At 35.8% G+C, this 128,185-nt stretch overlaps 9 protein-coding genes, 1 non-coding gene and 2 pseudogenes across 19 annotated transcripts; 8 read left to right on the top strand and 4 right to left on the bottom strand.

The window, feature by feature from the left end:
- Positions 1-12,249: 12,249 nt before the first annotated feature.
- On the bottom strand, positions 12,250-16,219 carry LOC140809410 (serine/threonine-protein kinase SRK2E-like). The gene is given in 10 exon segments (XM_073167022.1): positions 12,250-12,712; positions 13,215-13,264; positions 13,267-13,312; positions 13,392-13,496; positions 14,439-14,531; positions 14,782-14,874; positions 14,965-15,018; positions 15,094-15,195; positions 15,280-15,354; positions 15,654-16,219. Coding segments are annotated over 10 exon segments (1,089 nt in total). The 5' UTR covers positions 15,831-16,219; the 3' UTR covers positions 12,250-12,418.
- An 11,050-nt stretch (positions 16,220-27,269) lies between these two features.
- Positions 27,270-29,419, top strand: LOC140809274 (transcription factor HHO6-like). The gene is made up of 5 exons (XM_073166851.1): positions 27,270-27,669; positions 27,912-28,162; positions 28,271-28,454; positions 28,876-28,952; positions 29,048-29,419. Exons 1-5 carry the CDS (start codon positions 27,438-27,440, stop codon positions 29,315-29,317), a joined length of 1,014 nt encoding a protein of 337 aa, XP_073022952.1. The 5' UTR covers positions 27,270-27,437; the 3' UTR covers positions 29,318-29,419.
- Positions 29,420-32,365: 2,946 nt separating this feature from the next.
- On the top strand, positions 32,366-32,439 carry TRNAI-AAU (transfer RNA isoleucine (anticodon AAU)). The gene has a single exon. It is a non-coding gene; the product is annotated as a tRNA-Ile (tRNA).
- Positions 32,440-34,387: 1,948 nt separating this feature from the next.
- Positions 34,388-35,771, top strand: LOC140810911 (peroxidase 10-like; annotated as a pseudogene).
- A 1,805-nt stretch (positions 35,772-37,576) lies between these two features.
- Positions 37,577-45,371, bottom strand: LOC140808916 (polyadenylate-binding protein RBP47-like; annotated as a pseudogene).
- A 1,476-nt stretch (positions 45,372-46,847) lies between these two features.
- On the bottom strand, positions 46,848-47,620 carry LOC140809110 (L10-interacting MYB domain-containing protein-like). The gene is made up of 2 exons (XM_073166591.1): positions 47,213-47,620; positions 46,848-47,135 (listed from the first exon to the last, which is right to left on the bottom strand). Exons 1-2 carry the CDS (start codon positions 47,618-47,620, stop codon positions 46,848-46,850), a joined length of 696 nt encoding a protein of 231 aa, XP_073022692.1.
- A 5,110-nt stretch (positions 47,621-52,730) lies between these two features.
- LOC140810745 (presequence protease 1, chloroplastic/mitochondrial-like) lies at positions 52,731-66,609 on the top strand. Of its 5 annotated transcripts, none has more exons than XM_073168628.1 (20): positions 52,731-53,048; positions 53,136-53,319; positions 53,846-54,020; positions 54,107-54,239; positions 54,374-54,444; positions 54,702-54,785; positions 55,656-55,746; positions 56,200-56,720; positions 56,814-56,978; positions 57,056-57,274; positions 57,365-57,492; positions 61,375-61,564; positions 62,866-62,949; positions 63,024-63,121; positions 63,429-63,693; positions 63,783-63,945; positions 64,026-64,206; positions 64,745-64,816; positions 65,224-65,366; positions 66,413-66,609. In XM_073168628.1, the coding sequence occupies exons 1-19, from the start codon at positions 52,781-52,783 to the stop codon at positions 65,363-65,365; spliced, it is 3,234 nt and encodes a 1,077-aa protein (XP_073024729.1). In that variant the 5' UTR covers positions 52,731-52,780; the 3' UTR covers position 65,366; positions 66,413-66,609. The 5 variants fall into 5 exon arrangements, with proteins under 5 accessions (XP_073024729.1, XP_073024731.1, XP_073024730.1 ...); XM_073168630.1 differs by lacking the exon at positions 66,413-66,609 and adding an exon at positions 66,355-66,373; XM_073168629.1 differs by lacking the exon at positions 66,413-66,609 and adding an exon at positions 65,569-65,587.
- A 2,076-nt stretch (positions 66,610-68,685) lies between these two features.
- LOC140809292 (cyclin-dependent kinase inhibitor 5-like) lies at positions 68,686-69,910 on the top strand. 2 transcript variants are annotated; one of them, XM_073166875.1, is made up of 4 exons: positions 68,686-68,997; positions 69,085-69,150; positions 69,313-69,494; positions 69,627-69,910. In XM_073166875.1, exons 1-4 carry the CDS (start codon positions 68,755-68,757, stop codon positions 69,694-69,696), a joined length of 561 nt encoding a protein of 186 aa, XP_073022976.1. In that variant the 5' UTR covers positions 68,686-68,754; the 3' UTR covers positions 69,697-69,910. The 2 variants fall into 2 exon arrangements, with proteins under 2 accessions (XP_073022976.1, XP_073022975.1); XM_073166874.1 differs by having other exon boundaries at positions 68,688-68,997; positions 69,085-69,149; positions 69,309-69,494.
- Positions 69,911-84,016: 14,106 nt separating this feature from the next.
- Positions 84,017-92,819, top strand: LOC140809755 (B3 domain-containing protein At5g42700-like). Its single transcript, XM_073167475.1, has 6 exons — positions 84,017-84,190; positions 86,467-86,498; positions 86,598-86,760; positions 86,855-87,061; positions 92,188-92,257; positions 92,648-92,819. The coding sequence occupies exons 1-6, from the start codon at positions 84,086-84,088 to the stop codon at positions 92,659-92,661; spliced, it is 591 nt and encodes a 196-aa protein (XP_073023576.1). The 5' UTR covers positions 84,017-84,085; the 3' UTR covers positions 92,662-92,819.
- A 2,633-nt stretch (positions 92,820-95,452) lies between these two features.
- Positions 95,453-99,692, top strand: LOC140810759 (uncharacterized). Of its 2 annotated transcripts, none has more exons than XM_073168642.1 (9): positions 95,453-95,729; positions 95,861-95,956; positions 96,831-96,862; positions 96,943-97,105; positions 97,194-97,400; positions 97,559-97,649; positions 97,748-97,933; positions 98,024-98,091; positions 99,394-99,692. In XM_073168642.1, exons 2-9 carry the CDS (start codon positions 95,870-95,872, stop codon positions 99,421-99,423), a joined length of 864 nt encoding a protein of 287 aa, XP_073024743.1. In that variant the 5' UTR covers positions 95,453-95,729; positions 95,861-95,869; the 3' UTR covers positions 99,424-99,692. The 2 variants fall into 2 exon arrangements, with proteins under 2 accessions (XP_073024743.1, XP_073024742.1); XM_073168641.1 differs by having other exon boundaries at positions 95,453-95,765.
- Positions 99,693-105,532: 5,840 nt separating this feature from the next.
- On the top strand, positions 105,533-108,498 carry LOC140809015 (B3 domain-containing protein At3g19184-like). 4 transcript variants are annotated; one of them, XM_073166467.1, is made up of 7 exons: positions 105,533-105,778; positions 105,860-105,961; positions 106,842-106,873; positions 106,975-107,140; positions 107,767-107,973; positions 108,136-108,197; positions 108,280-108,498. In XM_073166467.1, exons 1-6 carry the CDS (start codon positions 105,650-105,652, stop codon positions 108,181-108,183), a joined length of 684 nt encoding a protein of 227 aa, XP_073022568.1. In that variant the 5' UTR covers positions 105,533-105,649; the 3' UTR covers positions 108,184-108,197; positions 108,280-108,498. The 4 variants fall into 4 exon arrangements, with proteins under 4 accessions (XP_073022568.1, XP_073022569.1, XP_073022567.1 ...); XM_073166468.1 differs by having other exon boundaries at positions 108,136-108,200; XM_073166466.1 differs by having other exon boundaries at positions 108,136-108,213; positions 108,280-108,495.
- A 147-nt stretch (positions 108,499-108,645) lies between these two features.
- On the bottom strand, positions 108,646-122,862 carry LOC140809014 (uncharacterized). Its single transcript, XM_073166464.1, has 17 exons — positions 122,590-122,862; positions 122,321-122,502; positions 121,926-122,031; positions 121,687-121,763; positions 120,714-120,801; positions 114,241-114,430; positions 113,506-113,632; positions 113,241-113,321; positions 112,087-112,188; positions 111,875-111,970; positions 111,607-111,681; positions 110,998-111,117; positions 109,932-110,060; positions 109,738-109,815; positions 109,276-109,362; positions 108,966-109,052; positions 108,646-108,885 (listed from the first exon to the last, which is right to left on the bottom strand). The coding sequence occupies exons 1-17, from the start codon at positions 122,816-122,818 to the stop codon at positions 108,835-108,837; spliced, it is 1,905 nt and encodes a 634-aa protein (XP_073022565.1). The 5' UTR covers positions 122,819-122,862; the 3' UTR covers positions 108,646-108,834.
- Between the last annotated feature and the right edge of the window lie 5,323 nt (positions 122,863-128,185).

The following is a 128,185-nucleotide window of genomic DNA, read 5'->3' as shown; positions in this document are numbered from 1 at the left end:
ATATATATATATATAAGTCTAGAGTAGGTTTTTTGTGATACGGTCTCACGAATCTTTATCTGTGAGACGGGCAACCCTACTGATATTCACAATAAAAAGTAATATTTTTAACATAAAAAATAATATTTTTTTTCATGAATGACCCAAACAAGAGATTCGTCTCACAAAATATGACCAGTGAGACCGTCTCACACACATTTTTGTTAAAAGTCTAATATATGTGCCATTTTAAAATTAGTGGGCCAATATCGAGTTTGGAAAAAAAAAACTATTTTTATCGTAAATAAACCGATGCAAGAGATCCTCATCACCATCATTATTCCGACAATTTCTTTATTGCTCAGGCCACATGATAATTTCTTTTAATTTTGTTAATTAATGTAGTAGCCCGAATCCTATTTATTTAAATAAACATGATTAAGTATCTTTAATTAAGTAAATCATGTGTATTTTGGCTTTAGAGTTCGTGTGAGTAAGCCGAGGTGTAGCCAGGAAGGGAAGGGAAGAGCAGCCCGGGAAGGGAAGAGCAGCCCGGGAAGGGAAGATCAGCCCGGGAAGGTAAGAGCAGCCCAGGAAGGGAAGAGCAGCCCGGGAATAGTATTTGGTTGACACGCCTGCTGGGCAGGTGTCAAGTGCATGGTAACTGTTGGACACGTTCATGCAGGTAAGGTGAGGTGTCTTTGTGCATGTTGCCTAGCGACAGGTGTCCGGATGCATGGGATTTGATTGACACGTTCATGCATGTAAGGTGAGGTGTCTTTGTGCATGCTGCCTAGCGACAGATGCCCGGATGCATGGGATTTGGTTGACACGTTCATGCAGGCTGAGGTCTATAAATAGGCCATGTGATTTCTCATTGTGGAGAGGGTACTGTGTCTTTAAATGCAAGTTTTAGCTCTCTAGATCAGCCCGGGAAGAGAAGAGCAGACAGGAAGGGAAGAGCAGCCCAGAAAGGGAAGAGCAGCCCGGGAAGGGAAGAGCAGCCCGGGAAGGGAAGATCAGCCAGGAAGGGAAGAGCAGCCCGGGAAGGGAAGATCAGCCAGGAAGGGAAGAGCAGCCCAGGAAGGGAAGATCAGCCAGGAAGGGAAGAGCAACCCGGGAAGGGAAGAGCAGCCCGGGAAGGGAAGATCAGCCCGGGAAGGGAAGAGCAGCCAGAAAGGGAAGATCAGCCCAGGAAGGGAAGAGCAACCCGGGAAGGACAGAGCAGCCCGGATAGAGCAGCCGGGCATAGCCGACGGTCCGAGAAGGGCAGTCAGGGAGCTCAGTATCGTCAGGACAGACGACGGACTAGACCCGATTGATAGGATTTCCTGTGGACTAGGATTGCTTTACTAGAGGTACGAAAGTGCTATCCGAGATATCCTGGTCGAGTATACATTCTTATATGTGTTGCATGATTATTTGCTGCATTGATATATGTCATATGATGCATGCTATTATGTCACGCTTATTGCTGCATGTTACATTTCATCTTGAGCCGTATCTCTTTCGAGATAGCCTTTATTGTTGAGCTGTATCTCTTTCGAGATAAGCTATATCTTGTGGGGCCGCTCAGCCCTGTCTTGTGGACGCATGGACACCGAGAGTACACAGTGGCCGACGGGTCCGGAGGGCTTCGGTGATCCGGGACATTTTAGGTCCACGTCTGATCTTGTAGTGGATGCAGTGACCCAGAGGAGTACCGCGCGGCACTATCCACTTGGCGCCTTTAGACTGAGCATATTGAGATCTTTTGTGACTCCTGTTTCTTGACTACCCTGGTATCATATCATAGCATGTGCATTTCATATAGGCTTGTATACTCATGCTTTTGTACTGGGCGTTCTTATCGCTCACGTCCTCGGTTTTGTTTATCTTGGACACCCCATTCCCACGGGGCAGGCCTCAGGTTGGATGGCTCAGGAGGAGGATGAGAAGGACGTTGAGTAGCCGGTTGAGTTAATTCTTCAGTACTGATTTGTTTCGATATGGTTGTACCGCATATTTTCATTTTAGTTTGAGCTGTTCTGGATTTCGATTGGGTTGTATATCTATCGTTTGTTGACCTTTTCCGCCATTATCTCTGATTGTAATTAATTAAGTTAATTGCATGCTTAAATCTTGATTAGTAGGTGATTCTGGAACGGGTCACTACATTTATGGTATCAGAGCATGCTTATGATTTTGGGATATAGATTCTGTTTTAGGATTTCCGTTGATCATTTTACCATTTTTTCTCCATTCTATCTTGTAGCGATGGCTGACCACCTTGGTGATGAGAGTAGTCAGGGGAGTGTAGGTCGTTGGGGTGACCAGGGCGATCGTAGGCGTCATCGTGAACATCGTCATCGTCGTGATGGCCCTAGGCGTTTTGAGATGCACCGTTTCATTCAGATGGGGCCTAAGCCTTTAGTCGGTGGCGAGACTCCCGATGTTGCTGAGGATTGGTTAGAGCGCATGGAGAGTTGTTTCCGTGCATTCCAATGCACCGAAGAGCAGCAGATGGAGACCCTTGGTTTTCTTCTCGAGGGCCGTGCGCGCAAGTGGTGGCGATCGACTTCTGCGCCGATAGTCCAGTCTCAGGGTAGGGTGACTTGGGCCGAATTCCGTGCAGCTTTCATGCAGCTATATTTTCCTCCAGCCCTTCGCCAGGCAAAGACGATTGAACTTCTGAATCTTAAGCAGGGTAGTATGTCTGTTGATGCATATCAGCAGAAGTTCTTCGAGTTGTTACCCTTTGCTCCTCATATTAGTGGCAGTTCTGAGGCCAAGTATGACCATTTCCTTCAGGGTCTTAACCAGGAGATCTTTGATCGAGTCACTGTCTGCGATAATCCTACTTCTTATGATGGGTTAGTGAACCGGTGTCGCCAGGCAGAGATCAGTCTCCAGCGTGGTAGGTCTATTATTTCTTCTAGACCTCCGAATACTTTGAGCCCTCGATCTCAGTCTTTCAAGAAGTCAGGTTCTTCTTCTTCTGGATCTGGATCTCGGTCTAGCGGTGTTTTTCTCTTTGGTAAGAAGAAGGTTTCTTGTATGCATTGTGGGAAGAACCATCCATCGGAGCAGTGCCGATCAGCCGCGGGAGCTTGTTTTCAGTGCGGAGAGATGGGTCATCTTAAGAAGAATTGTCCTCAGTTGCGAGGTGGAGCAGGATCTGGTTTCGGATCTCAGACGACTGTTCAGCAGAGGACACAAGGTCAGGCAGTGGGCGGTTCAAATCTTCGACCTCGTGCCCAAGGTCAAGTATTTGCACTGAACCAGGATCAGGCTGCAGATGAGACAGGGAGAGTCATAGCAGGTATTTTTTGTTTATGCGGTATTCCTGCTTTTGTTCTTATTGATACCGGAGCATCACATTCATTCATTTCTGCACGATTTGTTAAGCGTCATAAGTTACCGTATGTTTCTCTAGACGTCATTCTTTCCGTTTTATTCCGATGGGTCATTCGGTGTTAGCAAAACGTCTAGTGATGGGTTGTCATTTAGATTTTGAGGGCAACGAGTTGACTGCGAATCTTATGATCCTAGAGATGGAAGATTTTGATTGTATTCTGGGTATAGATCTGTTGACTACCTACCGAGCTACTGTGGATTGTTACCAGAAGCTTGTTCAGTTTCGTACGACTGAGAACTCTAGTTGGTTTTTCTATGGTGAGGGAGCGCGACCTCCGATGCCAGTGGTATCTGCTCTGAAAGCCTGTCGTGCTTTAGAGTCGGGCGGGGAAGGCTACCTCATCTATGCGATTGATTCATCCACAAGTAGTGTTGGTACAGATGATATTCCAGTGGTTTGTGAGTTTCCTGATGTTTTCCCAGATGAGATTCCTGGTTTTCCTCCGATTAGAGAGGTGGAATTTGGCATCGAGTTAATACCAGGGACTACACCGATTTCTCGTGCCCCCTATCGTCTTGCTCCGTCAGAGATGAGGGAATTGAAGCAGCAATTGCAGGATCTTCTTGATAAAGGTTATATTCGTCCGAGTGTTTCACCTTGGGGAGCTCCAGTCTTGTTTGTCAAGAAAAAGGATGGATCGATGCGATTGTGTATTGATTATCGCCAGCTGAATCGTGTGACGATCAAAAACAAGTATCCATTACCTCGTATTGATGACTTGTTCGATCAGCTTCAGGGTACCTCTGTTTACTCCAAGATTGACTTGCGATCGGGTTATCATCAGATGAGAGTCAGAGATGATGATATGTAGTGACCCGTTCCAGAATCACCTACTAGGCAAGAACTACGCATGCAATTAACCTAATTAACAATAATCAGAGATAACAGCGGAAATAGTCAACAAATTAATGGTTATACAACCCAATCGAAGTCTAGAATAACTCAAAATAAAATATCCAATACAACCATATCGAATCAAAACAATACCGATAAACTAAACCAACCAGCTACTCAACGTCCTCCTCCTGCTCCTCCTGAGCTGTCCAACCTGAGGTCTGCCCCGTGGGAATGGGGTGTCCAAGAATAAACAAAACCGAGGACGTGAGCGATAAGAACGCCCAGTACAAAAGTATGAGTATACAGACCTATATGAAATGCACATGCTATGATCATGATACCGGGGTAGTCAAGAAACAGGAGTCACAAAAGGATCTCAACAATGCTCAGTCTAGAGGCGCCAAGTGGATAGTGCCGCGCGGTACACCTCTGGGTCACTGCATCCACTACAAGACAGACGTGGACCTAAAATGTCCCGGACCACCGAAGCCCTCCCGACCCGTCGGCCACTGTGTACTCTCGGTGTCCATGCGTCCACAAGACAGGGCTGAGCGGCCCCAAGATATAGCTTATCTCGAAAGAGATACAGCTCAACAGTAAAGGCTATCTCGAAGGAGATACGGCTCAACATGATATGCAATATGCATCATAACTCGTGACATAATAGCATGCGTCATATGACATATAACAATGCAGCAAATACTCATGCAACACATATATGAATGTATACTCAACCAGGATATCTCGGATAGTACTTTCGTACCTCTATCACAGCAAGCCTAGCCTTACGCAACACCGCTAATCAGGTCTAGCACAAGCCTACGCATCAAAAGCATACTCAATCAATACTACCATGCTCGACTAGCAAAACCAGTACTCCCTAGTACTACCAAAGGTTTAGGGTTTACCTTCGTCCGTCGACAGCCCTTTGATGTCGATTGCCTCGAAACTCAGGCGCCGCTACGCTACTACTCCTGGCAGCTCTTGGCTATCGCTCGACCAACAACTAACCCTAGAAACCTTCCAAACTCTCCAAAATGAGAGAAAACTCAAGAAATTGGCAAGTCAAAATGAGGAAATCCGAGCACTATTTATAGGCCATGTTCGGATCCTCCGAACAACACTTCGGAACGTCCGAACGCTACGTGTCCATTGGCTCTTGACAGCTCATGATCGGATCCTCCGATCATACACTTCGGACCGTCCGAACATGCACGTGTCCAGCTGCTCTTGACACCTCATGATCGGATCCACCGAACCCACTTCGGACCTTCCGAACTCTTCGGTGCTTCCGAACCATCTTCGGTCCGTCCGATCATGACTCGGTCAAAATTACACATTAAACCTTCTTAATCACCATTACTCCGTTAATTACCCAATTTGGAATTCGGGCTACTACATTCTCCCCCCCTTAAAAAGATTTCGTCCTCGAAATCAAGCTTAGAGGATGAACAAAACAAAACAACTCTCCATGCGCTCTAACCAATCCTCAGCATCATTGGGAGTCTCTCCACCAACTAGAGGCTTAGGCCCCATCTGAATGAAACGATGCAAATCAAAACGCCTAGGACCATCCCGACGATGACGATGTTCACGGTCACGATGACGCCTACTATCGTCCTGATCACCCCATCGACCTACACTCCCCTGACTACTCCCGTCACCAAAGTGGTCAGCCATCGCTACAACATAGAATGGGGAAACTAGTAAATTGGTCAACGGAAATCCCAAAACAGAAATCTATATCCCAAAATCGTATGCATGCTCTGATACCATAAATGTAGTGACCCGTTCCAGAATCACCTACTAGGCAAGAACTACGCATGCAATTAACCTAATTAACAATAATCAGAGATAACAGCGGAAATAGTCAACAAATTAATGGTTATACAACCCAATCGAAGTCTAGAATAACTCAAAATAAAATATCCAATACAACCATATCGAATCAAAACAATACCGATAAACTAAACCAACCAGCTACTCAACGTCCTCCTCCTGCTCCTCCTGAGCTGTCCAACCTGAGGTCTGCCCCGTGGGAATGGGGTGTCCAAGAATAAACAAAACCGAGGACGTGAGCGATAAGAACGCCCAGTACAAAAGTATGAGTATACAGACCTATATGAAATGCACATGCTATGATCATGATACCGGGGTAGTCAAGAAACAGGAGTCACAAAAGGATCTCAACAATGCTCAGTCTAGAGGCGCCAAGTGGATAGTGCCGCGCGGTACACCTCTGGGTCACTGCATCCACTACAAGACAGACGTGGACCTAAAATGTCCCGGACCACCGAAGCCCTCCCGACCCGTCGGCCACTGTGTACTCTCGGTGTCCATGCGTCCACAAGACAGGGCTGAGCGGCCCCAAGATATAGCTTATCTCGAAAGAGATACAGCTCAACAGTAAAGGCTATCTCGAAGGAGATACGGCTCAACATGATATGCAATATGCATCATAACTCGTGACATAATAGCATGCGTCATATGACATATAACAATGCAGCAAATACTCATGCAACACATATATGAATGTATACTCAACCAGGATATCTCGGATAGTACTTTCGTACCTCTATCACAGCAAGCCTAGCCTTACGCAACACCGCTAATCAGGTCTAGCACAAGCCTACGTATCAAAAGCATACTCAATCAATACTACCATGCTCGACTAGCAAAACCAGTACTCCCTAGTACTACCAAAGGTTTAGGGTTTACCTTCGTCCGTCGACAGCCCTTTGATGTCGATTGCCTCGAAACTCAGGCGCCGCTACGCTACTACTCCTGGCAGCTCTTGGCTATCGCTCGACCAACAACTAACCCTAGAAACCTTCCAAACTCTCCAAAATGAGAGAAAACTCAAGAAATTGGCAAGTCAAAATGAGGAAATCCGAGCACTATTTATAGGCCATGTTCGGATCCTCCGAACAACACTTCGGAACGTCCGAACGCTACGTGTCCATTGGCTCTTGACAGCTCATGATCGGATCCTCCGATCATACACTTCGGACCGTCCGAACATGCACGTGTCCAGCTGCTCTTGACACCTCATGATCGGATCCACCGAACCCACTTCGGACCTTCCGAACTCTTCGGTGCTTCCGAACCATCTTCGGTCCGTCCGATCATGACTCGGTCAAAATTACACATTAAACCTTCTTAATCACCATTACTCCGTTAATTACCCAATTTGGAATTCGGGCTACTACATGATATTTCCAAGACTGCATTTCGTACTCGATATGGGCATTACGAGTTTCTAGTTATGCCATTCGGATTGACAAATGCGCCAGCAGTGTTCATGGATCTGATGAACCGAGTCTTTCGGGATTTTCTAGATCAGTTTGTTGTGGTTTTCATCGACGATATCTTGATTTATTCTCACAGTGTGGAAGAGCATACTCATCACTTGAGGATGGTGTTGCAGATTCTTCGCGAGAAGCAATTGTATGCTAAGCTGAGTAAGTGCGAGTTTTGGATTAATCGTGTAGTATTCCTTGGTCATGTGATTTCCAAGGAAGGAGTTTCTGTGGATCCTAGCAAGATTGAGGCAGTGCTGAATTGGTCACGTCCGACGACAGTGGCCGAAATCCGTAGTTTTCTAGGTCTGGCAGGGTATTATCGTCGCTTCATCGTGAATTTCTCTCAGGTAGCTAGACCATTGACGCAGCTTACTCGGAAGGATGTTCCATTTGAGTGGTCATCTGAGTGCGAAGATAGTTTCAGAGAGCTTCGTCGACTTCTGACTTCTGCACCTGTTTTGGCGTTACCGTCAGGATCTAATGGTTTCCATGTTTACACCGATGCCTCCTTTCAAGGCTTAGGGTGTGTGTTGACGCAGAATGGTCATGTGATCGCTTATGCTTCTAGACAGTTAAAATCTCACGAGGAGAAGTACCCTATTCATGATCTAGAATTAGCTGCTATTGTGTTTGCGCTAAAGATCTGGCGTCATTATTTGTACGGTGTTCAGTTTGAAATCTTTACTGACCATAAGAGTCTTAAGTATCTGTTCGCTCAGGCTGAGTTGAACATGAGACAACGTCGTTGGATGGATCTACTTAAGGATTATGACTGTGTGATCAAGTACCATCCAGGTTCTGCGAATCTCACAGCCGATGCTCTTAGTCGCAAGATGAGAGCCTCTGCACTTCAGACCAATGCTATGTCTAGTGCTGTCCATGATTGTTGTTCGTTGGGGTTTAAGTTCAAACATCGGAAAGGTATGGAGAGCATTCGTGTTGCTACCATTTTATCTGAGCCAACTTTGTTCACTCGGATTCGAGATGCTCAGATGTCTGATCTCAAGACTCAGAGATTAGCTCGGTTGGTTGGTGGAGATAGCAATTTCCATTATCAGACTAATGGTCTTCTGTGTTTGTCTAATCGGGTTGTAGTACCAGAGGATGATACTTTGAGGGAAGAGATCTTGTCTCAGGCTCATCGAAGCAAGTTGAGTGTTCATCCGGGAAGCAATAAGATGTATAAAGATTTGAGGACACGATTTTGGTGGAAAGGGATGAAGCGCAGCATTTATCAGTTTGTCTCCAAGTGTCTAGTTTGTCAGCAGGTTAAGGCAGAGCACCGTCGACCTGGAGGATTATTGTTGAATTTACCTATTCCTGAGTGGAAGTGGGAGCATATCACGATGGACTTTATTACTCACTTGCCATTGTCTTCGAGGAACAGTGATGCTATTTGGGTAGTGGTGGATCGACTCACCAAGTCTGCTCATTTTCTGCCATATAATCGTGATTTCACTTTCGATCGTATGGCTCGATTGTATATTCAAGAGATTTTACGTTTGCATGAGTGCCAGTCAGTATTGTTAGTGACAGAGATCCTCGTTTTACCTCACGATTTTGGGGTAGTTTCCAGTCAACGTTGGGTACTTCACTAAGTTTGAGTACGGCTTATCATCCAGAGACCGACGGTCAGTCAGAGAGGACTATCCGTACACTTGAGGATATGTTGCGAGCTTGTGTTATGGATTTCGGAACCGCTTGGCAGGATCATTTGCCTTTGATGGAGTTCGCGTACAACAACAGCTATCATCGTAGTATTGGTATGGCACCATTTGAGGCGTTGTATGGGCGACGTTGTCGTACTCCATTATTCTGGGACGAAGTTGGGGAACGACATGTTGAGGGACCAGAGTTAGTCCAGCAAGCTATTGATAAGGTTGCAGTAATCAAGAAGCGGATTAAGACTGCTCAGGATCGACAGGCTAGTTATGCGAACATCAAGCGTCGACCTCTTCAATTTCAGCCAGGTGAGAAAGTGTTTCTCCGAGTTTCGCCTTTTCGCAGGATTTTGAGATTTGGTCTCAAGGGTAAGCTGTCTCCGAGATTTATTGGTCCATTTGAAATATTGGAAAGCGTGGGAGATTTGGCTTACAGACTTGCATTGCCGCCGTACCTATCAAGTATTCATGATGTGTTCCACGTATCTTTGTTGAGACGATATGTAACAGATGAGTCTCACATCTTACATCCCTCTGAAGTTCAACTTGATTCGGATTTGTCTTACGTGGAACGACCAGTTCGGATTCTCGATCGCAAAGACAAGGTGTTGCGGAATAAGATCATTCCTCTTGTCTTAATTCAGTGGCAGCGCAGAGGCACTGAAGAAGCCACTTGGGAATTAGAGAGCCGTATGCGTTCAGAGCATCCAGAGCTCTTTTGAGTTGTACTGTAGTTGTAATATGGATGTATGTGTGTTTTTCCGTTGTAAACCAAACCTCGGTTGTATTCAACAGTTTTTATCGATGCTGTGATTTCGTTTCGTTCTTCTTCTAGCCTGATTTCGAGGACGAAATCTTTTTAAGTGGGGGAGAATGTAGTAGCCCGAATCCTATTTATTTAAATAAACATGATTAAGTATCTTTAATTAAGTAAATCATGTGTATTTTGGCTTTAGAGTTCGTGTGAGTAAGCCGAGGTGTAGCCAGGAAGGGAAGGGAAGAGCAGCCCGGGAAGGGAAGATCAGCCCGGGAAGGGAAGAGCAGCCCAGGAAGGGAAGAGCAGCCCGGGAATAGTATTTGGTTGACACGCCTGCCGGGCAGGTGTCAAGTGCATGGTAACTGTTGGACACGTTCATGCAGGTAAGGTGAGGTGTCTTTGTGCATGTTGCCTAGCGACAGGTGTCCGGATGCATGGGATTTGATTGACACGTTCATGCATGTAAGGTGAGGTGTCTTTGTGCATGCTGCCTAGCGACAGATGCCCGGATGCATGGGATTTGGTTGACACGTTCATGCAGGCTGAGGTCTATAAATAGGCCATGTGATTTCTCATTGTGGAGAGGGTATTGTGTCTTTAAATGCAAGTTTTAGCTCTCTAGATCAGCCCGGGAAGAGAAGAGCAGACAGGAAGGGAAGAGCAGCCCGGGAAGGGAAGAGCAGCCCGGGAAGGGAAGATCAGCCAGGAAGGGAAGAGCAGCCCGGGAAGGGAAGATCAGCCAGGAAGGGAAGAGCAGCCCAGGAAGGGAAGATCAGCCAGGAAGGGAAGAGCAACCCGGGAAGGGAAGAGCAGCCCGGGAAGGGAAGATCAGCCCGGGAAGGGAAGAGCAGCCAGAAAGGGAAGATCAGCCCAGGAAGGGAAGAGCAACCCGGGAAGGACAGAGCAGCCCGGACAGAGCAGCCGGGCATAGCCGACGGTCCGAGAAGGGCAGTCAGGGAGCTCAGTATCGTCAGGACAGACGACGGACTAGACCCGATTGATAGGATTTCCTGTGGACTAGGATTGCTTTACTAGAGGTACGAAAGTGCTATCCGAGATATCCTGGTCGAGTATACATTCTTATATGTGTTGCATGATTATTTGCTGCATTGATATATGTCATATGATGCATGCTATTATGTCACGCTTATTGCTGCATGTTACATTTCATCTTGAGCCGTATCTCTTTCGAGATAGCCTTTATTGTTGAGCTGTATCTCTTTCGAGATAAGCTATATCTTGTGGGACCGCTCAGCCCTGTCTTGTGGACGCATGGACACCGAGAGTACACAGTGGCCGACGGGTCCGGAGGGCTTCGGTGATCCGGGACATTTTAGGTCCACGTCTGATCTTGTAGTGGATGCAGTGATCCAGAGGAGTACCGCGCGGCACTATCCACTTGGCGCCTTTAGACTGAGCATATTGAGATCTTTTGTGACTCCTGTTTCTTGACTACCCTGGTATCATATCATAGCATGTGCATTTCATATAGGCTTGTATACTCATGCTTTTGTACTGGGCGTTCTTATCGCTCACGTCCTCGGTTTTGTTTATCTTGGACACCCCATTCCCACGGGGCAGGCCTCAGGTTGGATGGCTCAGGAGGAGGATGAGAAGGACGTTGAGTAGCCGGTTGAGTTAATTCTTCAGTACTGATTTGTTTCGATATGGTTGTACCGCATATTTTCATTTTAGTTTGAGCTGTTCTGGATTTCGATTGGGTTGTATATCTATCGTTTGTTGACCTTTTCCGCCATTATCTCTGATTGTAATTAATTAAGTTAATTGCATGCTTAAATCTTGATTAGTAGGTGATTCTGGAACGGGTCACTACAATTAAGTAGTTTCCATTTTTAGAATTTCTGGTTTTATATATTGTGACTCGGTCATATATATAAGATATTTTATGATTGAATGAGTCTCATATAAGATCGTCTCACGGATCTTAATCTGTCAGATAAATCAACCTTACCCATATTCACAACAAAAATAATACTCTTAGCATAAAAAATAATACTTTTTTCATGGACGACCCAAATAAGAGATCCTTCTCACACACGTAAGACCGTCTCACACAAGTTTTTGTTTTTATCATTATAATAAATAAAACGTCACAAAAAAAGAAAAATGAGATTTTAGAAATCATGAATAAAAACAAAAAAAAAACCCAAAAATAAAAAAAATTAATTCTATTTTTTGAAAGAAACAAATAAACAAAAATAACATATTTCCACCACCTATCCAAGACCATATATACATAGAAACAAAATGCCATATTAGTCAAGACTTGAGAGTGCTAACACTGCATATCCCATGTAAAGGGCAAATATTGCTTTATATATGGGTTGACTAATATTACAACAACGAGACATAACATAAGAAAAACAAACAACAACAATTCAAATGTGATGAAATTACACCGTGTTATATGATACGAGACAATTTTTATCTTCTGGAAGCTTCAAAGGTCCCTTCTGAGCACGAATCACAGTGCATAGATGATCTCTCCACTGCTATCGATGTCGAGATCTGGGTCACTCTCCAGATCTTCATCCATGTCATCATCGATGTCTAGGCTTCCTGTAAGATAGTGATTCAGGCTGTTAGTTCCAGCGGCTGGAATGGTCGCCTCAGTTATTATTTGCATTATTTCATCGTCGTTTTGCATAGGCTGGTCTGGTTCCTCGAATTGACGGTTGTTCATGTTGTCGTCCATGAGATCAGAAGGAAGGTTCTTGAGAAACCATTCATGAGTTCTTATCTCGAGCATCGTAATTCTCTATCAAAGTTTAGGAGGAGTTAGAATACACGAGATGTTGCCGATGACTTGGAGCCAAAAATACACTCCCCCAGTTAAAAAAAAAGAGAGAGAAAAGAATACACAAGATATTTGTTTTCATTTTCTGAAAACGTTTTCCATCCCAAAAATGAAATCAAATATCCCAGAAACATATGTCATCTTGTTTTTACATCTATCATTATAATAATTACTCTCGGTACAACTTTTCATCACCCTACAGGATATTGAATATTTGTTTTTGATGTAATATCATTCACTCAACATATCTTTATACGATATTCGTCCATAATAAAATACATATGCATTATTCAGAGACTGAAACCAAATATGCACTACGTTATCAGATATAACCGCCAAACACACATTTACAGATAACACGTCTTTGAAACAGTTGGAAATTAAACAAGAAGTAGGGCAAGTAGCAAATGATCATTGCATATGGAGCATGAGGAAACTGAGATAACCACCCGTAATAACTTACCTTGGCAGGGTCTGCCACAAATATCCTTGAGATCAAATGATGGCATTCTGAGATATATGAACATAATCAGGAATTGAATACTGGACATTCAAAATTCGCTGCCAATGTGCCAATCCTTGAATAAGTAATAAGTAACATGTAACAAAGATATTAATAAATGAATTATACTGTGAGTACCTGTATGGTTTTTCTGAAGTTTTTGGGTTCATCGGGATCCTCGAACGGGTATGCACCAACCAACATGACATATAAAGTCACTCCACAAGACCAAACATCTGCAATCTGGACAAGCAATAGTAGATATTCAGTAATCATGTATAATAATGTGGATTTAGTGCTCTTTTAATTGAACTATTTTAGGGTGAAGCAGAAACATTTTTAACGTGGAAAAATAGTAAAAGGGAAATGATGGGGGTTTCTGCCAAGCAAAAACATGTTTCAACAGTGGAAGGGCCTAAAAATTATTGCGTCGACGGGTACGCTTGTCTCTTAGGTAGCATACATTATCCGATACATCTTGTTCAAGTATGAACAAGTGTGACTGCTACGTCGAGTTACTGCCGAATACTATGAAAATCTTTAGTGAACTTTTAAAACCACCCAAGCTTCTTATCTAAATAGTATAGCTCTAGCTTGGCTAAGCTTTCAGACAACAAATTCAAGTTTAGCAAGGCCGACTCAAAGATCCTAAAGTTTTGGTCAAGCCTGAACAGAGAACCCTTCCTCTAGCTTGGTAATTTCAGAAATAAATCAAAAGGTTAATTAAGGTCAACCTAGAGCGTATCTGAGGTGCATTGGCTCCATTCTGCCACTTTATACATTTTAATTCTTTGTTTATTTAGTAGAATTGCGAGGTTCTACCATAATCAAGAGAGATTTAAGCCATGCACCGTATGGGGATGTGGTGATGTGTTTTATCTTGCATACCTTATATTTCTTTTTCTTGGCATATTCCATTTATGGAGCTCAAGGGAGTTACTTACTGCTGACCCATTTCACTTATTATGATAATTCTACTCTAAAATATATATCCTACATGAGTAAAAAAAAAACCTTCGGAAAATTGTATATTTGATATATGACACCAACCCACAAGCAAATAGACTACGAAAGAATATAATTAAAACTAATAAGTAAAAGCTTAAGGCAACAATTCAGTGTGCCGCCCGAATTGCAAAACAAACAACCAACTCAGTGGAATCCAATGAAAATACTACACAGTACCTTTCCATCATATTCTTTTTTGAGCAACACTTCAGGAGCAATATAAGCAGGGGTACCGACTGTTGATTTCGGTTGAGAATGCAGCACTGAGGACTGAAATAAGGCCAACACAGCTGTTATGAAAATGCCCAAAGAAAGGGCAAGTTAAGATAAGAATTAACGACGTAATGACAGGATAATTCACTTTGCCATCGTATGTAATTGCCGGGGCAAAGGTAATTTTTTAGAAAATACTATTTGGACTACTAATCGTAATCATGGCTCGAAAAACTTGAGTTATATCAAAGTGTTATATATTTATCATCTAGAAAGCTTAAATAGGTTGAGAGACATTACGATGTACCTTGGAATACCCAAAATCACAGATTTTCAACCGTGGAACAGGACTACCATCCAGTAATGTATTCTCTAATTTCAAATCACGATGGCAGATTTGCTTCATAAAAAATAAGTATATTTGAGTTAAATGTACGAAAAATTTGAATGAAGAGTTTACATATGAACAATTGGAAAAGAGGCCAAGTACCATAGCATGACAATAGCTGACTCCTGATACAAGTTGCTGGAAGAAAAACCTTGCCTACAGCAAAAGTGATGATCTTAATATAAATATATAAACCGAGATCAAGAAAATCAATTTCGCGAAAGCCTGTACCTCATCCTCACCGAATCGACCCGCATTGCATATACGCTCGAATAGCTCTCCTCCGGAAGCATATTCCATCACAATAGCCAAATGGGTCGGCGTCAATATGACCTGGAAAAGTTTTGATATCATAAACACTAACTAAGAAAACCCCAAAATCTTGGCAACCAGGGCAGATTAGATATATATATGTACCTCCTTAAATCTAACGATATTGGGATGCCTTAGAGACCTGTGATTAATGATTTCCCGCTGCACATTATCATCAATCTACAACAAGCAAGCAAGAAGAACAAAGTAAAACGAAGTTGATATCAAATGGTGAAAGAAAGCAAAACTCTAAAAACGAACACAACCATCCAACTTCACAGTTAGTCAAACCAATTCCGAGTGATCAGGAATGCAATCGAGGAGAATCTAGTGTTGTTTCGATGGTGAAATTCGACTTTTATTTTAAACTTAAATAAATCTTTTGCACCTCAATAACTTCAGTATTAACCATGTAATTCTCTAGAAAATAATTCAGAACATCAAAAGGAAGTCGCAAAGCTGGGTAAATAGGACCTCACCTTCTCACCCCTCTCGATGTACTTGACAGCAGCAAGCTCGTTGGTTTGCCGATCCCTCATAAGCCGAGCCACCCCAAAATTACCCGACCCGATATCCTTAACCAGCTCATAGCGATCACTGTCATGCATTATCGGTATGTCCAAACCAGGGCCCATCCCCGCCGTCGGCCGATCCATCTCCGGCTTTCCACCCTCCCCCGAAGAACCCAAAATCCCCCCACCAAAAAACAAAAGAACCGAACCCACTCCAAATCCTTGGACACCCACAAAAATTCAGCACAATTCTGACATTCAAGTGGCAAGAAATCGACGAGGAAGACAGAGATGGCTAGCGATCAAGCCCGTGATGAGCTCACTTACCCCACCAAACACAAGAAAACACACGTCGCCGTTCACATTTCACGTAATTTATCGAGCAGATATAGCCCGGTTTACAATTAAAGTGCGTCACTTTATTGCATAAAAAATGAGTAAAAGTGGCATTGCTTCGAGGATTTATCTATACTTTATGTGTGGGATTGAGGGTATACAGGTATAGAGAGAGAAGGTGCTCGTGAAGTAAGCTGCCTTTTAAGTTTCCTCAATTATTGGTGCACTGTTGTCTTCTAAGACAAAAATTTGTGTGAAATGGTCTCACGGATCGTATTTGTGAGACGGATCTCTTATTTGAGTCATCCATTAAAAAGTATTACTTTTTATGCTAAGAGTATTACTTTTTATTGTGAATATGAGTAGGGTTGACCCATCTCACAGATTATGATTCGCGAGATGGTCTCATATGAGACTAACTCGTCTTCCAAATATTATTAATATTAATTAACATAATTTTAAATATATATTAATTATAAATTGAAGATAAATCTCTAAATCCAAATTGAGACTAATAGGTTCTTAGAAATAGTACCGGATTCCTCTAAACTTTCCGGAGATCTTAGAGAAATTAAAAAGACAGTACAGAATTATGACAATATGATGTATTATGTACAATTAAATGTGGAGAAAATACTGGAAAATCAAGAAGAAATTATTGGGATATTAAAGGACATTCAAACAATAATTCAAAACCTAGAACAACCAAGTTCTAGTAAAAAGACTTCAGAAGAAAGTTTACCATCATCTTTTGGTACTTAACCCTTGTTACACCAAAGAGAGAAGGCCAAAGTGATGGGAAAACCTTTAACTGGAGAAGAAATATGATCAATCTGATTAAAACAGTCTGAGAAAAGAATTAATCTGGTGACAAATTTAGAAAGGATTGGTCTCGAGAATCTCCACGACCTTGCTAAATCTTTTGCAAATCTCAAGGTCATAGATCTAAAGATGAACACAACTGGGGGTGAACAACCCACCATAATCTGGTCATTTTCTCAGGAACCACCAAGAGATAATGTGGGATCTCAGAATATAAATATTAGAAAATCCCAACCAGACTTTCATACTGGTGGATAATCACATCCAGCGAGAACAAGGTCAAGGAGAAGCCAAATTCCCTATGAGAAATTTGTTTTAGAACATATACATCCGTATGGGGTTATGCTTAACCTAGATGTACTGGACTTAAAACATAGAGAAGATGTAGTGACCCGTTCCAGAATCACCTACTAATCCGTTAATTACCCAATTTGGAATTCGGGCTACTACATTCTCCCCCCCCTTAAAACGATTTCGTCCTCGAAATCAAGTTTAGAGAATGAACAAAACGAAAATAACAACATCGTTATCCTCAAAATCTAAGGGACAACCCATCACTAGACGCTTGGCTAAAACCGAATGACCCATCGGAGTAGAAACGGAAAGAATGACGTCTAGAGAAACATGCGGTAACTTATGACGCTTAACAAATCGTCCTGGTCACCCCAACGACCTACACTTCCCTGACTACTCTCATCACCAAAGTGGTCAGCCATCGCTACAACAATAGAATGGGGAAACTAGTAAATTGGTCAACGGAAATCCCAAAACAGAAATCTATATCCCAAAATCGTACGCATGCTCTGATACCATAAATGTAGTGACCCGTTCCAGAATCACCTACTAATCCGTTAATTACCCAATTTGGAATTCGGGCTACTACAGAAGATCTCATGGATGATTGGACATATGCTATGAGAATCGCAGCACATTTGATCTCAACAAAGAATGATTTATTAAACTTTTAGAAATGAGTTTTATAGAGTGAGTTAAAATTACTTGGAACATGACTTCGGTATAAACCAAAAAATTGGTCCTAACCGGAGAATCTCTTAGCGAGATAGCCAGAAGAATGTCTATCCTATTTAAAGAACAATTTATCGGGGTAAATTATTTTAACAGTTAAGATACATAGAAGAAGATGAAATACACTTAAGCTCTGCATAGTCTTGAATTACATGATATATGTTTAGTGTGTTCAGTCAATTTATCCAAAAAGAATTGAGTTTCTATTAGTACAGGAAACAAATATCCAAATTCAAGATAAACTGATTCTACAAAGAAATCAAAGTCTTAAATTAGAAGTAAGAAGAGTATCTTTTAAGGGAGATAGAATTAAAAACTACATATGGGGAAAAACATATGTCCAAGAAACCAAACATACGCTAAAATACTTGTCGTCAATAGGAAAGCTTAGTTGTCCAAAAGGTTGGAAAGAATTTGAAATATTATTTGATATTACAAAACAAATTAATCAATTTCCTTGTAATATTACATACTTGTTAGAATAACTTATGATAAGAACTTGCTAATAAATGATTCATATCGGAGAATTGGAAATTCATATCAAATGAATATCAGGAAAAGAACCAGGTCAATTGGTTCTTGAGCTAGAGTTTATCGATGAACATAAACCTTGCAAACGACTAGAGCATGGAATGAAGTACATGGCTGATGATAGAATGTGGAAAATCCAATGGTCATAAGCTCATTGTCAATATACATATCTGTAGGGATGTTATAAAAACAATGTAAGACATAATATTTTGCTGCCTATATTAATTTAGGAGCTGAAATCTGTACAACAAAAAGAAGAGTTTTTCCAAAGGAATTGGAAGTTAAATTACCTCATATTGCTATAATAGACTTTTCTAAAAGGATCTTAATCTTATGTAAATGGATTAAGATGATAAAAATATTAATCGGAGATACGGGAAAAACATTGTGGTATGAAGGCATCACTCAACATCTTCATTTTCTTTCAAATAAATTGTAATATTTTCTCATTCTAGTTTGTGTGTATTGTAACTTCGGCTACTATAGATGTAACGACCCATTACAGGCCCAGTGGACCGCCCATACGGCCCACTGCCCCTATCGACCCAAGGCTATCCCGATCTTGGGGTCCCTCTATGGGGCCTTGTCCCTCACGGGCTTTCCATAGGCGTCGTACGGGTTACTCATAGCTCAATTGGTACCAGATATGTTGCCAAGTACCTTATATCCAGGGAGGTCTTGGGTTCCATTCTGGGAAGACACAAAACTATAGCCTGGACTATATATGTTGCCAAGTACCTTATATCCAGGGAGGTCTTGGGTTCCATTCTGGGAAGGCACAAAACTATAGCCTGGACTATAGAAGTTCTATGAGTAACCCGTACGACGCCTATGGAAAGCCCGTGAGGGACAAGGCCCCATAGAGGGACCCCAAGATCGGGATAGCCTTGGGTCGATCGGGGCAGTGGGCCGTGTAGCTCAATTGGTACCAGATATGTTGCCAAGTACCTTATATCCAGGGAGGTCTTGGGTTCCATTCTGGGAAGGCACAAAACTATAGCCTGGACTATAGAAGTTCTATGAGTAACCCGTACGACGCCTATGGAAACCCCGTGAGGGACAAGGCCCCATAGAGGGACCCCAAGATCGGGATAGCCTTGGGTCGATCGGGGCAGTGGGCCGTATGGGCGGTCCACTGGGCCTGTAATGGGTCGTTACAATAGATAGCTAAACAAGTTTCTCATCTTCTACAAAAAGTTATTATGTAATAATAGTTTGTTATGTGTGAATAAAAAGACCAAGACTTTTGCTTCTCTCATGTATTATTTTCAAATTGAACTACTTTACTATACACCATGAGGTAGGAAATGAAATAGAGTTGTACTAGGTGCTGTTGAAGGAATTTTTTTATTAAAATTGAATCTCAAACTTGAAACATCATATTAGCTGTAAGTTTTACAAAACAAAAAATAATTCAACTATGTGATGAGGCCAACTTAGAAGGGTATTTCGATTATTTATACGAAGAAAAAATCTAAAATATGTCATAGAAAAATAAAAAAAATTCAGATAAAGAAAAATAATTTGATAACATTTCTTTATCCATACTATATATTAAACATAAGATTAGTAATAACTAATATGATAAAAAAAAACAACACAAAATGTTTTATGAGACCGTCTTATGAGTAAATTTTGTGATATGAATATCTTATCTGATGTGACCAATGAAAAAATATCAATTTTTATATCAAAATTATTATTTTTTACTTTAGATATTAATCAGATCAACTTGTTTCATTCATATATAACCGTAAAATCATGTAACAATAAATTAACTCAAAAAACAAACAAACAAACAAACAGTAGTGATTAAGATTTTTTTGTCATCCTTTTTCTTTAGTGATAAATTTTATTATTTAATCTTAATAGAAATAATAATATTACGGAAATAACTCTAGCAAATAAAATTTTATATATCTTTACTGTATCAAACTTTGTATAATATTAGTAGCGTATGTGCTTATGTAGTTGATTTTGTATAAGTATTCTTTCTAAAAAAAAGTTAGAAATTAAATTTGTAAATAAAAATAAAATTTACTGACTTAATACATTTTTAATTTTTTTATATAACGTTAATTTTTTTATGCTAAAAATGATAATTTGTGTATTTAAAAAATACATCATAATTCACTGGTTTGTCTGGTTAGACTCAAACAAAGTAGAAGATAAGATAGCATATAATTTGGTGTCGTGCTTTGGGAAGCCAACCTTCTTTTTCTTTTTCATTTATAGTTTTTTCATTTTTTCCTTTTGGAATGTGAAATGAGAATGACTACTTTCGTCTTCATGAATATGATCATTTTCACTCTCAATTTTTATTTATTTTTTTAAAAAAATTTCTTATTTAATCTAACTAATTTAAATATATATCTTCATCACGATGATAATAATAATAAATAACTGATAATAATAAAAAAATATATTATGATTATTATTTTAGGTACTTTTATTTTATAATAATTATAAGTTATAACAATAAATAAAACGATATATAATAAAATAATATATACTTATATTAATAATTAAAAAATAAAATAATTTTATTTTAATAATGATGTAAATATTAATAATTAAAATAAATAAAATAATGGGTTAACAATCATAGTCATAATATTAATATATAAATATATAACAAAAATAAAAAATGAAAGAAATATTTATATTATAATATTTTATTGAATGATAGTTATTTTATCAAATGAAATTAATTACTATTTTAATAATAATAATAATAATAATAATAATATAATAATAATAATAATAATAATAATAATAATAATAATAATAATAATAACAATAATAATAATAATAATAATAATATTTTTTGAACAAACTATTATTTTGAATTTTTTAAATAAAAATTAATGATTATTAAAAATAATTTCATTTCATTTCTTTCTTTATCGATAATTGGAAGATAGCATAATTATCATTTCATTCTCATCTCCGTTTCATTCCAATATTGATTTCATTAATTCATTCATATCGATAGCATGTCCTTGACTAATTTCAACTTACAACTATTCCTTAATTAAAAGTATTGACATATTTAAAGGGAAAAAAATATGCCATAATTAAAGTTAGGAAAATAAATCAAAATTTTAGATAACGTAAATAATCGACGAACGAAACTTTTCCTCGTTGAGTTTATGTCGTTACACCTAAAATTATCTTCGTTTTAGTACAATATCTTCTATTGATCAACGACCAACCCCACGTTTGAATCTTAGCCTTGTGTAGTTATTAATATTACAATAATTATAGTATTAATTACAATAATAATAACATCCTAACAATCATAATCATATAATAATTAATAATACCAACAATAATTACTATCCTAAAATTCCAGAAAGAGGACTGGCGTTATATAAAGTTTCGGAATATAAAGGACGTTGTTACATATGCGAAAATCGTCTATGTAATGGTTTTGCAGAACGGAGAGACGTTTTGATCTTAACCTTCTATTATTTGTTTTTTTGTAGCAATTTTAGTTCTTTTTCGACATAATATTAATGTGACGCTGATATGTGCAGTGTCACATCACTGCATCAAATTCTCATGATGAAAAATATAAATTTTCCGAAAGTTGAAATATACATAATTAAAATTGAAATTTGACAACGTATCATATTAAAATCGCAAAGAAGAAAATATTGATATTATAATTGTAATTTTTACTTTTAATCTACTTGTTTTTCAAAAATATTTTATTTTGATTTGGTTAAGGATTAAGAATATCTCAGAATAATCAACTTACCCAAGTTCGTTGGTGTTGCGATGCAACCAAAGTCTCACATTGGAAGATTTAGAGAAAGATCATGTGTTAATAAATATGGAATGATATCTCCATTGGTACGAGGCCTTTTGGGTCTTTTGGGTGGTTCCAAAAGCAAAACCATGAAGTTTAAAACCCAAAGTGGACAATATCATACTAGTGTGGAGATATCTGGATTTCATTGGTCCTAACAAGTGGTATCAGAGCCATGGTCTAGATTGAACCGTGTGGGTAGAATCCTCGATACCTAAACGAAGGGGGTGAGGGCTCCTGGTAAAAATCCTTGATTAATCACTCGAGGTGGTTTATGCTCCCAGTATTCATGTAAGGCATGCGCTCCAACGCAGTGAAGTGGAGTAACCTCGATTGGAGTACGAATAAGACTTGAGGGGAGGTTCGGACCATGAGAATGATAGTAGAAGTTCGTTTGAGGGGAGGATTGTTGGGATGCAACTAAAGTCTCACATTGGAAGATCTAGAGAAAGATCATGAGTTAATAAAGATGGAATGATATCTCCATTGGTATGAGGCTTTTTGGGTGGTTCCAAAAGCAAAACCATGAGGGTTAAAACCTAAAGTTGACAATATCATACTAGTGTGGAGATATCTGTATTCCATTGGTCCTAACAGTTGGTCTTTTTTATGTTTATGATTTTTGTAAAATTTGCAACTTTAAATTTAAATTGAACTAAAAATCATAATTATAAATGTTAACCTCTCGCACGATTACTTTCCTCAAAGGTGACATCAATTTATATTTTTTTATGAACTTAATTATAATTATAAATATTAACCTCTCGCACAAGGCAATTAACTATCGATGACTTATAACATGTTTGACATCAATGTTATAAATTCGGAATGATATTTTTAATTCGAAATTGAATTATAATAAATCACTTTCTCTGATAAAATAATAATAATAATGTTTTGTTGAAAATAGTAGATGATTTTTTATCACCCTTTCTTTTTCTCTTGTGATCATTGAGAAAGGAAGGAGTTTAAACAAGAACAATGCAAGAAAATGACTCCAAGAGTTTTACGTAGTTCGGCTATAACCAGCTTAGGTCCACGGGAGAACAATCATTCTTATTGATCAAGCACCACACATGTTCTGATTAAAGCATACAAGATATATCTATATCAGTACAAAGAAAACCACAATCAAGCTTCTATATCTTGATCTCTCTCGATGTTTTCTTTTCTTCTTCCTTAGATATCCCTTGTAGATTTATACGTAATTTTTGGTATAATTTGGATAAATTATATATTAGTTCGGGTAGATCAATTTAAAATATTAAAACATTTTAGAGTTTAAAATTCTAGCCTAGATAGAATCGTATTCTTAGCTCCGTCAATTGTTACATTGTCCCACAATCTCATATGGTAGCATCAGGTGGAGGTATGCTTTGATAATTCAGAGTGATTATTAGGGATCATAAGATTTTATAGCTAGCTTTGATCAATATATTTTTTTAAAATGCTGAAAACTCAAGAAGTGTAATAAAAATTATATGAGCAGAAGGAACTAAAAAAATTCAAAGATAGTTAATTTATTTTAGAAATCTGGTTTATTAATGAAAGCGTTCGATTGATTTCAATTATATATATTTGTTGGGTGCAATAATTATCCCTACTTGGTAGAGCGATCGAACCGTGGTGCTTCAGTTGTTATGCGGTTTAAAAGATTTGACCTGCACCATTATCACCAGCCGCATAACCAATGTTTTTATCAGGGGCAGATCTAGGATTTAGAGAGATGGGGAGCCGCTAAGTTTATTTTGCGACGGTTTTCTCAAAAACCGTCGCCATATGGCGACGGTTATAAGAAACTGTCGCGTAATTTGCGACGGTTTTTCAAATACCGTCGCTATATGGCGACGGTTGTGACGAAAACCGTCGCAAATATGGCGACGGTTATAAGAAACTGTCGCGTAATTTGCGACGGTTTTTCAAACACCGTCGCTATATGGCAACGGTTTTAATAAACCGTCGCAAATGTTGCGACGGTTTTCGTCACAACCGTCGCTAAGCCAGAAAAAATAAGCTCTCCCAGGTTTCGAAATCGGGCGGATGAAACATTATAAGTGGCTTTAGCCACTGAGATACATGGACGTATCATTCATTTTGGGGGGGCCATGTATATATATCCATTTATATATTTAGTTTAAAAAAATTTAATATATACTAAAATTTTTTTTTAAATTTTTTGGGGGGCCGTGGCCCCCGTTCGCCCTACACTAAATCCGCCCCTGGTTTTTATCATCAAATGTTTAGTGGTCATTTGAGCAAAATGACGAGAATATTCCTTCAATTATTATTAAAACATATAGGCAATGAATCTGGGAACCCCATCAAATGGAATCTGATATTTTTTATTTATTGTAATAATTTATTAATTAAACTTATTTTTTTCTCGAATACAATAAATAAAGAGTAATAATGGAAACGTGGGAGATTCTTGGAGAACATTGTTGGAATCCAACGTCTACAAGAAAATGCATGTGAATTTGAATTTTAAAAAGACTCCTGTGGGCCCACGAAGATTCCATATCTCAAAGGCCAAAGCCGAGGTTGTAGCCTGTAGTAAGAAGTTGGCAAAAATTTGTGTAAGACAATTTCACGGGTCGTATTTGTGAGACGGGTCTCTTATTTGGGTAATCCATGAAAAAGTATTATTTTTTATGCTAAGAATATTACTTTTTATTGTGAATATCGGTAGGATTGACCCGTCTCACAGATTAAGATCCGTGAGACGATCTCACATGAGACTCACTCGAAGAAGTTTGAGCATATTTATTCTCATTCTTATTTTTATTTTTATCGAATATTTAATTTTTTATGATCCTCCTATCCGACCTAGGATTGGACATTCATAACCTATTTAAATATCATATCGTCCTTCATAATTGTATTTTCTCGATTTTGAGTTAGAATAAACTATGAATATTTACTAAATTGTTTGAAAAAATTAGAGAAAAAAATTAAATACAAAAATTAGAAAATTAAACATTATAGTTTAAATAATAAATTATTATAAGCAATATATCCTAATAGCATTATTGCTCCAAAGATACCATCAATTCTATATTAATAATTTTATTCATTTTATCCAACTAATATCATTCAATTCAAATAATATTCAATTCTTAAAAAACAACATATATAATAATCATAATTGCGAAAACATACCCGAATCCATTATTTTGCAGTCAATTTACGATGATGTTCTTCAATCTGCAGATTTCTTGAAGCCAGAGAGTTTTGTTGATATGATACAAAACTTGAAACGTCATATGCAGATTGAGAACATAATCATTATTTTATAATTAAACAAGTTTCATTATTCTAATTTGTCCCTTCAACAAACCAAAAATATTATATATGATATCCACACAATAATATCATGATATTTAAGTCCTAAAGTCAATTTTTGTTCTAAATTAGACCACATAAGTTTATAATTTATTTAATTGATGACATATAAACATTTATAATTACATTTATGGCCCCAAAAATCCAACATCCACAACCAGAAAAACCTCATACATGATTACTCATTTATTTCATTGGGTATAAAAATTTCTCTATACACTCCTCCATACAGATAGAGTATCAAATTCTCTGTCGATTTCGGAGAAAATTTACATCCTTAATGATACGACTACGCAAAGCGTTGCTAGTGCATTCAACTTGGAAAAGCATAATATCACATTCAATGATCCATAATCTTCATATATCCATCTTCCATGGTTTTAGAGAATACATGAATTTAATGGATTTATCTTGAAACTACTTGTACATTATTGCTTTATAGACTTCTCTAGAATAATATACTCTAAAATAATCCCTTGTACATATTTATGGAACAATCTAAGGAATATTTAATGGAAAGTTCTAAAGACTTAATCTCCACCTTAGGATTATATCAATCTTAATGCTTCATTTGTAACAAACCATCCAGGTTTTGAGAAGCGTTCAAGCAATATAAAGTTCTTTCTAAAAGTGTTTTCTTGTGTTCTTGGCGTACTTAACTTCTTTGTGGGAATAAAAGTCTAAGTGTCACAGGTCGTTCGAGTTTTATAATAACCAACATCATATCGCACGCGCTATATATATATATATATATATATATATATATTTATGTTAATAATAGTTGTGTGACATTCTAGAGATTATTATATTAAATATAAAGTCATAAAATATTTTCGTAATAGTTTTTTATATAAGACGTGATATAATCATTTAAAAGTTGAAAAACATAGATAAAAATAAGAAATTATTGATAAAATGAAGGGTGCTTTAGGAAAACCTAAAATTACTCCATGACTCTATTGGATTAGTATATAATGTTCTCGTATTATATATATATAATATAGATTAGAAATAAAATTATTATTTTATAAAAATAACCAATTTATTATATATTCATATTATAAGTATTTATCATTTCATATAACAAACTAAACAATATTTAAATAAATTAAAATTCATTTATCATATTTGAACAATACTAATTTATAAAAACAAACTTAAAGATTTTTTTTTTTTTGAAAAAAATAATTATATAACGAGATTTAAATTCTTAACTAGACTTTTAATCTATTTTTCACGTAATTGGTGGTGTATTTTATATTCATATCACATGGACTCATCTGAAATCATTTTTTCAATTTTTTTAATTATTTCTAATCATTCAATTTAAATATATCTAATTTCGTAAATTTTTTTATTTAAATAATTTATTAATGATTGATAGTACATTTTCAAGAATAAAAATAGAAAACTAAAAATTAGAAGAAGCTCAACTCAAAGTCGAAAATTTCAATAGTTATTTTTTCGAATTTATATATTAAAAAAGTTATAAATATTTTTTCATCAAATATATCCAAACATAAAGAGTTGGACTATTTAATTAATAATAATTTGAAAAATTATACTATAACATATCTCCTTGGATCCCACAATTTTTCATCGAATATTATTATTGAAGTAATAATAATTTGAAAAAATTGTAACAAAAATTCCAAAATATATATGTCTGAATAATTTATTATTGACAGAAAAGAGAAACAAAACAAATGAAATATGCGACAACTTGAAGAAGATTTTACTTCGACATTTCTGCCTCACCGCGGTCAGCAGAATCTTCGTCTTTCTTTCCGCTTTCTCTCACTCTTTCACGCTCCCAACACGTGAGCAAGAGGACATTGGATTCATACCCAATCGCAGAGAATCAGAGATCTGCAGATAACATGGGTGTGGGATCCAGAATCTGCCCGGAACTCGGCTTGGATTGCCCATCTTCATCGAAATATTTCATTCAAAAACCAATCGGGAAGTTTCTTGAAGAAGTTTCGAGGATTTGTAGCGTGTCTGAGAAGATTTCGAAGCTGGATGAATATGTCAGCAGGCTGGAAGATGAGATGAAGAAGATCTATGGGTTTAAAAGAGAACTCCCTTTGTGCATGCTCCTTTTGAACGATGGTGGGTTGTTTTCCATTTCTTCGTTCCCTTTTTTTTGATGAAATTTAGTTGTCTTTGATTGGTAATTGATTTCTGTTTTCGGCTCTTTTGTGTAATGGGTTTACGATTTTATGTGTTTTTTTTGTATTAAATGTTGAATTCCTGGGATTGGATTGGTAATTGATTATAGTTTTGAGTTTTTGTTTGGATTTGGATTGAGTTTGATTTATGAGATTGGGTTTTCGCCATTTCTGTTCTTGCAGCAATTGTGATGATGAAAGATGAACTAATGAATTGCAGAAGATCGAGTACACAGCCATTAATCACGAAAGAATTCATACCATTGAACAAAGATGAAATTGAAAGCATTAAAGAGAATGCTCTTACAAATATCAATGATGAAAGTAGTTGGAAGAATTCTCTGCAGTTGGGAAACTTAAACAACGATCACCATTTTCGATATTCGGGTTTCCATAACATCAAACAAATGTTACAACCAGATGAAAGTAGAAAGGTAAAGGGGTGGTCCAAAGCTTGAAATTTCACAGAATTTCTTCATATGGTTTATGGGATTTGTGTATTTTTGCGTTTCTTATGTTCATTTTTTTGGAGGGGTAAATAGAGAGCTAAAGAAGAAATGAATAATTCATTAGAGATCATGGTGAAAGAAGAGGATGATGAATTATCTCTAGCATCAAATTTAAAGGCTGAGGAGAAACAGACTACTAAGAAGCAGAGGAGAAGTTGGTCGCCTGAATTGCATCACCGATTTGTGGAAGCCTTGCTCAAGCTCGGAGGTGCTCGAGGTTCGGATTCAAGAACTTGTCTTTTTTTTAGTATTTTTGTAGATTCTTTGTTGGAAAATTGGATGTAGATTACTCTGTGTTTTGATCATGATTAGGACTTAGGAGTAACTATTGTCAAGCTTTCTTGAGCTGGGAACTTTTGGATCTTTGATTAACTTTGTTCAAAACTTTGGATTTTGCTGATCAGTTTTGAAGTCTTTCGCTTGCTTTTTAAGATCAAATTCCTAAGTTTCGAACGTAAAAGATTCAGATTCTATGAAGTTGGTGAGAGAGAGGCGGACAAGGACCGTGGCAGCCTAAGTTTGTACTGTGATTTCACCACCCTTCTTAAAATTTTCAGTTTAAGAAAGAACCTTTATCTTGTAACTTAGGGAGTTAATTTTGTTGCACGTTCGATTGAATTGTATTGTGTTCTTGGCAGCTGCTACGCCTAGGCTGATCAGAGAAAACATGGCTGTCGAAGATCTCACTCTCGATCAAGTAAAGAGCCATCTGCAAGTGCGTTTGATCTCGACTCGTTTTTTTCCTTCTTCCATTCATATTATCGACAAGGACAATCGATCCTTATGTTTCTTGATCTTGTTTCGTCTCAGAAATACCGCATTCACACCAGAAAATCTACTCCTTCAACCAATACCCTGCCTGTTGGGCTAGGAGGTTTAAGGATCCCCAAAGAACCGCTTGGTGAATCCTTGAAACCGAGCAGTTCTGTATCCGGATCACCTCACGGCCCTTCGGCGCTGACTGGTTCCTCTCATGGCACATCCACAACGACCGGTGGGGGAAACATTGTGGAAGAAGAAGATGATGAAAGATCAGAGATCCACAGCTGGAGTAGCCAACTTCAGAGATATGTTGTGTAAATTGTTTGGCACCAATTTTGTAGATAATGGACGAGTTTAGATATAGAAGTTGTAGCTTAAACAATCATTTACATAAATCCAACTTTTGAAAGTTTTTTTTATTGAAGAACAAAACAGAAGCTATTTTTACTTTTGGATAAATATTGAAAAATATTTTTGTTTTTACATGCAATTAGAGAAGCTATAAATTCTATTTTCTAAAAAAGGTGTTTTTTAAAACAACTTTTATAACAAAAAAAAATGCTTTTAATCGGCCGACTTCTCCAACCAAACGTACTCAATATCTACTTCAAACTCTCCAGGCTTATTTTTTTATAATCTCGCGACGTCTTACGCATCCGGCCGCTTCGTCGAATCCAGTTTTTAGTATTCCTTTGGCATATGGAACTTTGAGCTAAGCCCAGATCTTGAACCGATGAACTACAGTTATTTTTGAGGGAATTTTAAACAATTTTAATGAAAGATTTCTCCTTGTGAACTTCTCATTTATGACCACTATTGGATAAACCTTGTTGTTTTCTTGTATATGTCAAGAATCAAATATGATCATGTTGCGTGGAAGACATGGAAATGGGAAATTCTTTTTTCCAAGATCGGATAAGATTTCATATTTCTACTTCATGTCTACCACAAAGATATGACAAAAACTTATGTGAGACGGTCTCACGGGGTCGTATTTTGTGAGACGGATATCTTATTTGGGTCATCCATGAAAAATTATTACTTTTTATGCTAAGAATATTATTTTTATTGTGAATATCGGCAGGATTGACCCATCTCACGTATAAAGTTTCATGATATCGTCTCACAAAAGATCTACTCCAAGGATAGATCATGGTCCACTTCCATTGAAATGATCTTTGTATTGTACATCTTCTCCAATATTTTTTTGTATCAACTAAGATAGCTGATATATATATGTATCAGTATATATAGCTCTAAACATTACTAAAGATTTTAAATTATATATCATGGTAGTCGATCCTTCATATAATACAAATTATAATATATTATAAACTAGTATAAATTTTTCACGACGTGATAATCCATAACCGTTACTTTTCGTTGCACACTGTGTAAACTTTTGAGCTAATGCAGTACTCTGCAAATAATGATTGTCAGGTAAAGTACACTGAGCGAGACCTATAAAACAGGCTCGTCCGAGAAAGTGTTGGTAGGAAAATCGAAATCGTTATTATTGACCGAAAGCTCACATACTCTATCAACTCGGACAACTCATGAGAAACATTGTAAACCTGTATACTTGAGGGAATGTTAGAGGTACACAAGAGTATTTCTTATTTAGTAAATATTTATACCTCTTCAATCTAAAATATAAAGATTAGACTTTTCTTTTCATTTGTTGCAATATATAGTCTAGTGTTTATATTTAATATTATTTTATTTTATTTAGTTTGGTACATAAGATAAGAGAGGGATTGATAAATAATCCTCTTTTATCCCACGTTTGATACTTTTTTAGAAAACTCATGATAATATCATGTGCCCGTGATAAATAGTTTTATATAGGAATAAAATATCCCTTTTATAAGATGTGATAATTTTAATCTAATGATAAAAACACCATAAATGACTTAATTATCCTCAATATACAAAAATCCTAAACTCTATTGTTCTCTCGTTTCACTTGTAGGTAGAAATTAAAATCAAATAAATATTTTTATTTATTTTTATATATTATATAATATGATAATGATATAAATGAACTCGAGATAATTATATAAATGATTTGTATAAATCTCAATAAAATTATTAGTATCACTCGATTAATCTTAAAAATTTATATTTGACTCGACTCATAAAATTAAGGGCTCCATTATCATATTATATAATATATATAAAATTAGGTAAAAAAAAAATAAATAATGCAAGCATTGTCAACGCATGAACAGATAAAAATATGAACTCAAGCAACAATTTTGAAATTATAAAATGTATTATGATAAGGTTAATTTTGTCATTACAATCTATTATATAAATTTAATCACTCTTATTAAAATCATAACAAACATTAAATATAATACCCTACATCTTATTTATCATTAACTTATCCTTATATTATATATCACATGTTTATCATATCATGTGTACCAAACTATGTCATAGTGTATTAATCATTAACAACTTTCAATAATTTTTTTATATCTTATCAAAACAATCATAAAATGAGAGCAAAATAATTTTTTTTTTGGAAAATTTTTCTTTTCAAATTATTTTCTTACTTTTTAAAATATATATTTATTTATTTTGATTGAATAATTTTTGTGTTATATTATATATTTTAAACTTATCCACCCAAATCCCAATAGCCACTCTTAATATTTTTAGAATTTAGGATAAAATTAATCATATAAATGCATGAGGCAACCCTCCAAGAATCATAATTGTTTTTATTTATTTATTTTAGTAAGAAATATGAAATGATACTTGACCAAATTTAATTGACTTAATCAAATCTAGAATGTTATCAAGTGACGTAAATATATAAAATATATCGATTATTGCTCCTCTCAAGTCTTCCATGTGTTCCTCATTTTATTTATTTATTTATATATCGGTAGATCACAGGTCTTTTGGCCCAATAACATCCGCTATATCTCGCGAGATATTTTGTGAGAAGAATCTCAAATCTTATCAGATTCGTGATTTTTTTTTAAAAATTTTTTTGTTAAAAATATTATTTTTATTTTAAGTATAGTTGACACGTCTCACAAGAGACTTAACTCGTATGATAAAATTCCGAGTTTGATATCCATGTAAAACTCTTCTCCCTGATATTAAAAAAAATATCATTTTTATATATTAAATAGGTCTTAGTTTTGTGCAGTATAGGAGAGACTACACGAACAATGGATGGGAAACTCCATCTGAAATTCGAAACTTGTTGAGTCTTGAAGAGATGAAATTCATTTTTTTTTCAAAAAATATATAAATATCGACTGTGTTTTTTATGCAGAAAGATGAAATTTTGATTATATTTCACATAATACAATAATATATATAAACATTTAGAATGTGAAGACAAATGGCCCATTAGCTCAGTTGGTTAGAGCGTCGTGCTAATAACGCGAAGGTCGCAGGTTCGAGACCTGCATGGGCCAAATGTTTTCTTCTTCTTTTTTTCCAAATATTATATTTTGGAGGAAATTGAACACAAAAATTGAGTCTTTTACCCCCCAAAATTTTGGTTACAAAATCGTGATTGAAGTTTGGATCTCATTATCAACTGTGAATGCTCTGGTGGTAGACTATGATTATGCAAAATGTGGGGTTTCCGGAATTTTTGGGAGTTCGGAGAAGCCGAAGAAAGATTATTTTTTGTTCTTCGGTAAGTTCAAATTTTTAACACGAAATTATTTTTAGACGAACATTTTTCCTTAATTTTGTTCTGATTCCTTTACGTTTATATTTTAATCTTTGCGCAATTGCGCCGCCTTCATATTTGCATTAAATTATAATGTCATGACCAAATCTGTTGCCAGTTTCTTTGATGTAATCCTTATCTATAATAAATTCAAACTGGTGCAGCCTTTGTCAAAGTTCTTACAACATCTGCATTTGTCATGAAGCACAGTAGTGCTTCTACCATACTATGTTTCAGTTTTCGATTCGAATTAGCCGAACCGTTGTGCGACACAAGTGATTTCCACTTGTTGAATATAGTTAAAAACTGAGGTGTCTCCGCTTGATTTTGGTTGAATGAACAGAGAGTTTTTGCTGCCATGGATTATAAAATTTGTGGATTTCTTGGAGGTGTTGCACATGCTTGTAAAATGTACTGATTAAGTGCATCTTTTCCCTTTTAAAAAGCTATTTGCTGATATACCTGAGTGCAAGTTGATCAAATGTTTTTATTTTTTTATTTTTTAGTTCTTTGGCCTTACAACCTTACCTTATTAATCATCTTGATGTAATCTATGTTGTAAGGATCGTGATTCCCTCTGCATAAGGTCTTGGGTCCGAGTCTTGTGAATGGGGAGATTAGCGTTGAGAGAGACCTGCACCGCAATGGCTCCCTGACTCAACAACAGAATAGTTTGGGCCTAACGCGACTGTGGGAATCAGAGGGTTCACACTAAAAAAGAAAGATATCCGGTCAACTTAACTTTGGGTACCTTTTATATGAAAGTAATTGAATTTTCCAAATAAATTTTCTTTTTCCAAGTACTTAGACGTCATTCTTCAAATTTACTTGCATGATATGATTTTTTTAATTAAATTTAGTCCCCAAGTTTTAGTTTATTTAATTTAATTAATAACAGGACGACAATTATTTGCACACAAAAAAACGTACTTATTCGTGTGCTAATTCATGTCGTGATCAATCTTGCATGTTGTTTATTGTTAGTTACCATTGTTCTAAAAAGCGTGAATAAAAAGTTTGGATTGTGGTAAAAGCGAGAAAAAAGCTATAAACCTTGAGTTGATCACGTTAAGCGCGAAAAAAACTCGAAAAAGAGCGAGCTCTTAAGATAAAATTTAAATTTTTAATGATAAGTATTCGATAAAATAAAATTCTTAAACAAAAAAAAACTTGAAGACACCCAAATAAAACCTGACTTTGTATTGGAAAATATGGAAGACGATATAAATGAAGAAAATGATATTGAATTAGAATCCGACAAAGAGCTAGAACAATTATTCCTTTTATTTTGTTAAGGTGCTTAAATCTTAATTAAGTAAATTGAAAACATTAGTTGTGAAATATCTGGGATACAAGTTCACAATACTTCAGAATATTCTTATTACTTATGTTTTTTAAAATGTTCAAGTGCAATCATAACGTGTAAAAAATTAAGAACTATCAAGTGGTGTATGATTCACATTTTATCTTCTTTATTTTGATGCATGTATTAGTTCTATGATGTCAGTTATGGCAATTAGGTAATTGAGAATTTAGTGGAATTACCACTCTCCAACCTCACCAATGAGTAATCTTGAATAATCCTATGTTCTTACTATAAATTGAATCGATTCCTTGATTAGTGATAATGAAATTGTGAATAAATAATGGGATTGTAAAACCTTCAATCCTGCTTCTTTCTTCTTTGTAATCTTTTATTCAATGTTCTTGATACATTCACAGCCAATGATGGTTATTATGACAAATCTGATGTACCTCTTAGTTACAGTTTTTATGCTATGTCTTGCCCTCAATTGCTCATGATAGTGAGTCGTGGTGTTTGGGCAGCATTCCAGAATGACAACAGAATCGCTGCTTCCCTCCTCTGGTTACACTTTCATGATTGTTTTGTAGACGTAATAAGTCTCCTAATAACTTGTTATTTGACTTGTTTGTCCTAATAAACATAATGATTGTATAATAAGAGTAGTGGTAAATGGTCTTTCAAAATTATGCATTGAACTCGTCTAGTAACTTGAGTTAATTGTTTTCTTAGAGTGAAGAATGATGCAAAATAGTTACTGATGAATCCCTTATCCACAGTTTTTGTTGCGCCATCTATGAGCCTATGGCATGACAAAACTGACAAGGATTTTAAGTTAGAACATGGACGGACTGCATTTCTTAATGTTAATGGGGTTGCTATATGCTTTTTTTAGGGATGTGAAGGTTCTGTGCTTCTGGATGACACTAAATAATTCAAGGGGAGAAAGAACGCTGGACCCAACTACAATTCTGTTAGAGGATTTGAAGTTAACGACAACATAAAGGCAGAGTTAGAGAAATATTGCCCCTCAACAGTATCGTGTGTAGACATATTGACTCTAGCGGCTAGAGATGCCGTTTTTCAGGTAAGCCACATAATCATACCGTGCTTGTTCTTCATATAATTTCAATAATACTGGGTAAATTGGAGCCAATATATGCAGTCTTCTGCTCTTGTATTCATGTATCTAATTGGTGCAGTCAGGAGGTCCTTTTTGGCCTGTTTCATTAGGTAGACTGGATGGTTTTACTGCAGCCGAGAAGTCAGCAAACGAACAGTTGACGGCCATCACCTTTCGACCTCTAGATGCCATCAGTGCCAAGTTTGTAGCAAAGGGTCTTGACATGAAAGACATGGTAGTTCTGTCAGGTAATTTAATTTTGTTTTTGCTCATAAGTTTTGTAGAGTGCTCGTATAGGCAATGAATTGGTTTTCACAATCTCTGTGATAGTAATGGAAATGCGACACTTAGTATAGTCTAAAAGCTTTAGGTTGCACTTATCTAAACAGTCGTACCTACCAGCACTGCGACAAATACTCGGTTTTGCAATTTGTTTGATGATAAAACTGCTTTTGTAATTCAAGGATCATTGCATTTATATATAGATTCATTGCGACACTTAGTAAACAAGAAATCATTTTATGTGTCCACATAAAGCTTTTTTTAGACATTGACTTAATCCTCATTTGATGGTCTCAGTTTCGGTATTTTGAGATATAAATATGAAAAATAAATTAGATATCGAAATTTATGTGAAAAATTATTTGGATAAAAACCACCGGTAAGATGAAAAAATTTCATTATAATATTTTATAGGTTGCAAATTTTCATTGTATTTCTAAAGAGAATACACTCTTTTAATATTGTATAACAAAACACCTCATAATATTATAGAACAACACACTCAAATAAGAAGAGATTCTCAAGAGAACAACTGGATGAGAATTTGGGATGATTCAAACTAAAGAGAACGATCTCTATTTATAGAGCTCCCTCATCACTGTAAAAACACGTTTTCATTAATGAAAATGTGTTTCCTTGGTCCAAATAGGCAACAATTAATGGAAACGAGTTTACTCCGTCCAAGTAGGCAACATGTTTATGCAACATGTCCACTGCAAAATTTATAGTATTCATCTACCATCATTAATACACCTAATTTGCCGATATCATTGGCATACTTTATGATGATATTGGAAAGCAATCTTTTTACCGAGTAAAAGATACTTTCGAAATTATATATATTCATGAGAAAGTACAACTAAATGTTTATATTCTCTAAGTGGACGAGAGGAAGATGTTGATATGAAAGAGACAAGTGAACAAGATTGGACTAAGAGACGCGCCTCCCAGTTTCTATTTCCCGTTTCCTCGCCTGGTAGTTTGGCACTGTTTCGATTGTTTCATGAACAGGCACCATTTCCCCTATTCCAACAAATTATACAGGACTATTGTTACTTATGCTGATAGATAAAGATTGAACCAGTGAATTTCTATGAAATGGTATTTCGTCTAACGATAAATTCACGTGTGATAAGAGTATGCTCAGTGATCATGATCCTTTCTATAGTCACGAAGGCCGCATTCTGATACGCAAGAACATAGCCTCCAACCTTTGAAAAGTAATGTAAACCTTTATTCTTTAGCCAAGCGTGTAAACCGCACCAGAGAATCAAACTTATGACCATTTGGTCTCGCGCTCACCTAGTCTACTAACTTGGACACGGAAAAGCTCTTATCTTATGTTGGTCTGGCTAAGCGTTGTACGTTTCTACAGCCTAACTTATGACCATCTGTTATTTTGTAGATGTAAATTTGTAATCGGTTAATATCGGTTCATTTGCTGGCTCGAAACTTATGATTGTCCTTTTGAGTATATCAAGGCCCTGTTTGGCTAGTGTATGAAATGATAAAGAAATTTATATTAGGAGGATAAAAGTAAAGTAAAATATATGAATAATATAATTATTTTTAAGTTTAGTTATTGTAGAATTCGAATCAAATGTGCGCTCCAAAAGGATACCTAAATGTGTAAAGTTGCATTCATGTAAAGTTTTAAGAAAATGTATCGAATTTTATATCAAAGCAACGAAAGTTTAGTAACCGAAAATAAAATAAAATCATTGAAATTTAGTAACTAGAGATCATTTGTTACAAGATCAAGGAACAACATAGCCACATAGGTTCTTAGTACTGGCCTTTAGGCAAAAATTTGTGTGAGACGATCTCACGATCGTATTTTATAAAACGAATATCTTATTTGGGTCATCCATGAAAAAATATTATTTTTTATGTTAAGATTATTATTTTTATTATAAATATTGATAGAATTGACATGTCTCACCGATAAAAATTCGTGAGATCATCTCACAAGAGACCTGCTCTGGCCTATATATAAAAGCACAATACCGTACACAGTTACACAGCTAGATTATAGCACAAGTATCGGTTCGGAAAAGGTTATTTGATACACCTATATACCAAATATTCAGGGTATATACAGTGTTTCAAAATATATCATCATGAAAGTAAAAGAATGAAGATTAATGAATTAAGGACAAGAAACAATAACAAAAAGAAACAATCTCACCGCAGTTCCAAAATTGTCAACGTAAAGGTACACCAAGAAATAAAAATACAAAGGTTGTCTCACGTGCTATTAATCCAGCTACAAAATTCATGAAACATTCTATGAAAGTCTCAGTGCATGAACACCCGAGGATATTACCTAAATTCTACATTCCGTTACAGGAAACTTTGTTTTTTAAGTTCATTCGACGATAACTCTGCTAAATTTCAGAACAATTGCAGAATATACTAGCTCACTGACTGCTGATGGTTTGTGTGACCATTTGAAGACTTTCCATAAGCTGTAGTCTTGGTGTGTCCATATCCGTTGTTAACTTGTCTGCCATAGTATGTGCCATTATTAGAATCCATTCTTATCTGCAAAGCAAGAAGGATGCACAGAGAAAACAATATTACAGAGTGAATTTGATAGGAAACCTGCGAAAACATTTGATAGGAAACATGCGAAAAAAGAAACATCGGCTCTCTCTCTAGTGCAGCATATTGTTGATAGGATTTGACATGCTAAACTCTGCATTTACAGTCTTCAGTAGATATTTTGATGAATGGCCGTTTTGACATTGGTGAAGAACTATATCTATATTTCCCCAGTTATGATTATCAGAAGAAATGTCATAGCAAATATTAAAAAAGATGGGTCTTCTGTAAACGGCAACATTAAAAAAGATGGTGAAAGTGTACCTTTTTCTACTTCTCCTTTCAACATAAGCTTAAAGTAGTGAATACGCAGAAAATATAGAGAGATATGCCTAGTTATGTTTCAACCAAATGTTTTGTTTTGAGAAAACAAAATTTCAAGCCGCTAAAAGGTGTTGAGCTCCAAAGGATGCAATGCTGACGATTACACTTATGAACTTTGTTCTTTTATTTGTGTGTTGAATGGTAATTTGGCATGTAGGTTCATGTGGTGAAGAATTTACAATTAAATGGGAAAGAACTAAGATTCTCCAAGATGGAAATATCCCAATCACTCAAAATGAAATAAAAATTGAAGAATTACTTGTTTGTTTCCCAGATTTCGACCCCAAGAAAGGCGAACTGTCTGCTTGCCAATAACCGTGCCGCTTAATCTCTCAAGTGCCTCCTCTGCATCGCTTCTGTTCAAATGATATATTATAAGGGTCATGCCATGGTATTGTAATAGTCACATGTATCAACTTTCTTGGTAGCAAAAATTCGACGAGGGCCTAACATCGAGAATTTTAATTCAGAACACCCCTATTTAGGAAATAATATATATACTCTTGGGAAAACAATCATATCACATCCATAGCTACAAAAGCATGTACAACAAGAATCACAACTTTTATTCTTTTTTTTAAGAATTTTGTGAAATCTCAAATATGGTGTATTGTCCACTATATGATAGGAAAAACACAGTTGTGTAGAAGACACTACACATAGGAAGATAGACAAGCACAGGATAGAAGAGAGCAGTAGTAGACTCAGTATAGGATAGGACTATCTCAACAAAAGATCATGCTGAATGAACCATCCTAATGCGAAGGGGTTTACTAAATATCTTACATCATCCATCCAGCCAGTATTTCAAATCAAAGGAAGTTTAAATTATTTGAGTTCAAATCCCCAATCGATTCAATTTGATCAATCCAAACATAACCTACCAAGATGAAGACGTCAGCAAAATGCAATCAAGCAAATCCAATTTCTTGTTTGGATGAACAAATGTTTACATCCGCACCTTTCTTTTTCCTTTTTATGTTCAGTTTGTATCATAAATTCTGCATTCATGTCCCACGTCACAGGATTTACCTGTTTGCAAATTGTACGAAGCCACATCCCTTTCCAGCAGGTATTTTTACAGAGAGAATGTCTCCAAATGGAGTAAAACACTGCCTGAGTTCTTCATCATTGACATCAGTGTCTAGTCCTCCCACAAATATCTAGAATAAAAAAGGATATCATGAATTGTTGTACAATAAAATTTACCATAACTAACTACAGAGGGATACTTACTGTCGTGTTTGACGAATCACTATCCGACTGACCTTGGGGCACAGCACCATTCGATGCGTATCCACCCGAAAATACCACAGCTACACGGTGAAAGTACAAAAATTCAATAAAAATTAAATCAGAGTACATCTCTGAACTGCTATTGACAGAGTTAAAGACAAACTCCAATGAGGTTTGACCCAAAATAAGATGAAACAAAGATGCAAGCGGCTGCTCCAATTTAATTTTTTAGCAAGAGTAAAGCATCAAAAGTAATGGACAAAGAATATTAAGGTGTCAAATATAATAATGTATTTACAAACACAGGTGGTGTACCACCCATCACAGATAAACATATGGACAACAATTATATACAGGTGGGTACTGAATCTTTGGAGCAAAAATGCCACCAAGTTGCAGAACAGTGCAAAGGATTCCGTACCTTGTGGAGAATATTGTTGCTGAACTGAAGGTTTCTTAGGAGTTGCAACACCAACACGCATAGGTCTACTAGAACAACACACACCATTCATTTCAGTCAAGGCTTGAGACCTATCATTTTCATCACCAAACCTGACAAAGCCATAACCTTTTGGACGACCAGTGCTCAAATCAATTACTACTTTTGCACCTTTCACAGATGGATATTTAGAGGCAAATATATCATGCAACATCTCATCAGTAACATCAGTAGCCAAATCTCCAACAAATATTGACAAATCAGAACCAGCTTCAGGGCGCCTATCACTGGCAGCTAAATCCTGCCCAGTTTAAGCGGAAGGGTTGCTCAGTATTTGGCATCATGGCGCCGTTGCAGCTTTGTAGGACTTTCTCAGCTGCCGCATGAGAATTGAACTCGACGAATCCGTATCTCTCTGATTGGCCAGTCTGCTTGTTGCGTATAGTCTTGACCGAAACAACCTGCAAGTATGGATCTCTAAAGAGATTAATTCCAGCACTGATAAATCGCAAATACAGTACTTAGATAAAGTAACAATTCCAACACATTAAAAAATATCAGTTCAGCAACCAAGGCTGGTAGCGAAGCTGTGCTTCCTCTAATTTGTTTTCATGGTTATTTTCCTTAACGTGATTGTAACCCCAGAATCTTATTGTTTGTGTATAAAGGAGCCAAGAAATTTGCAGATATTTTGAGTGTCTGAAGCTTGAAAGCATCTGGCGAGTGAAAAACAATCCGAAGCTTGTTGATAACATAGCTAAACCTTGGTGTTGGTTGTTTATGTGCTTGTTCCATTTTACTGCAAGTTTAAAGTTCTTCTGGCACAATCGAGTTTATATACACTTGTTTGTAATATGGCATTGAGTTGAGTTGATACTTGATAGTAGATGTTTATAAACAAGGGGTTTACTTTGCCTAATTTAAGCATACTTTGGCCACAAGTGTTGTACTGTGTAGCTAAGGTGTTTGTTTAAAGGCTTAAATGAGAACAGATGCATTCTAAATGAGCTTACATTTTTTTGAAAAAATTGTTGCTAAATGCCTTAATGCCCTAGAATATATTCAAACATAGCTGAGGATTGTTTGACATTTTATGTGCCTAAAAATGAGTATATACATATTTGTTGAAGAATGGGTAAGCCAATAATGAATAACGGCATGTTTAGGAACATATTCCAATCTGTGCATGCTAAATATTTAATAAAGATGACAAGGTGAATAAAACGGGTAAACAACACATTTTTTAAGTGGCTTAAATGAATTATTCATGACGCTAGTAATGATGGTGCATCATACCTCGTAGTAAACCATGTTACGAGCATTTGTGTTGATTGGGAAAAGGTTGTTGTGGCTTGGGGGAGTTCATGTCGGGAAGTTCAGGTGTATTCCTTTACTGTTCGATGCAAAAGGTATGGAAGTTGTAAAATAGAATGATGACATGCATTATGAGTCATCTAAATATGTAATTTTATGTGTTTTCTTACTTAATGAGTTGGAGTTCTTGTTGGGTGTCATGATTTGGAAATACAGATCTGTAAAATAGACGATAGGCTCGTTGAATCATGAACTCGAGGTATCATGTTGGACTATGGAGCCCATGTGAAGCGGACAATAGGCTCATCATGCCGTGGCATGGACCTGAGATACTATGTTAGATAATGAAGACCCCATGAAGTAGACGACTGCCATATGGAGAACACGTGGTTGGGTAATGTGGGTGTTAATGACCAAAGTTATTGATTTGTTATTCCTTTGTTGACCTATACATCATCCGTCACACGCATTCATGCATGCATCTCATTAGATTTGTATACATCTCACCTTTTCCATTTATCTATACGTACTGAGCGTCCCTGCTCACCCTCTGTTATGGGGCTTTGTTCGTATGTTCATAAGATAACCATCCTGTAGGACTTCATTATTGGATAGGGATTTCATAGAAACCGGAGAAGTTAGCGGAATCCTGGATTGAGATGCTGAGCTAAATTAATACGTGCTAGATTTCTAGAAGGCTTAAATATGTTAAATTGTTATTCATACACATTAACCCAGTGAGATGTCCAAAGCTTGAATATTCAAATTGGATTGTGTGTGTATATAAATATTACATACATACATACATATATATGTGTGTGTGTGTGTGTGTGGTTGTGTGTGTGTACACATATATATATATGTATATATGTATATATATATATATATATGTATGTATGTATGTATGTAAGTATAAATATTTATATACACAAACATATATGATCTATGGCTTTTATGTGATTTTGTTGATAATTACTTTTTTAATAAATTATGATGTCAAAAAACTTCATTTAGGGGTGGATGACAATCTCTTAAACCAACAAATACCATTATATAGCCAAGTCATTGGAGGGTGTTCATTAGAACTTAGCAGCAGTACCCCTTAATCACAGAATTCTGGAACGACATAGCATCAGTGGTCAATCTAGATCATTCACTAATGAACTCAAACTAAACTTATAAAAAATCAAGCAATAGAAGAATTTGATTTCCAGGACTATGCATTACAGATTACTGATAAAGGTTATCACGAAAAAGGACCTATATTTTGGAGGACTGATGGTACGCAGCAGTTAAAAGTGAAGATATAAGGGATTCAATCAAACTAGGATCAATTTTTAACCAATTGATTAAGCAGTAATGAGAAGACAACTCAAAATTCAATCTTAAAACATTTTTACAACCCCAAGAGCAAGATAAAAGGGAATAAATGATGAAATAAATAAATCACTGACAGCTTAAGCAATGGATCAAAGCTGTCACATAACTTAAAGATAGCAAATGAAAAAGACAATTTTGGTCTGCTAAGATCTCATCATAGTCATCACATAGATATCATTTCGTCAAGGACGGAGATAGAATATTTTCACTGGGGCGAATCGAATGTTTTAAATTAGTCAATCAATAAAATATTTAAAATATAAAGATAGCATTAAATATTTACTCTCAAAATAATAAGAAATTGATGGTAAAGAAATAAAAACTACATCTTCAAAATAAATTACTTAAAAAAAAGTAATTAAAACACCAAAATTTATAATTTTTCATCTATGACATATCTCGTAGCAATAAATTATAAAAAAACATGAAAAAAAAAAGTTTAATCATTATAAATCATACAGTAATACATTAATTTAAATTAGAAAGATACATAAATATAGGTATTTCAAGTGTGTGTAGCATTAATTTCCTAATTTGAAATAATTGAGCCAAATGAAAGTTTGATCAATCACTTTTTCCACTATACATTAATAATGGGTTACATAAATATTCATCTTGTATTTTATTATTTAATCTTATATTGACAATTTTTATAGCTAAATCAGTTGACACTTGACACGTTCTGAAATTGGTAATTGTGTTGAATTGAGCTCAAAAAAGTCTAACTGACACTATATAGATAATTTTTCTTAATCAACGAATTCACTGGAATAAAACTTCTAAACAAGTTTGCTAAATATAATTAGTGTCGAATGATTTTCTTTATAAATTCGAATTCTATTTTATCAAAGGAGGAATGTGCATTGATCTTATAAGTTGGGTTAGGCATTATATTTTTAATACAAAAACTTTTAAATAAAATTGATGTTCTTATAAATTAAATAAATCTCTTTGGAAAAAAAAATGAGGGGGCAAAATTGAGTAAATGTTTACATTTGAATCAATTATTATTTTATTTATTGATATAAAAAAATTAAAATTTTGAGTGGGTACGTGTGGTTGCACCCGCCTCCATCTAGCTCTGTCACTGCATTTAGTTATCAACCATCTATGTCTTTTCCCCATCTCCTAAAATTACACAAACATTTAGATTAAAAAGGACTGATGTTTCCCAAAAGAGAGTTGTCAAAGTTGGAAACTAAGATTTCAAGACTAGTAACTGAATGAAAAGTTTGTTGTGCTCGACTAATCCCAGAAATCTCCTACATTTCAAATTTTAGATCACGGGGAAATTTCCAGATCAATGGTCTGTGACTAACCTTCATCCATGAGAAAACTTAACCTAATAAAAGTTCATTGGGAAAAAAGGAGAACTCTTTCTTGTCTTTATCTTCTTTATGAAGATAAGCTTCACACCAATTAGAACTCAGATAATCCAAATCTAGGAACCACACTGGCCTTAAAAGTTTCACTCTCGCATTTAGAGTTCATTAGTGCTGATAGTTAGTATTGATATTATCAAAACTCTTCAGCTTGCTGTTCACAGATAAAAATTTCTCAAGCACGCCAAATCCAAAACACAGTTCAACCACTTATCAGCATATGGCAGACCAACGACCATAATTTGCAGCTCATTCAAACACCAAGTCATCAACAGCTTGATGGAGATCGTTAAAGTTCATTATTTTCCCTTTAACCATTGATGTAGAGGAATTCCGAAATGCACAAATTCCTTATTAAAGAAAAATCTATCCCAATATTCTCAAGATAAGTACAGGCTCCAGAGCCTATAAATCGATAACTTTTGACCCAGTAAAACCCAAAACCAGAAAAACTCAAAAAAAGGTGTTCTAATTTACACCAATATTACAAATCGCAGAGGCGTGTAGGGGTCTGCTTTCATTCAGTTTTATTGGTAGTCATATGTTTAGAAGATGAGATTTTTACAGTGGGTTCAGTTTTATTGGTAGTCAAGTGTTTAGAAAATGAGATTTTTTTCTCATGCAGGTTGAATATTAAGTATTTAATTGAATTTACAGTTATTTCCAAACCATGGAAGCTTATGTGTTATCCTCAGGGGGAAAAAACACTTTAACAAGTAAAAGCAGCAACAATAATTTTTCCAAATTATAGGGTCAAATCAAGCCAACAGCAGTAAAAAAATGATTACTTAGAAACTCCAACAAGCGATCAAGATGAAATAATAATCTATTAATACATTAAAGACAACATTTTTACCTCTCCAGTTTGAGAAAAACAAGATTGCAGATAATCTTCATCCATCCACTGCTGAAGATCTCCAATCCATATGGTCTTGTTATCATCACCCGAGCTCTGAATCTGATGATTATTCTTTACCGGGTGCGTCTGCTGCTGCTGCATATAGTGGCCGTGATAGTACGGCACGTAATGCACATTGTACATCATCCGCTGCTGCATCGCCATGGCCGAATAGTGCATCGCCATCCAATGCTGCTGATACTGCTGCATCGCCGCCCACTGTTGCTGGTACTGCTGTTGTTGCATCTTCTGCTGCTGATTCGAATCTCCGCCGTTCATCTCCCCTCCCTCCAATCTTCAATTCTCGCTGGAGAGGAAGGAGGAGAGATTCGCGAAGACTGCTGATTGGGGAAGTTCGCGAATTTTATGGATCTAGGGTGGATTTTACGCGGCCCGCTACGTTGGATATGGGCCGTAGATGGGTGACGGGGGTTATTTTTGGCCGTCGATTGAGGGGAGAACAGTTATTGGTGTAATGGGGCCCTTTGTGATGTAGATCTGGCCGTTGGTTAGAGGCCGTCGACTCAATCGACGGTCGGGAAGGTTTATGAGTTGTTTATAAAAGTCTTCGTTGCTTCACATGCATTCGTTCATTCATAAAAGTTATTCAGCACATTAGATGTGTGTGTATAATTTTTTTTTATCATTATCGATGAACTAAAGTGAAATTTGACAAATTATGGAAGGACTAAATTGATATTTTAATTGTTGAAAAAAAAGTGTGCGTTGAATTTAAAAAAAAAACAAAAATGTAATATTAGTATCATATAAGGGTAAAATTAGAAGAAAAAATTGGTGTCCTTTAGGTGGTTACTATCATGTCCTCGTACTTAATAAAATAGAATAGATAGAATAGATATACAAGTCCTAATTCCTAATACAATCAAGAATAGTTTTTAATACACCCATGCCCGACAAAACTACTACTCCCCAAGTCGGTTTGTCTACGCAAATTAAGAAATTTGAATCTGAAAAATGCTAATCAAACTTCTAAATCAAACTAAATAAATATTCGATTTGATCGTTGGTTCTAGTATTCTCGATTTGATGTGAGTATCACAAATAAACTGATGAAAAAGTGAAAGAAATTTTTTAACTAACATGAACACAAAGGATAAACCATTAAGATTTGAAACAAACATCTTTTTCATGAATTTGAATGATGAGAACAAACGCTGAAAATTGAAATAAACTTGAAACAAATATAAACAAGATGATGAAAAATTAAAAGCTAAAATATTTGCAAGTGTTTGTATCTAGTTGAGTTGTCTTGTCTTCTGGATCTTTTCTTCGCTTTTGTTCAACTTTTTTCTGCGGAGAATGTTATGTTGATCATGGTCCAATCGTCTAATTATAAACTCATGACTTGGTCAATACTCAAAGTTGTCAACTCCTTTTTAATCTAATAAGTTTTTTAATCTAATAAGTTGGACATATTTCATCAAAAAAATTATTTTTTTTATTGCCAACATGTATATTTGAGTATATTATCAACAAGTGATTTATGATCCAAATTGGATTAAAGAGTTACAAATTTACAAGATATATAATCATGATAATGACAGACTATAGTCAATATTTGTTGAAGAAAATGTTGGCATAATGCCATTTTTATCTTTAGTTTGAATAGTATACATTGAGAATATATCTCATTTATCTTTCATTTGGTATTATATAAAAGCGTGTCTAGATCATGAGCTTTTAGAGCCCGTTTGGTATCAAAAGTTTTTTGATTAAAAAAATGCTTTTTTAAGTTGGCTTTTAAAAGTGCTTTTTTAAGTAAAAGTTGTATTAATATTGTGTTTGGATGAATAGATAAAAACACTTTTTAAATTAATAAATGTGTTTGAATACATATCATTAAAGTGCTTTTTTTCTCTTCCTTTGCTGCATAGAGTTGTCAGCTCCCATTGTTGAGTTTTCCATAAATTCTTGGCTTTCAACATTAATATAAACATCACTTTGAAACTCTCCATCTAACTGAACATCATAATCATTTGTATCATCGTTGAAATTATTATGAATTGGTTGATCATCTGATGGTGCTATTGCAGCATAGCCAGTTGCTATGGAACCTTTAAATATATTTTCCAATAAATCTAAATTCTTGGGTCCCCTCAATCTAAACTTTCCATACTCGGGATTTTCCTGTAATTTGCAACGTAACAAAAAATAAATAAAAATAATTGATTAAAAATTTAAAATGTAGTATATAAATTATGTACCTTAATCTTATCCTCCCACCAACTATTATCAGCTTGCACGGTCATCTTGTTATGATCCCAACCAAGGTCAGTCTCATTATTTCCAATAAGTTGTGCCCACAGTGCAAAATATTTTCTCATAGAATCCCATTTATTTTTGAATTGTTTTTGATTCAAAGAAAGTCCTGTTCTCTCATGAAATTTTGAAACTAAATTTGTATACCCCGTTTTGTTTAAATATTTGGCAGGCTTATTGCCGGATTCAATTTCTTCCTCACAAATTTTTAAAAATATTTTGGTATTATGATCAGTCCGATCCGTCTTATTATTCCCATCAGCAACAAATCCAGGTTCAACAGTCTCAATCGTATATCTAGGTAATTGACTTGGATTTGATAATCCTCGTTTAGGAGCTAACTTCGAATACATTCTATATTCAAAAAATAAAACATAAAAAAACAATAGATTATCTAATTCACAATATCATAAATGAAAAAGTAATACAAACAAAGATTAAATAATATTACAGTAATATTATAGTATATAACATATTTTAATTAATATAATATTATATACGTAATACACAAGAATTGATGATTATTATATACGTAGTTGCAAAAAAATGGAATAAGAAAATACTTTCCCCTTCCTGACTTCCTGGATTTATCGGATCATTGACCGAATTGTAACATAATTATCTAATTCACAATACGTAATACAGACGTAAATGAATAGGGAGTGTAGATTCTGCAGCAAAAAGAAAGCAGAAAAAAAATGAACGAACAAAAACCTCGACGGAAAAAAAAATTTGTACCTTGTAGAAGAATGGAGAAAAGATTGAGAGGAGGCTACTGGTGGATGTTTTTTTTAAGGTTATTAAAAAAGCTAGTGAAAAAAGCTCTAAAATAGGGCTTCTAAAAAAGCTCTAATTTCAACTTAAATAAGTGCTTTTTTAAGCACTAGAAGCACACCGAAACAAGTTAAAAATTTAAAAAGCACTTTTTTTTTTTTTTTTTTTAAAAAGTATTTTTTTAATTGTAGCTTCTTATACCAAACGGGCTCTTGATGATGTAGCTTATTAAAAAATAGCTAAAATGTAAATTATCGTTGTTGTTAATTAATAAATGGCTTGAGTAGGAAATACATATCTCTCTTCGTCGGTGGACAAAGAGGTAAAAATTGACTTTCTACGGTTGGTAGGTTCATTCTCTTTGGATTGTGTCAAGGAGTTGGTCGATTGGATTCGCAAGAATTCACTCGATTGATTAATTAATTGAAGCTTACGTGGTGGACAAGGAGGTAGAAGTTCACTTCCTATGGTTGGTAGGTTAATGTCCTTTGGATTGCGTCAAAGAGTCAGTCGGTAAGATGGATTCGGAAGAATTCGCATATTAGTGAAACTAAAATGCGTGCTCCAAATGGTCGTATTGACTGCATTATTACGCATAATCAAAAACTTTAGAGCTTTTCTGACTTCTATGGTAACCATGTTGCCAATCTTTGTGACTTTTCTTCGAAATTACTCTGTCGTTTATACAATATTCCAGAATTAAATCAACTTTCGTTGTTATCGGGGGAGATTAGATTTCGACGGAATCATGCTCAACAACTAAAATGTTTTTAGAGAGGTAATAGAAGATTGTGGTTTGTCGGGTTTTCAGTGCAAATGTGATCTTTTAACTTGGTTCAACAAGAGATTAGGGGACAATATTATTTTTGAGAGACTGAATCAATAGTTTAATAATTTTGATTAGAAAATGCTTTAACCCCATCTTGGAAGGTTATGACTGGAATTATATGGCTCTGACCGTCAATCAATTTTATTAATCTTTCCCCTAAAGGATTCATCAATATCCAGCAACGTCATAACAATTTTTTCTTTGAACATAATGGTCCCTTGAAAAAGATTTTTCACCCTTCATCCAACAGTATTGGCAATCTTTAGACCAATCAGTGGATGTTCCAGCTAAACTTAACTTTTATCAAAGGAAAATCAGGAAATGAGCAGGAGTGAGGTTTAATCAGTTGAAGAAAAAAATTGTTACTATTCGTACAATTCTGGAATTCCACTCTTATTACACTTATTCCAAAAGTAGCAGAGCCTCTTACGCCTAAAGACTTCACACCAATCAATTTAGGCAACATCTATTATAAGATAGTCTCGTGGACTGTAACAAATCGACTCCACTCTATCCTTAGCCAATTAATCAACCAAGCCCAAAGTGTCTTCATCCCAAAAAGACTCGTCTTAGATAATATCATAATTGGTTTTGAGTGTATGCACCGGATACATTGACATAACAAGCACAAAACATGATTCATGGCTCCTAAATTAGACATTAGAAAGATGTATGATCGAGTGAAATGAAAATTTCTTGATTCTATATGGGTCAAAATGGGTTTCTCTTCGGGTTGGGTTAACCTCATTATGCGTTGGGTTTCATATGTCTCCAACTCCTTCAAAAATAATCAATCCATTATTGGAGAATTAAAAACCAAAATGTGGTTTGAGACAAGGAGATCTCATATCACAATACATTTTTGTGTGTGTCTCAAGTGTTATTAGCAATACTCACCAAGGAAGCTGACCATAAGCTGTTCTGTGGGGTCAAAATTGCTAACATTAGTTTGGTTATTTCTTATTTATTTTTTGCAGATAATAGCCTAATCTTCTTCAAGGCAACAATAAATGATTTTTTGCAGATTGAAAGGTATAACCAGTTGTATGAAACAACCTATGATCAAGTTGTTAACTTTTATAAATCTGCATTAATTCTGTCCTAGTTCATCCTAAAACGTCAATAGTGAGATCATGCAAGTTCTATGTATCAAGGTGGTCACATGTGATTTGTATTTGGGCTCCCAACTTTTTCTCTGAGAAGTAAACAGATCCAGTTTTCTTCATTGGCGATAGATTATGTCATTGAATTAATGTGTGGGCAACCAAGTTGTTTTCAAACGAGGGTAAAGAAGCAATTTTGTAGGCTAATTCATCATATGTTATATCTTGCTACAAGTAGTTGAAACAATGGTGTGCTAAGTTTTGGTGACAATTTTCACAAGGGAACAAAGGAGTTCATTGGGCCACTTGGAGTCCTTTTGTTAGCCCACACAGTTGGGGTCTTGGTATTCATAGTATGGTTGAATTTAACAAAGCTCTATTGGCTAAACACCTGTGACATATCATTCAACATCCTGATATTTCGATGGCAAAAATTTTAAAGACGATATACTTTAAACACATGAATATCATGGAAAATAATTTGGGAACAAACTCTACATACATTTGGCAATCTATTATCCGGATAGGGATCTAATTGCTAAAAGATTGTGTTGGCGAGTGGGAGATCACAGAAACATTTATGCATTCCGATACGCATGGATTACATTCCTCATTTTTGGAATAAGTTCAATACTCTACAACAACTCTATTCATTCAAAAGTTGCATAATTTTATTAGGCAAGATGGAACTTGGAATGAATAAGATTTATGCACATCATTTCCCACCTTTGAGATAGAAGAAAATTTGAACATTCCTGAAATATGCACAAGATATTAGAAATGAGAATAAACGGAAATTATTGAGGTTATCAAGTGGAAATGAGATCTTTCGTACCACCTACCAATCATATATCTCGCCCTTTTTGATCACGATGAAACATATTTTGGAACATAAAAATTCTTCCTAGAGTGAAAATATTCATATGGAGAGCTATATCCAATATTATACACACAGAATTTAACTTGACATGTCACCGTGTATAAGTATGTGTTCTATGTACAATTTCTCTTTGGCTAATACTAGTGATGTAGTGTTCTTCTCTAAAATAAGTCACATACATGGAAAAATGGGCCTTTTTGGAACTTTTAAGTCTCTCACAAGATCTATTATTCTTGGAAATCATTTATGGTATTTCGAAAAGTGTGAATGAGGATGAGTTAGGGCTTTTCTGTGTGATGATTTGGGAAATATGATATGAAATTTGTCGTAAGAAACATGATGTTTCTTTGCAATATCTCTCTATAGCATAATTTCTCATTGTTTGCTAAGCTTCCCCTTCATCTAATAGCATTACAGGTAACGAGCTGTAGTTTTAATGGATCAAATCCTAACACGGACGATCAATGGAGGTCGGATGTAGACGCATGATTTAATGAGCATAAGAGCTGCTTCACGATTGGGGCTATCATTCGGAACTACCAAGAAATCATTGTGCTGGCTATGGCGAGCAAAATCTGCCATCAAGAACCAATTCAAAGGGGCGAGCTTTCTGCAAAGATTGAATCTTTGTATTGCTAATGACATTCCTAATGTTTGGGTGTTCTCTGATTCGTTGGAGGTAATCGAAGCAATGACAGCTTCATCTGATAATTTCGGCGAATGACATCCTTGGATTCAAGCACTCGAGACGTCAAGCGATGCAAGCTGCTCACCGTGTATCAATATTTTCTTATCTGTGTTGTCATCGTGTTATTTAATTTTTAAATTTGTGTCAGAAATCATTTTGTTTTTTTCAAATGTGAGCGCACGTTGTATATGATTTAAATTTTTTTTAGTACATTTTATTTTAGTTATTTTGGGTAATAAGTTTATTTGTTTGAGAATGTAGTTTTGAAAAAAACAAACATTGCATCTACCAAGTTACAATATCTCCTGATGTGATCCGAGCGAATTGAGTGAGTAAGGTCAGAGCAATCCATCAGATCTAATAAGAGTTTTGTTTGGGAAGATTAGCAAAGAGATATGGCTTCAAATGTAACATTCAAACAAGAAGATGAACTCGTAAATGGGCGCTGGAGAGGTGTCTAACGTGACAACTCCGATGCTTAAGTCAACGGGTGAAGATGAAGGGATAAAAGGCGTATATGTGAGAATCTACATGAATGTTCAAATAACCAGAATCCTTTAAATGAAATACATATCTGCTATTTATAGAAAGAAAATCTCATGATTACATTGTTTTTAGTGCTCACATGCTAATTAGGGTAAGGTGGCTGCACATACCCTACATTTGATAACTTCTCTGACACGCCAATCCATGTAGTTCTGACAGTAATGATTTTCAAGTATAAGGTAGCTCATACTGTTGCACTCGAGTGGAATGCTATTTTCGTGGTAGCTCGGGTAGAAAGCCTCCCGAGAGATATACGAAAGCCCGAGCCTCCAGTAACCCAGGAAGAAGATATCCTGGATATTCATCTGTTCGGCTTCTGATAAACTCCTCCTATAAACTTATCCTGATTTGGGCTATCCATATAATATCCAAGGTCGACCTGACCCAAACTCTTATGGGATATCACGTGATCACGTCCTACTAATGATAATATGTATAATATTTTATTTTCAAGAAATGATAAATTTAAGTCATGTTATACAACATTCAATAATCATCTTATTCATAGTATGCACATGTTTAAAATAGAAAATATAGTTATAATTTTTTTTTATTTAAAAAGAGCTGTTAAATATTTTCTTCATAATATATATTACATTATATTATTTATTGGAGCATATTGTTCTCCAAGAAACAGAGCATATATATTTCAAAGATATCATCTTCCCCATTTTCATTCTCCTCCAAGCAACAATGGAGAGAGCAACGCTGCTACGCGCAATTTCCTCCTCCTCTTCTCCCTCTGTGCTCGTATCAGCTCGATTCTTCTCCCGCTCCACTCATCGACTTTCTCGCCTCCCGAGAAGGCATCGTTTGATCCTCAACGCTGGCCGTAGCTCACTGTTCCGCCGCCATATCGGACTCGTCTCCGCCGCCTCTCGTCCTTCTCTTCATTTGAAGAAACACTTCTCTAATTTCTCCGTTCAATCAGTTGCAACCTCAAATCCTCAGTCAGCTCCAGGTTGTAAGTTGGTGTGTTTTTTGTTTGAAACTTTTAGTTGAATTCGATTGTTGTTTTGACTCTTTTTGTTCGTTTGTGAGTCTTCAGAGGCTTTGGGAGCTGATGATTCCGTGGCGGAGAAGCTTGGTTTTGAGAAAGTGTCGGAGGAATTTATCGAGGAGTGTAAATCAAGAGCTGTGTTGTATAAGCACAAGAAGACTGGGGCTGAGATTATGTCTGTATCCAACGAGGATGAAAATAAAGTTTTTGGCATTGTCTTCCGGACTCCTCCGTAAGTGTTTCCACCTATCACTGATATTTTTATTCTTGGTTCTTTTGCTAACTTGTTTTGATTAGAATGACTCTATTGATATTTTATATTGAACTGGACTTTTCGTACTTGGAGAATGTGAGATTCTCAGCAAAGGTTTTTTTTTAAAATCACGTGCTGAATTGAATCGGAAGTATTCTGGAAAGTTACTTTTTGGGAAGTAGTTCAAGTGAAAAGATTCCAACCTTATCTAAGGGATTAGTTGTTGCATGGTGAATCGTATTTTATCTGCTTATACGTGAAATTCACTCTAACGGCAATTGTGAACATTCGAACCTTACCTTCTTGCTGTGGAATCTGATGGTACCTGCCAAATGGGTATTGGTATTGGATGTCTTTTTTTTAAAAGTTACAGCAATTGTAACAGCGATAAAGTTAGTTTACCTTGTTTGTGTTATAGTTATCACCTATCCAGATTTCTTTTCTAAGGTTGTTTGAATGAGTTTCTAATGAGGTTACTGCTGTACATACCTATTTGTTATTCCAGAAAAGATTCGACAGGAATCCCTCACATTTTGGAACACAGTGTGTTGTGTGGTTCAAGAAAGTATCCGTTGAAAGAACCCTTTGTCGAGTTGTTGAAAGGGAGCTTGCACACATTTTTGAATGCTTTTACATATCCAGATAGGACCTGCTATCCCGTCGCTTCAACAAACACAAAGGTCTTTTAATTACGTTCTATTGAAATTTTGGAAAGTTCTCTATAAATCTGTGCTTAAACTAACATGCGGATGCTGGTTTAACACAGGACTTCTATAACTTGGTCGACGTATACTTAGATGCGGTCTTTTTCCCTAAGTGTGTGAATGACATAAAGACATTTCAGCAGGAAGGTTGGCATTATGAACTGAATGATCCCTCGGAGGACATAACTTATAAAGGTTGGTGATTCCAACAAATCATTTTATCATCTTTGATCAAGCGCCAGTATCCAATGTGCCTTGATCTGTGTCTAGATGATTCGTCTATATACAGGCCTGCTATCTTTCCATTACTGATAATTGTTTTATTCCAGGCGTTGTTTTCAATGAGATGAAAGGTGTCTATTCTCAGCCAGACAGCATACTGGGCCGTGCTTCCCAACAGGCAAGCTTAATTTTGTATGGGGTTGGTTTGTATAGAATTCTGTGTACCGTGAGATCATAGCTTGTGTTTTCAAATATTTAAAAAGTAGTTGATATACAAATCAATCCCTTATGAAATTTAAAAGTACCATGAGATCATAGCTTGTGTTTTCAAATATTTAAAAAGTAGTTGATATACTTCGGTTTGCCTTTACGTATTTTTTAAGTGTACACCAAACAAGTGGTGATGATGTTAATTGCTATAGTGCATCTTTGCAGGCACTTTTTCCTGACAATGCATATGGCGTCGACAGTGGTGGCGATCCAGAAGTCATTCCCAAACTCACTTTCGAGGAATTCAAGGTTGGTTGGTCGAGTGGCTTGTGCGCTCGTTATTTTTTTGTACTACTTTTAGTTGTATGGTTTTTCAAGTAATGCTTCTTTGGCTGTGTTTCCTTGTCATTCTTATTGACTGAATTAATTTGTTTGTTGAAAAGTCTGTAAAATGGAATATAGACACGTCAACAGCATCAAACATACCCAAGTTTTTTTTCCACCACACAATCGTTTGTGGATTTTAAGTTGTGACAAGATTTAAAATGCTCATAATATGAACAAGTATTGTAAGAACTTTTCTATCGCAAGAGATACCTGCACGGGGCTCAAATTCTATTTCTGAGTTAGAAATTCCTCAGAAGGTGTCTTGATATGCAAAAAATTTCAACACCCTGTAGCATTGTTGTAATATGACTTATGGTTTTATTCAAGCAAAGCGTCAGTACAATTGTACCCATGTGAAGCCAAATGCATACAAGGTTACTAAGTAGTTCTGTATTTAAATGTGCTATCATTTTCTTTTGTCCTACATTAACTTTATGTAATAGTTGCTTGATATTTATTGTAGGTTAACATGCATGGGTGTTATCCTTTGTTACTGAAATTTTTATGATGTATTCTTCATTACTAAATTATACCCAATTGTTTATAGGATTAGACGTCTTTTCCACTAATTTTGACAAACTGGTGCTGTTAATACTAGTTCACATTTTTTTGTTATTTAAGAATAATTATTTCACCCCTTCCTATGCATTATGGAATAATTTTCTAAGTGAGTGAATTTACTTTCTTTCTTTTAATATTTACATTACCATAGCTATATCCCATATTCAATTACTAAAGTTTTACTCGTTATCCTGTCATCAAGGTGAAGGTTCTTATTTGTTTTATCTGCAGGAGTTCCACCGTAAATATTACCATCCCAGCAATGCTAGGATATGGTTTTATGGAGACGATGATCCCACTGAACGCCTACGCATTTTAAGTGGTGCGCAGTTTTTTTTCCTTTCTATATTGATATGGTCTTTTATACTATTTGAAATTTCCAAGAGAACATATCACCAACTTGTAAAAGAGTAGGAGAACTTGCCTTTGCTCTAAGATCTTTCTCATATCTGGCTCGGTTTCATTGATATCTTTATGCATGCGCTGTTATGTTTTTTGTGTCTATGTGTACTTTTCTTTCATAGGTTGTATATTCTGATGAAGTAGAATGTTTTATATCCTTTGGGCCTTTATGGAAATCCTGGTTCAACGTCTTTGCTTTCAAAATCTTGGGGGTAAAGGCCATTCAATCAATCAATTGGTTATTTAATAGATGTATTTTCTAAGCTTTTTGGGGAGTTATCTAAATTGTGCCATGTTTTAAACTTTTAATGATTTGCTGCTTAACTTATAACTTTTTCATGCTTGCTGCTCTTCTTTCATGTTTCACATACAGAATACCTAGATATGTTTGAAGCAAATTCAGCTCCAGAGGAGTCAAAAATTGATTCTCAGAAACTATTCTCAGAACCCATTAGGGTTGTTGAGAAATATCCTGCTACTGAAGCTGTTGACTCAAAAAAGAAGCATATGGTGTGCCTTAATTGGCTACTCTCTGAGACGCCTTTAGACTTGGAAACTGAATTGGCCGTCGGTTTTCTCGATCATTTAATGATGGGAACTCCTGCTTCTCCTTTGAGAAAAATTTTACTGGAGAGTGGTCTAGGAGAAGCTATTGTTGGTGGTGGGGTTCAAGATGAGCTTCTTCAACCTCAGTTTAGTATAGGATTAAAAGGTGTATCAGAAGATGACATTCAAAAAGTAGAGGAATTAATCATGAGTACACTAAAAAAACTCGCCGATGAAGGCTTTGATTCTGATGCGGTGGAGGCATCAATGAATACAATTGAGTTTTCTCTCAGAGAAAACAATACCGGATCATTTCCGCGTGGCTTAGCACTGATGCTTCGTTCCGTTGTAAGGAAAGCTGTCTTATTATTGAAATTTCCCCTTCTTTTTCATTGTATCCATCAAGTCTAAGTTTTATTTTCGGAACTTCTTATGTGATAGGGGAAATGGATTTATGATATGGATCCATTCGAGCCATTGAAATATCAAGAACCTTTGAAGGCATTGAAAGCTAGAATAGCCAACGAGGGCTCCAAGGCAGTCTTTGCTCCCTTGATAGAAAAATTCATTTTAAATAACCGGCATCTTGCAACTATTGAAATGCAGGTACTTTCCCACCTCCTGATGTTTGTTGGATACAATGCAATGTGGCTGTTTTGTATGTTAATTCATGTAATAAACAGCCTGATCCAGATAAGGCTTCCCGCGATGAAGCAATTGAGAAAAAAAATCTAGAAAATGTGAAAGCTAGTATGACACCAGAGGATCTTGCTGAATTGGCACGTGCAACACATGAACTTAAGTTGAAACAGGAGACTCCTGATCCACCAGAAGCTCTGAAATGTGTACCTTGCCTTTCTTTACAAGACATTCCTAAAAAGCCTATGCACATTCCTACTGAGGTGATGAGATTATGACAATACTAATTTTTTTTATTCAGCTAAAGTTCGCATTTTTAAATTCTGAGATACGGTAATTTCTTGTTATTGTAGGTTGGTGATATTAATGGGATAAAGGTGTTGAAGCATGACCTCTTCACAAATGATGTTCTATATGCTGAAGTTGTTTTCAATATGAGCTCTTTGAAGCAAGAGCTTCTTCCTTTGGTACCACTATTCTGGTGAGATAGCAATTACTTCTGGAACTGTTCAACAATCAAACGTATTATAATATATATTTCTGAAATCTGCATCATCATCGATCCCAGATTCATTTCCCTGTTGTACAGGCGTTATAATTACCATCCATGGATACCCTCAAAACTGTCAAATAAAATTTATTGGCATAGAACAGTACTTCCATTTTCACCTCTGTTTCTCCTACTCTCATTAGACACTCATATGCACGTTGGCATATGTCACAGGGGTTATTCACGCAGCAACTTTTTCCCGAGTTTCTAACCCTTGTGCGGCTTGAATCACGCACTGATTCAATCAGCCAACCTTTCAACACTCGTATTTAATTATTTAGTGGAATATCAAACTCACAGAGCCCAGCAAACCAAGCCAAAACGTGCAGAATGTAAAGCACACAACAAATTACGGGCAATGCCCAACCTTTGCATTCATCCTCAGTCAGAATTACAAAAGGAAGCCTAGGTTTGCACACAAAGAAGGCTCACACTCGTGAATGCCTTGTGCAACTCAAGGCCAAAGCATATGAACAAAAAACAATGCAGAAAACCGAAACTAACTGTTTAGGACACAAGAACTCCCCTAACCAATCGATGAAAAGCCGGAAACGATCTAGAAATACCTTTCCACGGGCTTTTAAAAGTCGAGTTACCAGCTAGACCCAAATCCCAACCATTATCTTGCATACCATAAATCCCAGCAATAACTTTCTTCCACATAGACACCCTGTCCACTGATCCTCTCCACCACCACTTGCCGAGGAGTGCTTTATTTTTGAGACTAATATTTCCCACTCCCAGACCCCCACTGACTAACGGTTTGCACACCTGATCCCAATTCACCACATGATAATGCTTCTCGCCATCCGGTCCATCCCACAAGAAGTTTCTCATCAATCTTTCCATTATTATCCCCACCTTAATCGGAACTCTGAATATGGACATAAAGTATAAAGGCAATGCGCTCAAAACCGCCTTAATTAATGTCAGCCTCCCACCCCTAGAAAGAAAAGATTTTTTCCAATTTGCAAGTCTCCTTCTCATATTCGAAATGACTGGATCCCAGAACTCCATCTTAAAAGGATTGCCTCCCAAAGGGACACCCAGATATTTTAGTGGGAATTTACCTTTCTTACAGCCGATGGTGATAGCCATTGCATCGGTTTCCACATCATCCCTGAGTAAGCCCACCACCGTGCTTTTTTCCATGTTAATCTTTAGACCCGAGAGCATGCAGAATTTCTTCAGTATCCCAACAATTTCCAGCAAGTCATGATTAGAATTTGCGAAAAATAAAGTGTCATCGGCAAATTGCAGGTGAGAAATCTGAATTTTTTGTCTTCCTACTTCGAATCCTCTAACTTTTCCATCCACCTTACCCTTATCGATCAATCTTCCCAAGACATCTACAACCAAATTGAAAAGGAGAGGTGAAAGTGGATCCCCTTGTCTAAGTCCTCTGTCTCCTTTGATTTTACCTCTTGGCCTTCCGTTAATAAAAATCGAATAGGAGACGCTAGAAACACACCCCAATATCCACTTCCTCCATCTGATTCCAAATCCTTTTTTCAGCAATACCCAATCTAAAAACTTCCAGTCAACATAATCGTAAGCCTTTTCCAAATCCACTTTGAACATCCAACCACGCTTCTTCGTTCTTCGATAAAATTCTACCACCTCATTAGCAATCAAGCAGCAGTCCAAAATTTGTCTACCCGCAATAAACGCACTTTGATTTTCCGCGATTGTGGAATTGATGACCCTTTTCAATCTATTCGTCAAAACCTTAGATAAGATTTTGTATAAGCTCGTAATCAAGCTAATCGGTCTGAAATCTTTTATTCTCATTGCTTCTTTTATTTTCGGAATAAGACAGATATAAGTTTCGTTCGTTACACCATTAACAATTCCGCTTTCGAAAAAATCAGCAAAGACTCTCATTAAATCATCTTTAACCGTTTCCCAATTATGTTGATAGAAAGCCATTGTGAATCCATCTGTGCCGCACCAATGCAGAGAGCCAAGATCACCTTCTCCTACATTGTGCTTTTGCTGCACAGATTTGGTCCAAAGCTTTTAAAGAGCTGGAATTGGTGTGGGCTGTACCGGATAAGGCAAAGGATATGTACACAGTCGAACCGAGCTTGCATAATGGAAGGAAACACTTGAGATTCTGGTTCACCGTCGTCCACTGCATTTTTTGGTCCATTTGGATGGAGAGGAATAGGCGAATTTTCGAAGATAAGGAGGAGGTGGTTGTAGAACTATGGGACAAAGTGAAATTTAGAGTTGCATGTTGGGTGAAGATTCAGAAAGACTACGAACATCTGAGTGTCTCTCAAGTTTACAGGGACTGGAATGTTGTTCTAGTTTAAGATGTCTTGTACTTTCTTTTAATTTTTCGTAGGATTCTTTTCTTTTTTAGCGGATGTCTTATCCGCTTTTTGTACCAAACATCTATTTCGTAAGTAATAATTTATGTCTCTTATCAAAAAAAAAAGACACCTGTCAAGTCTGCATGGAGCCAAGTGTAACTGCCATGTACAAGTGCCCTGCCTGCATGCCACTTGTTGGTGAATGTTGCCAAGTGTCTCAACTGCCCAACAACTGCTTCAAACCATCAGAAATGAATGCCACGTGTCCCTAAATCAGCCAACTCGAAATGGCAACCAAGCTCACTATTGCCAACAATTTTTCTGCACCAAACACATCCCCACAATGTACCAACTTGTTCATATACTTAGCCAACTCAATATGCCTAAGTTACGTAGGACATAATTAAGTGTTAGACATCAACACTTTGCTTCATGGCACTCCGCATTCATGCCATGAAATCAAGCCAACTTTAAGGGTCAACAGCATACCAGTAGGCATGCACATATCCGGACCATGAGCTAAACTGTTTACTAAGCTTGCAGTATCCATTGTCTAAATATCTCCAAAATCACCTAGAGCTATCATTCCAGGTTCACATGTACAATCTGATCATTAAGGGCCAGTCCAAAAGCATTTGGCAATTGTTAGGAATAATATATTGTTTTCTTGCCTTAAAGATTTTTTTCAGTTCTATTATTTGTAAAATCATTGATGGTCCTGGAGCCTCGTTCCATGTTATATACAGCCGACACTTCTATGGTAAGAATCCTCATTGCCAAGACTCTAAGCCCAGTATCATTTTGTTTCCTCCTATCTAATGCTACATACGCTTTTCTTTGTGGCTTGACTCGAGTCTTCAGTGCATCTTAAAGTACTTAAGTCTTGAGGATAGAGAATCTTGTGTGGCATTACTATATGAATGGTTAATTGTTTTCCATTTTTGTTAGTTTTGTACGTTCTGATCTTGGAAGTATATTCTTGTATTCCATATATTATTGCCAGGTAAGAATCCTCATTGCCAAGACTCTAAGCCCAGTATCATTTTGTTTCCTCCTATCTAATGCTACATACGCTTTTCTTTGTGGCTTGACTCGAGTCTTCAGTGCATCTTAAAGTACTTAAGTCTTGAGGATAGAGAATCTTGTGTGGCATTACTATATGAATGGTTAATTGTTTTCCATTTTTGTTAGTTTTGTACGTTCTGATCTTGGAAGTATATTCTTGTATTCCATATATTATTGCCAGATTTCAACTCTGCATGCTTCACGGTGTGTTTATACCTTGTCAACTGTTATTTGTAACCATCGTTTTGAGGCTGTGGACGATCTGTTTGGTTGAACTTTGGAGTATCACAAGCACTTGTTTTTTAAATGCATCCATAGATTCATGATGACTTTTGCAGTATTTTTAGTTCAAAGGAATTGGGCTGCTGTTAGTTCATGAAAATTATTTCACCAACAACTTTTAAAATATGATGTCGAAATATGTCAACAGCCAGTCGCTGCTGGAGATGGGCACAAAAGACATGGATTTCGTACAACTGAATCAATTAATTGGAAGGAAAACTGGTGGCATTTCTGTGTATCCCTTCACATCATCTGTGCGGGGTAAGAAGGATCCTTGCAGCCATATAATTGTTCGAGGCAAAGCTATGTCTGAACGTTCCGAAGATTTGTTTAACCTTGTAAGTTGGTGATTTTTTTACAGCATGTTGTATGATATTCAGGTATTTGAAGTTTTGAGCATCCTCGAAAACTTCGTTTGTCCTATTGTTGAAGATTTTGTAACAATATATCGCAATAATCAATTTATCTCTGAATGTGTGTGCGCTTTTTTGTCACTATTATTTGTTTATTTACTTGCTAAAATTTAGCCTGCATTGTTTATTTCTTATTGGTTTCTGTATGATGAATTTTATTGGAGGGCAGCTCTTAAGTTTATATATTGATTTTCTAAGCTATTCTTTTTTCTCTTATATAACATCTCTCCTTATCTACCCTTTTTTCGTTTCTGACGTTCTCCTGCAAAGAAGTTCCTTTCATCTATAGTAGAAAAGAATAAATTATTGAAGTTTCAGTTCCTTTCAATTATTACACCTTTCTTTTAATCTGAGTGTCTGATTACATGTGTCCCTTTCGAAAACAAAATTACAAAAGATTGTATTTTAAGTGGTTAATTAGTAGTTTGTTTCTTTCTTCTGTTGAATGTTCATCTCCAAGCACAATTTCTGGATATCAAACCTGTCTTCCCTGTTATATATATATTTTTTGCATCTCTTTTGTTTGGGTGTTGCAATTTTTGTGAAAATATTTTGGATTCTTGTATCTTCTGTTTTCTCTTTGCATTTATAACTTCAAAGTACTTTTTATTTTTTTTAAATTTTGAGGTGTTCAGAAATTACTCTATTATCCTTTTTAGAGAGTGCATTTAGCTCTTGCCTTCTGAGTTTGGCTGTATCCAATTCTTCTACAAACGAAGCATGCAAGCCCTTGTTTCTTGCCTGGAGCTTTCAACTCCTTTTTCTAGTAAAACCTGTTGAGACGCCTTGTTTCATTTAGATGTTTGAGAAAATTGATTAAGAAGTACGATACTATTTCGTACTTCTGTCTCATCATATACATTTCTCAATATTAATGTACCTGTCATATTTTACATTGTACTAGTTGTCATTTCTAACGATGTTTAATTTCAACAGTTAGCAAGGAAAATTGTATATTTGATATATATATATATATATATATATATATATATATCATGTTTGAATTTATTTTCATGTATATGACTGTTGTTTCTTCATACATATAATTTTATTGTTCTGTCTTCTACTCTTGGTTCTAAATTTTAATTATATACCCCTTCCATCATACTCAATTTCAAATTATATTGTTACTTGAGATGAAAACATGACCATCTGTTTTTTTTTGTTCCCATTTCTGGATAACCGCGGAGAATGATTGGTTCCTACATTCTAATTGTCAACTTTAGGTCAACTGTGTTCTTCAAGATGTTCAACTGACGGACCAAAAGCGCTTTAGGCAGTTTGTTTCTCAAAGCAAAGCAAGAATGGAGGTATTCTTTGAACTCTGCCCAATTTGACTAATTGCTTTCTGTGGCCTAGTGTTTTCAATTACTCAATTTTGCAGAACCGTCTAAGAGGCAGTGGGCATGGCATTGCGGCTGCAAGAATGGATGCAAAGCTCAATATTGCTGGTTGGATATCTGAACAAATGGGCGGCCTCAGGTCGGACCTGTAGCGCTTCTTACTTTTCCTAGTTTCTGAAATTTGGCAAGCATGTCCTACAATGAAATACACGAGATGGCATTATGACTGGCTTTGTGCAAATAAATTGTGCTGGCTATCCTATTCTATCAACCTTTTTATGTTTCTTTTTAAAAATAGTGGGTTGTGCTCATGACGGTTCATTTCTCCTGTCAGTTTTGCATTTGAAGCCATAACATGAACTCCTGCACTTTTCACCATATTACCCATGGTTCATGTTCTGGAAGTTGCAGAATCCCCTAATTACTGTTGCCTTGGCATCTTGCAGTTATTTGGAATTTTTACGATCTCTTGAAAAAAGAGTCGATGAAGACTGGCCAGAAATATCTGCTTCACTTGAGGAGATACGCAAAACCTTGATTTCCAAAAGTGATTGCCTAATAAATTTGACTGCTGATGGAAAAAACCTTGAGAACTCGGAGAAGCATATCAGCAATTTTCTTGATATGCTTCCAAACACGTCCCCAGTTGCTTCGATTCCTTTGAGCGCTAGACTCTCCCCCGTAAATGAAGCAATTGTGGTGCCCACTCAGGTTAGTAGAATTTATATTTTGATTGATATGCTTTCTTCGTGTGTGTGCTGAGAATACTTAATTAGCAGCCAAGATGTTTATATCTGCAGGTCAATTATGTTGGAAAAGCGGCTAACCTTTTTGATACTGGCTATAAACTTAAAGGCAGTGCATATGTTATCTCTAAGTATTTAAACAACACGTGGTTGTGGGACCGTGTTCGAGTTAGTGGTGGAGCTTATGGAGGATTTTGTGATTTTGACACTCACTCAGGTGAAATTTTAAGTTCCTTTGTTCGTAAGTTTACACCATTGCTAAAATCCTGCTACCTAACTATTTAGTTTTCTGTTTAGGTGTGTTTTCATACCTGTCCTACAGAGACCCCAACTTGTTGAAGACTCTTGATGTTTATGATGGAACCAACAATTTTTTGAAAGAACTTGAAATGGATGATGATGCTCTCACTAAGGCAATTATAGGGACCATTGGAGATGTTGATGCCTATCAGCTACCTGATGCGAAGGGATACAGCAGGTAAGCGATTTGCAGTCTCTTGCCTTCGGATCCGTTACTATTTGTATGTTAGAGGTGTTAAAGAGAGCACTTTACCAAACTTCAATGACACGAAGCCACAAACATTCATTCCCTTGTGAAAATCTGATACCAAAAGACTTGGGGGCCTTCAACCAGATCATAATTTGAGGACGTATTTAGTTTTCTTTGCTTTAATTGTATCATCTATAATATTTTTATCCTTATCCTTTAGAATTCCAAAGGCCAATCAACCACTTAAATTTTCGAAAAATAAGCCCAAGCAATTGTGCTGCATTTGCATTCAAATTATAACTCTGAAATCTTGGCAAATAGTTCCTTCCTCAATTTCACCCTTACCTTTGGACCAGCTTGTGGGCCCCTATTATTATTTTCCTTCCATGTTTCCTTACTTGGTGTTTTGATTGTATTATTATCGTGAATGGTATTAATTAAGTTTTTATTCAGTGTTCTTGTGCTTAGTATTTGATATGCTGTCTGGACCATGAATTTTGATCGAAAATTTCACTTTGCTCTTCAGTTTATTGAGATACTTATTAGGGGTCACCGAGGAGGAGAGGCGAGTGAGGCGAGAAGAAATTTTGTCGACCAGGTAATTATCTTCAACCATAAGCAAATGCAGTCATAATGACTGTTTTAATTTGACTTGTTGCCCTCACAAACTAGCGGCTGTGAAACAGTTAAAGTTCTCTATATGTTGGTCATGATGTCAACATATTCATTTTTTTTCCTGATAACTCTTTCGAAATGAATGGATAATACAGGGTGAAGCGCAATGACGATAATCGATGTATAACCTTTAATACAAGTAACTGTATAACACTTAGCATATGATATTTTGTAGCAATAGCTCAACAACCTGTAAAATCCCTCCTTTGTGATTCATCAATCTATTGCTCTTACCCAGTACAAAACATCTTGTTTCTCTATTCTTTAATTTCCTCAATCTGCCTAGATTCAGACAAGCTTTTTCGACCTACTTCATTTTCTTTTCATTAGGTTGAATGACTTCAAGGAGTTTGCTGACTTCATAGAGGCAGTCAAGGACAAAGGTGTTGTGGTTGTTGTCGCATCTCCAGATGACGTAGATGCTGCAAACAAGTTGCGCCCCAACTTCTTTGAAGTGAAGAAGGCACTATAAGGTTATCGATTCAAATGTTTAGATATCTATTTAATCCAATTTTTCCAATCCAATTTTACAATGGAGGAACAAATCTCACATAACAAATAAAGGGACTCCGCATATTGTAACTGGTTTTTTTGGCTTTTGGGGGGCATTAGTTATACAAATTAAGTTGTATTCTAGGTTAAATGATTTCAATTATTGTAATGAATATTATACAGTTTTATCAGTTATCATTATCAAGATGGCTGGTTACACCGACTTGCTGGTGTTTTATATCTTTCAACGCTGGTTCTAGGCTACATGAGCTGAGGTACGTCCCATAGACTAAAACCACCATGCTGATGCTAGCTAGTCGGGATCCGTCCAATATTCAATTAGATCAGCTCAATCTATATTATATGTGTAATCTGATCATCAATTATCAAAAGCCCGCAAGGCATGTGCATGGGTTCTAGGCTCTGCTATTTTGCTTCGACCTGAGCCAAGGTTCGTCTCTTTATCCTCAACCTTGAACCTTGATGCGTTTTAGACCCCTCTTAAATGAACTTTAAATGTATGGATAGTAAATCCAAGATGTAATTCATGCTCGTTTCGTTGTAACGTCCGATAGCTTGTGAAGTAAAAATTTGGCTGTATGTGGTGAATTTTTTCTTTTCAAATATTCAAATTCCATTATATAATGGCCTCACATATTTTATCAGATCATGTGTAGTATAGGATACCCCGTACCAAATATATTTACATATTCTTGTGATGGGCAGATGTAAAAACTGCAATAGTAACATCTGCAAGACATCCAAATTCGCCATTTTCGAACTTCTTTGTTACAGATATTTTAGTTTGGTTTACTTTGATTTGGCTTTCAGTTTTGTGTAGATTTGATTTGAATTTCATTCAAAAACGTATTGGATAAATTCCATATTCTATATTTTTGTGAGAATTTCAAAAATAAAGAGTATGGCATGGGCAAGATTTGATTTTTACGTTATTTTAATTTCCACCAGACTTGCAGTTTCTGAGGTAGAATCTCATGCATGCTTATATTTTTGGACATATGAGCAGACTGCAAGGACCTGTCACAATGTGTGCTTAAATTTTGCGTGTGTGGCTCAAACTTTTATCTGCAAAGGGAACAGAGACAAGAGCCCTTATTTCTAGGGGGTTACCATATAGAGACAAATATCCTGAACTTCTTCAGGACCCACCCACCTTCAATGGAATCCAATGCCTGTACCCTGTTGCAACTTGTACTTTCTCTACAAACATTTTTTTTGGAATATCTGAATAATATTTTTATCATTAATCATAATCAATCAATTTTTATTTAAATTTATATTTAATATCAGAATCAAGATCACGGATTTTTTCAAATACGTTTAATTGGTTAGCTTTTTGGAACCGTGAGAATAAAATGAAACAAGAATTAGTATCTAAGACTTAAATAAGGCTTGTAAAAAAGGGTGAGTCTCATATGAGATCGTCTCACGGATTTTAATCTGTGAGACGGGTCAACCTACACTTATTCACAATAAAAAGTAATAATCTTAGCATAAAAAATAATATTTTTTCATGGATAACACAAATAAGACATTCTTCTCACAAATTCGACTCGTGAGATCGTCTCACACAAGTTTTTGCGTATAAAAAAAAAGGGAACTAGAACCTTAAATTAATTGTTAACTTGAATTTCTTGCCGTACACATAAATAATTTATTAACTTTATAAAGCACTTAATATATATATATTATCTAAATCATGTTTCATTTTCAATATAAATGTTTTTTTTAAAAAAAATCATTGCATTATCAATTATGTATGAACTTTAACCAATTTGGTTTATTTCATAGGTTAGACCCGTTAATTTTTTTCCCAAAGTTTGAAATAGTAAATTCCATTTGAAATTGGTTCAAATTGGAATCATAGCCATCAATAATCGGAATAAAATTACATATAAGTAACTTGGTTTATTACTAGGAATTTTAGGTTTTTATTGGATATCATATAGTTTTTAATTTCGAGATTTATTCAAGAAATTGAATAACTTGATTTTTATGAAGTCAATTCTACGTTGATCTATGGAGTAAAACCTGCTATTAATGTGGATATCTCTGTTGCACAATATGTTTCAGATCTTGATAAAGCTACGTACTTAAGTTCATTTGGCAAGAGGTCTTGTGTATCCGTTAAAAAAAGCATTAATCTCCGATTTCTATTATAAACAATACGATATCAATGTAATCTTGATTTTATAAAATAAATCATAATAATCGATTATATTTGGTTTTATGTCGAGTGGGACTTTAACATTGACTTTGTTCTAACAAAACATACTTTAATACTCCCATATCATAGGACTCGAATTTCATTAACTAATTATTTTAATTGTATTCCTAACTCAATATAAATGGCGAGCCTAGCCAAATTAAATAAGGGTCGCCCACAAATTTGCATTCAATTCATTTAATTTGGCTACACTTAATAAAGGAAGAGTATTTCCCCATGTGGTCCTAAATATATTCGATCAATTATATAATTTTATTTTTTTTATTTTCGAAAACATGTTAAGGCGCCAAAATTGATCGAAAAGCACAAAACATAGTTTTCTAAACATTACATGATTCTAGTAATAGAACGTAAGTACGAACAACCAATCACATCTAATTCGCAAAGATTAATGAGATGTTAGTGTTAGTGCAATTTTGCATCACATATAACATATTCACAAAAAATCTTCGATTTTATATATATAAGAATAAATCTGGATGGTTGGATATATAATTTAGGCAACTCTAAACTTGGAGAGTATGTCTCTTATGAGACGATATCACGAATCTTTATCTATGAGTGAGACGAATCAACACTACCGATTATTCACAATAAAAAGTAATATTCTTAGCATAAAAAGTAATATATTTTCATGGATGACTCAAATAAGATATTCGTCTCCCAAAATATGACTCGTGAGATCGTCTCACACAAATTTTTGTCAAACTTGAGTGGTGAACCCAATCGATAACATATAATAAAACAAAACATCAAATATCCAAATTACACATAATTTTATGTGTGGTATGGAGTCCGATCTTTCTGGTAACGGCATCGACATGTGCCTGTCACCCTTAACGGGTTCAGGACCACATGTTACGTTAACCCGTTCATTTAATCCGGATCAAATCAGCATCTTTCTCCCCCCGAATTTCCTATTTTACCCCTTGATTTCTGGTACTGAAAGCTAGAGTAAAAAAGAAAGCCAGCTTTTAACCTTTTAAGATCAAACACACACGCATATATATACATATACTCGCACGCACATTCTTCGCGCATATATATATATATATATATGTATGTATATGTATTATGTATATATATATGGATACGTTGTATGTATAGGTTGGTAGGGAGAGATGGAGAAATACTACCTGCAGGAGAGATTTGAGGAGAGCACAGGAGCAGAGGAGGAGGGAGAAGTGCTGATGAATTTCATCAAGAAGAGGAAGCTGTGCCCCGAGCTTCAATGCGCCTACTGCGGCGACGTGGAGTTTCCGGAGAATTCTGTGTCCTCTGTGGCGTCTGTAGCCTGTGGTGGAGATGATGATGATGAGTCGAGTGGTGGAGTGGAGGAGAGCGTCGTGTCGGCGGATCTAGAGGTGAGAACCATAAAAATTCCGGGGATTTTGAGGTTCTGTTAGTTTCTGGTGATTATATATGTGGTAGCTGATGTTTTGAGCTTCCAGGATATCGTTGATTTGCAGTGCGAGGGCTTGGATACGGAAATTTCCATGGCGATCAATTGCAGCGGGTTGTTACGAAATTCTGCTTCTCTTAGTATACTGATGTGCTTATATTTTCGTTCAAACAAAGACCGTTTCTAATAATTTTCATGTGAATCTTTACTCGGTTGTTAATTTACTTCAATTTCACTGTTTTCTTCGTTCTTTTCTGCAATTTTGATTCTCAGTGGGATTCAGTCGTCGACACCAACGAGCGAGATTCGTGGAGATTCCGAGCAATCGTCACTGGAATCAACTCCGCATGCAACGAGTAACAGCGCCTGCTCGACGGCGGAGACGATGCCATCGGCGGTGGAGATAGAAAAGTTCTTCGCGGCGGCGGAGAAGTACGAGCAAAAACGATTCGCCGAAAAGTAAGCTAACCAAACTTCACAATCATTACTCGGTGTCTACAGTGCGCATGATAAGACTTGTTACCCCCGGCTCATGATAGCGGCTAGAATCATGAGTAATGATTTGATTGGGTGATTCTGTATCGTTTTCAGGTATAACTATGATATAGGGAAGGACTATCCAGTGGAAGGCAAGTATGAGTGGGTTCCTTTACACCCTTGAAATCAATTTCATTACCAAAAAAAGGAATTGATTCCTCTCTTTTTTGAAAAAATTCCCTTTAATTTCATTATTTTCTCAGTGAGTCTAGCTTAGCTGTCTTGTGTATAGCAGCATAATTTATATATTCATGTAAAGAAGCTAAATGATCTATCCTATTGTCATTTTCCACAATCTTGTTATAAAGTATTGGAATTTGTATTTTGGGAAAAGATAATATTGGAGTATATAGCTAAAAGAACCTCAAGGGTGGATTTCGAGAGATGGATTTGAAATTGATGAATTTCGATTATAGTTTTATTATTTATATGGAAACAATAAATTAATCTTACCGATTTACACATTAAGGCATAGTTTGGTACATGAGATAAGGGAGATATTGATAAATAATCCTTTTTTATCTCATTTTTTGGTATTTTTTTAAAAATCCCATGATAATATCATGGATCCTTGATAAATAATTTTTTAGAAGGATAAAATGTCTCTTCTATTAGGTGTGATAATTTTAATTTAATGATAAAATACACTACATATGACTTAATTGTCCTCAATTTATAAATGATTTTTATAATTCTATGCTAGTAGGTAGGAATTAAAATCAAATAAATATTTTTATTATATTATATAATATGATAATTATATAAATGAATTCGAGATAATTATATAAAATAATTTTTATAAATATCAATAAAATTATTCGTATCACTCGATTAACCTTAAATTGATATTTGACTTGACTCACAAAACCAAGAGCTCAATTATCATATTATATAATATTAAAATTAGGTAAAAATAAATCAATCATGCAAGTACTATCGGTGCATGAACAAATAAAAAATGGTAAAAACTTGTGTGAGACGGTCTCACGGGTCATATTTGTGAGACGGATCTCTTATTTGGGTCATCCATGAAAAAATATTACTTTTTATGCTAAGAGTAGTACTTTTTATTGTGAATATAGGTAGGGTTGACCCGTCTCACATATTAAGATCCGTGAGACGTTCTCACATGAGACCTACTCATAAAAAATATGAACTCAAGAAACAACTTTGAAATTATAAAATTTATTATGATAAAGTTAATTTTGTCATTACAATCTAATATATATATTTAAGCACTCTTATTAAAATCATATCAAACATTACATATAATATCTTACATCTTATTTATCCTTAACTTATCTTTAAATTATATATCTAATGTTTATTCTATCATATGTACCAAACTATGCATAATAAATATAAAATAGAATGAATTTCAGATGATTTTATCATCGGGTGAAATTGAAATTCATATTAATTAACATGAAATATCATATGAACATGGAAGGTGCAATTTGGAGTTTATAACCTTATTTTTCTAAACCAAAAAAAAAACATTTTGATCCATTAATTTGAAAATAATCGACCCAAACATGATTCGAGACAAGAGCTCATTAGAGATACATACAAGAACTAAATGCCTCAAATATCAACTTGGTGAATTTTTGGAGTACTGGTTAAGTCTGCACACGTAGAGGAAAAACTTGTTGATTCGCACAAAATAATTAGAAGCTCGAAGACAGATGAAAGCACAAGTGTTTTTTTATGCTAATTGAACTGTCTTTTCTAATAAAAACTATGTCCGTATTGATAGGACGAAAATATAAAAATGTGAAAATTTTAAAATAAAAAAGTACATAAATTGACAGAATAAAAGCAGACTTTTAGACCAAAACAAATAGGGAAAGAGCTGGAATCAATTTTGATTTTGTAGTGAATTTAATACCAAGACAAAAATATCAAAAACAAAATACTCAATTCGAATCTCAAAATAATTGAATGTTTCCAATATATATATTGGAAACATTCAATTATATATATATATATATATATATATATATATATATATATATGTTGGTCGTACGCCACAAATACACGTTTTTTCAGCTCTTTGGTAGTCGAAAATGAATATAATGGTATTGTCAGGAGTTGGCTCAGTGAGGAATTGATGGGGAGAATTGGGGGTCAGTCCCCAATTCAAAACAACTTTGTTCCTACATCCCTGGTGAGAGAATTTCTATTCAAAAATACTAACTATACCCTTTACTCTTATTTTAAAAAGAATTGATCCCGCGCTTTCAAAATGGTATCAGAGCTTAAGGTTAATATATTTCAAACACAAATTTTATTATTACTAGTAACTAAATGTATGAGAAGGAGAATTTCGAAAAAATTATGAATCCGAACTACGGTTCGAGAAAAATAATTTACAAGGAATATTCCAAAATTTTGGAATATAAACAAGGGCATCTAACTATGGTTAGATCTCAGAAGCTGGAAGGGAAGCATCAGCACCCTCAGGTAAAATCTCAGGTAAACTTATGATTCAAAATAATAAGTTTCTAGAGATAGTTCCAGATTCCTCTAAGCTCTCTTCAGATCTTAGAGAGATCCAGAAAACGGTACAAAGTTATGGCACTTTGCTATATTATGTACCTCAAAGAGTTGAGAAAATCCTAGAGAAACAAGAAGAAATTCTTGTAACCTTAAAGGATATTCAAACAAGAATTCAGAAACTAGAACAACAACCAAGTTCTAGTAGACGAACTTCAGGAGGATGGTTACCACCCTCATTTGGTACCGAACCTTTGTTACATCAACAAGGGAAGGCCAGAGTGGTGTCAAAACCTTTAACTGAAGAAGAAAAGATGATCAATCTAATAAAGTCTGTCTCAGAAAAGAAATTCATCTGATGACAACTTTAGAAAGGATTGGTTTAGAGGATCTACAAGAGCTTGCAGAATCTTTCGCAAATCTCAAAGTAGTAGATCTAAAGATGAACACAGCAGTAGGTGAACCACCACCTGCAATAACCTGGTCATCTTCTCAGGAACCACCAAGGGAAAGTATGGGATCTCATAATGTAAATATGAGAGAATCTCAGACTGATTTCCATACTGGTGGAGGATCACACCCAGCGGGAACAAGGGCAAGGAGAACTCAAATTCCTTTGCACCAAACATCCTATGGGAAAACTGTTTTAGATCCTATACATCCTTACGGGGTTATGCTTAACCTTGATGTATTGGACTTCAAAAACAGAGAAGATCTCATAGACGATTGGACATCTGCTATGAGGATTGCAGCAGGAACACTTGATCTCAACAAAGAAGGATTCATTAAACTTTTGGAAATGAGTCTTATGGGATCAGCAAAAATTGCTTGGGACATGACTTCATCAGATATGAAGGAATCAGTCCTAACTGGTGAATCTCTCAGCGAGATCGCTGGAAAAATGGCTACCCTCTTTAAAGCACACTTTATAGGGGTAGACTATTTTAACAGCCAAGATACAGAGAAGAAAAAGAAATACACTCAAGCTCTGTATAGTCTTGAATTACATGATATATGTTTGGTAGATGAATACATTATGTTATTCACCAAATATAGATGGAATTCAGGAGTCGAAGAAGAAATAGCTATGCAGCTTTTCTTCGCAAAAATGCCAAGCCCTTGGAGAGAAATGCTCATAAGGGAATACGTACCTGGAAATCCAGATACTTTGGCAAGAAGAGCCTCTTTCCTTAAAGGAAAATTGGCAGAATGGTGCCATATGGCAGCATTACAAAAGAATTACAAACGCTTAAGGGGTATCAACAAAAGAACCCCTTTGTGTTGTAAGGAAAATGATCTTCCAACTATTATTGGAAGTAAACCACAGAAGCATAAAAGGAAAAGTTTTAGGACTCATCCTTATGCACGAAGTGGAAGAAGTTCTTGGAAACCAAGAACCATATGGTCTCGACAGAAAGCCAGATCTTATAAATCTGGACAAAGAAGCGGACCATCAAGAAGTAGGATATCATCCCAAGCATCGAGTTCATCTCGAAGCACAGGAAGAACACCTACAAAGAAAACTTTTAGAAGAGTTCATACTCGAGCCAATGAAAGTTTTAAGGATTGTAATTGCTGGACATGTGGAGCAAGAGGTCATATCTCGACCAATTGTCCAGAAAATGAGAAAAGAGGTATTAAACGCTTCGATCCTACTCCGGATATTGAAGAAGCAGTTTATTACCAAGATCTTATTCAAGTATACCGATTTGAGGATATTGCCTCAGATGAAAGTATATATGAAGAAGAAGAAGTCTTAAGTCAAGAAGAATCTGATGGAACAGAATCGGAATCTGACTGAAGACGAGGTGTTTCGACACGAAACACATGAAGATCTGTCTGGGTTTTTCAGCCAGACAACAATATCTCATAATATGGTTCAAAGAATCATGAGAGAAAATCCGAGTCTACAGAGATATCAAGGTTTCTCTGCAGGACAGGTAGAAAAGTTCTTAGGAAGTCTTGGCCTAAGAAACAGAAAGCATCATCTAATCTATAAAGTTTCTAGAAGGGAAATGGCTATCCCGATGGAACTAACAGGAAATAGAATGGAGATGCAGTTAATTCCTTCCGAAGAAATTAAAGAGGAATTACAAAAACTCAAGATAGAAATAGCAAGGACTATGTCTTGGATTCATATCGGAGCAATCCAAATTATGATAAAGGCTACTTTCAAAGAAGGGATAGATTCACCAATTGATATTGCTATTTGCGATAAAAGAATGGGGAATCTACAAGATTCAGTACTGGGAACAATCTCAGGAAATCTCTGTACAGGAAAGATTGTAGGAGTAATCTATCCAAGGATAGCCTACAACTTGGCCGATCGAGATTTCAGCCGAGCCTTGACATTGCATCAGAACTTCAAGGAAAAAAGGCTGATGAAAGAAGGTAATAGGCCATATTCTATTACCTATCAAATTTCATATGCTCTATCTAATACACATCATTCTGAATTGTTTATTAGAAATGAGTTTATTGAAATCCCTGAAATATTCGGAAAAGTTGCTCAGGCAATTTATCCAGAAAGAGTTGAGTTTCCTTTAATACAGGAAACAGATATCCAGATCCAAGACAAACCGATTCTACAGAGGAATCAAAGTCTTAGATTGGAATCAAGAAGACTATCTTTTCAAGGAGACAGAATTACAAGTTACAGATGGGATAAAAGGCCTGTCATAGAAACCCAACAGGAGCTGAAAAGTTTTTCTACAATAGGAAAACTTAGATGCCCAGAAGGGTGGAAGGAGTTAGAAATAGTATTTGACATTACAAAACAAAGGAATCAATTTCCTTGTAATTCAATATACTATTTGGAACAACCGATAATAGGAACTTACCAAGGACTGATTAATATCGGAGAATTGGAGGTTCATATTCAAGGAATTCCAGGAAAAGAATCAGATCGACTGATTCTTGGACTAGAGTTTCTCGAGGAACATAAACCTTAGAAACGTCTAGAATATGGAATGGAGTTTATGGCAGAAGATAAAATGTGGAAAATACAATGACCACAAGTCCATTCTCCATATACATTCCAGTAGGAATGTTGTATGAACAATATAAGGCGGAATACTTTGCTGCATATATTGATTCAGGTGCTGGAATATGTACAGCAAAACGAGGAGTTTTTCCAAATAATTTGGAAGAAGAGTTACCCAAGATTGCTGGAAGAGATTTTTCCAGAAGAATCTTAATCTTATGTAAAGGGATTAAGATGACTGAAATCATGATTGGCGGTGCTGGACAAACACCTTGGTACAAGGTAAAGACACCACCAATTTATTTTCATGACACAGGAGCTGACATATTGTTAGGAAATAATTTCCTACAAATGTTCAAGTCATATACACAAGAAAATGAGACTAGAAGATTAGTGTTCACAACACCATGTGCTCACAAAATCATAGTCCAGAGACTTAGGGAGGCATTTTACAGAAAATTGCCAATCCAGTTTCGCAGCAAGCGTGGTGATTCAGGAAAACTTCTGAACCCGAAAATAAAGGATTCAAGACGGTTTGGAGAAACAATGCTCCAGTTAAGAGCAGATAAGGAACTCCAACCAGAGGATATAGAATGCCTTAAGATAACTCTACATACAAATGAAGTAGAGTTTGAATCTAAGGTATCACTGGAAGATGTCAAGAAAAGGATCAAAGAAAATTATAACGAAGATCCTTTGGCATGGTGGGACAGAAATCAACTCAGGGCCTGCCTTAAGATCAAGGAAGGCAAAGAGTACGAATTTGTCCGTTGTAAACCCATCCCAATGAACATCATTGATCAGAGGGATATGCAGATTATAATCAAGGAACATTTGGACCTTGGATTAATCAAAGCAGGTATGTCACCATATAGCAGTCCAGGTTTTCTGGTAAGAAATCATGGTGAGATTAAACGAGGAAAACCCAGATTGGTTATTAATTATCAAGAAATTAATAAGATTCTGGAGTTTGATGGGTATTTTATACCTAGTAGAGAACACTTGATTAGTTGCATTCGCAATGCCAAGATATTCTCTAAATTTGATTGCAAGTCGGGATTCTATCAGATTCGGATGCAGGAAGAAAGCAAGAAATTCACAGCTTTCTCCACACCTCAAGGACATTATATTTGGGAAGTATTACCAATGGGATTGGCTAACTCACCCCAGATATTTCAAAGAAAGATGGATAATCTTTTCAAAGATTATTTCAAGTTTATGTTTGTTTACATCGACGATGTTTTAATAGCATCCAAAGATATGAATGAACATGTTAAACATTTGGAAATTTTCTCTAATGTTTGCAAGAAAGAAGGACTGGTTTTATCTGAAAAGAAAGCAGTCATTGCTACAAGAAAGATTGAATTCCTCGGAATTGAAATCGATGAGTCAGGAATAATTCTGCAAGAACACATAGTAGAAAAGGTGCAGAATTTTCCAGAGAATCTCAAAGACAAAAAGCAACTTCAAAGTTTTTTAGGGGTTGTTAATTTTGCTGGGATGTTTATTAAAAACCTAGCAAAACACAGGAAGATGTTCAGTCCATTATTGAAAAAAGATGCTAGATTTATATGGACAGACGAACACACAAAAGGACTTATCCATTTAAAGAAGGTTTGCAAAAATCTTCCAAAGATGGCTATTCTTCAAGACGAGGATGATCTGGTATTATATACCGATGCCAGTGATCATTGGTGGGCTGCAGTATTAACAAAGCTCACACCAGAGGGAGAATAACCATGCAGATATTGTAGTCGGTTATTCTCAGATGCAGAAGCCATAAGATGGCACATCAACGAAAAAGAATTTTATGCAGTAAAGAGAGCTTTTGAAAAATGGCCGTTATTTTTACTTGCAAAGAAATTCACTTTGAAAGTTGATAACACTCAAGTTAAAGCCTTTTTGAGGAATAGAATTGAGTCTAAACCGGAGAAGGCTAGATTATTACGATGGCAAGCTTTATGTCAAAATTATATTTTTGATATTATGATAATAAAATCTCATGAAAATATTCTTGCAGATTTTTTAACAAGAGATGGACAGCATTGACATTGATGCTATTATCAAGATGCAGAGGCATTTGAGGGAACACCTTGAAATGCTTCAAACCGAGTTTAACAAGTTAGCCGTTAACGCAGAAGTTGCGGGAAGGCTACAACAAGCTGATAAGAGAATTGTCTCTGATCGAATTACAGGATGTTTACAGGCATATACTCAGTTATGGTCTGTAATGCAAAGGCCTATCCTCCAGGGCATTGAGAAGCCATTGGTTTCCCAAATGGAGAGTTTTCGAGTACAGGACTCTATACCTGTAGCGGGGGATTCAAATACCCCTTGAACAAGTGTTAAGTCGGGATCATCACCAGATGAGTCGGCTGAAACAAAAATTGAGACTCCTGATCCTTATCTTGAGTCATCAAGTCAACCCTTCACCTCGGGGATTGAAGAGGGAGAGATCAACCTTAGGCCTCGTATTGACAAAGGCAAATCTAAGGTTGGTATTAACGAATCAACAATTTCTCCATTTCAGGTGTACCAACAGAATATGGAGAAATTAAAAACAAGAATTGGCATTAACCCAGCTACCAATAGGGTTGATGTTTCAGGAAAATATCCAAGGGTATGGATGAAACAAAATTCATATCCAAAGGAGGTTAAAGCATGGTATGAATTCGGGGCTCTTGCCTCAGTTTATACTACATCACCCAGTTTTCCGGAAATCTCAGGTTTACCAAAGTGGATCCAGGAAGCTGTTCACGAGACTTGGGCAAACAATGATTATTTGTCCAGAGGAGATGTTTTGGAGCTATACTTCTTTAGTGCAGCACCAGAACCAGCAGGGAAAGGTTCTCACGAAGCCTTTCATTTCATCAAGCTAAGGAGGCCGGATACAAATGTCCAAAAATTTATCAAGGATCCTCCAACAGAAGAAACACCCCTGGTTGCTTCAATCACTGAAGAAGACATTTCTACCAGAAGAGCTTGGGGTTTCTGGGTCTGTCTCACTGAGATGGACAAGGTCAAGTTTCCGTTCAAATTTTATAATCATTCAGTGAACGGATCATTCCTGTTAAATACCATGACAGGAAAAACAACAAGTTTTGCAAAAGATTTATTCGAGAAAAAGAGAAATCTTTTGTGGAACAGCAAGCTGCCGGCCAGTAAAGAAACTCGTCGGAAATTATGTAATATGGCACACATATGAAGATGGTCAGAAAAAATCTGCCTTGAATGCCAAAACCAGAAGGAACCGGAATTCGATAAAAGATTCAAGCCGAGATCTGATCGGAAACACTTTACCGATTCAAGCACAAGTGGGGAAGGACCACAATCACGTTTTCCTCGAGGACAGCGAAAGCCAAAGATGCCTCGACAAAACTAATGGTGGACATGTGACTCACCCACTAACCAAAAGAAGGACCACCATGTGAAATTAATGTGAGTGGAAAAACAAGGACCACCAATAATAGGTGGTAGGTGACTCGTTAACCACTAATAAAGTGGAAAAAGACAAGAGAACATTGGATATCAAAACTAAAAGGAATCCAATGAATAAAAAGTAAAATAACTGGTCCCGAAAATTCATCTATAAATAAGAACAGAAAGGAAACCAGTTAACACACCAGAATCAAAACTTAAAAATGTATAAGGTATATTTGAAAGTTTTGAAAAGAAGGTTAACATACAAGAGGAAAGAGGCAGAAGCTCTTAAATGGTTAGTAAATCATTTCAAAGAGTATAAAAAAGATGAAATTACTGCCGATATCCTGAAACTCATCGTCAATGGTATCTAAGAGAGATAAAGGAGGATGAGAAGTTGATGTCCAGATTAATAATCTAGACAGGGACCCTTCAACCACTACATGGTCCCCAAGCAAGCTGTAAAGGCTAATGAAGATTTGAAATCCGAGTTTCAAATCCGAAAGAGCCTCCTATAAATAAAGCCGGAAGAAGGAAGTGACGATCATCGAACATTTTCCTCATTTCTTTCATATAAGGTTGTAATATTTCTCTTTCAAGTTTATGTGTGTAAGAAGTTCAGCTACTATTAGTAGCTAAACAAGTTTCTCCTCCTCTACAGGAGGTTACTATGTAATAAATAAATGTTTGTGTTTGAATAAAAGAAATCTTTGCTCTCAACCCCTCTCATGTATTATTTTCAAAATTTTATATTTTATTATACACTCTAAGGTAGGAAACGAATTAGAGTTGTGCCGAGTATTGCTGAAGGAATCTGCGTCGGTAACCATCGGTTGCGATCGCGTGGTTGGACTGTGAGGAGCAGTCTGTAAAATACGGTGGATATAACCCGGTGGTACTTCGGTCAAAGAGGTAAAATATTTAATTTTATTTTACGGAAGCATGATGGGCCATTAAATTTAAAAGAAAAATCAATTATTTAAAAAGAAGAATGAAGGGTATTTTGGGGAAAAAGGGAGTTGAAACAAAGATGAGTTTCATTAGGGACTGAATACAAAGTCTCCCGGAATTGATGATATTATTTGGGAGTCGGTAGGGTTTTTATGGTTGAAAAGAGCGTTTTTGTTGGGGATATTTTCATTTTCTTTTTATGAAATGTTTAATTGATGGCTTGGATATATGTATACTTTTTTTTTTATTACTCAAATATTTTATCAATGATTAATTATATTTTATTCATATACGATGTTTAATACGTTTATATTTTTATTAATTTTTTACAAACAAAATTTATTTGAACAAAAGATAACACGATTTAAAACATCAAATATAACAGAAAATTCCATATAATATGAGTAGGTCTCTTGTAAGACGGTCTCATGAATGTTTATCTGTGAGACAGGTCAACCCTATCGATATTCAAAATAAAAAATAATACTGATCTTAACATAAAACGTAATAATTTTTCGTGGATGACTCAAATAAGATATTCGTCTCACAAAATATTATCCGTGAGACCGTCTCACACAAGTTTTTGCCTAATATAAATAGGACCATCCCAAAAAAACTTGTTAGTTGCATGATATATCATCGTGGAAAATATTTCAAATTTCATGGCTCGTTAATAATACTTGCTACACTTATTGTCTCACTATCTGTACGTAAGTAAGAAAAACGTGTTTGACTTAGTTTATAAGCTTATATAAAACATTTTATAAACCTTGAAAATTATGATAATATTTTTTAAAAATACTTGTCATATGTCGAAATAAGCTATTTGATAGTTTATAATTATTTTGGAAATATTGGGTTCATGCTAATTTAATTTTTAAGATATTATTTTAATTATTAAAACCAGAGCATCTCTCAAATGAGTAGGTCTCTTGTGAGACGATCTCACAGATCTTTATCTTTGAGACGGGTCAATCCTACCGATATTCACAATAAAAAGTAATACTCTTAGCATAAAAAGTAATATTTTTTCATAGATGACCCAAATAAGATATCTGTCTCACAAATACGATCCGTGAGACCGTCTCACACAAATTTTTATCCTGTCAAATACATATATTATTCAACTAATCAAGTTGATGTACTAGAAATATATATACTCGTTATTTCTATTATTGTAATAACTCAAAGAAAGCACATGGTCCAAATATATACATTCTGCACGATTTTTATTTATAATAAATAAGTTTTTATCAAAATATATCTTCTAAAATTGAGTAGAAAAACATATATATCCAAACAGATTTTCATAATTCTTCAAAATGAGAAAGCGATTCTTGAAAAAAAAAAATAGAAAACAATTTTACAATAAACTCTTTTAGTTTTAAAAAGTAATTAATAAGGAAAAATAATTTTATTTTATCCACTAACTTTTGATTATGGTTTACTAAGTTTGGTTTTGATATACCAACTTTTAATTTCCAGTTATCATATATAGTTCAATTGATAATACGATACTGGAAAATGCTGATATGCTATTGAGAAATATCGAGCGTTGCATCGAAAATTTCTTACTCGTCATATGTTATGTCAACAATTAGACAAAAATAATCGAAAATTAAAATCAATATAAAAACATCAAAATTTGAAAATTTAATAGACAAAAAAAAATAAAAATTAGTAAGGAACGTGCGTGTATTGTGTTCATTATTAGAGTGAGTAGTGAAGCACGTGCAGTGGAGTTCGATTATGGGTGTGTGGGCAGTGCCCACACCTCATATGAGTGGTTGAGATTCCACCTCATGGGAAAAAAAAAAATTAAAAAAAAATAAAATTGGGCCAGAAAAAATTCTGGTCCTTGGATGTACCCCTGCAGGCACTGCCTGCAGGGATAGGATGAAATAATCCTTCGTCAACTCACTTCCATGTGCTTTGGATCTGATGCATTATTAATTAATTAATTAACTTTTGATAATTATTAATTGTAGTTTTAATTAAATCAAAGTAGAAAGAGGGAAAGGAATTAATGTTGCTAATTATTAGTTAACTAATTCAAAAAATTCGCCCTCGAATTCAACAAAACCCCTTTCTTAATTACTGTATTTTGAATACAGCGTGGATTTTATTTTTTAAATGTATAATATATTATAAACTAGTTGACTTATATCTGATTATTATATACTCCTCTTTGTCACGAAAACCTTCGAGCATACTAAACACATGATCATGTCAAATGTGAAATTATTTGATTCTTTTTATCAAGTGTTATGTGTCTCGATTCGACCGTTCGTTATAATTATCTCGATATGACTTTAAAGCTAAAAATATAAATTGAGTAATATAATGAAATTATAGAAAGAATTCATAAACTCTAATTATGTTGTTATCGGCTTGAGAAATGTTTTTACAAGAAGAATGGAAGAACACGTTGAATATTATTAAAATTGACTAGTGGAAATTGAAATATATAGACACATTATCGATCGAATTTTGTAGAAACTTTGTTGTAGCTTTTTGTTGATTTTTCTTGCTGTTGGTTTTTGTTCAACTCCGCTGAACAGTTCTGACAATATTCAACGATCATCCAGATCGTGGGTCAGCTTTTTCAAACGTGCACATCAACCGATTTCTTCATGAATTGGCAACCGAGCTTCTAACATTTGATGGACTTCCATTGCCGGTGAACTTTATAGAATTTGAGCTCAACAACTCCATACAATTTATTGTATTTAAATACAAGATTATCATATAGTTTGGTTTAACAAAAACCATGCTTGTTACTTCATTAAAAATTATATTCGATAAAAAGCTCTCTCTTAGCAAGGAGTCTAGGAGCAATGATAGGTACCAAACATATTTTATGTAATCATTAACATAGAAATGTACATGTAATAATCATGTTTATTATTAATTGTATGTTTTAATCAAGTCGATTAAGGTTAATTCATGGACAAATATTTTTTAAAAATTGATCGATCGGATAGGTTTTTAGTTTGCAAAAAAATATGATAATTAGAGGAGATTATAATTCATTGGTTATGAGGATATTTTATAATGGGATTTTTAGTATTTTTCCTTATAAATAATTAATAAATTGCTATCATATAATTTAATCCAGATTTATAAGTACTACATACTACAATAGTAATGGTATAATTTGGAGCCTCAGTTGACTACCAAGCCTTAGGCCGAGCCTATACCAAACCACACTCCGAAGCCCAATAAACACACCAAGATTTGGCCTTATCCAGGACCTTTGAGTTAGCCCAAACCAAATACCAAAACAATAACAAATTTTATTTAAATTATAAGCTCAAACCTGCTCCTCATTAATTACATGTTAAAAAAATCTTTATTACGATTATTTCACTATTCAAAAGAATTTTATGTATAAAGTTATCAATAAAAGTTATTTTTATTAATATAATATAATTAAAAAAATTAATATTTTTGACATAAAAAATAATTTTTTAATTAATCAGAAGATCTGTATCACAAAATATTTGACAGGAGTTTCACTGTTTCTTTTGATGTAAAAATTTTAGTTTTAAATTTCTATTATATTAAATTTATTCTATATATAAAGACTTTCTGACAAAATTGTCTTTACACCAAATTCTTGCTCAAAATTACTCTTAGACAAATGTTTTTTATTTCAAAATAGTCATTTCAACTTATATTTCATATCACAACTATCAAATTATCAGAGATATCAAAATCAGACACGATTTAATAACTCAATACGATTCAATCCGAAAAAACTCAGGTTTTAGGTTTTTGGGTTTAGGTCAGATGAGGTTAGACACGATAGCTGTCCCAAAAAAAATTATCGGATTGGGTTAAGTTGGGATGACCTGAAAGTTTTACTTTAAAAATATATAATTAATAAATATTACCTACTTTTTTAATATATTGTATGTTTGAAAAAATATTTATTGTATATTTATATCATAAATTTTCAAAATTTATTATTTATTTTGAATATTTTTTATTTTTTAAACAATTGTTTATTTGATTTAGTAAATATACTTTATTTTTCTATAATTAGACTTTCAAATTTAAATCATACATATGTGAGAGATTTTATTATTATGCGTTTAAATCAAAAGATATTATTATTTTTTGAATTTCTTTAATTTTTTTTAAAAAAATTCAAAATCAAGTTAATCGAGTTGATTCAAGTCCGGATTCGGGTTGAGAGTTTTTTTGTTGGCTCTATTTCGGGTTGGGTTCGAGTTGACCAATTTTTGAATAATACTATTGTTCAACCCAATTCAACCTGCCCGAATTGACACCCCCAACAAATTGCACAATGATCTTTTATTAAATTTTATAATTATGATATTAATTTTTTAAATATAAATTAATTAAAAAAACCAAGTGATGTGACATTATTTATTTTTACGTGATTCATTTTTTTTTTAAAAAAAACTTATGTGATTCGTTAAAGCAATTCTTTCGAGTCACCGGCGGCCTATTGAATCAAACAGCCAATCTTCCTTGGCGGGCAATTTCTGTTGATCGGATCCATCTCTTCTCTCCATCAATTTTGATCGCATCTATCTCGTGCGCGTAAACATAATATTAAATATTAATTTATGGATTTATTTTTTATTTTTTTTATTTTAGCTTCATTGATGTATTGGCCTGGAAACCTGTGGGTATGATTTTTTTTGGTCTTGCTTTGATAGGGATTTTTTTTTTGGCTAATATAAAGGAGAAACCATTTAGGATGATGGAAATTACGGGAACGCATATTCGTGATCGAGTAAGATTTTTCTCTGCCTGTATTTTTCAGTTGTTTGAGTTGTAATAATTTGAAATGAATAAGCGAACCTTGTTGGATCGAATCGAAGTTTTATAATAATAATTAGATCTGTTAGACCGTTAAGTTAAGTTCTCGAGAGTTTTATATATGGACTTAAATATTCCTGGCTTGACTAGCCAAAGTCTCGATTTTTACACGGTAGTAGAAGCCACCGTTATATGTTAGATTATCTTATTGGCCACCTTATAATGTCTTGTAAATCTCTTGCTCTAGTTGTTTATTCTTTAGTGTATTAGATGTCTCGTATAAGTTGAATTAAGTCCTTGAGAGTTTTTTATACGAGCTTGAACAAATTTTACCTTTAAGCTAACTTTTGAGATGGAGTTAGGCCAAAGGCTCAATGTTAACAAGATCAAAAAAGAATCTATAAGAATTAGGCTTGAAAGTCTAGATCAAGGTTGCCAAGATTTATTGTTTAAATATATTTTTGTTCTAGTAGCCTCCTCTGTTGATTGTGATATATATGGGATCTGTGTGATGATCTTGACAACGAGGGAGGGGTGTTTGGAGTGGGGGATGAAAGGACGATTGATCGTATCGAAAATTTTAAGATTTCAAGTAGAATTTTCGAAAACCTTGATTTTCACCCCATCAAATTTTATAAAATGGCCACTTTGATTCGTTTGGTCCCCTTTTAAAGTTCGCAGGTTTGTCTTACTAATACTATCTGAGATGAAAGAGTATGCACTTCTTGAAACTCACAAGAATCGAAGGGATAATGTTGTATTGATGAATGATGTGTATGTATAATATACAAGAATATGCAAGTCCATTGAATAATTTAAAGAGGGGGGAATCACCCCGTTCATTCCACTCTTGCTCCACCTTCCGCCAGTGCGGATAAGTGTCCCTTGATAAAAAAAATCTTTAAGGCATAGTTTGGTACATATGATAGGATAAGCATGTTATATATAATATAAAGATAAGTTAAGGATAAATAAGATGTAGGATATTGTATTTAATATTTGGTATGATTTTAATAAAAGTGATTAAATTTATATATTAGATTATAATGACAAAATTAACATTATCATAATAAATTTTATAATTTCAAAGTTGTTGCTTGAGTTCATATTTTTTATTTGTTCATACGCCGATAGTGCTTGCATAATTTATTTTTTTTTACCTAATTTTATATATTATATAATATGATAATTGAGCCCTTGATTTTGTGAGTGAAGTCAAATATCAATTGTTAATGTTAATCGGGTGATACTAATAATTTTATTAAGATTTATAAAAATTATTTATATAATCATCTCGAATTCATTTATATAATTATCATATTATATAATATATAAAAATAAATAAAATATTTATTTGATTTTAATTTCTACCTACTAGCATAGGTTTATAAAAATCATTTATAAACTGAAGGTAATTAAGTCATTTGTAGTGTATTTTATCCTTAAATAACAATTATCACACCTAATAGAAAGGATAATTTATCCTTCTAAAAAATTATTTATCAAGGACCCATGAAATTATCATGAGCTTTTTAAAAATATACCAAATATGGGATAAGGAGGATTATTTATCAATCTCTCCCTTATCCCATGTACCAAACTATGCCAAAATGTTTTGACTGTCATATAGACTTTATCACTCCCTTTTCAAAAATAACCCAGGTAGAAGCTCAGATCTTAGGTTTACAAAGTCTCTAGGTTCTCCACCTTGATAGCTTGTTTTTTAGATAAGTTTTTTGCAACGTAACATCTTGCCTCAAGACTATGGACTTGATCGATGGCTTCTTTCTTGATAAAGACAAATCTGACTCTGCGTAATTCGAACTTCATGTGTGTTCATGACATTCTCTAGGGAAATCTGTAGTTATGATTTATATGAAATGGTTGCAATCTTGTGTAAACAAATGGAAAGTCATAAGAATACATGATTTCATTTTTTCCTACATAATGTCATAATTATCACATTTTCAAGTTAACGCAGTAGCGGTTATAAACGAATCGAGCCGACTCGAAAAATATATGACTCAAGCATTTCGAGTTGACCTCGAATTTGAGCTCCAGATTGAGCAAAAACATTTTACTATTTGAGTTTCTCCTGAAATTACAGCTCAGATAAAATATTTGTCTTTATTTGGTTTGTTTACATCCTTAATCTATGGAATGCTATAAATATGGTAGTGTTTATCTAAACTGATTACTTTTAAGTGATGGCTACTCACATAAGTTACTCGCATGTTTTGTGCCAAATAGGATGTTCGTGATATGCCTTGTGAACAGAGAAGGTAAGAACTCACTTTGTATTCTCATTGTTCATTATTATGCAAATATCTGATAATTTTTTTATCTGATAAAAAACTTCTTGTTTTTTATTACTTCCAAAGGGGTAAAGATAAAAGAGTGGTCAGAGATGATACTCATAGTCAAGTTGAAATTATATCATCTGCTATGGAGCGTGCATTAGAAGTCCAATCAAATCTCGATTCACATTTCCCTAGCTTCATAAAGCCAATGATTCGATCAAATGTCACAGGAGGCTTCTGGCTGGTAGGTCGAAAAGTACTCCAAATTCAAATTGGCAGTGCTATTGAGGCTTTATTTTACAAATATATTTTGTGCTTAACTTCTTTGTTCAATACAGTCTCTGCCAAAGTTGTTCTGCGAGTGGCATTTGCCAAGCCATGATTCAAGTATTACATTAGTCAATGAGAATGTTAAAGAATACTACACGAAATATCTGCCTTATAGGAGGGGGTTTAGTGCTGGATGGAAGGGGTTCTCAATTGCTCATAACTTGGAAGAGGGAGACATACTGGTTTTTCATCTGGTGGGAGCCTGCAGAATGAAGGTAAATGCTCTAAATTTTATGAGTTTTTTTTATTATTGAAATCAAACATTGTTTAAGGATTCTCTACATGTGTGGGAAATCAGAAACAAGAGGAAAAGTTCTCTGTATTTCCTTACCTTTAATTGATATAATACACGGTATTATATAGGAGATTACAAGGAGACAAAAAAAGGAAACTAACTCATTCCTAAATCTGGAAACTACCTAACTAATTCCCTCAATCACAGGGATTACAAATTAATTCTCCCAACCTATTTACAGATCTAATTACAGCTAGGTTACACCTCGACACTCCCCCTCAAGCTGAGGAATAGATGTCTTCCATTCCCAGCTTGGATACAAGATCATGGAAACTCGAACTGTTCAGCCTCTTTGTTAGAACATCGGCTAATTGTCTCTCTGATGGAACATAGGACATACACACTAACCCTTCCTCCAGTTTTTCTTTGATGAAATGTCTATCAATTTCAATATGCTTTGTCCTATCATGTTGTATAGGATTATGAGCCATATTAATAGCTGACTTGTTGTCACAGTAGAGCTTCATAGGACCCTCCCATTGGACTCTCAAATCATCCAAAATGATTCTCAGCCAAAGTAATTCGCATAATCCTTGAGCAATAGCCCTGAATTCTGATTCCGCAGATGACCTTGCCACTACATTCTGCTTCTTGCTCCTCCATGTCACTAGGTTACCTCCAAGAAAAGTACAATATCCTGTAGTTGATCTTCTATCCACTAGGGAGCCAGCGTAGTCAGCGTCGGTGTAGGCTTCCAGAGTAAGAGTGCCATTCCTTTTGAACAAGATTCCTTTCCCCGGATTGCCTTTCAAGTAATGCAGTACCCTGTAGGCGGCCTGAAGATGAGGTTCTCTTGGATCATGCATGAATTGACTGATCATACTTACAGAATATGTTATGTCTGGTCGAGTGTGAGTAAGGTATATGAGTCTGCCAACCAACCTTTGGTACATTCTTTTATCCACAGCTGGTTCTTCTTTAGCTTCTCCCAACTTATAGTTTGGATCTATTGGAGTAGAGATCGGTTTACACCCAGTCTTCCCTGTTTCTGCCAATAAATCAGTTACGTACTTTTGCTGAGATATGTAGATTCCCTGTGTTGAATGTGCCACCTCAATACCGAGGAAGTACTTCAATTTCCCTAGTTCCTTTGTTTCAAATTCTTTTACTAGTCTTAACTTCAATTCATGCTTCTCTTTCTCATCATTTCCAGTCACTATGATGTCATCCACATAGACTAAAAGGGCAGTCACTCCCCCTCTAGCCGAATGCTTAATGAATAAGGTGTGGTCACCTTGGCTTTGTTTATAGCCAGATTCCTTCATGACTTTTGCAAATCTGCCAAACCATGCTCTAGGAGATTGTTTTAACCCATAAAGGGCCTTTTTCAGTTTGCACACATTGTTACCTGTGTCCCCTTCAAATCCCGGTGGGATGTTCATGTAGATTTCCTCATTTAGGTCACCATGGAGGAATGCATTCTTAACATCATATTGTAGCATTTGCCAATTGAAGTGAGCAGCCAATGCTAATAGGATTCTCACAGTGTTCATTTTTGCAACTGGAGCAAAGGTTTCCTGATAATCCACCCCATAAGTCTGAGTGTACCCTTTGGCTACTAACCTTGCTTTATTATCTTTCAAGGGATCCATCAGCCTTGTACTTCAATGTAAAAATCCACTTGCAATCAACAATGTTTTTTCCTTTCGGTTTATCAACGATCTCCCATGTTTTATTCTTTTCTAATGCACTCATTTCCTCTCTCATAGCATCCCTCCATTCTCTTTTTGACAATGCTTCAGCCATATTGTTAGGGATGGCAATGGTGTTCAAACTCACAATGAATCCTTTTTGGGTTGGTGATAGGCGCTTGAGAGAGACATAGTGAGATAGTGGATAGAGTGGATGTTTAGTACATTCTCTGGTTCCTTTTCTAACAGCAATGGGAAGATCCAGAACGGTTGTTGAATTAGTGGTTTGTTCAACAGGTTGTGTGTGTAAAGTTGGGTCTAATCTTACCGTAATTTCATTTCCAGAATTTGGATTGGATTCTTGGACTTGTGTCAGTTCAGGAACGGTCTTTCTCCTTGAATACACCTGTGGAAATCTTGGGAAATTGTGAGTAGGAGATGATACGGGTGACTCAGATGTGACTGGTTCAGAGGACTCGGGTTCAACAACACGGGTTGGCACATGAGGAAGGTCAAGGGTTTGAAGTGGTTCAAAGGACTCACAAGTACTGTCTTCCATCATTGAAATCTCCCCCTGAAGAGAGGACTTGGAAAAAAAGGGTTTATTTTCTGTGAAAGTGACATCTGCAGAGATGTAAAATTTTCTATTAGAGGGGTTGTAACACTTGTACCCCTTTTGAGTGGATGAGTAACCGAGGAAAACACATTTGATGGCTCTGGGGTCTAGTTTCCCTCTATGTTGTTTGTGGACATGAACAAATGCAGTACACCCGAATACCCTAGGTGTGATGCCATTTGAGGTTCTGAAGTGAGGGTAGAAGCTATTAAGGACCTCTATGGGGCTTTTGTTTTCTAACACACGGGAGGGAAGTCTATTTATCATATATGTGGCAGTAAGAACTGCTTCTCCCCAATAGGATTTAGAAACATTCCCTTGAAACAGTAAGGCTCGGGTGATGTTGAGTAAATGGCCATTCTTTCTTTCAGCTACCCCATTTTGTTGAGGTGTGTCCACACAGGATGAATCATGGATAATTCCCTGTGATTGGAAGTAAGGGGATAGAGTCTGATTGAAATAGTCTCTAGCATTGTCTGTCCTAAAGCTTTTTATTTTGACCCCAAATTGAGTTTGAACCATTGAATGGAAATTAGGTATAACAGTGCTAACATCAGATTTTTGTTTAAGAAGAAAGAGCCATGTAACTCGGGTACAATCATCAATTAAGGATAGAAACCACCGAGCCCCGGAAACATTAGGTATAGTGGAAGGACCCCATATGTCACTATGAATCAAATGAAAAGGATGAGAACTTCTTTTATTGCTAATAGGAAAAGATACACGGGTATGTTTTGCCAATTCACAAATGTCACACTGAAACTCAGAAATATCTAATCCTTGGAATAAATGAGGAAACATTATTTTTAGAACCCTAAACGAGGGATGACCAAGACGTAGGTGATATAGCCAAATGACATCTTTGTTTGAGGAACTAAGGAAAGATGAAGACAAATTGCTCCTGATTTTCTGAGATGGTTCAAGGTGGTAAAGACCGTTCCTTTCCTTAGCAAGTCCAATCCTCCTCCCCGAGTCCTGGTCCTGAAAAACACAATAAGAAGGGCAAAAAACAGCATAGCATTTGAGATCATAAGTCAATTTTTGAATAGACACAAGGCTTGTTGACAGTTTGGGTACATGGAGAACGTTTTTAAGGATAAGGCTAGGTGTGATATGTATATCTCCAATCCCTGCAACAGTAGCTAAAGAGCCATTGGCCACAACAATTTTTCTAGTACTTGGACATGGGGTATAGGAATGGAAGAGTTGAGACGTGGGGGTCATATGGTCTGTAGCACCGGAGTCTATGATCCAAGAGTTGGGATAGAATTTGTCTAAGACATTCATGCAAGCAGGTTTACCTGAAAGAGCCATTGAACATGCTCCAGAAGGCTTCTCAAGAGATCCCATTAAGCTTCTCAGCTTCTCAATTTCTTCGCTGCTGAACCCCCCTATTGCTGAAGTTTCCTCAATATTGGGCTGCTCTGCCATATGTGCCTGAGGCCTTTGTTGCCCCCCACGGTTGCCCCATTCTCGGTTGCCCCATTCTCGGTTGCCCCATTCTCGGCTCGGAGGTTTGCCACTCAGCTTCCAACACGTCTCCCTTGTATGCCTCGGTTTCTTGCAAAAAGTACACCAAAGATTGTCTTTGTTCCCTTGGTTATCTCTACCCGAGTGTTTAGGCAGATCATTCTTCGACTGCTCCTGATTTGTTTTCGCTGCTAAGGCTGACCCATCCATAGTATGGGTTTCTAGCATGACATTCCTCCGACTTTCTTCTGCTCGGATTAATGAGATTGTCTCTTCAAGAGACGGTGTATCCTCCTTGCCGAGGATTTGGATTCTAACTTGGTCAAATTCGGAATTCAATCCTGCCAAAAAATCATAGATCCTATCCTTCTCAATGAATTTCTTTAAAGTGGCCGCATCATCAGGGCATTTCATCTCAATTACCCGATAGTGATCCAATTCCTGCCAAAGATTTTGCAACAAAGTTGCATACTCCGTGACAGATCTGTCTCCTTGCTTGGTGGCTGAGGTTTTTTCCTTAATTTCATACACAAGGGCAGCATCACGGGCCTTCGAGTATGTGCGGTTGATATAGTCCCAAATTTCCTTTGCGGTAGTCAAGAACATGCAAGTGTCACTGATCGTTGCCTCCATGGAATCCCATAGCCAGGACATGATCATGGAATCCTCCTTATCCCATGCGGCAAAGGTTGGATCCCTTTCTTCTGGTCTGGTTCCAAGTAGGTGATTAAGACTCCCTTTGCCCTTTAGGTATGTGCGGGCAATTTGGGACCATTTGAGATAGTTCTTCCCATTGAATCTGTTGGATGCCCGAATATTCTGCAACTCTCCAATTTTCTGAACAGAATTGGATTCTTCGGACATTGACATGGTGAAGAAGAGATTCACAGCAATGAAGGCTGGAACACGAAGAAAAAAGGAAGTCCAGAAAGAAAAAAACTGGAATATGAAAAGGAAACACACAGCAATGAAGGCTGCTTGAAGAATATGAAACCCCAGAAAAATTCCTAGGGCTCTGATACCATGTGGGAAATCAGAAACAAGAGGAAAAGTTCTCTGTATTTCCTTACCTTTAATTGATATAATACACGGTATTATATAGGAGATTACAAGGAGACAAAAAAGGAAACTAACTCATTCCTAAATCTGGAAACTACCTAACTAATTCCCTCAATCACAGGGATTACAAATTAATTCTCCCAACCTATTTACAGATCTAATTACAGCTAGGTTACACCTCGACAACATGTTTGAAGTCGATTATTTCTTTCTACAGCAATTTCAGTTTACTTTCTTATAGGTGTATATAGTGAGAGCAAACCATTTCAGTGCAGCGGATGCCGCTCTCAGCCTTCTGCATTTACAAGCTCATGCAGGATGAATACAATACGGTTATCAGGTTCTTTTTTCACTTTATAATGCAAAGGCCTGCCCAACAGCAATTAGTGGGAGGACTTGAAAACTATTTTATTAAATTTTAAAATATTCACTTACAATTTTGAAAAATTAAATAATCTAATAAATTTCAGCATGACATAGAAATGTTATTAGAAAATATCTCCTCGGGAAGTTCTCTTCCCAAATAGAATATAATGGAGTATAAAACTTTTAAATATGTCGCCTCCCATTATTTCAAACTTTTGATCGAAGTAATTTTAACTTCATTCATTTTAGCTGTTTCACTCAACAAAATTATAGATCTAAGTCTACAATCATATAATCAACTAGTAGTGATTCTCTCCACAAATTCATCAGCCCTTTAAACTTCCATTTTCATTTTAAAATGCAGACAACATGAAGTAGGAGTATATAGAATTTTGACTGATAAGAGAAAAGATTAAGTCCTGTTCGTTGGAGATGTAATGTAACCATATGAATCTGGCGTGCAAGCTTTTCAAGAAATGCTATTGATGAATCAAGCTCAGATTGTCAACGAATATCTTACCCTTGATTTGGAAGGTACTGAATTAACATATCAGTAAGCAATATTTTGTTCTATCACCTGTATTTTCTTCTTATCTACATCCTTTTTCGAACTCTAAAAGGTTATGAGGGTTCAAGCATGTTGGTTGAATATCTGCGTACTCTCAGCTGCACAAATTTTATCGGACCTTCTTGTGAATACCTAAGGATTGAAGCTACTAGGGAACAAAGAGTTGGACTAAATGACAAGATAAGAGAACGAAAGGATTCATGTTTAAAGGATATATCTTGTATGAAAACTCTGGAGACTTAGTAAATAACACTTGAATTGAAAAAGGAGAAGCTTGGTTATGAGTTCAAAGAACTTGCTGGTGCTATGAGTGAGGTCTGTATACAATGTGGCAGTTATTTCATACTCTCTCACTGTGCCATAGAGCATATCCTCTCTTGATGACTGAGGTATAACATGACAGATTGTCTGTTTTACGTTGCAACCTTTTACTGGTTCGTCCTATGAGCATTTATAGAACAACTTACATGTGAAAGCTTCATCCCGTGATTCCCTTGATCTCGTTCTTCGAGTTTTTGCATATACTACGCTTTGTGAGATCATTTTAGTTTGGATTTGTTAATTGGGAAATGCCTGAATTGTGTGGTTAAGGTATTTATCCACCTTTGGGATATAATATTGTGTGCATCATTCTATCGGTTCCTGTGAACTAAGAGCAACTTGCTCAAGCGATGCACCATGTAATTCTTGAAAGAGTAGGTCTCTTGTGAGACGGTCTCACGAATTTTTATCTATGAGACGGGTCAATCCTACAGATATTCACAATAAAAAATAATACACTTAGCATAAAAAGTAATAATTTTTCATGGATGACCCAAATAAGAGATCCGTCTCACAAAATACGACCCGTGAGACCGTCTCATACAAGTATTTTTGCCTTCTTGAAATGGAGAAGTTTTTTGAGCATAAGGAAAAAACAAAGAAAATATTTTATCAGGTGTGAGCAACATTTGTGTCTTTAACCAATGGTTGAAATCAGGTAAACACATTTTATCTAAGGCCGTAGGGCTAATATATATTATCTAGAGTCCTGTAAAATGTTGTAACACAATCTCAATATTGACATTACAAGATCATTAAAAAATATGATTTATTATTCTAGTCATCCAAAATCAATTATAATTTCCAACCGTGGAAATATAACTCATGTGCTCGATGCAACGAGTTATCCACATTTAGCCGGTGTTAGCGCTGCAATAGTCTAGTTTTTTTTAGATATTTTGAAGCGTAGGGACGACGAACAAAAATAAGATATCATTTGATGCGAAAGATAAAGATTCCATATGTATATATGTTTGTCATTTTTGTGCTTATGTAGCAGTTATAGTTTGGAATATTCATTGTGCAGGTCTGACCGAAGGAATTAATTGAAAAAAAAAAAAGAAGAAGAAAGGTGAACCAATTCAGATACCAAGTCGACGGAATCCCGGAAAAGCGTAGAAGGATTTGGATATTAAAAAAACAAAATAAAAAAAAGGCAAGAAAGAAGGAGGCATGGACTCCGGGCAAGCATCTTCTAGGTGCAATTTCTGGAAATGCTACAAAATTGTCAGGAAAATAATTTTTCGAATGCGGCTAAAAAGAAATAAGATGACTAGATCATTTTGAATTACAATCATTATTCATTTTGATGTAATATTTACTATTTATTCAAACGGCAGGTTGTTCCAAAATCTTTCGCTCCTTCTCTCTACATTTTTTCAATTTTTCTTCTAATTTCTTTTTTTTTTAAATACAAAAATCGACATAAAAATTTAGGTTTTTAATTTGCATATTTTGATATACAAGCTTCTCAACTTTCAAAATACTGCTGGTTTTCTGTGCTATAACGGTGTAAGCTTCCTCTATATAGCGTGAATTTTCACAGTTATTAGATATCCCATATAAGAAATAGTTGAACATTGTCTTATTCCTAGTCTTGTATGTTTATATGACCATCTCGATTTTATAAGTATATATCACGTAGGAGCTTGAGTTCTCCAAATATCCAGAAACAAACTTTCGTACTTTTCACTTTCTGTTTACCATTATGTTTAGATAGCCAAACCATTATCCGATTTGCTCTAATATGTCAGCTTGACTTCTTTCCGCACATATTTGTTAGTCAATTAACATTGACAATCGAGAATATATAATTCGGTTGCCAACCCGACTAAATTGAATTTAAAGAAGAAATTTGCGTCTATTATTTATTCAACCTCCTTTTCTAAATACTATATCATTTAAAAATATCATGAAAGAAAAAAACCATAATTATAACTTGAGAAAACAAAGCTGAGCAAAAGTCATCTTACTTCCTTGAAAATTAACTATGAAACTTGAGAAAACAAAGCTGAGCAAAAGTCATCTTAATTTCTTGAAAATTAACTCTGAAATAACTTCATAGACATAATTTAATTTTTCAAATATCTTCAATTCACATTTGAATTTTTTTAAAACAAAAAAGAAATCTTTACAAAAAAATATCAATAAAAATTACAAAAAATTAATACTTTTTAATCATTTATTACAGTAAATGTATTTCGAGATTCATGATATATATATATTTAAAATTGTTAATTTGACAAAACTATAACGAACATTATGAGTCCGTCCAGCGTGTAGCACTGACTGTCCTCGGACTTGAGGACAGTTTGGGCTAGTGATGATGAAGTTTCCGCTGTCTGTCCCATGTTTTTGCTGGCTGCTCCTGTCTTTCGCTTTTCTCTCGCCACAAATATATAATTGTATAAATGTTCGTGTGCAGTGCCCCCAAGTTCAAATACTTACTGGACTTTTTATAGTGAAACGCGGGAAAAAGGACACCAAACTCATGGGAACCTAGAAACTCAGAGAAAAACTGGATAGGATCGAGACACAACACTTCGTAGCTTCCGAGGTTCGTGCAAGAGACCCCACTGATTCTACTTCTAAGGTTTCTCTTTACAGTTTTTTGGTTGATTTGTTCCTTTTTGTTGTTTTTGCCTGTATTTGCTTTTTGATGTTTGCTGGCTGCTGTTTTCTTGGCAGGAATAGAAAATGAAGAAGAGAAATGTTCTGCAATTGGAAAGTAGGGAAAAGGGTCTTGCAAAAAAGGCTAAAAGTCTTAAATCCAAGGATTTAAAAGTGAGAATTTAGCACCTTTTTGGTTTTGGTTTTGGTTTTGGTTTTGGTTTTATGCCCTACTTCATATTTTGTTCTGTGCATTTTTTTGGCAGATGTGGGAAAAATTTGCTGGTGTGCTGTTGTTTCACCTGATTTCTTTGTGTTTGTGTTATGGGTTCTTTCAATTTTCTAGGATCTGACCATTGGTTGTCTTGCAATTTTCTTGGTTGTGGGATTACTAAACATGCAACTGTTCCAGAATTCTGACTGTTTGAATTGGTAACTTTTGATCGAAAACACAAACCTGTGCCCTAGTTCATCCGTTTGTAGATGTTTGTTTATGAATTTGTGCACGATTTGATATATTTTGTAAATGGATTTGCACACGATCTGCGCACGATTTCACAGAGTTTGTAGATGAATTGCACACGATTTGCGCACGATTTGATATAGTTTGTAGATGAATCTTTGCACGTTTTGTGCATGATTTCACAGAGTTTGTGAATTGGGCACAATTTTCGCATGATTTGGTATAGTTTGTAGATGAATTTCCGCACAATTTGATATCTATATATCTTGTAGATGAATTACACGCATCACATTCGTTTGGATTTGATATATGTTGCATTTATTGTCATCGGATTGGATGTCACTAGCTGTTCCAGGTATTCAATTAGATATACTCTGTAATGCTCATGATATGTTACTCAAATTGATGGACTCTGACTTTCACTCAGTTTTTTGCATTATCCTTGTATAATATGTTTCCCTTATGAGATAGTGATAATTAGTTCTATGGAATTCATCCACTTCTCTGATGTACAAACGAACATGATTAAGCGATCTGATGGTAATTCACTCTACTAATTAATTTTTTTTATCAATTGTTGAACAGGCACGCTCAGATGATTCAAAGAAATCAGGAAGGTAACAATTCTTATTAACAGAGTTTTACAATCTTCAGGTCTGAAGGTGAAAGATTTTCATAATTCTGTAATGTATGACAGAATTGTACAAAAGAGGACCCGGTACACAGACATGTACGAAGATGTTGAAGCTAAGTTTTCTGTGATGGAGCGAGCAGACAGAGTACTGTCACAGTTAGAAAACGAACATCCGTACTTTCTGAAGTGTATGCTCCCATCAAATGTTTCTCATGGGTTTTGGCTGGTAAGCTTTCAGGAATTTGTCCTGTTTGTACGACAAATATGAGAAAGCTAGACGAAGGAGCACTTTGTGCTAATGTTTCTTATGGCAGCATCTTCCGAAAAATTTCTGCAGCCTTCATTTACCCAATCATGATTGCCCTATTGTGTTGGTGGATGAATGGGGAAATGAGTACTACACATCTTATCTTCTTGGGAGGCATGGTCTGAGTGCCGGTTGGAGGGGGTTTTCCATATCACACAGATTACTAAAAGGCGACATATTAATTTTCCATTTGATCGAACCGTGCAAATTAAAGGTAATTTGCATCACCTTGTTCAGCGTTTTAAAAGCTGAAGATGGAAATTTTGAATGCCACTCCCATGATTTGTTGTATATTGGCATTCTTCACATATAAAATCATCGTCGTGCTTAAGTTGGACGTTAACTTGGTAGTTAAGTTGACACTTGTGTTAGGTGCACATACTGAGAGTCAATGGACCAGATGTCATAAGTGCAGCTCTGTGTCTTATGAATTGGAATACTTCTGATAGGGAACTGGATCCTGGTTATGTTTCTTATCCTTTCGCGTCTCATCACATACTATTCTTGAAGACATTTTACGAGCATGCAATCGACTTATATTTATCAGCACTGTATGTTCAGCTGAAGATCTTGTGAAGAAAGAAACTAAGACGCGTAAAAAACTAAAATATGTGGAGCCATTTCTTAACAATTCTTCCACACCATCGAAGCGTTTAAAGGTGCAAAATGAACCAAACCTTGCTATTGAGCCTGCAGCTGATCATTGTGGAAGTAACAACAAAAAATTTAGTCCAAAAGCTCTCGAAGGTTTGTATGGAAACATTTACGTAGCTTCATATATATGATTATAGAAGCCTGAACATCGTCTTTAATTTGGTAATTATTTGTTTTTGGTAGGTTCTGAAATCTGTGATCAGCTTCAGCATGATGATCTATGCTATTCCAAGGCTTCATTTTTTAAAAATCACTACAAGAAAAACGACTTTCCGCAGCACGTCATCAACAGCGTGTATTAAAAGCACGCTGCGAATACTACTTTTCACGGCGTGCACCCACCTGTGCGCCGTTAATAGTGTTGCACTTGATACTATTAACGGCGTGCATTAAACGAACGCTGCGGATAGTACTATCGGCGGCGTGCATATAAAGCCCGCTGCGGATAGTAACTTGATACTATTAACAGCGTGCATTAAAAGCACGCTGCGGTTATTACTATGGACGGCGTGCATTAAACGCACGCTGCGGATAGTGATATTTGCAGCATGCCTTTTTGTGTGCTGTTAATAAATTATATAAACGACAGCACACAATAAACGCACGCCGTTAATAATATTATTAACGACGTGCAAGTTTATGTATGCTGTTAAAAATAAATCGTATTCAGACATTAACGGTGTACATTAATCGCACGACGTTAATAGTAATATTTACGGCGTGCATATTATTAGCACGCTGCCAAAAATGAGTTCGAATTTCGATTTAAGGCCACATTTAGCGACGGTTATCTAAAACCGTCGCCGATGCTGCGGAAAAATTGCACGTTTAGCGACGGTTATCGTAAACCGTCGCCGATGCAGTGGAAAATGAATTGCTTCCACATTTAGCGACGGCTAACTACAACCGTCGCCGATGTCAATCGGCGACGGTTAATAGATAACCGTCGCTAATAGACACACATCGGCGACAATTTACATACAAACCGTCGCAACAAAGCGCAAATTATCTATTTAAACCCGATCTCCGTTCCATTGTCTTCGACATCACTTAACACTTAAAATTTTTCTCTTGTTATATGATTTTAATTTCGACTTAGATATTTGTTTTTATTTCAATTTTTGGTTAATTTTTTAATTGAATTTTTTATTAAAATATAATAAATTATAAAAGTAATTTTTTTTAAATTTACGCAAAATTTAGCGACGGCTTTTGGAACCGTCGCGAACGTTTTAACCGTCACATTATTTGAAGACCGTCGCTATAGTAGCGACGGTGTTTAATTTCGGAACCGTCGCTGATTTGCGACGGGTTTAGCGAAAACCGTCGCTAGAATTTTGTTTTTTTATGACTATTAATGGCTTACACATGCACGTTGCGGAAAGTTGTATGAACAGCGTACATATGCACGCCGTTGATAATAGTATCAACAGCGTGCAATGCACGCCGCGGATAATCCTGAACTTTTAACGGCTTGGAACTTTGCAGCGTGCAATGCGCGCTGCGGAAAGCTTATATGCGCGCTGCGGAAAGCCGTTTTTGTTGTAGTGAATGGTCCTCGCAAGGACATCGCTTGTACGTAGAACCTCGAGAGGACGATGATACTGAGACTCATGTTCTACCATTTCTTTGCCTGGCATTGTTTGGCTTGGGGCAAAAGATCGTGAAACTATCATCGATGGCTGGAGATTTTTTGACTTGATCTCAACTGGAGAGGGAGGAGCTTCAAAGTGCAATTTTGCTGTTTTTGAGACTGTAAAATGGTATGTGTATCACCTGAAAGAATTATTAGGAATACAAACAGCTGAGTAGAAAGGTATGAATATACTGATTTACATCCGAAAGGTTAAAACAACAAACTTTGGAACATGAATTTATTAAGTAGCATGTTTAAATTTCTTTTTAGAATAAAAATTGAAGCGATTTTGTGTTAAAGATTAAAAAAAATAATTTATTTTTCAAAATTGAAATTAAATCTAAAGCTATAAAATCAATAATAACTAATAAGTATTGCTTCTAGTTATATGCAATAATTTCTAATTTACTTGAGAGCTTGTGTTTCTTAAAAAAATATAGGGACATCTTATATTCTTATTGTAAAAATAACTCTCTTAAAAAATATTTACTTTAAATAAGTAATCAAAAAATAAATAAATAAATAAATCAAGAGCTAAGGTCATCTCTAAATGATAACAAATTCTGCACCAAATAACACAAATTATGCTCGAAAACACGTTTCGCATCAAAATAGCACAATTTCTGCTCTAAGATAGCACAAATTCTGCACCAAAATAACACATTTTTGCTCGGAAACATATTTTGCATCAAAATGGCACAACTTATGGTTTTGTTCATGTTACATGGAGAGTATTTTTCCTCCTATTGCAATGCTTTTAGATCGTACGAGTCCCTCTTATTTTTATGGAAGTTACATATATATTGATTGATACCCATGGATGAGCCCATCACCCCTGGCCCATCCCTGGCCCAAATGAAAGACAGGCCCATCAAGGGCCCAGATATTCTCTTATAAATACCAGGTTTGATTGTTAATTCAGGATTGAATTCTATATATTGCTCTCAGCAGCACCCTTAGCTGCTCCCCCCATATATCCTCAGTCACTGACTTGAGCGTCGGAGGGGCTACGCCAGGACACTCTCCTGGCCCCCTCTTAACTGTTTTTTTCTTGATTTCAGGCTCAGGGTCATCTTAAAGCCCACGTCTGAACTAGTGACGCTCGTTGGGATCGGACCCTAGATTTCCCGTGAGTATCACTTGGCGCCGTCTGTGGGAAGTTTGAGTTAAGACGTAGATATGGTAGGTAAGAGAGGGAGTGGAAGAGCTACCTCAGCATCATCACGTCCTCGGAGAGGACCTGAACCATCTCGTGCTGAGACAATACAGGAACAGCCGCATCTTGAGACGAGACAGGAACAACCTTGTCAAGAGACAAGAACCGAGCAGCCCCTTCACGAGACAAGGGTCGAGCAACCCCGTCCCAATGAGAATGTGGGGAACTTGACCCTAGAACAGTTGGGTCAATTTATCACCCGGATAGTGGATGAGGCCATGAAGAGGAATCAAGAGTCTATGTTTGCAGAAGATCAGACCGCTCGCCAGGAGCGAGAGGAGAATGTGGAGGGAAGTCAGAGTAGGGTGGAGGAGACGCGACCCCGCCCAAGTGAGGAGAATCCGGAGATGGAAGAGATGTGGAGGGAAATACGGACGCTGAGGCAGCAATTGGGAAACAGAGATGCAGCCCCCAAGAAAGGAAGTCATTTTTCCCTCGCCATTTTGGAAGAGGGGCTTCCTCCAAATTTCCGACAGTCAAACGTTGGAGAATATGATGGACATACGGACCCAGAAGAACACTTGGGGAGGTTTGAGAACACAGCTCTGTTGCATCAGTATTCAGATGGAGTCAAGTGCAGAGTGTTTCTCGGCACTTTGGTGAGGTCAGCCCAGCAATGGTTTAACTCCTTGCCGCCCAACTCCATACGCTCTTTTGAGGATTTCTCAGCTGCTTTCTTGCACCGATTCGCTAGTAGCAAAAGGCACCAAAAAAACTACTTGAGTTTGTTTGTAATGAAACAGCAAGAGGGTGAAACTTTACGGGAGTTTGTCCAGCGCTTCAACAGCGTAGCGTTGGAAATACCAGCGGTCACTCCTGACATCATGATAAGTGCCTTTACCCAGGGACTTAGAGGAGGGGAGTTTTTCAAGTCGCTGGTCAAGAAGCCTCCGTCGAGCTATGATGATCTGTTGGCTCGAGCTGAGAAATATATAAATCTTGAAGATGCCCAGCGGCATAAGAGAATGGAGCAGCGACCTGGGAGGAGTGGAGTTGAGGGAGCGGAGGGAGGAGGAAGGAATAGGGGCACAGGGGAAAGAGAGGAGATTAAAGCTAGGGACAGAAGACAATTCTCATCACATGTTCCTCTGGATAGGAGTCGTGACGAGGTGACGGAGGTGAAGGAGCCCGAGGAGAGCTGGGAGAAGTCGCGAAGGGCTAAGAGCAGTGCTAGATTGCCTTCGCGGGATAGACGAGAAGGATCCTCATCCAGGAGTCGACAGAGGTCTCGCTCGTCTCCTAGACGTGGTCAAGGCCCTCCATGGATAAATCAGAGGGTCGGGGAGCAGAGAGGGGAAGGTCGAGGTCAAGATGTTCCTTAGGGACCCGTCGAACCGAGGGGGGGAATGAATGAGGATAACCACTCTACGAGAGGAATGATTCATATGATCTCGGGGGGTGCTACTGATGGAAACTCTGGGTAAAGCTCTAAAAGAGGCCTGAGAACGCTTACCACCTTAGAGAATATCTTTACTTCATTTTTGATGTATTTCGTTCCTGAATTTGTCTTACGTTATCAGTTGATATTCAATAAAATCAGGTTCCTCTTTTCAGTTCATGAATGTTGTTGTATTACGAGAGGGAAGGAGAAAAATTTTATTTTCCTACTAAGGCATCGCCTGGTAGAGGAGCAGAGGGCGGGAGAGAAATTTTATTTTCCTACTAAGGCATCGCCTAGTAGAGGAGAAGAGTGAAGGAGAAAAATTTTATTTTCCTGCTAAGGTGTCGCCTAGCAGAGGAGTTTGAGGGTGAGGGTGGAGAATATGTATTTTCCTGCCAAGGCGTCGCCTGGCAGAGGAGTTAGATGATGACGAGGTGGACTCTTTATTTTCCTGCTAAGGTGTCACCTAGCAGAGGAGTTAGAGGGTGGGGGCGGTTGAATTTTTATTTTTTCTGCTAAGGCCCGGCTTAGCAGAGGAGTTAGAGGGTGGATGTGTTGATTTTATTTTCCTGCTAAAGAATCACCTAGCAGAGGAGTTAGATGGAGAAGTTGAATTTTTACTTTCCTGCTAAGGCCCGGTTTAGTAGAGGAGTTAGAGGGTGGATGTGTTGATTTTATTTTCCTGCTAAAGAATCACCTAGCAGAGGAGTTAGATGGAGAAGTTGAATTTTTACTTTCCTGCTAAGGCCCGGCTTAGCAGAGGAGTTAGAGGGTGGAGGTGTTGAATTTCTATTTTCCTGCTAAGGCCCGGCTTAGCAGAGGAGTTAGAGGGTGGAGGTGTTGAATTTCTATTTTCCAGCTAAAGTATCACCTAGCAGAGGAGTTAGCGAGTGGAGGTGTTGAATTTCTATTTTCCTGCTAGGGCCCGGCCTAGCAGAGGAGTTAGAGGATGGAGGTGTTGAATTTTTATTTTCCTGCTAAGGCATCGCCTAGCAGAGGAGTTAGAGGGTGGACGCGTTGAATTTTATTTTCCTGCTAAGGCATCGCCTAGCAGAGGAGTTAGAGGGTGGACGCATTGAATTTTATTTTTCCTGCTAAGGCCCGGCTTAGCAGAGGACTTATGAGATGATGAGGCGATAGTTTGATTTTTCCTGCTAAGACCCGGCTTAGCAGAGGAGTTAGAGGGTGGAGGTGGTGAATTGTTATTTTCCTGCTATGGCGTCGCCTAGCAGAGGAGCAGAGTGGAGGAGGAGAATTAAATTTTCCTGCTAAGGCATCGCCTAGCAGAGGAGCAGAGTTTGGGAGGAAAAATATTTTTTTGGTTAGACTGGGCGAGGACTTGGGCGCTCGGGTGAGGGGCGAGCATCGGCGTGGGCGAGCCTTGAGCAGCGCTTGGGCGAGACTGGAGCAGCGCTTGGGCGAGACTGGGCGAGGTGGGCGCTCGGGTGAGGGGCGAGCATCGACGTGGGCGAGCAGGCGAGGGGCGAGCGTGGCACGGCTGGGCGAGCTGGAGTTGGGCGAGCGTGCGAGGGGGCGTGACGTGCGAATGCCGGGCGAGCGTGTAGTGCGCGCTGGGGGGTGAGGTGTTAGGGCGGGGGGAGCGTTGGGCGAGCGTGCGAAGGGGCGTGACGTGCGAATGCCGGGCGAGCGTGTGATGCGCGCTGGGGGGTGAGGTTCTAGGGCGAGGCGAAGGCAGGGCGAGCTGGCGGACACTCGGGCGAGCATGCGGCTGGTGGGGCGAGGCGCGCTGTAGGCGAGCGCTTGCTGGCAAGCTGGGGAGCGTTGGGCGAGCGTGCGAAGGGTGCGCAGACGCCTGGGCGAGGCTGGAACACGGGGCGAGCAAGGCGGCGAGTGCGTCGAGAGGGCTTGGGCGAGCTTCGCGGTTTGGGCGAGGGTGAGGGGCTGGCAGGCGAGGATGAAGGCTTGGCGTGGGCGAGGGTGACGACGCGGTGACTATGAAGCGATGCTAGGATTACGGATTAGCTTCCAATTTTCGGAGACTCACGAGCGGGTGGAAGAAAATGCACAACTCACACCTTGCAAATGAGGACAACACAATTAATCGAACTTCGAACCTGCGATTCAGTTCGACTTGGGAGGGGGAGACTGGTGATACCCATGGATGAGCCCATCACCCCTGGCTCATCCCTGGCCCAAATGAAAGACATGCCCATCAAGGGCCCATGTATTCTCTTATAAATACCAGGTTTGATTGTTAATTCAGGATTGAATTCTATATATTGCTCTCAGCAGCACCCTTAGCTGCTCCCCCCATATATCCTCAGTCACTGACTTGAGCGTCGGAGGGGCTACGCCAGGACACTCTCCTGGCCCCCTCTTAACGGTCTTTTTCTTGATTTCAGGCTCAGGGTCATCTTAAAGCCCACGTCTGAACTAGTGACGCTCGTTGGGATCGAACCCTAGATTTCCCGTGAGTATCATTGATGATACAAGAACTAACATCTAACCACATCATAATAGGAAAAATATTTCAAGCGTAGCATAAAATAATCATGTAGTTTCTCTACATAATATAAAACTCATCTCCAATCAATTTATTTCAAATTTGGAAAATTTCCAAAACACATAATCCTACTTTTCTCATTGAGTAGGTCTCTTGTGAGATGATCTCACTGATATTTATATGTGAGACGAGTCAACTTTACCGATATTTACAATAAAAGTAATACTCTTAGCATAAAAAATAATGGTTTTTAAAGAATGATCCAAATAAGAGATTCGTTTCACAAAATACGATCCGTGAGACCGTCTCACACAAATTCTTGCCTTTGTCATTTATCTCAAATAGGATTCCACGATAAATATATTTACTAATTTATTAATATATCAATATATTAAAATTAGTAATCAATTTTTTATATATATAAAAAAGAGAGTAAAGATCATCTCCAAACCATTGTTAAAACATCACAATTTCTGGCAAAAATAACAGCTTTTTTGCACCAAAATAAATTTTGCATGAATAAATTTTGCATCAAAATAACACAATTTTTGTACCAAATACAAATTTCATCACCAATCAATCTACTTTAAAAAATTTACCCCTATCAAATTAGCCAAAAAATAAAATCTATTTTTATTGAATAATAAATATCAAAAAAATCTATTTCTGTATCGATGAAAATGATTGATTGATTTATTTATTATTTACAAAAAAATAATGTTTTTTAAATAAAATATAATAATTTTTATGAATCGGTTCGGATTGAAAGTCGATCTCATAAAATTGACTCGTGAGACGATATGGTAAGAGTATTTGTATTATAAATAAATATAGTTATCTAATTTTTAAAATCTTTGAATTTTTAAAAATATTTATTTATCTATATTTTAAAATCTTTATTAGAATTACTCATAATAAAAAAAAATATTGAAGCAAAAATAATGATTATATAAGATTTTTAAAATAAATATAAGCACCTAATCCCAGGTAATTCATTCATTCAAATTTGAAATAAGCGAGAAGGGAATCGATTCCAACGGTCGCTTCATCTTCCTTAGTTCATTCTCGCACAGATTCGGAAAGAAACCCACAAAAGATCCTCCATCTCAAAAATGGTGGCCACGAAGAGAGTGGCGTACGAGGTGAGCAGGCTGCAAAGGCTAGAAGAGAACAAGAAAAGAATGGAAGAACTCAATCTCAACAAGCTGGCTCAAGATCTGCGCATCCAAAAACCTTCTCCTGTATGTACGCATAGCACCACCTTAAAGATCTTTCCATTTTTTTTCTTTGTGGATTTTGATGTCGTTTTCGGGCTTCTACAGATGAAGAAAATGAAGGCTAAGGCGCCGAAACAACCATTGGACCCGTCTTCGGTGAGGCGGTCGAGCCGTGTTGCGGATTTACCGCCTCGGAGCTACAAAGAAGTCAGTAGCCCTCTGCCATTCTCTCTCCTTAACCCAAATTGTGGATGTTGCTTTAGCTTTTTATGTTGGGATGCCCTACTTCTTTGGTGTTCTAGAGGCTCATTTCCTTACTATGAGGATAAGTGCAAGGTGTTTCAGCTACTGAGCTGGAAACACAAAGTTGGACTCGAAACCGAGAACTCGATTTTTTTTTCTGTAACACGATGAGGATAGGATATTCAGCTAGTAGTATAGTAAAGAAAAAATTGAGAGATTGGTGGTATGACCTAGTGGTCACCTTCTTCATCATTCACTGTTGTGTTTCTTTTGGTTTTATGAGCAATTTCTTCATGCATTATCACTAAAACAATGGCGAAAAGCGGAACAATTCATCAAGTAAGTTTTCCTTCCTAGATGGATGGTGGAAGCAAAGCAGCTTGCACGTTAACGAAATATTAAGGATTTAGCAACTAAGGTAACTACCAATGTATGTTTGGCAGGGAATTTGGTTCCCGTTAAGTAAAGAGTCGGGTTCCAGTCTTGTGAACAGGGAGACAGGGGCCGGAAGGGTCTTCTCTGTAGTGAACCCAACCTAGCTCCAATCAGCTTGACTCTGGATTAGTCTGTGTCTAATGTGGCCCCTGGAAACCGGTGATTTCATGTATATTTAGAAGGAAAACTCACACTTTGAATGAGCAAACTACTTTATATGCCAGTCGCCCCTGCTGAGACTGTGTTAGCAAAATCTCTGAAAAGATGATCTTTGTTTTCATTTCTTAGTTTCCAGATTTTTTGGACCATATTCAAAACCCTTTCTAGGAATAAGTCCGTTTATATCACACGAAATTATCTACATAGCCACGCAAGTCTCGTTAACTGATTCATTTCATCGTATTTGTAGGTTCTAATAGAACCTATGGGGAGGGCAAGGAGGTGAGCCTATTGATAAAATTTAACATTTCGAGTTCATCAGATTATCAATTAAAAACTCAATAAGATTTCAGTTTTTTGAATCGTTGGGTGTTGGATTCCAGTTATGGTTACAGGAGAAGGGATTTGTCGAATAGAGTGTATGCCTCGTATGAAGATAGAGAGTATGCCACACAACGAGCAGAGGATCTTCAATCAGGCCTAGATCAAGATATTCCAAGCTTTGTAAAGCCCATGCTTCAATCACATGTCACAGGAGGATTCTGGCTGGTATGTTGGTTTAGATACATCTTTTCATTTTTGATATACTTTCATAAAACATAGTTTGAAATTCGACCCTTCTTAAACTGACAATTATAATGCAAAAAAATCCTAAAATTATGAAGGAACTAAAGCTAAAAAGTTGGCATACTTCCAGTGTTTCACGCATAAGGTGGCCATACATTTTTTCAGGTTTGATGAAATGATTCATAAATCCATCGTTCTCTTGGCGTGGAAAATTTATTATCTAATATTTATGGTCCCCAAACGAGAAAAACTTTCATCGATGATTTTTATTAAACCACAAGTTTTATACGTCTTCATCGCTGCCATAGCAGCCGCCTAATATTGAAGTTTTGTACCTGCCATATAGATAGTGTTGTGAAGATGTACTATCGTACGAGGACGTCGTTGCTTCGTTTTGTGTAAAAATGACAGATCGTGAAGTTTTCCTGGACTCTTCAGGACCAATGAAGAAAATGAATTTTGACAACCATTGCTAGTTTCTCATTTATGATAGAATAGAAGAATAGATACACTATATGTTGAGGGAGATGGAGCAAGATTTCCTGAACCCAAAATGAGAAAGACCTATAATTTGATACTTTATCTACATGTGACGTTAATTTGAGTAGGGTCTTCCAAACCACTTCTGCAAGAAACACCTTCCAAACACAGATGTAATAATGAACTTAGTTGATGAAGACGGGGTAGAATCCCCAACCAAGTATCTTGCTCAAAAGACAGGGCTCAGTGGCGGATGGAGAGGCTTTGCTATTGATCACGAGCTGGTTGATGGTGATGCACTCGTTTTCCAACTAACCGATCGGACAACATTCAAAGTAATTACCCAAAACCCAAAAAATTTCAATGGATTGTTGGTCATTTGCTGAAGATATCTGTTCTTGCATGCGCTTTTTTTTACTAAAACCCCAGAAATTTAAATCTTGGATCGTTGAGTGCTTACTTATTCTGAAATGGTTTATTAAATTTGTGAATTCCAGGTCTACATAATCAGGGTAAATGAACCTGGAGATGGCAGCGATCAATGATTCAGCATCAGGCTGTAGTAAATTTCAAAGGTTTATTTTTTCTGTATCATACATTCTAAAAACCCACAACTCGGTAATCCAATCTTCATTTTGCAGATATCTATCTATCTTAGAGTCCACATATATTAGCACCACCCAGAGACCTCATTTTGACATGGGCAGAAGCTTAGTTTAAAAGAAGTTTGTCTCCCAGGAGCTCCAGAGGGTTATTGTCAGCAAATTAGGACTCGATAACTCAAATGTGTCATCGTATTTTGATATTTAATTTGATGAACATCCATATTGTTGTCATGAATGACATATTTCGGAGACTATTTTCTGAATCGTGTAACTGAATTGAGATTTGTGTGATTTAGGTAAATGGAATTTAAGGCATGTTCTAAGGAGAATCCTACTAGTTTGTACCCATATTGAGGTGAATGTTTCTCATAGTTTCAGACTTATTAGTTTGAAACAAACAGCTACGGTGGAAAGACTCTGCCGAATAAGCCAAATAAATACAATCCACTCAAGTGTTACATTTCTCTGAATTCTAGGATTTAATGATACGTAAGCTTTATGGGCGTATACCAAGAACTATTGGGATGTGATGGCATTATTATTTATCGTACATTACAAGGTTCAGTTCAAGAGATACTTGCCATTAAGCTGTCAGAGCTTCGCTTGACGTGGGCTGAATGCTGGATCAATGCAGACAACAACCTGCAATGTTTGCAATGGACATTATAAACCCTCGATCACAAGTGAAACTCATATGATTTGGTTGAAGAATGTAAAACTACCTTGCCGACACTTTTACCGGAATGAAGATAGTCGACAGCATCAGCAACAGAATGAATGCCAAAGAATGGTTTGGGGTCCACAACGACCTATCAAACGAAATATGAAATCTGTTATTAAAATGTGTAGAACAATAATCCTTTTAAGCCTACAGCAATCAAGCATCCGTATCACCGTATGAGTTATTTGAACATGTCTCGAAATTCAAATTGACTTTTTATTTGTAACAAGGTGCAATGTTCCTTGTCACCAACTGCGTTTGTTGCCAATGAATCTGAAGAAAATAACATTAGCGAATGTGTGGATGTTTACCTTGAGCTTCCCCGAGGAATAAAGATCCACTAGCCTATCTAGATGATTTTGCCAAAATTGAGCATATTGCACAAGGAAGAAGCCAGCCTAGAAACATTTCCGGTCAGAATTAAATTGTAGCAAATTCAAAGTTTTATACAAGACAAACGTATGCAAAACAGACTAAATTTCTAAACCAAATCTAGCAAACAGGAGGAGTTTTAGGGCTTAAAACAAACATAAAATAATATAAGTAACCAAAAACTTAATTAAATGAAGCACATTCCAGTATAGAACTATGGCAATAGATGCACAATCATCTATCGGAAATTGCCGGTGGTGTCAGTATAATATTCTTCTATTAACCAACACACACACACACATACACACACAACTGTCAAAAATAGATGAAGTAAGAAAAGCCAACGATTAATTTACAAGAGATGATTGAAGCATTAAAATGCACATTCAGAGTTCACATACCACAGTCTGGCTCTTTGCTAGAAGCTTTTCGCACAATCCAGTATAGTTTCGTGGCTGCCATCCATGTTCTCCTTGATACTATTGTGGCATGGGGTTAGATATGATATGTTGACAATAAACTAAAAGCAAAAAAAGATGCTCGCTCTGAAACTCCAGAGAAGATGCATAACTTAAATGTGTGAATCAATCCAGACCTGAGAAATCATCCCAATCACAACAAGGTGTCCATAGGTTGCCAAAGCATTCAAGCATATATCAAACATCTCACCACCGACGGACTCGTAAATAATGTCAACACCTTTAGGGAATTCATTCTTTAAAACCTGGGAGAAAATGAGATAAAATGCTATGAAAAAGCACACGATATGCCATTGGGGCAAATATAAAACACGGTTTCAATGAAAATTAGGAAACTGGGGCAAACTAAAGCACATGTTTTTGTCTTGCCACATGGAAGTCATAGAGAATCTTATTTTCATATGTGAGAGCTCATGACTCAAAATTGAAATCGAACCAACTTTTTGGCAAATAAGATAAACATGCAGTTTAAAAGTCCCACTTATTTTCTCTCCTTATTAGAATCACCGACATACACACGGGAAAGAAAAAAGGATGAGACACCCCATTTTCTAAGAGCTTCAAGCCAGTGCAAATGACCCACAGAAATTGGGTCCACATCAGTTAAGTATTCCCATACAAAGATTAGGTTGCTAAATGGTAGGGTTTTAAAAAGGATTGAATTTTTATAAGTTTATATTTGAAGAGAATCTGAGCTTATAAGTTCAGGTAACTACGAGATTTCCATTAGCTGTTAATGAACTGCATTCCCTCAGATGGCAAATTACTAGGAAAATGAATCAACCATGGCTAGGACTAAGTGTAAGAGCTATTCAATACCAGATAAGTAAGATCAGCAGGTCAACCAAGATGAGGGCAAAAAACTCATCTTACAAGACTAAATCCACAATCCCAATAGCTAAGACAAGACATTCGGGTTTTCCTAATATCGTGTTCCATGTCCTAGACACCAGGAAAAGTAGAAAGGAAAATAAATGAGATTAATTCTCCCAAGACATGTAAATTATAAATTTTCTGCCTCATGTCCACTGACTCGTCAACTCCCAAAGTGAAAAATATCAGGAACAACAAAAGTGTAACAAAGCTAAACCAAGAGTTCCACTTCCAACAGACAGAAACTTCATTTACCTTTGTTACGTTGCATGCCATTATTAGAATTTTGAAAAAAATCAAGAGACGTACAGTTTTTATATTTTCCACTTTATAGTCGATGACTCGATCCACTTTCAAACTTTTCAAAAGCTCTGCCTTATCTTTACCTCCACAGGTGGCAATGACTTTGTTTCCAGCTAGTTTTGCTAGCTGCACAAAGATACGGTCCATAAGAGTTAATATACGTGAGATTGAAATTATGAATGAGACTATACTTACTGATAGATGAACAAGAAAGAACATCATACAGACAAAAAAGGAAGTGAATAACATAAAATAATGTCATCAACTCCTGTCAATCTCCAAAAATACTTCTAGAAAATTATTTTTATTGAGGATTTCAATTGCCCCACCACAAAAAAGAAGAAAGCTCAATTATACCAGGTATCAAGAGCACCAACTATGTAAAGAACTCTCCTCATGGTCATATGCTTATACCTTTCCCTGACTTCTAACAGTCATGAAGTTCATATATCGAGGCTACTAAAGATGGGAGAAAATATTTTAAAATAAGACAGCTCTGGTGAACTTTAATGCACGATTGAATTCCCCATCGTTTATTACTTTAGTGATTCATGCTTCCAGTAAGCAACAGTTAGGAACTCTTAAATGAAATGTTCCTGCATAATCAGAGAGTACCTGAACAGCAAATTGACCCGTCCCCCCAGCAGCAGCAGTAACAAGAACTGTTTTTCCTGATTCCATTTGTGCAGCCTGTGAAGTTGATAAAAGGATGAAAAGATTAGTAAATCATTCTCTTGGTGAAATGAGTTTGAATAACGTCTTAAACAAAGGATTTGTCAAACAATCATCCAATTGCAGTGTGGTGTATGTTTCAGCATAAAGAAGGAAGAAGAGAAAACAAAATGAGATTAAAAAACGGATATCAAACATCAGCAGAAAGCACCTTTTCTAGAGCTATGGATGCTGTCAGTCCAGAGGTGAGCATAGCAACAATTTCTGGATCTGGTCTTGCAACAGGAAGTATATGTTTTGAATGTACCTAAATTACCGGGAAAAATCAATGATGTAAATATTCTACAATTTGTTTTTAAAAAATGTGGAATCGAATTAATGATGAAAGGTACCACATGTATGAAAGTTTGACAAATGTCTGACCGTGGTGAATTCAGCGTAACTTCCAAATGTCATGATTGCTGCAGGGGTTCCAACTTTTAAGTGCTTAACTGAATCGCCTACACCCGCAACTATACCCACAGCCTGCAATGTAATATCTTAATTCTCTAAAATGGATATGCCTGACTTTAAAATCAATATTATAGGGATAATAAAATAACGTTTAGGCACTACAAAATGTGTAACTAAACATATACAGAGTTAACTCTAAACTAGAACCAACTCAAAATACAAGATAGATAAATTGAAATGTTCAAATTCAAAATCTGCACCATCAAATACCATCACATGTTCGGGAAGCTTTCTTAATAGATAAAAGCATGATCTCAATCAAATAATCAAGAGAAACGAGATGTATAAGTTTACATGATGCATAATAAGCTCTCAAGTACATTGCATTCATTAAATAAACTGACCAATTTAAAACTAATATTTAGAAAGTATGATCACTGCCCACACAGCAGAAATATTGTGGAGATGTGCCATCAGAATGTCAAGAATGGTAACAAAAATAACAAAAGTTAGCATTTCCTAGTCCTCATCTGCCGTCTCTCACCACTTAGAAGGTGCATATGATAAATAAACTCAAGTTCTTGGTCTAGTAAGAAAGGAAGGAAAAGCAAGTTGGAAAGTTTTTTCTTTAAGAGTTCAGAAGGATACAGAGGATGTACATGTACACATGGACTTGGCAGCACAATTTTTTTTAAAAAAAATCCTGGCACAGCCATCTTAAAAAGCAGAGTTGAAATGCCTCGATGTTTGGAAAGAAAAATAGTCGAACCCAAGGATCATAAAGTCACACTTGCCTTTTCTGACCATGCATTTAAATCAGATATGTATGTACCAGATGGAGTATTTTACTATCTTAAGATGTGTTTTATTTCTGATGAAACTGCTGAATACAAAACAGAAAGAAAACAAAAAGAGATAGAATCTGAAAAAGGCAAGTCTGACTAGGAAAAGTCGTTTAATAACATATAAATCTTAAAAAGGAAAGAAACACTGAAACTAATGTTGAAAACTATTGCGTGGCATGAAGAATTATATGCAGTTTTGGCTGAAGTTTAGTTTGTCTCTTTCAACCTGAAATCTTTACTAATAGCATCAACAAAAGCATAAAGCAAGTGTTTACTAACCTCAAAACCAGCATCGAATGGAAGGCGAGCAGCAAGGTCGGTACCGCCCCCGCTAAAGTATCGTCCAGAGCTAAAATTCACCTGTCCAGAGTTAGTTTTCATTTATGAGCATTTCAAGCTTAAGAAAGATATATACTCGTCAATAGAATAAATACTACTCAGCCATTGGAATCCTCTTTGATGATGCCAATTCATATCTACACAAACTCTGTCAATTATTTGGACCAAAAGTTTTAAAAAAAATGTTTTATGGAGAAAACCTTACATCACTAGCATTAACTCCGGCATAGATGATTTTCAAAAGAACGTGATCTGGTTTAAGTGGCAATCTCAGAGGAGTCCGAACTACACTTGTAGCACTATGGAAGTTGTGACTCAGCGTGTGAACAACTCTAGAGGAAAAGATCAAACGAATAAGCGTCAAAGTAAAATATTAAACAGATGATTTGATACGGAAAGTATAGTAGAAGACAGTTTCTATGGTGAATGTTCTTAATGAAGCTTCACTTTCAAAATCATTAAATTGTTAACAAGACAAAATAACAATTGAGTACGTCTGTAAAAATGGATCATGCTCCGAAATAAACAAGCATTATGATTAGGACAAACCTTCCTTCGGCGGGTAAAACTAAAACAACACCATTCATAGAATCAGTAACTATTCCTCTATACTTGTACACAGAGCTGCTCTAATATCTTTATATTGGCCGTCACCCATTTATGACAATTTCAATTTGAATCCCAAAAAAACACAACAAGATAGAAGGAATCATCATTTGCTAGGTTAATTTTTATCAAAGAGTATACGTGAAAAAATTAGCTGAAAAAATTAGCAATAACATAATTTTTTCCAACTTTAGAATATCATTTCACTAGGACATGAATGAACGATGGCCCTTTGTGTTCACCAAATTGTTGTGGTTTTCAAAAATTTACTTACCAGCCAAACCAAATGAATTTCTAGTAATTTTGAGGCAAAATGTTAAACATTTTTGCTTACATCTTCTGAAAATTTTGGGGGAGTTGAATGTTAATTGGGACTACTTCTGGAGGTTTTCTCCTCGATGTTCTAGGCCGTAGACGATATTTTTCTTCTTCTTCGGGAGTTGGCCAATATTCCATACCCCTTCTGTTAGATATCCACAAGCAAGACCCAGCTTTACTTTCATCCGTAATAAGCTCATAAGCACCTACATAAGTTGGAAATACAGAGATGAAGTTAAGAAAACAGTTTCTGCACCAAGAAAATAAAATACTTTTAACAAACATACATCTAGAATCACGAAAACTGCAAGCTAGAAAACTTATTCCCACGCAGAATGAACCTTTTTGTTCAGTAAATGAAATTTAGTTTTTATTACAGAGCATACAAATATTCACATGGTTTTGCTGCACCACTTTGTAACTTTATGAAAAGACCACAAGATTAAAACTCACAATAATAGATTGGAAAACACTAGAAACACTCAAGGACTGATCACAACACTTAGAAAATAGAGATTGAAACGAACAATTGCATTCAACTTGGAGTAAACTCCAACAATTACAGTGAAGCAGCAATTTCCAGAAAAGAAAATGACAAGATGGAAAAAAATCACTCGCTTTCCCAATTGCCAACTAGCCGAGCTAGCTCGCACTCTAACAATAGATTTTTCCTCCCCTCTCCCCCTCCCCCTAAATTCCCTTCACTTTCTTGTGTCATAACTAACTCCTCTCTCCCCTTTTTTATTTGGCTTTCTTTCCTCTTCTATAGACCTTGTAAGTCGTAGGGCTTTTTTCTTGGGCCACTCTTAACCGCGGGTCTGTAACACTCTCTCTTTCCCTTTTTTCCATTCTTATGTAGAAACAAGGGAACCAATCTCATATGTTATAGCAGATGTGATAATTGTTAGGGATTGCACCGAAGCGATAACGATCGTAATGAAAAAAATTACGGAATAAAATAATCAACAAGAACACAAATATTTACGTGGTTCAACCAATTTAGGCTAAGTCCACGGAGCTATTGCTGATCTTTTATAACAGGAGAAATATTACAACAAGTGTATACAACAATACACTAAATATCTCATACTCCCAACCCAAGTATAACCGAGAAAAATAATTTCACCAATTCACACATGAGAACACTCAACGCTCAAATGTTCTCTATATTACACTAAGCTTTGAGAACTCTTGATTTTGGGATGCTATCAACTGAAACGAAAGAGTTCTATTTATAGGTGCAAAAACGTGTTTCCAACGCGTTAAAATAAAAAATATGTTTCTTTCGTCAACTATTGCTGCACGGTTTCCTTGTCAAATTTCGCTTTATTTCCAAAACATGTCGACAACTCATGCAATTTCATAAATGAATCTGATTATGACAACCCACCTAACATTTTTCAACCCTGAAGGCTTGATTTCAATCATGACTTCACACCATTAATGCAGTGGTTCATATCTCCTCATTTATTCTTGCAGTATTCAACTTCAGTTTGTCAATGATTACCATCTTCGTAAGCATATCAGCTGGGATTTTACTTCCAGGAATCTAATCAATCATCAAGACTCCATCTTCCAGCACTGATTTGATGAAATGGTACCTAACTTGTATATGTTTTCTCCTAACATGATAAACAGGATTTTTTGCTAAATGAATAGCACTCTGACTGTCACAGTGTAATGTGCTACCTTCAAGCTACTGACTCAATTCTTCCAGAAAAGATTTCAACCATATCATCTCCTTGCTAGCTTCTGTTACAGCAACGTACTCAGCTTCAGTGGTTGAAAGCGCAACTATTTTTTGCAGTTTTAGACGCCCAACTTACAACTGTACCACCTAATGTTAACACATGCTTAGTAGTACTTTAGTGCCATCTAGGTCACCACCCATGTCGGCCTCGACAAAACCTTGTAAGCCCAAATTTGACCTTCTGAAGCATAAAGATAAACTAGCAGTACTACCTCAGAATCCATTTAACTGCTTCCCAGTGTTGTTTTCCTGGATTGCTCATAAACCTACTCACAACTCCCACTACATGTGCTATGTCTGGTCTTGTACACACCATTGCATACATGAGACTTCCGACAGCAGAAGCATAAGGAACCTTGTTCATATAAGTATGCTCCTTCTCCGACGATGGTGATTGTGCTTTGGTTAGTTTAAAATGACTAGCCAAAAGAGTACTCACAAGTTTATCTTCATTCATGTTAAATCTGCTAATCACCTTTTTCCATGTACTCTTCTTGAGATAACTTCAAGATTTCATTCACCCGATCTCTAAAATCCTCGTTCCAAGGATTTGCTTTGCAGCCCCCAAATCTTTCATAGATAATTCTTTTGACAACTATTTCTTGAGTTTATCAATTTCCTCCAGACAAACTCTTACTATCAACATATCATCTGCGTATAACAGTAGAATGATATAAGAACCATCAAGCTTCTTCACATAACAACAGTGATCAGCCTGACACCTCAGGAAACCATAATTACTCATGAATCCATCAAACTTTTTGTCTCATTGTCTTGGAGCTTGTTTGAGACTATACAAGCTCTTCTGAAGTTTGCGCACCATTTTCTCCTTTCCCTATACTTCGAAACTCTGTGGCTGCTTCATATAAATTTCTTCATCTAGGTCACCATGAAGAAATGCCGTTTTTACATCTAACTGCTCCAGATATAAATCTTTTTTTGCCACTAATCCGAGTACAGTCATGATAGTGATTATCTTAACCACTGGAGAGAAAACCTCAGTGTAATCAATGCATTCTTTTTATCGAAAACCTTTTACAACAAGCCTTGCCTCGTACCCCTTGCTACAATCATGTTCTTCTTTTAACCGGTACGCCCACTTGTTATGTAATTCCTTTTTGCCTTGCGGAAGTTCTGTCAACTCCAACGGCTGGTTGGATGACTGTGAGAATTCATATCATCTTCTATGGCTAACTCCCACTTGATTGAATCGTCATTTTTCATAGCCTCTTCATAGGTCTCCGGTTCACTTTTGTCTGTCAGTAAAATATAGTGAAGTGTAGGGGAGTAGATCTCCTGAGTTCAAACACCGGAGTTTGTGGGTCATCATCTTTTGCAGTCGCTTCTTCATTTTTCTTGTTACTGCTTTTCGATTCATTCACATGAATAGTTGTCAATGGCACTTCATCAGTCTTCTTGACTTCAGGACATTCATCTTCGACTCCAATGTCTGACTTGTCCTTGTACAGTACTTGTCCATTGAAGATTACATCTCCACTCCGAATGATCTTTCGATTTTGGTCATTCCAAAAATGATAACCACACTCATTATCTCCATAATCAATAAAGAAACACTTATTTGATTTCGGATCAAACACTTCTTTGATTTCGGATCAAGCTTTGTTCTGCTAGCTAAATCAATATGAACATATGACAAACATCCAAACACTTTCAAGAAATAAAGGTATACTTCTTCGCCGCTCCATACCTCTTTGGGTATTCTGCAGTCAAGCGGTACCAAAGGTCCTCTGTTGATCAGATATGCTGTAGGGTTAACAGCATCACCCCAGAATGATTTTGGTAATCCAGAACGTAACCTCATGCCCCTAGCACGTTCATTCAAGGTCATGTTCATCCTTTCAGTTACACCATTATGTTGAGGTGTACGCAGAATGGTTTTCTCCATCTTGATCCCTTTCTGTACACAATATTTCTTGAACTCATCATCTTCGTATTCACCATCATTGTCAGATCGTAAGAACTTCATCTTCAAGTTGGTATCATTCTCAACCATGGCTTTCCTTCGTTTAAAGGTCTCATAAACATCATATTTATTTTTCAGAAAATAAACCCAAACTTTCCGGCTCGAATCGTCGATAAATGTGACATAATATCTTGAGCCTCCAAGGGATGTTACACTTACAGGAGATGGTCCTCATACATCAATATGAACCAGCTCCAACTTTGCTGAATTCGGTTCTCTACCGCCTTTTGAAAAACTCACATTTTTCTGTTTTCCAAAGATACAACTTTGACATAGTTTGTGTTCAACGGTCTTTAATTCCGGTAGCTTCCCGTTTGATACAAGCATCTGCATTCCCTTCTCACTTATATGCCCAAGCCTACAATGCCATAGACTTGAATTAGCTCCAGCATCCACGGCTGCTAATGTATCTCTGGAACTGTAAGTTATATAAAGTGTTCCAGTTTTCTTTCCTCGAGCAACAATCATGACTCCTTTGTTCACTTTCCAAGAACCATCGCCAAAGGTCACATTATGGACTTTGTCATGAAGTTATCCCACTGAGATCAAATTGCGTGTCAATTTTGGTACATGTCTGACTTTGTTGATTTTCCAGACAGCTCCATTTGACATCTTTATCCGGACATCACCCATACCAACTATTTCCAAAGGTTTTCTATCGGCCAAGAAAACTTTTCCGTAATCGCCAGCGACATAATTATTGAATACATTACGATTACCAGTGGTATGAAACGAAGCTCCTGAGTCCATAACCCAAGAATCAACTGGGATTTCCATGGATAGTAATAGAGCATCATGTACCTCCTCAGTAACAGCATTTGCATTATTCTTTGTTGATTTGCAGTTTATTTTAAGTGACCAGTTTCAACACAACTTCAGCACTTCAAATTCTTTTCAATAGTGTGTTTGTCTATTCAATTTCTTGATTTGGATCTACCACGCCATCAGTTAGAACTCTTTTCACCACTCATCCTTCTTCCTCTCTTTTCGAGATTTAGAGCAGATCTCGATGGTGTCCCTCCACCTGAATCCATCCTGCGAACTTTTTCAGCAAGAATTTGATATCTGATATAATTGAATTGTAGTTTTCTTTTTCCAACAGAGTTGATAACTGCTGTTCGCATCGGTTCTCAAACATTTGGTAAAGACGCCAAAAGAATAAGTGCATTAATCTCATCATCAAAGTTAATTTCAACTGATCATTTATGTGTTTAGCCACTAAAGCACATTCTCCCATTTCAAGTTGAATTATTTTTTCACGAGATATACTTTGTTGTTTGCTGATGGCTTCTCGTACATGTCCGATAAAATGGACACATCTCTTCTGTGGTTTCTGCATCCGCCACGTTATGTGTCACGTTCTTCGTTGGGGTCAAACGTATTACACCTAACACATGTCCGTCAAGGAGCTCCCGGTCATCATCCTCCAACTTTTCTGGCTTCATTATAGATAGAGGTTGATGCACCTTCTTGCTATACAAATAATCTCTAATCTGTAACCGTTAGAACAAAAAATATGTTCAGTCGAACTTGTTGATTCCCGGTCCCGATCCATCATTTTCGGCCATCACTTCTCTAGCCTTAGCAAAAAATCTTTTCTGATATGGAAGATCGGACAAAGCTGCAACCACAGAGCATACTCAGAAATTCTTAAGAATTTTTACAAGGCTCTGATACCAGTTGTTAGGGAATACACCGAAGCCATAACGATCGTGATGAAAAAAATTGCGGAATAAAATAATCAACAAGAACACAAATATTTACGCGGTTCACCCAAATTAGGCTACGTCCATAGAGCTACTGCTGATCTTTTATAACAAGATAAATATTACAACAAGTGTATACAACAATACATTAAATATCTCACCCTCCCAACCTGGGTATAATCAAGAAAAATAATTTATCCAACTCATACAAAAGAACACCCAACACTCAAATGCTCTCTATTAAACTAAGCTTTGAAAGCTCTTGATTTTGGGATGCTATAAACTGAAACGAAAGAGTTCTATTTATAGGCGCCACGTTAAAAAAAAATATGTTTCATTCGTCAACTATTGCTGCACGGTTTCCTTGTCAAATTTCGCTTCATTTCCAAAACATGTTGACAGCTCATGCAATTTAATAAATGAATCCGATTATGACAACCCACCTAACAATAATACACACAAAGACCATGATGCCATGCCCACTTTCCAGTTAATACTAACCAAGAATTTTTTATCAAATTCTGTTATAGAATGGAAACAAATATAAGAGATTTCTAATGCAACCATATCAGGAAACCATGAAAAGCAGGAGAATATTACTTTAGCCTATCTACTGGCATTTTTTTTCTGGTGATTAACATCTTATGCTATAGCAACAGGAGAATTTCGAGGTTCGCGGATAATGACCCAGAAATAATGGCAACCATTATTCCAACTGACATGATACTGAATATTTTCCCATTTTTATTTCTCCGGTTATGAGATTGACTAGGTCATGCATAAAAGTGAATAAAAAACAATATAATTAGGAATTATTAGATCTACTATAAATACTAATATTCTTCTCGCTCCATTATTTTATTTTTAAGATTTGCAAAACGAATGGGAATGATGATGAAAAGGACTATCGTCTACAATAATTGTAAGAAACTTGCCAAGAACAACAAATCAACTCCTTCACATCAATGACATAACATCATAAGTGCAATCTGGTATCTACTGATTGACATAAGATGTATAAACATTCGGCAGTATATGTTAGAACTTACCTTTTACCACTGAATCCATTGGTAGGAAACCCCCAAGAAGATTAATAAACTTAGGATCCATCTTAGAGGCCAATTCTGTTTGAACGAACTGCACGAAAGAATAGCTAGCAGCAATAAAATGTATGTTGACTTACAGTATATTAGTTGATTATTGTAATACAGCTCAGAATGCCTCATAATAACCCAAATGTGGGAATAGTACAATGGCCACAATACAAGCTACAACAACTTCAAATCTTTTGCTGGTCACTCCAACATGGATGTTTAAAAAACAAAATTTCTTAGCAAACAACCAGAACATAAATAAACAAACGTGCAAACATATACATACATGCATGCTTGCACATATGCATAAAAAAATTCTGACACCGCGATGATAGATTCATTTGATAATCGGTCATGATGAGTAAGATACTCAAAACAGTACTAATTCTGCTCCCAAATCATCTTCTTGGGTTTTCTATGTTGTTGTCTTTCTAGTTTATGGTACCCATCTGTCTGGTTCTTTCGATGGTAATTCAGATAACATGTTAAAGGCTCCAGGTAACTATAGGAACAAATACACACTTTGCCAAAATTTATTCCCAAATGACTTTAGGTGAAGCTAGAACAACCTAAGTCTAGTCTATCCTTCTATTAGTCATCTCCCTGCCCTTTCTGTGGTCTCCAGGTTTATAGGCAGAACAAATATTTTTTTCATGAAAAAGTAAATCAAATGTGGAGACGGAATCTATTACAAGTGGAAGCTTTCTGGTCAATATGCTAAACATGTTCATTACAGTTATTTGATTTTCTTTGCTGAAAAAAAAAAGAGTACTTTTGATTGAACGGAACAAAAGTTTAATTCTTTTTTAAAAAAACAAAAGTTTAATCCTTTCTTTCTGTGAAGCGGGATAAAATGAGGGGAAAGTTCAGTTTTCTTTTTTCTGTGAAGTAGAATTGTAAGCAAATATAAAACTTAGACGTGGCTAACCTCAGGACAGAGTGCATTAATACGGATTCCTTGTCGCTTGTAAAGAGCAAGTGATCTCGTGAATAACACAACTCCTCCTGCGAGATGAATTTTCTTTTATCAGATAGATAAATAGTCTTGAAGAAAAACAAAAAGCTAATATTATAGACCAAGATAATTATGGCACGGTAGAGACATAAAGTTAGAGTACACAGACAAGCACAACCAAAAAAAAAAGGCAAAAAGAGAAAAAGACGAACCTTTGGCGCCAGAATAAATAGGGTCAGCATACATTGGGTACAAACCCGAAGCCGATCCCACATTGATGATCACACCAGGTTTCTTTCTTGCTTTCATCGCCTGAATCTGTGCACCAAATCAAGACCATTAAATTATAGCCACCTGCTGAAGAACCACAAAATAGCATCTAAAAGATGAATATACAGAGGAGTAATGTTAACAACCAGTAACTAATCAGAAGACCTCTCCAAATTTATCCACAAATCTGTACAAAACCATCATATACAGCACACTCTCACATCTATAAACTGAATTGTCACCCTATTGGAGTATCAGCTTGAGTTCGTTTTTGTAAACAGATGGAACATATATTCCGATAAAATAAAGCCATGAATATATCTAAGTAAAATCATACCGCTAATCGAGTGCAATCAATAACACCGATAAGATTAACATCAACAGCGCGTCTCCATGATTTAGAACCATCAGTTTCGTCAGTATAAAATGAAATCGGAGTCGCAATTCCAGCACAATTAATACAGATATCCAACCCTCCATAAGTCGCAACGTGCTTCTCGAAAGCCGCCGCGATTTCATCTAAACACAAAATCAGACGATTCATGTATGCACGAACAAATCAATAGCGTTTCTTCCGCAAAAACAATGATAAAATTTGCAACTTACTCTTGTCTGCGACATCGCACTTGATGAATAAAACCGGCGTAAAAGTCAGATTGGAATGAAATTTAGACACTTCCGTTCCTGCGAGCGATGCAGCTTCTTTTCCTTTCTCTTCAGAAAAATCGACAACGGTGATGAAAATTCCTTTCTGAGCGAGCGCCAATACCAAAGCTCTACCGATGCCGGTGGCGCCGCCGGTGACTAAAGCTGAGAGGCCTGGCCGGAGCTCCATTGTTGCCCAGAGTTACGATGTTTACCAGGAGGTAATATTGTGTGTTTATATATATATATATATATATATATATTATCATCAGCTCTGGTGTGACGTGGTACAGTTGTTCTTTAGCGCCAAGCGGCTTTCTTTGTTCACACCGCCATAATTATATAATTTCTTTAATAATTTGTTGTTTGATCAAAATGTCAAAATAATGTTTTTGACTTTTTGTCCTTTTTTACCATAGATATCACAACGATAATTTTTTTGAGTAGGTCTCTTGTGAGATGATCTCATGAATCTTTATCTGTAATACGAGTCAAACATAGCAATATTCATACTAAAAAATAATATTATTTTAGCATATAAAATAATATTTTTTCATAGATAACTCAATTAAAAGATCTGTCTCACAAAATACGACATGTCACTTTACCATCACATAAGTTAGTTAAATTATATTAGACAAACTATATATAACAGATTTATCCAATAAAATGATGACTTAAAAAATAGAATTTATGATCAATTAGGCGGTTTCGATATAATAATATGATTAATTATTTTTTAAGTTTTTTCATATGGTTTAATTCAAAAAAAACACCAAAAAGGTTTGTTTCTTTTCGAAAATCTCAATGTGTAAACTGATTTGTAGGATTGAAAAATTATTTTTATAAAAAAAATTATACTAATCGACAACGTTATAACAAAAATCTTTTAAATCGTGTACGACATGCATCAATTGTTCTCTGTATACAAATAATTATTCATTCCTAACATGATCGATCAACATATATATATATATATATATATATATATATATATATATATATATATATATATATGGGTAATTTGTAGAAAAATACATCTCTGCAAGATTAATTTAAGATTCAGTACCCAACAGTTTTTTTTTTAAATTTAGTACCTGACAAAACACCAACTTAGCTTTTACTACATATTTCATGCATTTTTACATTTTTACCCTTTCAATTAATAAAAAAAGTATATAAATACTTATTTTGGTTGCACATCTTCTCTTTCCACTCATCAATCCCGATTCATTTGGATGACTTGTATATTTAATTTAAATATTTTTTATTAAAAAAAAAACAAATTCACAACTAATTGAATTTTTTGAAATACTTAGTTTTACTTATGAAATACTTAATTTCAATTTTAAAATACTTGATTTAGTAAATGAAATACTCAGAATGTTTATTAAAAACTGGATATTCGAATATGCATTTAAATAAAAACCGCAACTAATTGAATTTTTTGAAATACTTAGTTTTACTTGTAAAATACTTAATTTCAATTTTAAAATACTTGATTTAGTAAATGAAATACTCAGAATGTGTATTAAAAACCTGGATATTCGAGTATGCATTTTAAAAAAAAAACTTTACACAACTAATTGAATTTTTTGAAATACTTAGTTTTACTTATGAAATACTTAATTTAAATTTTAAAATACTTGATTTAATAAATGAAATACTCAGAATGTGTATTAAAAAGCTGGATATTCGAATATGCATTTAAAAAAAAATCGTAACAAACTGAATTTTTTGAAATACTTAGTTTTACTTGGGAAATACTTACTTTTAATTTTAAAACTACTTGATTTAGAATATGAAATACTCAGAATGTGTATTAAAAACTGGATATTCGAATATGCATTTTAAAAAAAAAACAAATTCGCAACTAATTGAATTTTTGAAATACTTAGTTTTACTTATGAAATACTTAATTTTAATTTTAAAATACTTGATTTAGTAAATGAAATACTCAGAATGTTTATTAAAAAGCTGGATATTCGAATATGCATTTAAAAAACAAAAATAAATTCGTAACTAATTGAATTTTTTGAAATACTTAGTTTTATTTGTGAAATACTTAATTGTAATTTTAAAATACTTGATTTAGTAAATGAAATACTCAGAATGTGTATTAAAAAACTGGATATTCGAATAAACATTTAAAAAAAAATCGCAACTAATTGAATTTTTTGAAATACTTAGTTTTACTTGTGAAATACTTAATTTTAATTTTAAAATACTTGATTTAGTAAATGAAATACTCAGAATGTGTATTAAAAAGCTGGATATTCGAATATGCATTTAAAAAAAAAAACAAATTCGCAACTAATTGAATTTTTTGAAATACTTAGTTTTACTTGTGAAATAATTAATTTCAATTTTAAAATACTTGATTTTGTAAATGAAATACTCAGAATGTGTATTAAAAAACTGGATATTCGAATATACAACGCAAGTTCACCAAATGCTCGCATTTCCATCCAAGATCCATTTGGATGAAATGTTTATTTCATTTAATTATTTTTTTTTTGTTAAAAATCAAATTCGCAACTAAGCATTGAACTTTTTCAAGTACCTAGTTTTACTTGCGAAATACCTAATTTCAATTTTAAAATACTTGATTTGGTAAATGAGATACTCAGAATGAGTATTAAAATACTGGAAATTCGAATATGCAACGTAAGTTCACCAAATGCTCGCATTCTATCCAATATGCATTTGGATGACATGTTCATATCATTTTATTTATATATTTTCTTTATTTTTTTTTAAAAAAATTCGCAACTAAGTATTGAACTTTTTCAAGTACTTAGTTTTATCTGCGAAATAATTAATTTCAGTTTTAAAATACTTGATTTGGTAGATGAGATACTCATAATGAGTATTAAAATACTGGATATTCGAATATGTAGCGTAAATTCACCAAGTGCTCACGTTTCCATCCAAGATGCATTTGGATGACATGTTCAAGGACTTTTCAGCAGCCACAAAGCTTTGAAAAAGAAAAAAGGCTTAGAGCGAAGATTTGAAGATTTCCGGACAATGTTCTTTAAGAGAATATCCCGTGATAGGAACAAGTAACTTAATCCGTGTATTTAAAATTTACAGATAAATATGAAGTCGGATATACGTCGATAGTCATAGTTCAGTAGGTCGAAAGCTAGTGGATTTAATAAAACGACATGCAATTCACCCTTGATAAATAATTAAAGAGATTTAATTACTTCACTGAGTTGAATTAGTTTGGCATAGCTTGAGAGGGCGTGTTCAATTGGATATGAAATCTCGTCGAAAGCATAGATCATTGTCGAACCAATTAAGTAGTTTAGCGAGGGGTAAATGAAATACTTAGAATGTTGTATTAAAATACTGGATATTCGAATATGTAACGTAAGTTCACCAAATGCTCGCATTTCCTTTCAAGATACATTTGGATGACATGTTCATTTCATTTTAAAATACTTGATTTAGTAAATGAAATACTCAGAATGTGTATTAAAAAATTGGATATTCGAATATGCATTTAAAAAAAAAAATTCGCAACTAATTGAATTTTTTAAATACTTAGTTTTACTTGTGAAATACTTAATTTTAATTTTAAAATACTTGATTTAGTAGATGAAATACTCATAATGTGTATTAAAAACTGGATATTCAAATATGCATTTAAAAGAAACAAATTCGCAACTAATTGAATTTTTTGAAATACTTAGTTTTACTTGTGAAATAATTAATTTCAATTTTAAAATATTTGATTTTGTAAATGAAATACTCAGAATGTATATTAAAAAACTGGATATTCGAATATGCATTTAAAAAAAAGTCGCAACTAATTGAATTTTTTGAAATAATTACTTTTAGTTGTGAAATACTTAATTTTAATTTTTAAAATACTTGATTTAGTAAATGAAATACTCAGAATGTGTATAAAAAACCGGATATTCGAATATACAACGCAAGTTCACCAAATGCTTGCATTTCCATCCAAGATCTATTTGGATGACATGTTCATTTCATTTAATTATTTTTTTTATTGTTAAAAAAATAATTTCGCAACTAAGCATTGAACTTTGTCAAGTACTTAGTTTTACTTGCGAAATACCTAATTTCAATTTTAAAATACTTGATTTGGTAAATGAGATACTCAGAATGAGTATTAAAATACTGAAAATTCGAATATGCAACGTAAGTTCATCAAATGCTCACATTCTATCCAAGATGCATTTGGATGACATGTTCATTTTATTTAGATATTTTCTTTATTTTTTTTTAAAAAAAATTCGCAACTAAGCATTGAACATTTTGAAGTTTTGCTCGATCACTAAGAATTTTACAATGAAAGTTTTGCTCGATCACTAAACATGGAACATTTTGAAGTACTTACTTTTATTTGCGAAATACCTAATTTTAATTTTAAAAAAATTGATTTGGTAATTGAGATACTCATAATATGTGATAGAATACTGGATATTCGAATATGCAACGTAAATTCAGTCATGATTGGCCAGTATTTTAATACAACATTCTAAGTATTTCATTTACCCCTCGCTAAACTACTTAATTCGTTCGACAATGATCTATGCTTTCAACGAGATTTCATATCCAATTGAACACGCCCTCTGAAGCTATGCCAAACTAATTCAACTCAGTGAAGTAATTAAATCTCTTTAATTATTTATCAAGGGTGAATTGCATGTCGTTTTATTAAATCCACTAGCTTTCGACCTACTGAACTATGACTATCGACGTATATCCGACTTCATATTTATCTGTAAATTTTAAATACACGGATTAAGTTACTTGTTCCTATCACGGGATATTCTCTTGAAGAACATTATTCGGAAATCTACAAATCTTCGCTCTAAGCCTTTTTTCTTTTTCAAAGCTTTGTGGCTGCTGAAAAGTCCTTGAACATGTCATCCAAATGCATCTTGGATGGAAACGTGAGCACTTGGTGAATTTACGCTACATATTCGAATATCCAGTATTTTAATACTCATTATGAGTATCTCATCTACCAAATCAAGTATTTTAAAACTGAAATTAATTATTTCGCAGATAAAACTAAGTACTTGAAAAAGTTCAATACTTAGTTGCGAATTTTTTTTAAAAAATAAAGAAAATATATAAATAAAATGAACATGTCATCCAAATGCATCTTGGATAGAATGCGAGCATTTGGTGAACTTAGGTTGCATATTCGAATTTCCAGTATTTTAATACTCATTCTGAGTATCTCATTTACCAAATCAAGTATTTTAAAATTGAAATTAGGTATTTCGCAAGTAAAACTAGGTACTTGAAAAAGTTCAATGCTTAGTTGCGAATTTGATTTTTAACAAAAAAAAAAATAATTAAATGAAATAAACATTTCATCCAAATGGATCTTGGATGGAAATGCGAGCATTTGGTGAACTTACGTTGTATATTCGAATATCCAGTTTTTTAATACACATTCTGAGTATTTCATTTACAAAATCAAGTATTTTAAAATTGAAATTAATTATTTCACAAGTAAAACTAAGTATTTCAAAAAATTCAATTAGTTGCGAATTTGTTTTTTTTTTTA

This window comes from Primulina eburnea, chromosome 13 (assembly GCF_022965805.1).
Source record: "Primulina eburnea isolate SZY01 chromosome 13, ASM2296580v1, whole genome shotgun sequence".
Taxonomy (NCBI): Eukaryota; Viridiplantae; Streptophyta; class Magnoliopsida; order Lamiales; family Gesneriaceae; genus Primulina; species Primulina eburnea.
This window is presented reverse-complemented; position numbering and strand designations above follow the sequence as displayed.

Bases quoted from the DNA above. Each gene is read 5' to 3' on its own strand.
- LOC140809274 (XM_073166851.1), top strand. From the start codon at position 27,438: ATGGGTGTGGGATCCAGAATCTGCCCGGAACTCGGCTTGGATTGCCCA. The intron at 28,455-28,875 runs GTTCGGATTCAA...TGTTCTTGGCAG, and splicing joins CAAGCTCGGAGGTGCTCGAG to CTGCTACGCCTAGGCTGATC. The intron at 28,953-29,047 runs GTGCGTTTGATC...GTTTCGTCTCAG, and splicing joins AAGTAAAGAGCCATCTGCAA to AAATACCGCATTCACACCAG.
- LOC140809110 (XM_073166591.1), bottom strand. From the start codon at position 47,620: ATGTATTCGAAGTTAGCTCCTAAACGAGGATTATCAAATCCAAGTCAA. The intron at 47,136-47,212 runs GTACATAATTTA...TGCAAATTACAG, and splicing joins GGTGGGAGGATAAGATTAAG to GAAAATCCCGAGTATGGAAA.
- LOC140810745 (XM_073168628.1), top strand. From the start codon at position 52,781: ATGGAGAGAGCAACGCTGCTACGCGCAATTTCCTCCTCCTCTTCTCCC. The intron at 54,786-55,655 runs GTTGGTTGGTCG...TTTTATCTGCAG, and splicing joins TCACTTTCGAGGAATTCAAG to GAGTTCCACCGTAAATATTA. The intron at 61,565-62,865 runs GTAAGTTGGTGA...TGTCAACTTTAG, and splicing joins CCGAAGATTTGTTTAACCTT to GTCAACTGTGTTCTTCAAGA.
- LOC140809292 (XM_073166874.1), top strand. From the start codon at position 68,755: ATGGAGAAATACTACCTGCAGGAGAGATTTGAGGAGAGCACAGGAGCA. The intron at 68,998-69,084 runs GTGAGAACCATA...TTGAGCTTCCAG, and splicing joins TCGTGTCGGCGGATCTAGAG to GATATCGTTGATTTGCAGTG. The intron at 69,150-69,308 runs GTTGTTACGAAA...TTTGATTCTCAG, and splicing joins ATGGCGATCAATTGCAGCGG to TGGGATTCAGTCGTCGACAC.
- LOC140809755 (XM_073167475.1), top strand. From the start codon at position 84,086: ATGATTTTTTTTGGTCTTGCTTTGATAGGGATTTTTTTTTTGGCTAAT. The intron at 86,499-86,597 runs GTAAGAACTCAC...TTACTTCCAAAG, and splicing joins ATGCCTTGTGAACAGAGAAG to GGGTAAAGATAAAAGAGTGG. The intron at 87,062-92,187 runs GTAAATGCTCTA...AAACCATTTCAG, and splicing joins TGGGAGCCTGCAGAATGAAG to TGCAGCGGATGCCGCTCTCA.
- LOC140810759 (XM_073168642.1), top strand. From the start codon at position 95,870: ATGAAGAAGAGAAATGTTCTGCAATTGGAAAGTAGGGAAAAGGGTCTT. The intron at 97,106-97,193 runs GTAAGCTTTCAG...TTCTTATGGCAG, and splicing joins TTTCTCATGGGTTTTGGCTG to CATCTTCCGAAAAATTTCTG. The intron at 97,934-98,023 runs GTTTGTATGGAA...TGTTTTTGGTAG, and splicing joins TAGTCCAAAAGCTCTCGAAG to GTTCTGAAATCTGTGATCAG.
- LOC140809015 (XM_073166467.1), top strand. From the start codon at position 105,650: ATGGTGGCCACGAAGAGAGTGGCGTACGAGGTGAGCAGGCTGCAAAGG. The intron at 105,779-105,859 runs GTATGTACGCAT...GGGCTTCTACAG, and splicing joins GCATCCAAAAACCTTCTCCT to ATGAAGAAAATGAAGGCTAA. The intron at 107,974-108,135 runs GTAATTACCCAA...TGTGAATTCCAG, and splicing joins CCGATCGGACAACATTCAAA to GTCTACATAATCAGGGTAAA.
- LOC140809014 (XM_073166464.1), bottom strand. From the start codon at position 122,818: ATGGAGCTCCGGCCAGGCCTCTCAGCTTTAGTCACCGGCGGCGCCACC. The intron at 122,503-122,589 runs GTAAGTTGCAAA...TTTTGTGTTTAG, and splicing joins GTGCGATGTCGCAGACAAGA to ATGAAATCGCGGCGGCTTTC. The intron at 113,322-113,505 runs GTAAGGTTTTCT...AACTCTGGACAG, and splicing joins CCGGAGTTAATGCTAGTGAT to GTGAATTTTAGCTCTGGACG.